We start from the raw sequence: 144,179 nt of genomic DNA on the forward strand, positions 1-144,179 counted from the left end.
CCTCTCTGTTGCTATGTGGAGCACGTGAGGTAGGATGGGAGCCTTGATAATTGAGGCAGCCAAACCATAAAGTTTTTTAAACTTTTATTTTAGGTTTGGGGGTACATGTGAAGGTTTGTTACTTAGGTGAATGCATGTCATGGGGATTTCTTGTACAAATTATTTCATCACTCAGGTTGTTGTGGGAATTAAGGGACAGGAGAGACCAATGGGTGGAACAGGAGGACTTTATTTAGGTGGCCACTGGCCCAGCAGATTAACATCCAAAGGCTGAGCCCTGAACAAAGACAGGGCTTGACTTTTATACATGCAACTGAAGGGGGTTGGCCAGCTAGTGGCATGAAACCCGCAGGGTGGGCAAGCAAGCTTCACAGAAGCAGAAGAAAGGCAGAGTATCAAACAGCGACATGTTTTACAGCTCAGGCTTATCTTGTGACCTTCACCATACTGCACAGTTGGAAAACAGCAACTTACAAAATCCTTGCAAACTTGCAGAAATAGTTACAAAAGTTGTGAGAACAGCTCAAAGGATAATGGTATAGGGAAAGAATTTCAAAGGGGGAAACTGATAAGAAGAAACTGTTTTTCTTATCCTTGCTTGGGGGGAGGGGGTGTTGGGAGAGTCTCTGGAGCACATTCCTTTGGGCTCTGGCTTTTCAGATAGTGTTATCAAGGCCCTGCTAGGGCCCTGCCTATTGCTAGCCTTGGAGTGAGTCAGCCAAGTATAGGAAAACTTGTTTTTCTCTTTTTAACTTCTGCTTCAAGGTATTAAAAGCCCAATACTCAATTGTTATCTTTTCTGCTTGTCTCCCTCCTCCCTCCCTGTACCCTCAAGTAGACCCCAGTGTCTGTTCTTTGCTTCTTTGTGTTCATGAATTCTCAACATTTAGCTCACACTTACAACTGAAAACATGGTATTTGGATGTCTGTTCCTGGTTAGTTTGCTAAGGATAATGGTCTCCAGCTTCATCCATGTTCCTGCAAAGGATATGATCTCATTAGTTCGTTAAGGCTGCGCAGTATTCGTGGTATATATGGACCACATTTTATTTATCCAATCTGTCCTTGATAGGCATTTAGGTTGACTCCATGTCTTTGCTATTGTGACAGGGCTGCAATGAACATTCACTTGCACGTGTCTTTGCGGTAGAATTATTTATCAAACCACTCTTCTCCACAGACATTCTTGTCTCACAAGGAATTCTACAAGTCCTTGGAATCGACAGTATTTAGAAAAGCCTGTCTTACCACACCCCAGAACAGTGGGGAAAGTAGGGATGCACTCTTACCTGCTTAGAGTTGCAGTTGAAGGTTCAGAAGGGCTGGAGTTCCTTTCACAACGAGGAAAGTCCATGGTAACTCCATGCAAAGGCAAAGTTGGCTAGGCGTGGTAAATATTGTGTTTATTTTGTTTTCTTTGGGGGTGGTAATTTTTTTTTTTTTTTTTTTTTTTTGAGACGGAGTCTTGCTCTGTCGCCCAGGCTGGAGTGCAGTGGCCAGATCTCAGCTCACTGCAAGCTCCGCCTCCCGGGTTCACACCATTCTCCTGTCTCAGCCTCCTGAGCAGCTGGGACTACAGGCGCCCACCTCGTCGCCCGGCTAGTTTTTTGTATTTTTTAGTAGAGACGGGGTTTCACCGTATTAGCCAGGATGGTCTCGATCTCCTGACCTTGTGATCTGCCCGTCTCGGCCTCCCAAAGTGCTGGGATTACAGGCTTGAGCCACCGCGCCTGGCCGGGGGTGGTAATTTTTATTCAGAGTGGCAAGCAATTGAAAGGTGCTTCGCCTTCAAAGAAAGACCCATCTGCTTAAAATATTGTATTAATATAACCTGCAGACTTCTGTCCCTGCCTTTGGATATTTACCTTGTTTTTCCTCCTGTCCCACTGTTGATACAATCAGTTCTTTTTTTCTTCTGAGGAAATTAAAAAAGTAAACAGAGTTGGGTTGGCAGAAGATATTTTCATGTGTCACTTGGAACAGATGAACACATATCAGCTTCCCTGAATATCTCAAATTTCACACAGCTCAAGCCTGTCCTCAAAACTCTCCTTTAAATGACAAACGGCTCCCTCCTTTCTTATTCCTGATCTCAGGAGCGCTGGGCCGTTCCCGAGGGACTGGTTATACTTACGCCATCTGCTGGTTGTTAGTGGGACTGCACTTGCTGCTGTAAGCCCCAGTACTACGGTTCTGTGCCCAAGTCCTCCTAGAAAACGGAGGCCTTGGTATCGGTGGACTAGTTGAAGAAATACAGATATGCCATTCATCATTTAGGACACCAAGAGGGCCACCTGAGATGTTAGCTTTACTTTTAGGGGTATTTCTCAGAAGATGATACGTTTCATATTTTGGCTCTCCAATTCTTTATGCTGAATCTGAGGAAATATTGTTGAGTTCAGCTTCAAAAACAGCCCAGGTGAGGTTATAAATGCTGATGTGGAAATGTCAGAGTATGTGGTCAGCGTGACAACAATCTGGATAACCTGAAAATGTTCATGCTGCAAATGTTTAGAAAGGCTGTATAGCCCTTAAAAAAAAAAAATGCTTTCAATCAAGGTGTGGTAAACATGTGACCTAATGCTTGCAGTTGGGAATGGAGTGGATTTGGGTTTCGGAAACATGTAAGACTAATTTTTCTTTCTTTTTTTTATAGAGACAGGGTCTTACCCTGTTTCCCAGGCTGAATCATAGCTCATTGCAGCCTCAAACTCCTGAGCCCAATAACTACTCCTGCCTCAGCCTCCAGAGTAGCTGAGACTACAGGCATATGCCACTGTGCTCAGCTAATTTCTTTAAATTTTTTGTAGAGATGGGGTCTTGCTTTGTTGCCCAGCTGGTCTCAAACTCTTGGCCGCAAGCAATCCTCTTTCCTTATCCTCTGAAAGTAGTGGGGTTACCTCCCAAAGCATGGAGCCACTATGCCAGCCAGAAACCTAAATTTTCAATGTCCATACATGGACAGAAGTTGAGGTCTTGGAACCAAACAAAGCAAGAGTGAGAAGTGAGATTTCCTCCATTAGGACAGAACTCTGAAGGTAAGACCAGAAAATTACCTGCATATTAGCACAGGATTGTAACAGGTAAGCCTATCCCTTTCTGCCTGGTTTAGGTGTGAAGGCAGGAATCTCCTTAAGAATGCATTAGTGCAGCCCTTTTCCAGACACAAAGTTAGGGCTCAGATTTTCACTTCCTTCTTTGTTCAGGAATTCCCTAGCTAAGAAATTAACTTGCAAATTTTCCCAAATAAGCCTCTTTGGAATCTTAGCAGAAGCAAATATAAAACCTGGTATGTAAAAATATACCTGGACACAATATATTCCACTTAAGAGTCAGCAGGAACAAAATAAATAGAATTAGAACCTCAGTAACCTGGGTTAATAAGAGAAATATGAATCTCTTATTATCAATCTGAAAGAGAATATAAAATAAATGTTTAACATGATGAAAGACATAGGCAAAAAACAGATATGATATGGTTTGTCTCTCTGTCCCCACCCACATCTCACCTTGAATTGTACTTATCCCCACATGTCAAGGGTGGGACCAGGTGGAGATAATTGGAATCATGGGGGTGGTTTCCCCCATTCTGTTCTCCTGATAGTGAGTTCTCACAGGATCTGACAGTTTTATAAGGGGCTTTCCTCTTTGCTTGACACTCATTCTCTCTCCTGCTACCCTGTGAAGACATACCTTTTGCCATGATTGTAAGTTTCCTGAGACCTCTCTGGCCATGCAGAACTGTGAGTCTGTTAAGCCTCTTTTCTTTATAAATTACCCAGTCTTGGGTATGTCTTCATAGCAGCAAGAGAAAGTAGTAATATAAGATACTGGTAAAAACCAGTATTTTTGAAAAATGAAATACAGTCATTGAAATTAAAAACTCAGTTGGCAGTTTAAATAACAGAAGAGATATGACTAAAGAAAAAATTAGTGAATTGAATGACGAATATGAGGAAATTACTAATAATGCAGTGTATAGAGACAGAACTGGAAAATATGAGAGGATAAATAACTTTCATATGTGTTTCATAAATATCCCACAAAAACATTAAAATAAATAAGGAAGAGACAAATTTTAAGGAAATAATTGCTGTGAGTTTTTCAGAAGTCTTTAAAGACAGATCCCTCAGATTCAAGGAGTATACTGGGTCATGAGCAAGAAGATATGAATTTAAATCCATACCTGAACACATTACAGTGAATCACAGAATATTAAAGATAAAATATTAAAAACTACCAGAGAGCAAAGCAGATCAACTACAAAAGAAAAACTAGCACACAGAAAAGTTCTTAAAAACAATTATAGAGATCAGAAGATAATGAATTAATGAAGTTAAATTGCTGAGGGAAAAATACCAATATAAAAGTATATATATAACGAAGCTGTTATTCAAGAATAAGGACGAAATAATAACATCTTAATTCATAGAAAACCTGAATAAGAACCATAAACTTAAAAAGCATGCATTTTAGCAAAAAATAAACCTACAGAGGAAAATATATATCACAAGAAACAGTAGTAAATAATTATTAAACACGTGCAAGTCTAACAAGATTTGATTATGTAAAATAACTACAATTGACTTAGAGACCATTAAAAAGTTCCAAGCAAGTAAAAAATATTAAAATGAGGTTTAACTAAACTATTAGATAGCTACATCACAGAAGGTGGGAGAGAATGTTTGGACTTACAGCAAACCTACTTGTTTGCATAGTTCATGAGAATAGTTAAAATATTCATTGAGATTAGAATGAAGATATGCATGCACCTAAATATTAATATGTTATTAGTGAAAGACAAGAAGTACAATATATAATCTACAAACGTTTAGAGAGGAAAGAGGGGGCATTAGAAAACTTAATTCCTAAAAGAGAGAAAACAAGGAGAGGCAAAGAAAAGAAGCAAAACCAAACAAAACAGAATGAAAAACAATGAATTGAAAGGTATAAAACTCAAAATTACACAATAGGAATTGAGTTTTTAAATGACTAATTACCACAAGCTAATTTAATTTGTTAATTAAAAGACCAGGATTTTAAAATTGCATTTCTAAAAATTCAATTATATGCTGTTTAAACTAAAAAAAGGTAAAGATATAAAATAAACTAACCAGAAGAAAACTGATACAGCCATTATTACTGTCAGATAAAATAGATTTTAAGGTTAAAAATAATTATTAGAGATAAAGAGGGTCACTACATCATGGAAGAAGAATGATTTAAGAAAGATACATGAAATTCTAAAATTATGTGTATTAAACTATGTAACCTAAAAATAAATACAGCAGAAAATGAGAGAATTATCAGGTGAAATAGAAAAATCTACAAAGAATAAAACATTTTAATGCATTTATCTCAGAAATTAACAAATCAAATAGAAAAATTACTATATGTATATAATTTTTAAATGAGAAAATCCACACGATAGATTATATACTAGTTAGAATCTATGAAATCCTTATTTCATAATCAGAGAACATACATTGTTTTTACACATCCATGGGAAATTTATAAAAACTGACCTCTTAATATGCAATGAAGCAAATTTTTCAAGTATCAAATAACCTACATAATGAGACTATGTATGTTTTAAAACATTTGGAAGATTAAAGACACACTTTTAAGTATAAACAGAAATCATAGAACAGGGCAAAATTGAAGACTGTTAGAAATGAATGAAAATAAAAATACTATACCACAAAATATTGCATTTACTAAGTCAGTACTTAAAAACACACATTAAAAACATCTTCAAGAAATTACGAAATAATTCAGAAAACTCTCTTTGGGAAATTATAAAATAAACAAAATATTTTACAAAAATCACACAATTTATGTTAACAAAAAATTGGACATAGTTAAATTATGGTATATTCAGGTGACGAAATATGATGTAGCTATTAAAAATGATGTTTTAGGGTCATATAGAAAATGCTTGATACAGTTTCAAAGAGAAAAAAGCAATATACAAAATGATATACACATGTCATGGTGCCAGTTTTATAAAATATTTAATAAATGTAAATATTAAATATTCATTGTAAGGAAATAAATCAACATAAATGGTGATTTTCACCAGGTGGATGATTGGGTGATTTTTAAAATACAATTTTAGTTTTACAAACAGCAAAATGAGCAAGTATTAATTTCTAGTAAAAAGAGAAAACTGTCCATATGCAAGCATGAAATGTGAAATTATCAGGACATTAGGGAGTTAAGCAAAAGTTCGAGACATATGCAGGTGCACAGTGCCACCTCTTTGGCTTTTCAATGGTAAGTCCTTTTAGGTCACCTCAAAGTTCAACAAATAAAAGCTAAACTTGCTTGAGGAAAAATGAATTACATGTTTAATATATGCAAAGGACTTGGACATGCTTGTATTTGTGAACCATTCACTTTCTGTGGTGGTGTGGGGATTTTATTATCCCACATTAGGAAAAAGATAACTTAGTAAGTTATGTGATTCATTCAAGATTATACAGACTGCAAGCCATTGAGCTGGGACCAGCCTCAGAGTTGAGCCTTTTCTAAGACACCATAGAATCTGTAAATAACAGGGATCAGACCCACCTGGGCCCTTAATCCTATGGGAGTGGCTTCCATTCATAACTGACAGTGGCCAAGGGCACAGCGCAAACCAACCAGACATGAGGCCTATTTGTGCATCTGCAGGGCCCTTCTCACTATGCAACCACGCTGGCTGCGTGCCCCATTGTAATGGGGCTTCTGATGTTGTTTAATGCAAATCTTCCACTTTGGACCCCAAACTTTGGTGCCTGGATTTGTAGAACAGCTTTTGCTTTTTGTTGGAGTCTAAGGATGTCTTAGGGTACTGCCAGCACACACAGTGACTCTCCACACCCTGCTCCTTTTTGGCCACCCACCCCACTAAGGTCCCCTTTGTCCCAGCTATGATATGAGAGGATTCAAGGCTCAGTGATTTTCTAATCATCACCAAGGTTTTAATTGCTTCCAAGAGTTGGAAGGTCTGGAGGAACAATGGCTAAATATTCTTTCCAGTTAAATTTAGGGTGCACCAAGGTCCACCTCCCCTCATCAACATCTGTACATGCACAAAAGCTGGCACACGTATACACAAACACACACACACACACACACAGAGAGAGAGAGAGAGAGAAAGACTGAATAAGAAGCTTCACACTACTTGGCAGCCAGAATAATGAGCGTGACTTCCCCAGAATGAGTCCTTCCAGTACACCTAAGAGTGTTTCAAGTAAAGAGAGCTCGCCTCAAGTGAGGGCATCACATTCCAATTTGTCCCCTTGAACACAAATCTGACTCACTGATCTGGGGTTGTGCTTCCCAATATTTGGACAACAGTAAGCACACAGTTGCATATTAGATTCCTTTTTTTTTTTTTTTTGAGACGGAGTCTCGCTCTATTGCCCAGGCTGGAGTTCAGTGGCCGGATCTCAGCTCACTGCAAGCTCTGCCTCCCGGGTTTATGCCATTCTCCTGCCTCAGCCTCCCGAGTAGCTGGGACTACAGGCGCCCGCCACCTCGCCCGGCTAGTTTTTTGTATTTTTTAGTAGAGATGGGGTTTCACCGTGTTAGCCAGGATGGTCTCGATCTCCTGACCTCGTGATCTGCCCGTCTCGGCCTCCCAAAGTGCTGGGATTACAGGTTTGAGCCACCGCGCCTGGCCTAAGCCTAATCTCTGTTGTTTAATGTCTTGCTGACCAAACCCGTTTTAGCAATGCCCTGGGGCAATGAGAACACCCCCAACCTTCTCCCCACAATCAGGAGATTGAGCTGTTGTCCTGTGGCATCAAAGGCAGTCCACTGTGGCATCATTACAGGTGTGATGCTGGACAGAGTCGGTGGCTTTATCAACTGGTTCCTTCTGGGAAAGACTCTGAATGAGAGTATGCAACATTCTCGGACACAAAATGTAAACATCATGGGAAACAGATTAGATACCTTACGACAGGTGATACATTTCAGCTTCCACTGAGGGCTAATAGTTATGTGCCTTTTGAGTCTCCTCTCAGGTGACAAGTAAATAATTCTTTACTTGTAAAAACAAATAATTTTTATAAATTATGGAACCCCATGGATATTTGCTGTTATCACTATTATCATTCACATAGATAAAGATATTTCTATAGGAAGTGAGCCCTTGGATTATTCAATATTTGAATTTAAACCTTTTACTGGTCATGACCTAGAGACAAAGTCTAAAAAAATTTCCAGAGAATGAGTATAATTTATTTCTAAGCTCAGACATAACAAGGCAAATTATTAAGAAGTATTTAATAAAAGCCACATCACAGAGAAATCTGGTGACATTCGACTCTGCAAGACCATTTGGGGCCTGCCTGTCAATTTCCTAGCTTGTTGCTTTGCATCCCAGCTCAGCGTCTGGGGTAAGCTTTAACTTCTTTATGGCCCTGCTGCGATTTGGTCCCTCTACCAGATCCCTCTGGTCACTGAGTAGGTGCTGGGCCCCTTGAGGGGCTGTGGGAAGACTGATGAGAGGCATTGCTCAGCCTCTCAGAGCAAAGTGGAGCTACAGGCATGGACATAGGCAAGCATGCTGTCCCCAGCCACCAAGGGACAGAGCAGCAAGCCTCAGACAGACCTGAGGAGAAGAGAGGGCATGACAGGCTGAATGGTGCCCCCCAAAAGATGGTGAAGTCCTAATCTCCAGTACCTGTGAATAAGATCTTGTTTGGAAACAGTCTTTGCAAATGATCAATTTAAGGTAAGGCCATTAGGGTGGGAAGTAATCCAATATTACTACTATCCTTATAAAAGGAGGAAATGTGGACACAGAGCCGGACACATGGAGGGAATAGAAAGAAGATGACCACCTTCAAGCCAAGGAATACCCAAGGCTGCCAGAAGCCAGAAAAGAGGCCAGGAACAGATTCTTCTTCATCACCGTCAGAAGGAACCAACCCTGCTAGCACCTTGATCTCAGACTTCAAGCCTCAGAACTGAGTGACAATGAATGTCCATTATCTGAGACAGTCAGTGCCCTTTGTCACAGCAACCCCAGGGAACTCATGTAGGAGGCAGTTGGCTTCCCCCACCATAGCTCTGTGGTCTGCTGGGTGGGACCTGCTGTGTTGCTCTCAGGGGCTGCTTAAAAACAGCTGGTCCTGGGCCACTCTGCTGGGGCTCCTGCCTGAATGAAGGACAGAACTCCAGGGTGAGTGGATGGATTTAATTTGTGCCACGTAAATCTCTGTGTAGGTGATCAGAAGGGGACACAATTATCTAGATATTTGCTTTTCTCTTTCTACAGTGTATTTATACAAAGTACACAATTACTATACCCTCTCCAAGAAAGCACTTAATAGATGACCACTCCAGAAAAAGCGAAGTTTGTCCTTGGCCCTGTCCAGACTCCTCTTTCTGTCTGTTAGTGATGGTCACTGAATTCCCCCTAGAGATTAGTGAGCAACTCCCCTGCTCTCAAGGAAGGATTCATAAGCGCATTCACTTCAGAGTGTAAATTGTTGGTTCTCAAATTCTAATGCTGACAGGAATTTCCTGGAATGTTTGCTAAAATGAAGACTCCCAGAGCCTCCACAGATCTACAGAATCAGAATCTTTCGTGATGGGACTCAGCAATCTCCAATCATCCATCCACCCTCCTCCTCCCTACCCCAAGATACTGATGCAGACAGCCTGGCCACCCCTTTTGGAGAAACACTATTGCAGATGACTGATTAAAGTGTATGGGTTTACCTCTCTTACGTATGCATTTTGGGAAGCAATACAATTTCTGCAGGTGAAAGCCAAAGGAAAGATGATCTAGCTGTGAAATATTAGACTTTGTTGAGTTGGATAGTGGAGACTGCTCCTCAATTAGCTCTTCAGCCTAGGCTGGGCTCTTTCCTCCAGTAAATGGCAAGTTACTGGGCTAGGGATGCTTCTCCGTCTTTCAACCCATGGGCCTTTCTCATGCCTAAGTATATGGTACGGTCCCCTACAGTGGTGACTGTCAGTCTGGATCAGGTGGCAAAATGGGGAGCCATGACACTCTGTGAAGTATGATATAAAATATTGATATATTTAACTCCACTTAGAAAGCCATGCTGGGGGAAAATATGACTTTATTATTATATGTATGCAATGTAAAATAACAACCAAGAGAATATATGGAAAACAAGCTGTCATGTCAAACATGAGCGACTATTTCTGAACAGATCTATGGCTCATCTTTTGCACATGGTGACTCATTTTCTCACAGGCCAGCAAGGAAAAACAGGTGCCCAAACTGTGCATGAAATTTAAGGAAGGAAATTTTAAAGTGAAAAATTGAGACCCATTGATTTTATTTTTCTGTACATTGATAAATTTATATCTAGTGAAAGGACATCTCATACCCATTACAGACTTGGAAAGGGGATTAGTTTTGCTTTAGTAAACCTACTTCTTCAAGACTTGAAATTTTGTCCAAGGAGTCCCTAAATGGATGTTGTTCTTCTGTGTGTGGGTGTGTGTGCATGTGGGGTTGTATATAAAAAATTGCCGTCAAGTTTTTTCCAGTGACATAGAGTATTTTAAGGTTGCTATTTCAAGTTGGGCAAAGAAATTCTTAGGCATGTGGTAAGCAGGCATGTTTAAATGATATAAAATTAAAATTTTAAAGAGGACATAGCATCTTTCATTTATATGTACAGCTTCATACATTTTATTAATATTATTTTGATATGCTTTCTATATTATAATTTTGTAGTTTTTATTTTATGTATATATGTATATCACATTTATCTACAATGCAGTTTACATTTTATATTTACATGCTACATATTTGATAGTAAAACAAATGTGGATATGTTTTGGAGTGGATTGCAAGATTCAAATAAATGTTTCAGATAAAACTCTAGATTTTAAAGAAATATAATGTTTGCAATGCATGTCCTAGGGAGATAGCCGTTCACATACTACAATAAAAATATATGATTAAATTAAGTCAAAAAGCAACAGGACAAATATGAATAGGGCATAAATACAATTTTTTAGAAAACATACATACATCAGAAAATGATTACTTTGTGGTATAATTGTATAATTTTAATTTTCTTCTTCATGCCATATTTTTACTGTCCACATTTTCCACAAAGAACATGTATATTACTTATATAATCAGAGAAAATTATGATTCTCTGCCAAATTTTCCATGCAGTTTCGTATTACTGTGTTTAATTAACATTTGTACATCCATTTTCTACATGATGTTAGAAGCTCCTGGTAAAACCATAAACAGAGCTTTTCGGGTTTCAACAACTCTTGCTAAGGGAAAGCCATATTTTTTTATCTTCAAGACTGTTATTATGTTCCTACTTAAAATCTGGCTGTTAAATTTTGTTACCATTATTACCACCAAAAACTCCTCTAGCTAAAAGAACATCGTACATACACGACTCTTTCATTATATAGTAAGTGCTTGATGTTAATTCCAAGGAACTTTTCAAGACTGTCTTGGAAATATTTGCTTTAGTATTTTGAAATAACAAAATGATCCTTCTTAAGCCTTTTGCATGGTGAGACAGGACAGCAGAGTTCAAGGAGATGTGTCTCTTGGCAACGTTTGAAATGCAAGCTCACCAAAAGTATAAAGAGTAGTTAGTAAATTAAAATCCCCCGAAATCCTGATGCCTGTTTGTCTTGCAGGTGCCAGGTCCCAATTCTCTGCACCCAGGGAACTTGCTAGAAGCTGTGGCAGTGGCCACATTTGACTGAACTGTTATAAGGAAGGTGCAAACAAGAATAGCCCCCTATTTTAGGAAAGATTGTTAAAAGAAACTGGAAAAACAAATTCTTTTTTACTTCCTCTTGGGACTTTCATTAAAAGTGTTTATTCTTGGATGAAGGGGATTACGGGAAAAGGTATTTCAGATGTTGGTTCACGGCTGGATCCTGAGATGCTGGCTCTCAACGCGTGATGAAATACTTGTATAATGTGCACTTTTGTAAGAGTTGTTTAATCTCCCCTAGTTAGAGATTTTGCTAACTAAAAACAGGCTTCCTTATTGGTATTCTTGAGTATTGTTTTGACAGTCTTTGGTTAACATTTTCTCCCTCTAAATTATTTTAGCATGATTGTTCTCAGCAGTGCTTTACAGGATGAGAGAGATGACATGAGTTTCCCTTGTTCAGATAGCATGAATTCAAGCACAAATGGGGGGTGAGTTTCCAGGAGGTGAAGAGCTGGAGACCAAGCATTGACCTGCTTTGCAGGAGAGGACAGACCACCCCTTTATCTCTGGGCACTGATTCATACAGTACCCCTGCATGCACTCTCCATTGCAATGTGGCTAGATAGTATGCTGGCACACTGGCCTGAAGTTTACAGCAACATCAGCACTGCCACTGTGATCTAGGACTGATCCTTTGACAAAATTAGAATCTCCCAGGAAGGTGATGAGAGGGAGCCAACTACCACTGAATAACATGACAGGCTTCATGCAGGGTACATAATCTACATCATTTCTTCAATCCTCTCAACTTGACTTTGAGGTTCACACTACAGGTTGTATTAGTGCATTCTGATACTGATATAAAAATACTACCCAAGACTGGGTAAATTATAAAGGAAAGAAGTTTAATTGACTCACAGTTCTACATGGCTGGGGAGGCCTCAGGAAACTTATAATCATGGCAGAAAACAAAGGGGAAGCAAGGCACATCTCACAGGGCAGCAGGAGAGAGACATAATGAGAGAGCAAGGAAGTGCCACACTTTTAAAACCATCAGGTCTCATGAGAACACACTCACTATCACGAGAACAGCAAAGGGGAAATCTGCCTCCATGATCCAATTACGTCCCACCAGGTCCCTCCCTGGACATGTGGGGATTATAATTTGAGATGAGATTTGGGTGGGGACACAGAGCCAAACAATCTCACAGGTGAATAAATCGAGGATCAGAGAGGTTAAGGAAATTACCCAAGTTCATCAGGTTAGTAGGTGGCAGAAATGGAATTCAACCCAGAATGTCTTGCTGTAAAGCCTGAGCTATTTTCCATATAGTATGCCATCTTATTGTTCTTTTTTTTTTTAACTTGTCTTTTAAATAGAAACAGAAGGAAACTGTAAAAAAAAGTAAACAGATGAGAAACTATCTCATCAGGCAAAATGGTTAGTTGGTTTTATTTCATGTAAAGATCTACTTCTGATGTGTTCTCTTTGTGCTTTTAGAGATAAGAGTCTTACAGTGGTATGAACAAATTGATCATGCTTGTGCCCAGACTATGAGCCAGTCCAAGAACAAAAGCAGTATGATTGTCTCCTTTTCTGTCTGTAATAATGGCAGGATGATCTGCCCAATCCATACCTCATGGAGTATTGAAAAGCTGTGCTGAGACTTCGCATGAAACCAGAGGTTTGTCGATTACCATGTTCCAGATTATTGCTATCATCACTATTTTTTCATAAAGTCTGGCCTTTGTAAAGGTGCAATGAGAAAGGTAGCCAGAATTTCTTCACAACTTGAAAGTGAAGGAAATCATTAAATTGGTTCCTTTAGGCAAGTGGTGATTTTGATCAGGACTCAAAATATACAGTCGGGATTTTTTCAGTTGATCAAATATGCAAGTAATTAATTTTTATTTATCTTAAAGCCAAAATAACTGAATGAGGTTGAACAGAAAAATTCAGTGATTCTGACTTACTTGATAAACCACAGTCCTCCATGAGAATTGGAGAGTCTGTGAGCAGGCCCTTGACTTACCCTTTAGGATGGTACCTTAATCCCAGCAAATCTTTCCTCTGTAGGATCTTGGATAGAATCCACATGAGGGACACACATCATATATTTAACAGGTGTGGGTCCTGGGAGCCAAGGAAGGGTATGGAAGGATCCTGCCTGTCTCTGTGAGACACAGAATAAAGAAAAGGAAGTTGAACAAGAGACAGAATTCTAAGATGTGGGTGGAGAGAAGGAGCCCTGTTCAAAGAGAAAATTTGGAATCCAGGAGAAATAAAACTAAAATAGGGGTTTTCAAATAATCCAGAGACATTCCATGGAAATTGATTGAGGCAGTGAAGACTGGTGTAGTTGGTTGGATAATGGCCCCTAAAAGTTCATGTTCATCTGGAATCCCAGAATATAACCTTATTTGGAAATAGGTCTTTGCAGATGCAATTAGTTAAGGATGGAGATGAGAGGGTACTGGATTGCGATTGGCCCTAAATTCATGACTGGTGTCTGTAGAGTAGAGAACACAGAGAAGCACACAGAGAAGAAGGCCATGGGAAGATGTGGGCAGAGAATGGAGGGGTGCAGCCACAAGCCAAGGAATGACAGGACTGCTTACAGCAACCAGAAGCTGGAAGGAGCAAAGAAACACCTTTTCCTAGAGACTTCAGAGGGAGTATGGCCCGGCTAGCACCTTGATTTGGGACTTTAGGTCTAGAGTACTAAAAAGAATAAATTTCTGTTGTCTTAAGCTACCAGGTTTATGAACATTTAAAGAGAGAGCTTTTCATGGAAGCCAGCAGAGAACATAGGAGCCAGAAGCTCTGTAGACTCGGAGTCTGTTCAGACATCATACTGGCCAGAAAGAAGACTGCAGGAGGATCAGAAGGGTTGAAGGACTTGATTGGAGAAGGACATCCACCACTAATATGTTCTCCATACTCCCTGAAATGTCCTAGAGGAGCCTCTCAGACATAGGTAGGCTCAAGGAAGATTTAGAACTTGAAGGTGTTTTATGATGGTTTTACCTGTTTTCACATTAAGTACCCCACCAGAAAATGAGAAGATACCTACCATGAGCCATACATAGCTTGACCACGATGTCAGGAAGGGATCATGGTTGAAGACTTTTAGCAACTCTTTATTTTGAAATAAGTTGAAGTTATTAAACCCATTGACACTAAATTTTGGCATTTCCTAACCAGAACACAATGATAAAAATTGCAATTTAACAGTGACACAATCCTTACCTAATATATTGTACATATTTAAATTGTGTGAGTCTCCCAAATAATTTCATCTATAACTAGTTTTCTGCTGGAACACGGTAGAATCCTGCATTTGGCTGCATTTGGCTCTCCCATCCTCTGGGTCTCCTTAATTCCAAAATGATTCTTCAGCCTTTTCCACGTTTTATTGACCTTTATCGTTTTGAAGAATATGGGCCATTATCTTGTAGTATGCCCTTCAACTTGGGGTTCTCAGCTATTTCTTCATAGATTCAGGTTATGCACTATTGGCAGAAAATCATAGAAATAATGTTGTGTTCTTTTCAGTGCATCGTATCAGGAGGTACATGATGTCGGCTTGTCCTAATATTTTTATGTTAACTTTTACCATTTTATCATTTGATTAAAAGGGTGTTCACTCTGTATCTCCCTGTTAAATTACTATGTTTCTCTATGCTTAGAAATCTAGAAGGAATTTCCCACCATGTGCAGAAATATGAACTACACACAGCAGATTTGCAGCCTCTACAAGAAGATGGTAGAAGACATGAACAATGAATTGGAGAGAACCGCTTCCTTTTACCAAATGATATTTTCTTCTATGAGGAAGAGCTCAAGAAAGCTGGGCAGCAGTTCTGCTGACTGAGATAAAGCTCCATGAGCTAAGACAAGAAAATGATGGCAACAGGTAAATCATGGCTGACGTGGAGTTCAAGTTCCAGCCTTTCCCAAGCATCCCTTTTGCTCCTGCTGCTCCAGGAGCAGCCCACAGAGGCCTGGAAGTACTAGAGGTCCTCTGGGTCATCAGGTTCCCAGCAAGGAGGAGGCAGGTGCTGTGAGGCTCAGGGATCCAGGGGTGCCTGCAGGTTCCACTCAGAGTTTTGATTTGTTTGTTTTTGTCCTTAAAAGTAATTTTCATTTATCTTCTAGTTAAACTACTGTTATTTAATTGATGTACAATTTCTCTTTCTAAAGTTTTATAGCAATATAATTTCTAAAATTGTATTTTTAAATATACATTTATTTAAAATAGCTCTTATGAATACATTATTTCCAAATCATTGGACCCTCTAAAATTATATGCATACATATTATATTTTGATTTAAATAAAAGGTTCACTATTATTTAAACTATCATAAAAACTGGACATGAATAGAAACATGGAAAACAATAAAGTTCATTTCTCTAAGCTATTATTATAAATCTGTACAAGTAATGTAATATTTAGCTGGATAAATTTTGAATGGTTTTTAAAAAACAATGCCAAAAAATACTAGACAACAACAACACACCATTGAAACATCATACTATTTTTATTAGATTAGTTCTAAGTTCATAGACAAATTTAGGGGAATTGAAATTTTACAACAATTTGTTTCTTGTCTTGTTTTCTGAACCTTTGATGTTTTTTAAAAGATACTGTTTGTTCTTTAAATGTTTCTGAATTTTAGCAGCCAAAATAAAAGTTTTCCTTTGATGGCAAACCCACACACACATATTCTCACACAGACACACACATGGGGCTAGCTTGAAGGTGACACTCAGTGGCACGGGAGCATGGCTCTGCATGGAAAGGGATCCCATAACCAGACTCAGCAGAGAAGACCCTGACAGGAAGCAGAGGGTGTGCTGACTATGAAGAGCTGAGGCAGAGGCTGGTGCAGGGGTATGGTGTTTCTGTCTGGAGCCCAGGAAGCAGGAAGGAACAGCTCCACATCAGTGCACACCAGTGTGCATCTGCGGAGGACCCCTGCACAATCTGCATGATCAACCCCAACCTGGGTCCACGTGAGCTGTCTGCTAAAAAGGTATGAATTGCATACACAGTACTTGTATTAGTAAAATCAAAAATATTTAAAGTATATATAAGAAAAGACAACATGGAAGAAGAGAGAGCAGAGTACAGGAGAGAGGGAAAGGAGGGGGAGAGGAGGGGAGGAGAGAAGAGAGAAGGGGAGAGAGGAGTGGAGGAGGAGAGATGAGGGGAGGGCAGAGGGGAGGGGAGAGGAGAGGGGAGGACAGGAGGGTAGGAGGGGGGAGGGGAGAGGGGAGAGGAGGGGAGGAGGGAAAAGGGGAGAAGGGAAAGGGGAGGGGAGAGGGGAGGGGAGGAAGGGAGAGAAGGGGAAGGAGGGGAAAGGAGGGAGAGGAGGGGGGAAGGGGAGGGGGGAGAGGAAGACAGGAGTGGGGAGGGGAGGGGGAGGGGAGGAGGGGAGAAAAGGAGGGGAGAGGAGAGGAGGAGGGAACGGGAGGAGGGAAGGGGGAGAGGACGGGAGAAGAGACAGGAAGGGAGGGGTGGAGGGGGAAAGGAGGGGAAAGAAGAGGAGAAGGGGAGAGGAGGGGAAGAGAGGAGGAGAGAAAGGGAAGAGGGGAGGAGGGGAGAAGAGAGGGGAAAGGAGGAGGGAGGGGAGGAGGTGAGAGAGGAAGAGGAGTGGAGGAAGGGAGAGGCAGGGAGGAGGGGAGTGGAGAGAGGACAGAGGATGGGGGAGGAGGGCAGGGGGGAAGGGGAGAGGAGCAGGGAGGGGAGGAGGGGAGAGGAGAGAGGAAGGGAGGTGAGAAGGGAAGGGAGGAGATAAGAAGGGAGAGAAGGGAAGTAGAGAGGAGAGAGGAGGAAAGAGGAGAGAAGTGGAGAGGAGAAGCCAGGAGAGGGGAGTAGAGGGGAGAGGAAGGGAGAGGAGAAGAGAGAAGAGAGGAGAAGGGAGAGGGGAGAAGCTGAGGGGAGCAGGGAGCAGCTCCTCTCTGCTTCTTCAAATTCTGCCTTCTAAGGAGGGAGGGAGTATCTGTCCTTTGAGATTTTTGTGAAACCCTCTCCGTGTGCTTTTGCGTCTTCCTATTTCCCTCAGTGAAACACCCTGGATCTTCTTGGGGTCCCTGGTTGTAACTGTTTCACTCATTTTCATGCCAGGTTGGTATTCTAGGCATTACTGTTGTTTCTTCAGCCCATCTGGATCCTTTTAAAAGACCAACCAGTTGCCCTTGCAGAGTTGGGGTCCTGCTGCCCTGCAGGGGATATGACTTCTCCTGGGAGAGCCACTTCCATCGCCCCTCTATATCCTGCAAGGGTCTGGAGCCCTGACACCCTTAGGACCCCAGACTGGCCCCAGCTGGCCTCTTGCTTCTCTCTCAGATTGAGTTTCTGAGATTAATTGCTCCTGGCAGAGTCCAGGGCTACATGAGGAGGCTCTGAGCCTGACTCTGCTGGGGAAGAGGTTGAGTGGAATCCAAGTTGAGAAGGACCTGCTCCTCTGCAGATGCAGACTTCTGAAGATGACCCAGTGGATTGGAGACTGCCCCCAGGGCCACCTTGGGAGGCATGTACTGAAGACAGCAGGGCCACACAAGGGAAAGAGCCAGGGTCAACCTGACACCCCCAAAGCAGAGTCATGCTCACCCAGGATGCTTGGATGGAACAGGAATAGACCTGCTTTACAGAATATCCGTGAAATTGTAGACCCCATCAGTTCCACTTATTTCTTCTGGGTTCTTACACTGAAAATCCAGGTTTCTCAGCTTGTACCTTTAGGGAGCCCTTGCAGTCCTCTCCCCATCTGCTGACATTGACTAAACACAAAGGAGAGAGGGGGCCTCAGAGGAGGGTCCCTGGGACCTTGGTGGGCAGGACCCAGCTTCCCTGTGCAGAAGGAAACTTGAAATCAGGAGACTGAGCCTCATCCAGGGACAGGCCCCACTACTGTGCCCTGACAGGCCCTTGTGGACAGAAAGGTAAAGGGCATGGGCCCACTTGGACCCTGCGGTTTGCTGTGGGGTCAGCTGGGCCTGGTATGGCCGAGCTCCACGGTGCGATCAGCCATTTCTGGGTCCCTCATGACCTGGGTGGAGACTATCACCTCTAACTGCACAGTTAGCAGAGCAAAGTCAGGGACACTGTTTCTAGAACCTGGCTGGCTCCCCTCCCCCAGCACAACTGACTGTCTCTCCTGGTTGCCAGGCACTTGTAAGCATTAGAGACAGAACACTCCTCAGGGTTCCAAGTGCTCATTTGTGGCCCACAGGCCACTGGCAAGCAGAGGCAGAGCCACAGAGGGGCTGCTACTCCCCAGAATGTCTCTCCAGTCACTCTGGAGCTGCTGGGGCTATAGTGCTGGTGAGGGCTGAGATCATGAGATAAAATTGAAACAAACAAAAAATATAAAAGATAAATGAAACAAAAAACTTTTTTTTTTTTAAAGATAAATAAAATTGATAGACCATTAGCAAGATCAACCAAGAAGAGAGAAAATCCAATGAAATGGGAGATATTACAACTGACACCACAGAAATACAAAAGATCATTCAAGGCTACTATGAACACCTTTATGCACATAAACTAGAAAACTTAGAGGAGATGGATAAATTCCTGGAAAGATACAACTTTCCTAGCTTAAATCAGGAATGATTAGATAACTTAAAGAGAACCGTAACAAGCAGTGAAATTGAAATGGTAATTTAAAAATTACCAAAAAAAAAAAAAAAAAAAAAAATCCAGGACCAGATGGATTCACAGCAGAATTCTACCAGACATTCAAAGAATTGGTACCAATCTTATTGACACTATTCCACAAGATAGAGAAAGAGGGAACCCTCCCTAAATTATTCTATGAAGCCAGTATCACCCTATTACCAAAACCAGGAAAGGACATAACCAGAAAAGAAAACTACAGACCAATATTCTTGATGAACATAGACGCTAAAATCCTTAGCAAAATACTAGTGAACCAAATCTAACAACATATCAAAAAAAAAAAAAATAATAATCCACCATGATCAAGTGCGTTTTATACCAGGCATGTAGGGATGGTTTAACATACGGAAGTCAATAAATGTGAACATCACATAAACAGAATCAAAAACAAAAATCACGTGATTATCTTAATAGATGCAGAAAAAACATTAGACAAAATCCAACATCTTTTTATGATTAACACTCTCAGAAAAATTGGCATACAAGGCACATACCTCAATGTAATAAAAGCCATCTATGACAAACCCACAACTAACATAATACTGAGTGGGGAAAAGTTGAAAGAATTCCCTCTGAGAACTGGAACAAGACAAGGATGCTCACTCTCACTCCTCTTCAACATAGTACTGGAAATCCTAGACAGAGCAATTAGACAAGAGAAAGAAATAAAGGGCATCCAAATGGGTAAAGAGGAAGTCAAACTGTTGCTGTTTGCTTATGGTATGATTGTTTACCTAGAAAACTCTCAAGACTCCTCCAGAAAGCTCCTAGAACTGATAAAAGAATTCAGCAAAGTTTCCAGATACAAAATTAGTGTACAGAAATCAGTAGCTCTTCTATACACCAACAGTAACCAAGGTGAGAATCAAATCAAGAACTCAACCCCTTTTACAATAGCTACAAAAAAAAAAAAAATACTTAGGAATATACCTAACCAAAGAGGTGAAAGACCGCTACAAGGAAAAGTATAAAATACTGCTGGAAAAAATCATATATGACACAAACAAATGGAAACACATCTCATGCTCATGAATGAGTGGAATATTGGAAAAAAGACCATACTGTCAAAAGCAATCTACAAATTTAACACAATTCCCATCAAAATACCACCATCATTCTTCACAGAATTAGAAAAAACAACCCTAAAATTCATATGGAACCAAAAAAGAGCCCGCATAGCCAAAGCAAGAATAAGTAAAAAGAACAAATCTGGAGGCATCACATTAGCTGATTTCAAAATATAGTAAAAGGTCATAGCCACCAAAAAAGCATGATACTGGTATAAAAATAGGCACATAGACCAATGGAACAGAATAGAGAAACCAGAAATAAACCCAAATACTTACAGCCAACTAATCTTCAACAAAGGAAACAAAAACATAAAGTGGGGAAAGGACACCCTATTCAACAAATGGTCCTGGGATAATTGGCTAGCTGCATGTAGAATAATGAAACTGGATCCTCATCTCTCACCTTATACAAAAATCAGCTCAAGATGGATCAAGGACTTAAATCTAAGACCTGAAACCATAAAAATTATAGAAGATAATATTGGAAAACCCTGTCTAGACATTGGCTTAGGAAAGGATTTCATGATTGAGAACCCAAAAGCAAATGCAATAAAAACAGAGATAAACAGCTGGGATTTAATTAAACTAAAGAGCTTTTGTACACAAAAGGACAGACAGTAAACAGACAACCCACAGAGTGGGAGAAAATCTTCACCATCTATACATATGACAAAGGACTAATATCTAAAATGCACCATGAACTCAAACGAATTATCAAGAAAAAAACACAATCTCATCCAAAAGTGGGCTAAGGACATGAATAGACAATTCTCAAAAGAAGATGTACAAATGGTCAACAAACATATGGAAAAATTCTCCATATTAAAATGATCAGGGAAATGCAAATCAAAACCACAATGTTATACCACTTTACTCCTGCAAGAATGACCATAATCAAAACATCAAAAAATAATAGATGTTGGTGTGGATGTGGTGAATAGGGAACACTTCTACACTGCTGGTGGGAATGTAAACTAGTACAGCCACTGTGGAAAACAGTGTGGAGATTTCTTAAATAACTAAAAGTAGAACTATCATTCGATCCAGCAATCCCACTACTGGGTACCTACCTGCAGGAAAATAAGTTATTATATGAAAAAGATACTTGCACAAACGTTTATAGCAGCACAACTTGCAATTGCAAAAATGTGGAACCAACCCAAATGCTCATAAATCAACGAGTGGATAAAGAAACTGTGATATATGTATATGTGTGTCTGTGTGTGTGTGTGTGTGTGTGTGTGTGTGTGTGTGTGTGTATGAAGTAATACTACTCATCCATAGAAAGGAATTAATTAATGGTATTCACAATGACCTGGATGAGACTGGAGACTATTATTCTAAGTGAAGTAACTCAGGAATGGAAAACCAAACATCGTATGTTTTCACTCATCAGTGGGAGCTAAGCTGTGAGGATGCGAAGGCATTAAGAATGACACAATGAACTTTGGGGAGTTGTGGGGAAAAGGGTGGGAAGGGGTGAGGGATAAAAGACCACAAATTGGGTGCAGTGTATAATGCTTGGGTGACAGGCACACCAAAATCTCACAAATCACCACTAAAGAACATACTCATGTAACCAAATACCACCTGTTCCCCAATAACCTATGGAAATAAAAAGAAAACCCGATGGAAATAACCTATGGAAATAAAAATATATAAATAAATAGATATAAATATGTACATAAAATAGATTTATAAATATATAAATAAAAATATATAAAATTATAAATACATATATAAAAATTAAATTCAATTTAAATTAAAAATTAAAAAAATAAAAATAAACCTTGGTTATTCTGTTTAAGATAGTGTTTGTTGTTTAAATTTAGGTAAATTTTATTCAAATAAGTTTTCCCCTGATGGCAAACACATACAGAAATCACAATGCAGATATAAGCAACTTTCAGTTGTTATTTCAGCACCCAAGGAAAATGTAAAATTAAGAGGCACAGATTGTTTTAACATTGTTTAAATAAATAAAAGGGAAAAAAGAAAAATATGTACACACACATTTTGTACTTACACAAAAGATTCCTAAATTATATACACACAAAAGGAGAGTTGCTTATGTGTGGGATAAGATTCCACTAAGAAACAGTTCATCCCAAATTGTGCAGAGGAAGAGGCTTTAATGACAGAAGTTTCCTGAGCTGTGGGCAGGGATAAGGGTCCAGACAAGGGAAGGGGAGGCTCCCAGATGACAGCAATAGGGGGAGGTTGTTCCCACCCCAGGTTTTAAGGAAGGAGAGATGAAATGGTATCATTTGGGCCCAGTGAGGCTCCGTTAAGGGAAAAGGGAAAACTGTCCCCACTTTCTGCTCTCGTCCTCCCATTGGCTGCTGGGTATGGGCAGTCTTCTGCAAGGGGGCCCGGGCAGTGCAGGCCAGTCCTGGACACAGAGCAGGCAAAGAACGAATCTGGAGAATGACCAGCACTCAGGTTTATTTGACTGAAAGTGTGTGTTTCATTGCATTCATTCACATTCATTTGTATACCTCATAGTGTTGTGAAGATTCACTGAGTAAAACATGTAAAAGTAGAGAATAGTGTCTGGCATTTAAGAAGTGCTTAAAAATGCCATCTCTTACAGCTGTTTGTGTGTGTGCATAATAAAATGTCCCTGGTAATTTGAACATCCTGAAATGAACAATTCAAAGCCGTAACGGGCATCTGCTTATCCAATAGAGTCGGAAGCCTCACACCAAAGAGGGAAATAAGGAACCGCTCAGGGAACAGAAGGAATGTGCACTGACAGCTGGTGCCCACTCCTAAAACTGTGCTGCACTGAAGGCTCCAGGTTATTTCCCAAATCAGGGCTTCAGGGTCTTGCTGCTTCTCCTATTGGTACCCATCAAACATAGGATGACTGAGGCTGTGGGAAGCCTGTTGTCAAGGGACATGTGACCTGGGAGTGAGGAAAGAGCACAGAGAGGAGCCTACGCGTGAAAGACAGGACACAGATGGAAGGTGGCCTTTCCCTGTTGACTCTTTGCTGGGTTACGTCCCAACACAACAAAGGACAAAGCGAAAGACTATGAAGAGCTTAATTGTGTCCCCTCCAATATTCATATTGAAAAGGGGCTGAATCCAAGTTGACAGCCAAATCAGGAATGCAATCCCTTTCATAATTGCCACAAAAATAATAAAATATATAGGAATACAGCTAACTAGGGAGGTGAAGGATCTCTATGAGAATTACAAAACACTACTCAAAAAATCAAAGATAACACAAACAAATGGAAAAACATTCCATGCTCATGGATAGGAAGACTCAATATCACTAAAATGGCCATACTGCCCAAAGCAATTTACAGATTCAAGGCTATTCCTATCAAACTACAAACGACATTCTTCACAGAATTAGGAAAAAAAACTATTTTAAAATTCATATAAACCCCAAAAAAGAGCCCAAATAGCCAAGGCAACCCTGAGAATAGAGAATAAAGCTGGAGATATCTCATTACCCAACTTCAAACTATACTGCTGGGCTATAGTAACCAAAACAGCATGATAGAGGTACAGAAACAGACACATCGATCAATGAAACAGAATAGAGAGCCTAAAAATAATGCCACATACCTAAAACCACCTGATCTTTGACAAATCTGCCAAGAACAAACTATGGGGGAAGGACTCTCCTTCAATAAATGGTGCTGGAATAAATGGCTAGCCATAGGCAGAAGATTGAACCTGGACCCCTTCTTCATACCATATACAAAAATTAACTCAAGATGGATTAAACACTTAAACGTAAAACCTAGAACTATTAAAAACTCTGGAAGATAACCTAAGAAATACCACTCTAGACATAGGACCAGGCAAAGATTTCAACAAAAAAACCAAAAGCAATTACATCAAAACCAAAAATTGATAAATGGGTTCTAATTAAACTAAAGAGCTTCTTAGCAAAATAAACTATCAACAGAATAAAAAAGATGACCCACAGAATGGGAGAAAATATTTGCAAACTGTGCATCTGTATTAGTCTGTTCTCGCATTGCTATAAAGAAATACCTGAGACTTGATGATTTACAGAGAAAAGAGGTTTAATTAGCTCGCGGTTATGCAGGCTGTCCAAGAAGCATGAAGCTGACATCTGCTTGGCTTTTGGGGAGTCCTCAGGAAACTTACAATCATGGTAGAAGCTGAAGGGGGAGCAGGTATATCATATGGCAAAAGCAGGAGCAAGAGTAGGAGGTGTCACATACCTTTAAATGACCAGTCTCAAGAGAACTCACTCACTATTGTGATGACAGTACCAACGGAATGATACTAAACCATTCATGAGAAATCCATTCCAATGATCTGATTACCTCCCACCACGTCCCACTTCCAACACTGGGGATTAGATTTCAATATGAAATTTGGGCAGGGACACACATCCAAACTATATCAGCATCTAACAAAAGTCTAATATCCAGAAGGTTTAAGAAACTTAAACAAATTTACGAGAAAAAAAAGTCATTAAAAAGTGGGCAAAGGACATGAACAGATATTTTTCAAAAGAAGACACATATGTGGCCAAAAAGCATATGACAAAAAGTTCAATATCACTAATCATTAGAGAATGCAAATCAAAATTAGATGCCATCTCACACCAGTCAGAACGGCTATTATGAAAATGTCAAAAAATAGTAGATTCTAGCAAGGTTGCCAAAAAAAAAGGAACCACTTATACACTGCTGGTGGGAGTGTAAATTAGTTCAGCCACTGTGGAAAGCAGTGTAGCGATTTCTGAAAGAACTTAAAACAGAATTACCATTCGACCCACCAATCTCATTGCTGGGTATATACCCAAAGGAATATAAATTGCTCTACCATAAAGACACAGGCACGTGTATGTTCACTGCAGCACTATTTACAAGAGCAGAGACATGGAATCAACCTAAATGTATATCAGTGATAGATTGGATACAGAAAATGTGGTACACATACACCATGGAATACTATGCAGTCATAACTAAGAAGGAGATCATGTCCTTTGCAGCAATATGGATGAAGCTGGAGGCCATAATTCTAAACGAACTAATGCAGAAATAAAAAACCAAATGCTGCCTAGTCTTACTTATAAGGGGGAACTAAACAAGGAGAACATATGAATACGAGGAGAGGAGCAACACACACTAGGACTGATTTGAGGGTGGAGGGTGGGAGGAGAGAGAGGATCAGGAAAGATAACCTATTGGGTACTACGCTTATTACCTGGGTGACAATATTATATGTACACCAAACCCCTGTGACACACAGTTTACCTATATAACATACCTGCACATGTACCCCTGAACCTAAAATGAGGGTTAAAAAAAAAAAGGCTGGGTGTGGTGGCTTACACATGTAATCCCAGCACTTTGGGAGTCCAAGCCAGGCGGATCTCCTGAGGTCAGGAGTTTGAGACCAGCCTGGCCAACATGGTGAAACCCTGTCTCTACTAAAAATCCAAAAAAAAAATAGCCAGATATGGTGACACATATCTGTAGTCCCATCTACTCAGGAGGCTGAGGCTGGAGAATCATTTGAACCTTGGAGATGGAGGTTGCAGTGAGCAGAGATTGTACCACTGCACTCCAGCCTGGGTGACATAGCGAGACTCCATCTCAAATAAATAAATAAATAATAAAAATTAAAAAAAGAAAGAAAAGGGGTTAAGTCCTAAGCCCCAGTACCTTAGAATGTTACTATGTTTGCAGACAAAGCCTTGAAAGAAGAAATTAAGGTTAATTGAGTTTACATGGGTAGGCCCTAATCTAGCATAACTGCTGTCCTTATAGGAAGAGTAGATTACGACACAGACACACACAGAGGGATGACCATGTGAGAACACATCAAGAAGACAATCATTCACAAGCCAAGGAGAGAGGCCTCAGGAGAAACCAACCCTGCCAATACCTTTATCTCGGACTTCTAGCCTCCACTGTGAGAAAATAAATTTCTGTTGGTTATGCCACCCCGCCTGTAGTATTTGTTACAGGAGCCTAAGGAAACTGATACAGACTCCTCCATATAATATTTTAAATGTACAAAATACAATTCAGAGAATGATAAAGGAATCCATTTTATTAAAATCCATATTAAATTGTAATTATGAAAGCATAATCTATATGCTTCTTTATTAGCTCCTTAGTAAAGCAGCCACAGGAAACTAACAGGGCCATGCAAACACACTTCAAAATACAAGCATTGCAGAACTTCAGAGTTGGAATCCAGTTAGCCTGATAAAAAGAAAAATGATGTCTAATTTCCACTCTCTATACTTTTAAGGAGATATGGCTAGTAAGAAAAACAACACAAAATAATTAAACCTCTCCTATTAGATATTTATCTTACAAGTAACCTTCTAGGGAAAACCCTGGTATGAACAAATCCAAGCATTACGAACCTGATCAATGACATCGAATCATTGTTGAGTTCATTTTTGGAATCTAGGTAGAACACTGCAACATGCTAGATGTAAACAGGTCCAGTTGTTTGGTTTGCTCTAAATCAGCAGCAGGGAGGCACTACTCTGACACAAGACAGGTAGGAGAAAAGGTGGGTAAAGCATGCAGGTTTCTTTGTTAGGAATGTGTTCAAAGGAGGGTTGGAGGTTCTCCCACTGATACCACCTCTGTGAGGCTCTTCTCATCTTTTTGTAGTGACAGCAGAGATGGCTATAAGTCAAACCATCCCAAAAAGGCATTTGTACACCAGCCCATCCACCATGTTCATTAAGCACTTAGGGTGAGCAGAGTTACAGGTGTGCAGTGATGGAGGCTGGAGGTACAGGGACATTTTTGATGTGACTCCAGCCCTCCATGATGGTGTTATACAATTGGACCCAGTATCCTTTGTGTGGACCAATCAGAAAGCAACTGACTATCTGAGAGCAGCAGAGGACGCAAACCTCCTTGGAGGAATAAATCCCTTCGTCAAGGGTACCCACAGGGGAGCTGCAATCCCACATCCCTGGCACCCTGTGGCTCACGGACATGGGGCCACTTGTCTGTTGCAGGGGTGACAGGTGATCTGTCACTGCTCTGTAAGGCCAGGCGTGGGCTCACCAAGAGATGACCTCGCCCCTTATGTTGCCCACCTCCTGGACAATCCATGACACAGGCCAGCCTTCGGAGGGCGCTTCCTCCTGTCCGTCCCTTGTTGGAGGAGCAGGAAGGCTCCTGATTGCCACCCAGACACAGAAGTCAAGCACAGGGAGTGACATCAGCCTGGGGCATTGATCCCCTTGGTAGATGTCTCGACAAACCTGCACCCGCCAGGGCACTAGGGGAAACAGCAGTCTCCTCAGCTTCGAATGAGTTATTGATGAGGACTTCACCACAAATGCAGAATTACATTCTGAAATGTTCATTCTTTTCAACACAAAGCTTTAAAGTATTACAATTTGAGTTCCAGTTAATACATGACTCTGTAGTACCACTGTGGCATAAGGTTCAAGTCCAAAAGGACCCACGGTTTTTTTTTTTTCTTTAATATTTTATCTTCTATATTGAGATGTAACACTGTACCCTTCTATGGTTAGGTGCTCCAGTCTTCAGTGTACCATCCAATAACCTCTTACATATGTCTACAGCCTTGCAACCACCTCCCAGAACAACATCTATGACATTCCCAGGCCCCAGCAGGCTTCCCAACCTTCATTCTCTTTCAATACGAATCCCCAGTCCTAGAGGTAACTGCTATTCCTATTCCTACTTCTAGTACCATGTGTTACTGAGCTTCAAATAGATGGAATCATACAACATGGACTCCTTGACATCTGCTTTCTTCTGATTAACATTATGTCTGTGAAACATCCTTGCATGGGGCAATAGCTTATTTTTTCATTGCTATATACTATTCCAATTTATTTAGTTCATCCTACTGTTGACAGACATTTATCATTTTATGTTTGGGGTTATAAATAAAGGTGCTAGGACCTTTCTCATACATGTCTCTTGGTGGCCACAGCCCTCATATCTCTTGAGAATATGACCAGGAATTGCTGGGCCACGGAGACATAAATGTTTAGCTGTAGTAGATACTGCCAAACTGCTTTCCAACACTGAACCAATTTCCACTTCAACCATAAATGTATGAGAGCTCCCACTGTTCTCCACCATTACCAACACTTGTTGTTGTCAGTGTTTTTAATTTTTGCCATTCTAATGGGTGCATAATGGTATCTTACTGTGGGTTTAATTTGCATTTTTCCATTGGCAATTAATGCTGGAGTGTTTTTTCATATGCTTATCAGTCACTTGGATAGCTTCTATTGCAGGGACAAGCAAATCGTTTTCTAAGGGGCCTGATAGTACATATATTTGCCTTTGCGGGTCTTATGGCCTCTGTCCTAACTACTCAGTTTTGCTGTTGTTGAGCAAAAGCAGCCGCGGACAATGTGTGAATGAATGGGCTAGGCTGTGTTCCACCAAAATTTATTTATAAGAAACAGGCTGGGGCAGGGGGTGGATTTGGCTGCTGGAGACTTGATCGGTGGCCCATGCTATATTGTAATATGCCTGACCAAGATCAAGACTTCTGAACATTTTGAAATTAGGTTGTCTTTTTAAATTGATTTTTACAAGTTATCTGTAAGTTCTGAATCCATTTTGTATTCTTAATCATTTATAATTTTCTGAAAATTGAAGGAAACCATGGTTGTTATATTGCACCATTCCTATAGCTTTTGCTTTCGTTGTTTCTACCATAGGCCCCTAAGAGATGAGATCACTGTTGTCACAGGAGCTTCCTTCTGATAGGTGGGCCCAAGAGAGCTATCTTCTGCCATTTTCTCCCCAGGGTGACCATGTGGCAGCCCAGCTCAGAAAACTGGGCCTTTGCCTGTATCTCTTGAGGAGTCTTGCTACCTAGGACAGGTTGGGTAAAAATGGTCCTGACTTGTTGGAATGGACACAGCTTCCAGAAAGAATATAATCTTAGTGTTCACAATGTATATGTCATTGGGAATTTTTTGAATTGAGTGAAATCTTCCAGTCCAAAGATGGTCAAAATTGAAGGAGCTGGTAAGAACTCCTTTTTCATTATTAAACAAATGCTTTTTGGGTTGCACATCAGCTAATAGTGTGATTGAGGAGAAATTGTCTCCTCAATTAGCTGGCTCACTAGCAAAATGAGTACTGTCTTTACATTGCAAAACCTTTCTTCCTACGTAAGCACCCCAGGGGAGCAAAAGCCATGTGCTACGGCATGCCAGGAGCTGTGGTGATTGCTTTGCTTGCTCACTTAAGCAAACATCATCTCATTTTGCAGCAAGGAAATTGAGGCTCAGAGTAGTTAAATAAGATGATCAAGATCAGAGATGAAATAATTGGAAACCAAAACTGCTTTAGTCCAAAATCCATGATGTTCTCCATGAGGCCATACTGAGGTTTCTCCTTCATAAGAAGATGGGGCTGGAAAGGCTATTGTTGGAAAAATGGTTAAGGCCCCTCACTTGATGGATGAACCTCCAGGCCTAGAGGGAGTTTAAGGACTAATTACTCAGGGTTCCCTCAGCAAGCTAGCAGCAAAGCTTGGATGAGAACCTTGATTTCTACATCCAAAGTCTTCATTACCCCTTTTCTTTATTTAAATAATTTTGACTTTACTATATCAGCCATCATGTAAGCCAAATAAAAACAACATTTTTTAGTCTTTTTTTTTTTTTACCAGTATACCTAGTGTCTATCTATAATAGCAATGAACAATTGAGATGTTTCATTTGTTGAATAAATGAACCATAAGAAAATAAGTAACAAGTAGTTCAATTATGTCCTGCAAAGAAGTTTTGATGCTCTTCCTGCCTATCCCTCCCTCTCAAGTCTCTACTTAAGACAGAGAGGGTAGATCCTTTTGTAGTTCATAAGCGTGATGCTTGAGCATTCATGTGCATGTATGAGATGTGCCTCCCTCAAACCTTGATACAATGTGGGCACATTATCCATCCAACGTGGAAAAAAAAGACAGAGAGGGTCCCTGGATACCCAACACCAGCCAGGACCCAAGTCCAAAAGGAAGTTCATATTATTAGACCTTTTTACCTTGTTCATTAAAAAGAATTGGCAACTATACAATAATTTGTTTCCTTTACAGATACTCTAATTAAAAAGAGACATACTAAAATATGGAAAATTCTGCTTGTTTCATCCTACTTGGCTTTAGAATGCCAATTATCCCTACTTTCAATTTCATCCATTTCCAAATATACAGCTTCTTAAAAATGTAGGGAAGCTGTTCTCTGCCTGTAAACATGAGATTTGTCAATCCTTCTATTGTTTATTATTGCATAATTGCAACATCACTTCTGAAGAAAGGACTTTCAGAACCGATAAATTTGGTCATGTCATTTTTTTTCTAGCAGCATTCTGCTTCCTTATGCATTTTCTTATTTCATACCAACCTTGGTTTATGGGGAGTTTGTGTTAACAGAGCTCTTAAGGGTAATTAGTGTCCAATTAGTGTCCACTTAGGCCAAGGTTTCATGGCTGTGTGAGTTTTTTAACCTCTGGGAAGAATTAAGTAAGTCGGGACTCTGTTTACAAAGCAATGCTGTCTGCCCTGAGCAGTTTATGAGTAATATTCCTAGTTGCTAGATGACCAGACAAAGCAACTCAAAATTTTTTGTTGACCCTTGTGGCTACTGAAAAGATCAAGACTGACTGTCCAGTAATCTAGATCCTTTCTTTCTGTGCTTGTACTGTGGGAGTTTCCATAGCCTACCAGTGTCACGAAGAAGCTTCATCCAGACACAAAAGGAAGGTTACAACACTGCTTTTCGGGTGAAACGGTCATGGCATTGTCCTTTCCATCATCAGCCCTACTTCAAATGACTAACCTGGAATGAAAGCCTCTCTACTAACATGCATCCATACCTGATTTGTTTCTCCCAATTTTGCATTATAAAAATTTTCAAAAATACAGAAAAGGTAAAATATAAAGGAATAACATAATAAACATTTTTATATTCACTACTTAGTTTCAACAACTTTTGACATTTTGCTGAGCCATTTGAAAATGAGTTGCACTTTATCTAGTATTTCTGCATGGGTCTCTTGACAATAAACACATTCCAAAACAAGCAAGGTAACATTATGACAGAGGATTTATCCATTTCATTTAGATTGTTGAAGTTATTAGAACAAAGCAGCTCATAATATTTCCTACCATCCTTTTAAAGTCTATAGGATCTGTAGTGATGCTCCTCTTTTATTCCTAATGTGGTCATTTGTGTCTTCTTTCTTTTTTTCTGGATAAGTCTAGTGAGAGTTTTATCAATTTTATTGATTTTTTTTTTAAAAAACAACAAGCTGCAGGATTCATTCATGTTACTATTATTATCATTATCATCATCATCATTATATTTTAGTTTTTATTTCATTTGTTTTTACTTTTATGTTTATTGTGTCTTCTTTCTATTGAGGGTTTAATTTTCTTTCTTTTACTTGTATTTTCTACATCTTAAGATGAAAATTTAGATTTTTAAAATCTGTATCCCACACATTTTGATATGTTGTGCTGTAATTTTTAATTCAAACAACGAATTTCATACTTCAATGAGAATATCATGAATAAACTTGCATTAAATGAGCAATTCTTTTTGTGAAATTCAAGTAAATCTCTAATAGCCTTTTTGACATATAACTAACACACCATGAAATTCACCTTTTAAAGTGTATGAGCCAGTGATTTTGAACAATTGTACAAAGTTGTACAATTACCAACATTATCTAATTTTATAGCATTTTCATCACCCCGAAAAGAAACACCATACCTATTAGTAGCCACTTCCTATTGCATCCTCCTCCACAATCCCCTGTCAAGCACAAATCTGATTTCTATCTCTACAGATTTACCTATTCTGGACACTTAATATAGACTGAATCATGTAATATGTGGTCTTTTGTGACTGGCTCTTTTCACTTAGCATCATGTTTCCAAGATTCACTCATGCTGAACATGAATCAGTACTTCATTTATTTTTATTGCTAAATAATATTTCATTTAATAAATATACCACATTTTATTTATCCATTTATTAGTTGATGGATATTTGGGCTGTTTCCACTTATTTGCTATTATGAATAATGCCACTATGAACAATAATGTGTGAATTTTTGTGTGGATGCATGTTTTTAGTATTCTTGGAGGAGAATTGTGAATTATATGGTAACTCTATGTTTAACTTTTGGAAGAACTCCTAAACTGTTTTCCAAATTGACTGCACTCTTTTATTCCCAACAGCAGTGAATGAGAGTTCCAATTTTACTATATCCTTGACAACATTTATTATTGTCTACCCTTTCTCTTTGAGCTATTCTAGTGGGTGTAAAGTCATAATCTCATGTGATTTCCATTTCCTGAAAGGCTAATGATGTTGAACATCTTTCAAGTGCTTATTGATCATTAGTATTTCTTCTTTGCAGTAATGCCTGTTCAAATGATTTGTCTGCTTTTAATTGTGTTGTCTTTTTATTGCTGAGTTGCAAGTGGTATCATTTATATATTCTGGATACAAATCCCTTATCCAATATGTGATTTTTAAATACGTTGTCCCATTTAGTTTTGGTGAAGTTCCATTCACTGAGTTTGTTTTGTTTTGTCCCTTGTGTTTTTGGTGTTGTATCTTTATTATTATTATTATTTATTTTTTATTTTTTTTAATTTTTATTTTATTTTTTATTATTATACTTTAAGTTCTAGGGTACATGTGCATAACGTGCAGGTTTGTTACATATGTATACTTGTGCCATGTTGGTGTGCTGCACCCATCAACTCGTCAGCACCCATCAATTTGTCATTTATATCAGGTATAACTCCCAATGCAATCCCTCCCCCCTCCCCCCCATGATAGGCCCCGATGTGTGATGTTCCCCTTCCCGAGTCCAAGTGATGTCATTGTTCAGTTCCCACCTATGAGTGAGAACATGCGGTGTTTGGTTTTCTGTTCTTGTGATAGTTTGCTAAGAATGATGGTTTCCAGCTGCATCCATGTCCCTACAAAGGACGCAAACTCATCCTTTTTTATGGCTGCATAATATTCCATGGTGTATATGTGCCACATTTTCTTAATCCAGTCTGTCACTGATGGACATTTGGGTTGATTCCAAGACCTTCCTATTGTGAATAGTGCCGCAATAAACATACGTGTGCATGTGTCTTTATAGCAGCATGATTTATAATCCTTTGGGTATATACCCAGTAGTGGGATGGCTGGGTCATATGGTACATCTAGATCCAGATCCTTGAGGAATCGCCATACTGTTTTCCATAATGGTTGAACTAGTTTACAATCCCACCAACAGTGTAAAAGTGTTCCTATTTCTCCACATCCTCTCCAGCACCTGTTGTTTCCTGACTTTTTAATGATTGCTATTCTAACTGGTGTGAGATGGTATTTCATTGTGGTTTTGATTTGCATTTCTCTGATGGCTAGTGATGATGAGCATTTTTTCATGTGTCTGTTGGCTGAATGAATGTTTTCTTTTGAGAAATGTCTGTTCATATCCTTTGCCCACTTTTTGATGGGGTTGTTTGTTTTTTTCTTGTAAATTTGTTTTTTTTTTTTTTTTTTTTTTTTTGAGACAGAGTCTTGCTCTGTCGACCGGGCTGGAGTGCAGTGGCCGGATCTCAGCTCACTGCAAGCTCTGCCTCCCGAGTAGCTGGGACTACAGGCGCCCGCTACCTCGCCCGGCTAGTTTTTTGTATTTTTTAGTAGAGATGGGGTTTCACCATGTTAGCCAGGATGGTCTTGATCTCCTGACCTTGTGATCCGCCCGTCTCGGCCTCCCAAAGTGCTGGGATTACAGGCTTGAGCCACCGCGCCCGGCCGACTCTTGTAAATTTGTTTGAGTTCTTTGTAGGTTCTGGATATTAGCCCTTTGTCAGATGAGTAGATTGCAAAAATTTTCTCCCATTCTGTAGGTTGCCTGTTCACTCTGATGGTAGTTTCTTTTGCTGTGCAGAAGCTCTTTATTTAATCATATCCCATTTGTCAATTTTGGCTTTTGCTGCTGTTGCTTTTGGTGTTTTAGACATGAAGTCCTTGCCCATGCCTATGTCCTGAAATGCCATCCCCATCAAGCTACCAATGAGTTTCTTCACAGAATTGGAAAAAACGGCTTTAAAGTTCATATGGAACCAAAAAAGAGCCCGCATTGCCAAGACAATCCTAAGTCAAAAGAACAAAGCTGGAGGCAGCACGCTACCTGACTTCAAACTATACTACAAGGCTACAGTAACCAAAACAGCATGGTACTGATACCAAAACAGAGATATAGACCAATGGAACAGAACAGAGTCCTCAGAAATAATACCACACATCTACAGCCATCTGATCTTTGACAAACCTGAGACAAACAAGAAATGGGGAAAGGACTCCCTATTTAATAAATGGTGCTGGGAAAATTGGCTAGCCATAAGTAGAAAGCTGAAACTGGATCCTTTCCTTACTCCTTATACGAAAATTAATTCAAGATGGATTAGAGACTTAAATGTTAGACCTAATACCATAAAAACCTAGGTGTTGTATCTTTAAAAGCTATTGCCTAACTCAAAATCACAAATATTTACTCTTGTATTTTCTTCTAAAAGTTTTATAGTTTTAAGTTTTACCTCTAGGTCTTGGGTTTATTTTCAGGGATGTTTTCAATGTATGGAGTGAAGAAGTGGTCCTCCATCATTCTTTTGAACATAGGTATCCAGTTGTTCTAGCACCATTTGTTGAAGTCATGCATCATTTTTGTCTAGAAAAAAAGTTTCCAGCATGTAAATGAGTGACTTCCAGATTTTATAAAATCATAGGACATTACCTCTAGAATTCTGCTTATAGGTAACTTATTCCAAATATCCTTAAACAGGTCAGTTAATTTACCCAAAACTACCCCTGCATTAATTCTGTTCCCAACTCATGTACCCAGAATCTGTGCCAGCTTAGAAACCATGTGGCTCATCTTCTACTGTGTTGGTGGTCAGAATCCACTTCTCCTTTTTCTCCCCACGCACTTGTATTTTCACTCAAGACTAAAATTCTCAAAAATCTAGTGGGTATGGTGAGTTGTGGTGTGGAAGGTTTGGAGAGAGAATGCTGGTGACACATTTCATTTAAGAAAATAAAGTTTTGCGGAGGAAGACGCAGAAAGGAGGAGCCCTAGAGTTGGTATAAGAAGGGACTGCAATTTTTAAAAAAATCTTTCTTTAGGATAGAGTCCCAGAAAATCAGTGACATGATGAGAGACCCACTCATTTACAGTGAAGCCAGCATAGATAAAGGCCTTCTGGACCTTGGACTTGAGATGTGGGTATTCCATCCAGCACTGAGATTGTTTAGTGCAGCAGATTTTTCACTGGCTCATTCTGCTGCCATTCTCACTTCCTTCTCCTGAATCTTCTAGTATAACAGATGCCAGGAGACGAAAAGCCCTACTTAGCAGAGCCAAGATTTTGCATGTGGCTTAGATTCTGCCAAGGAGATGTCCACATGAGACCAGGTGGGTGTGAGCAATGGGAGCCAGTGGCCATGGTTCGTGATAGATACATTGGTTCTCTCGGTGCAGGTCTGGCAGTTTCTGAAGTCTGATTCCTAGAAACTTAGGTACTGAGCAGTAGGCAGCAGCAACAGAAACAGTTCCATAGGTGGTTGGGCATTTCCTTTGATTGCTGTATTTTTGATTATGTGATAATTAAACCTTAGGCCCTGAGCCTCACTGAGATTCTGTAAGGTTCATCATTCCATCTGATACATCACTTTCTTCTCAGATCAAATAGAGTGCATTCTGCTTTCTTCCACTATGAGCCTTGACCAATATAACCAGTCATCTAATCAACTATGAAAGGGCAATTAACACATTTTTCTCTAGTGTCAAGTCTAGATAAATATTCCTTTTGTGAAGAATGAATCTGAAAGAAAAAAATCAATACAGTCCTGATTTGAATAAAATATTCAAAAAGTTGAAAGAATCAGTATCCCTGAAGACTAAGAGAAGCACAGAGACTTTTCAAAATTATTTATAGAAAAACCAGAAATAAATTATTTTGGAAAAAATTTTCCATTCTCAACAGAATACAAGAAGGCAATGCCTCCACGCAATAAGATCAGTGAATCAAGCTGTGATCAAAGAGAAGCAGTTATGAGATTCAAAAACATGACGATGAGCCAAGACCATAAGGAGATAAAAAGGTTCTGTAATTTTATGCTATAACACAAACTTTGCAAGGTTAGGGCACCCAGATATTTGGTCAAACACTAGTCTGGATGTTGCTGTGAAGATAGCTTTTGGGTAAGATTAACAATGAAATCAGGGGATGTTAAGTAAAGCAGTTTATCTTCTATAACATGGGTGGGCATCCTCTTATCAGTTGAAGGCCTTAAGAGAAAAAGATGGAGGTTCCCCACCCAAGGAAGAAGGAATTCTACCTGCCATCTGCTTTTGAACCAGAGCTGCAACATTAACTCTTCCTGGGTCTTCAGCCTGCTGGCCTACTATGCAGATTTTAGACTTGCCAGTTTCCAAGGTAACATGAGCCAATGTATTTAAGTAAGTCTCTTTCTCTCTCTCTCTCTCCATCTCTCTCTCCTCTACACCCACACCCATACACCCTATTGGCTCTGTTTTTCTAGAGAACCATCACTAATAAAAACAGCATATAGTTTAGTCCCATATTTTTGTACAGTCTGATCATTTCTACCTTTTAGCTTAAATGTTTACTCCATCTACATTTATGTAATTATCTGATGAGGTTTATGCCTATCAAGTTCTTATTTGCTTTCTATTTGTCTCATCTGTTTATTATTCTGCTTTCTCCAATCTGCTCTTAAGGAAAATAATTGAATTTTTCATCTCAGACATTTTCATTTTTAATTCTATAATTATTTCTTTATGTATATAAATTTAGTTTCTCCTGCCAGGATTCCCAGTTGACCACCATCATGACCCCTTGTTCCTTTATATGTTTGCACATATTTGTCACAGGTGCTGTGCACTCCTTCTCTCATAACTCCAAATTTTTGGTCTCCTTAGAAGTGGTTGCTAATGATGGCTTTTCTTTTTATGAGTCCTATTTTTCTATTTCTTCACATGTCTAGCAATATTTTCTTTTATCATGGGCATTGTAAATGTTTTGTTTTAGAGACTCGGTCAGGGTGCTGAGTTCTGCCTTAGAGTGTGAAGTTGGCTGCCTGTCTGGCGGGGACTACAGTCGATATCTCCTCTCAATTCCCTCTGTCCTCCATCTGCTGCCTCCTTCTAGGACCCTTGATATTTTCCACACGCATGTGCAGTTTATGCATGTGTAGTCAGCCAGGAACTGGGCAAAGTTTGCACACAGATTTGGGGGATTCCCCCTCCTTGATATCCTCCTTTTTGGCATTCCTACCCACCTCACGCCCCAGTTTTTCCAGTTATGAGCTCCATACTCTGACTTCTCAAACAAGGAAGACTGCATATTTCTGCAGGAGCTCAGCCACTTCATCTTGTGCAGACAGGGCTGTGTTCTCAGGTGAAACGCCCTGCTAAATCTTTTACGTACAGTGCAGTTTTCTTTGTTGAAGGCTGACTCTGTTCCACATTCAGCCTGCATTTCTTCCTTCTTCAGTGCCTTCAAAGAATGTTTTAAAGTTTTAAACTTGGCTATAGTTTACAATTGTCATCCGTGAGAGGATTAGCATGATACAAGCTTCTTTTTCATTTCCAGAAGTAGAATGCTGCAGGTTTTAATTACACCCAGTTTGAACTGTTGCTTAAAATTAGACCTAAGTTCCCACATTTGAATGTAATACATATCATCATGCAGTTTCCAGCATCTGTGGCTAGGGTGGAGTACCTATGATTCTCAGGAATTCTAAAAGCTCATTTCACTCCTATGCCCTTCACTATGAAAGGGGAGGGAAAAATGATTTATTGCTAGACCCTATGTGTGTACTATCACCCTTTCCCATCAACTTTTTTTTTTTTTTGAAGGAAGTGAGAATAAAAAGCTCGACCTTGTTTCGTCTGTTAGTGATCATGGGAATTTTCAGCTGCATTCACAAACCATGAAGGAACGTGAGGCAAACTATTGTGTGCAACCTGACCATAGAGAATGTAGTATAGTGGTTAGGAGAGTGAGCTCTGAAGCTGGATGCCTGAATTTCCATGCTGTTTCCACCTCTACCTTGTCAATTGGAAGAGTTATTTAATTCTCCTGGGCCCATTTCCTCATCTGTAAAATTATTTCACTCAACAATCTGGACATCATGACAATACCTATTTTTGTAGGTTTTTGCATGGATTACATGAGTTAGAGCAATGTCTAGTGCATATGAAGCACTCAGTAAATATTAGTTGCTGCTGTTTTCGTTGTCATTGTTATCACTGTCACCAAACGCTACCTAACTGAAGCAATGTGGTTTCCCTCTTCTGCAAGTCCCAGTTTACTTCATTCTGAATTGTGGAGGCTAGTGTCCACTGTTGAGGTCTCCTCACACTTTTCTCTGTCCAGAAGAGAAACACATGGACCCCTCTGATATTGCATATAGTGGATAGAATAAAACCTAGGAATCAGACAGGGCAGCATTAGAATACTGTTTTGAATGCTTACCAACTATATGAAAAAATGGCCTTGCTTCTCCTGAAGCTTGTTCCCTGTGAAATGAGTAGTAAGTACGTCTACTTGGGGGTTGGGGGAATATTAAATAAAATGAAATATGTTGAGTCCTGGACAAACTGATGTGTTTAGTCAAGAGAGTATAATTCTGGCATGACCCAGGGTTAGAGACATTGCCCCTGGGCTGGATGGCAGGCCATCGCTCATTACTTAAGCTCAGGGGGACTCTTCCTCAAAGCATGCCCCTTGAAAGCCTCTAAAATTGGCAGGATCCCAGTTTTGGCTAATTAGGACCAAAAGCTCCATCAGCCATACTCCCTGCTTCCTAAGGACATTGGCAAATAGCCTTAAGACATGTAGTTTTAACCCCTTCTCTCTTCTTCCTGCAAGGGCAGTCCCATTCAGTCCCACCAGGATTGACTGTTTATTTCGTGCAAGTTCTCTTGTACCCCTCGATTTAGGCCGTCATCTGGCCCTGCTACCTGCCACTCTTCTCTTGATATCCCCTCACCATTCCTACTTGCCATAGTTTAGTCCAGGCCCAAACCATCATCCCTTTGGACTACTGCAGTAGCCTCATCAGGTAACCCTCCTAAGTTCTGACCTTCTGTTACACTGCCTCCAGGGTAGCCTTCCAAAAGCACTACAGTATAATCCTGATAGCTTCTGTTATTCAAAGACAACACTCCATTTCTATCATTGGGATTAGAAATGAAGCTATCAATCTGAGAGAGAAACTTGAGTCTATCAGGGACTCTTTTTTTCCTGTCAGTCCAAAATCTGAGCTTCCTGCTATGTCCCTCAGTGCCCTTTATGACTCAGTCTCTGCTGATACTGCAGCTTGGTCTCTTGCCACTCTCCGCGTGGGATTCTAGGTTCTTCTCAAATTAAGCGAGATGGGGGCTCTGGCTTCACCCAGGTATTTTCTGCCACTGAGTCTTCCCTTGTCAACTTCCCTGTACCCAGATGGTCCTTGCTTTTTTCCTTAAGCTACAGAACACTTAGACACCCAGCTGTTTCAGTTTAGGGCCTCTTGCTTTCAGAAGGCTTTCCTGAGGCCTCCCAGACCTAAGTGTCCCTCCCGTGTTCACGCACAGACACCAGGACCCTTCCATGCAGGTCCTCACTAGAGTCCATTTCGGTTGTCCCTTGAATTGTCTAACTCTCTTATCTGACAACAGACTTCCTGTATGTCACTGTTCCCTGTAACCTTAGACTTAGTGCACCACTGTTGATGAGTGAGATTTTTCTTGTGTCTGTGTGGGTAGGTGTGTGGCCCTCGGTCTGGGCATTCGCTGGTGGAATGTAGACATATTCAGGCATGTCTGAAGAACCACTAGGATGGCCCCAAGACAATGGCAGGAGAGATCAAAGAGTCTCTCAGGAGAAAGTGCAAACTGTGGGTGAGGCTCCAGCTGTGAGAGTCTTGTTTTATGCTTGTTTGTTGAACTGATGGTGTTCTTTCCAAAAAACTTAGATCTAAGAGCCTGGTGCAGAGTGTGGGGTGGTAGTAGATGTTGTGGGGAACTGTACTGGGAGGAAAGATGGAGGATGGGAAGTGCTATGTGGCTTTATGTGGTTCTCGGGATCTCCCATGACCTCTCAGGGTAAGGTTTTCCCACTGGGACAAGCTGCCACTGCTACATCACACACACGCGCATACTCTTACTTCCTTCACCCTCCCAGGTAAGCCTCACAACCTCTTGATGCTCCATTTTCTTCATCTGGAATAACCAGCTATGGAGCCTAGAATATAGCTCCCACCAGTGTTCTTCTTCTTTCTTCCTCCCCCTCTCCCTTCCTTCTCCTTCTTCTTCTTCTTCTCACTTTGAAGAACCAGAAGCATCTTCACTCCCATGATAAGATTCATTGTGTAACATGCAACAGTGATAGCAGGTGGCTACTGTATATGTGCAGATAGACCTGGTCACTTGGTGCAGCTGCAGAGAAAGGAGCTCCAAGACCCCTCCAAGGAAAGATCCTTTGCAGGCATCTGCAGCAGCAAGAGCAAGGTCTATTCCCTCCTCCCCCAGCAGGCTGTTCCTATGATGAAGTGTCCTTTTATCCAGGTCAGTGCAAAATCCAATCCCCACTGATTTCTTCATGACAGGTTTGTGGGGAAGGCAGTGGCTGCTGCTTCCGCTATCAGAGGACACAACACTCCATCTCTATCATTTGGAATCATACATGGAGCTATCAATCTGCGAGTGAACACTTGGCAAATCTCTCCACAGTTACACACTAAGTACTGAGAATAAGAAATAGTGTGATGGAAATGACACAAATGGTATTCCATTTCCCTTAGCTTCTCCTGGCCAATTAAAAGACAGTTTTATTGGCCAATTAAAAGACAGTTTCTAGCTGAAAGCACAAAGCTTGTATCACTTTGTAAGTTTTAATCTACTTTGCAGGAAATCTTCATTAAGGTACCTAAGGAATTTCATTATAAGAAAGAAAAAAATTAATCGATGCTGTATGGGAAAAAATAACCCTCTATACCCATTAGGCAATGAAAAGAAAGTCATTGCTCACGTTTTCATTTTCTGGTGGCACTTTATTTTATTGTTTTATTCTTGTTTGGGGTCAGAAAAACTGTTCTTAATTAAAATTGAAGGTGGCTTCTGTATCTACTCAGAAGTATAAGGATGTATTGAAAACAAGTATAATTTTCTAGTGGTTTTCTTACGGTTTATTTGATTCAGCCATCAAACAAGCAAAGGAATTATAATTTTTAGTTAAGGGCTCATACATTCCTTGCATTAAAGTTTAACTTTGGTCACATTAACTTAATAATTATAAGTACTGTTAAGTATTTCCTTGATTGTTTATTAATTAGATCACAAATGGCCAGGCCTAGTGGCTCATGCCTGTAATTTCAACACTTTGGGAGGCTGAGGCAGGAGGATCACTTGAGACCAAGAGTTCAAGTTCCAGATATCTCAAATGGTTACTTTTATAAAAGGAAATACAACACCACTTGAACAAATTCATACCCATAAGTTATAAATTCTAATTGAACTCAGAAGTTTGTGTCCAATGATATCATTTAGGGGAAGTAACAAAAATATTAATATGTAATATTTAATGAGCATATAATTCTGCACAGTGCAATATACTCTGCATTTATTTCTGTTTTCCATTTATTCCTTAGAACAATCCTATTGGATGGTACTGCATGTACCATTATTACAGACAAGATAAGCGAGGCCTAAAGAGTTTAAGAAACTTACCAAAAATCACAGGTTGTAAAATAGAAAACTGAAGTGTATTAAGTGCCTATATAATGTGTTAGTCATCGTGTTGGACATTTAAACTTCTTCCTGCCTCCCTACTAATTCCTTCATCCCTTTCACACTCCTTCATCCTTCCCTCCCTTTCTCCCTCCCACCAAACCTCTCTTCTTCCTTTTATCCCTCCATCCCTCCCTCCTTCCCTCCCTCCCTCCCTCCCTTCCTTCCTTCTCTTCCTTTCCTTCCTTGCCTTCCTTCCTTCCTTCCCTCCCTCCCTCCTACCTTCCTTCCTTCCTTCAAATATTGATCAAGTAACCACTATGTGTCAGGCATGTTTCCAGGCACTGGATGCTAGAATAGTGAACAAGATAAACAAGAAACAAGAGTCTCTCAGGAGAAAGCGCAAACTGTGGGAGAAGCTCCAGTTGTGAGAGTCCCGTCCTCCCTCCATTCCTCCCTCCCTCCTTCCCTCCCTTCCTCCCTCCCTCCCTTCATATATTGATCAAGTGACTACTACGTGTCAGGCATGTTTTCAGGCACTGGATGCTAGAATAGTGAATAAGACAAACAAGGTCCTGTTCTCATGGCATTTGTTCTCTTACAGAGGGAGTCAGATATATATTTAATTAAATGAATATGATCAAAACAGACATAAACAAGTGCTATGAATCAAGGGATGTAACAGTCATTACGTGGCTATGTTAGCTCATTAGTCAGGGTTATCCATTCTAAAACAGTGAGCAACATCCAAAGGACAAGAAATCAGTGTGGATGGTCAGGAGAAAAAGGATTTCAGGCAGGTGGCGCCATATTTAACCCTCTTAGTAACTTGGTGAGATAGGAATTATTCTTACTTTTGTAAAAACAAATGAATGCTCAAATATGTTAAAATATCCAAAGTTACAATGATGAAGTAAGTATGCTGTAGTGTGGGTGTCAGTCACAAGTATGTGAAATTCTAAAGTGATATAGCTGCCATAATACAAAGCTACTGCCCATTTAATTGATAAGAGTATCACACGCAAATACATGCATGCACACACACAGGTACACACATACATACCCCTATATGTATGAGGTGTGCATAGAAAAGGGAGAGGCATATGGATATGTATGATCATGGTTGTGTGTGCATACATGAGTGTATGTTTATTTGTAACTACAGCAGTTACCAATGTATTTGCAGATGCTCAGGTCTGTGATATGATTATTTGTAAATTAAAAAAAAATCCTTGCAAAAATTATATCCAAATGCTTGACTGGCCTCTAAAATCTTCCTCTTAGAGAAAATATCATGTATAGATAAAACTAAAAATGTCAATATGGCTAGAGCTATTAATACAAGATAATAAGATGTGTAAAGGAAGAGCACATTATCAATAAAATAATTCGTTTATAAATATCTAGTTTGATTTTCTTTGTAAGTAATAGGCCTTTTACATCAGAAGCAAAAAATAGTGTCGTGCTAAACCACTTGCTTAAATATTATTTGTTTCCTGAGAGGAAAATGCTCAGATCATTAGTAAGAGAAGGAATTCACTTCTCTTTGAGTAAAACAAAGCAAAAGCCCTTTTGTAAGCTCCTCAGATGTTCAGGAAAGTATGGGAGGCTGGTCTTAAAGCGTAGGGCATAAAATTAGGCAATCTCTGGCTGATCATTCCAGTATAAATCATCACAAAAGTATTGACAAACATAATGTATGATGCACCATTTATTTTTGTTACATTTGTGAATTTTTCCATTAGAGGATACTGGCTGCCTGCACCAATCAGGCATTTTACATGGAACTCTGCCTATTGTTCTGTTTTGTCTGGCAAAATCTTTCCCATACTTTTATTTTCCTTTCAGCTTACACTAAAAATCTGTAAGAAGGGACAAAAGCCAAGATGTGCTTGTTATCCCTTGTGAAGTATTTTTTTAATACTAAAACAACCTTTTTATTTAAAAGATTCGCAATGGAACCTGATTAAGGTCAAGATTTAGTATTTTTTGACACTTCTGAAGTTTGGGAGGATCGGAGTAGAACACATAGAGAAGAAATGTGTAAGGAAAACTACCCTAATAGTTTGTTTTAAATAGGTTTTATCATTCCAGTATGGTGAGGCCAACAAATCAGAAGATGACTGTCATTGACAAGATAGTTTGTTATACACAGGTCCCAAGAGGAGGGGTTAAAAATGGAAGGACCAGAGTTTATAAGGAAGCAGAGTAGGGAAATGGGGAAAGCAGAGGCAGACATCTTCATTGTGGTTTTCATGGGAAGGAACAGGTGAGGCAGGGTAAACAGACTAGGTAGGTGTACGATCTGCTGGATTAAATAATTTCGGCAGGCTCCAGGGTATAGGGGCTGTCTCTAGCTGTCCGGTACCTCATCCTGAGATGATCAGAGCAGAGGAACGTTGCCTCCTGGAGTGCAGGAGCCAGAGAGAGAAGGTGGTTCAAGGCAAGGCCTCTGGATTGTTAGTTTTTATATGAAAAGCATGCTCCAGGGCAAGTCCTTTATAATCTTTGGGATAGTAAAGCCTTGGGAAGGGCAGTTTCCTCCTGTCAATAAGGTCCTAGATGCCAGAGCATCAAGAACAAAGCAAATAAGAAAATACAGTGAATACCCAATTTAGCAACAAAATAAAATGAAGGTATATTGATTTTCTATTGCCAGATAACAAGTTACGTATAGACCTACTGACTTAATACAACATAAGTTATTGAGAAAGGGCTGGAAGGTCATCTGAGGCTTGGGGTCCTCTTCCAGCTTGCTGGTTGCTGGCAGAATTCAGTTCCTTGTGATTGGAGCACTGAGGTCCCCATTTTCTTGCTGGCTCCTGGGCTGGGGTTGCTCTCAGCTCTCAGGCCACTCTTTGGTTCTATGTGGCTGCTTTCTTCCTCCACACCAGCAGGAACATGCCTCTCTCTGACTTCTGTCTCAGACTTTGAGACCATAAAAATTCATCTGATTAGATAAGGCCCAACCAGAGCAGCCTCCCTTTACCTTACCTCATCTGTTCAGAGACCTTAATTGCATCTGCAGAAGTCCCTTTTGCCATATATTATAACGCAATCAAAGTGAGATCCCATCATATCCATGGCTCTTGCCCCTACTCAAGAGGAAGGAATTATTCAAGGTGTGAGTCATCTTAGAATTCTGCCTACCATCGAAGAAAATTATGTCTTCAGAAACGAAGTTGAAGAAAAGCTGTCTGAAAAGGTTTTTCCTTTCCATCTGGGATGTTTTCTGTATTTAAAATGGGTTTGTATTGAAAATTCACATCAAATAACACACAATCTCCCAGCAGAGGGAATAGACACACCCTTTGAAAGATTGACTAACTCCTATGACTCATCCTTGAGGTCACCTCAGGACCATCAATAGTGCAAATATCCAAGAGGGCTGGTGAGGGTCCCCTGGATAGTGTGCTCAATGGCTTTGGTGCATATGAGCAGCAATACCCTGAGCAACAGCTGAAAGCTTCTCCCATTAAAGGAGGTGGGTACCAAGAGTACACTCAATGGAGTAGACATTAGAGAGTACGTGAAAGACAAAGAGGAGACTCAGGGTCTGAGTGGGACTGCCCCTTCCCCCTCTCTCCATGGCTCCCAGACATGCATTTTTCAAGTTCCATAAATTGTCCACACTCTGGGGCTTTAATGCATCAGTCCATCTGAGGCTGAGAATAGTTTAAAGATGGTAGAAAAGGAAATACGGAAGAAATGAGGAGTGTCCAGTTCATGTTTGCATTTACTGTGTAGAAGATTTAGAATTTTAATTTTTCCCAGCTTTGCTTCCAGTACTCTGGGGCCTCACTGTGAACTAGTATATGCATTCAATGTGTGGAATGTTATTTTAGGCTGTTTCTGAAATCTGCAAAGAATATTAAGTAAGGTAGAGAAAAGCAATGTTTACTTATTAGACATGTCTGAATGGCTCTTCCTAAACGGCACGGTCCCCTTCACTCCACCCTTGAGCCAATCTGAGAGGCCATGTTATAATTAATCTTACATAAGGTGGGAAAATTAGGTCAATCTTGGGCCCAATAATTCTTAACAAGAATTCTGTACAGAAATAGAGTTATAATTAAGCATTAATCAGGCTGCACTTTGGCCCACTTCCTTGTAACAGAAAGTAATGTAGGCCTAGACACTGATCATCTGTATCCCCGTTGTTCTTATAGATAACATCTTGGAGGTTAGAATCACAAGGCTTTTGCTTAAAAATTGCTTAAGATGCAGCCGGGCACAGTGGCTCACGCCTGTAATCCCAGCACTTTGGGAGATCGAGTCGGGCGGATCACGAGGTCAGGAGATCGAGACCATCCTGGCTAACACGGTGAAACCCTGCCTCTACTAAAAATACAAAAAATTAGCAGGGCGTGGTGGCAGGTGCCTGTAGTCCCAGCTACTCGGGAGGCTGAGGCAGGAGAATGGCATGAACTCGGGAGGCGGAGGTGGCAGTGAGCTGAGATCGTGCCACTGCACTCTAGCCTGGGTAACAGAGCAAGACTCCATCTCAAAAAAAAAAAAAAAAAAAAAAAAAGAAAGAAAGAAAGAAAGAAAGAAAAAAACTGCTTAAGATGCTTTTCAGATCCTGAATTCCAGTGGAACAGCTGACATCAACCAGTTAGAAGACCCAGAGGAACCACATCAGTATGAGAACACAGCATCTTCATCTTCTTGTCCAATGTCTTCACCCTGCATTCTTCGACTAACCACTGATCTCCACACTTTGGTCCACTCTAAAACCCTTAAAAACCCTAACCCTAAAACTCCTCGGGGAGAAAAATTTGAGGTTTCCTCCCATCTTATTCGGCGGCCCTGCAATTAAACCTCTTTCTCTGCTGCAACTGGCTGTCTCAGTGTATTGACTTGCTGGCTGCCCATTAGGCAGCGAACCTATTACGATTACAGCCATTACTGGCATCTAGTGGTGGAGGGCCAGGGATGCTGCTAACATTCCACAGTGCATCCAGTAGGCCCCACGACAAAATGTCAATAGTCCTGAGGTTGAAAAACTGGACTAAACCAAACCTCAGAGCCTGCTCAAGGTGTGTGACTTTCACTCAGGCCAAACTCATCCCTGTGATGGCAGGTCAAGAATAGATTGAGTCCCTAGGAGCTTAGGACACCACTGCCCCTCCTCAGGCCTCTTCCCCAAGAAGTGCAAATGCTCCCTGCTCCCCATAGACGCAGGTCCTGAAGCAAACTCAAGACACTGGGTCTAGAAACACAACCTCCCATAGGGGCAGGACAAAGCTGCCTTCACCCCTGGCCCGCTGACCTCCGGGGCTGGTGGGAAGGAAGCAGCATTCCAGGAGCATTAGCTAATTACCACCCTCTCCAGGACTGCATTCCTTGTCACAGATGCAAAACCTAATAAATCACAGTATATGTTCCTGCTTTTTACTTTCAGGAGAAAAAAAAGCAAAAATCCATCTAAAGAACTAATAGAAGTGATTCTGTAAAAGGAAAGAAACTATACGTCTAGGTTGGTTATACAGAAGCAATTTAAGGTGGATAAGCTTGAATCGAACATGCCTTTCCCATAAACAACATTACTTTGTAGATTTATGTTAGATAAGTTCCAGAAAAAAAAAAAAGTAGTTTACCTTTTGGGGAAGGTGGGGGAGGAGGCGGTGGGTCATAAAACTAACCATCCTAAGTGTTTGCGGTTATTTACATCTCTCAGTAAGGGAAACGCTGCTTGGACTCCTTGCTCTGTGACCCTGGGCATGGTGCAGTGGCTTCAGAGCCTGACCAAATGGGTGTGAAGCCTTGTCAGCTGTGTGTCCTTATGTTTCTTAACTTTTTCATGCCTCAGTTTCCTTATCTGTCAAGTGGAGATAATGCTAGTGCTTATATATAGGGCTGCTGTGAGAATTAAGTGAATAAATATTTATAAGGTGGTTAGAATAGTTCTTGACCTTTAGTTAATGTTGCCTAAATGTTTGTTGATTAATTCTTAAGTCCTTTATCAGCTGTAACACCCTGTGAGTCAATGGTCCTTTTCTGTTGCCTTCAACAATATTATGTAATCAACATTCTGACCCCAAATGCTGACCTGGGAGGAAATGCCTGATTCGGAATGAGCCAATAGCAGCCCCATTATATTTTCTCTACTTGGCTTTCTGAGCAGCAGTCACATTTAACGGGTTACCATCAATAAGGGTGAAACACAGAGGTGTGTGATTTAGCTGACTTTTGTCAGAAACTTGATTCACTGAACACTGGTTGAGTGGCATCATTTTGGCCGAGGTTTTCATTTGAGGCTTTCTCTGTTTCCACTAGATGGCATGTCAGTTTCTTCCATTGTGTTTCTGTGGATTCCTGCTCCTCTTAGGTATAGATCAATGCTCTTGTTCTGGTTTGGGGGAAGGCTGGTGCTGGAGAAGCTTCTAGAAGGAGCATGGAAACAACTCCATTTAGCCCCACGGATACAGAGACGTGGGGAGATGAGATACAAGGCTCAGCCAGCCTAGAATGGTGCAACAGTCCCCTTTATTCCCTTGCCAGTCAAACCATGGATTGCACCAAAATGACAGGCTGAGGGTCATCAGCTCCCTTCCAGCTGTGGTCCTGCTCCCTTCCTGATGAAAAGAAGAGTGGTCCCAAGGCAACCCTGAGGACATTAAGGCAGTGGGAAGAAAGATAACCTGCTCCCACTACATCACGCTTGGCCTGAGGGGACTGCCAGGTGCCAGCCTCCCAACCACACAAAACAGGATCCAACCCAGCTCCCTTAGAAACAATCAGTGCCTGCTGCTTCTTTCCAAGTCTTCTGGTCTCATAGCCTCCTCTGCTGGTGAGAGGTGACAGGAGTTTGTCAAAGAGGAAGGATGACATATGTCCAGCATCCACCTGTTGTCTCAGTTATTAATAATGCCTCTTTTACTCTCAAAAGTGACCCAGTCTGGAGAAGGAAGTGTGTGGTTCGTCCTGCACTTAGCATCTTCTGAAATGCAGCAGTTGGGAGGCGGATTCAGTCACCTGGACTGTGGATGTGGATGTCCACATGCACGGGAGTGGAAGTGGGCAGAGCAGGGCTGCAGCCTGGGGGCTTCTACCAGGTCTGCTGGCAGAATTAGAGTCTCTGCTCAGAAAGCCCTCCATGAGCCTGGCTGTGGAAGGGCACAATGCCTGATGCCCTTCCCTGCCCAGCGTGAGCCTGTGGGTGCGGCGAGAGGTGGGATGTGCAAGGTATGCATAGTGGGTGACCTGAGCACTGGTGCTCCAGTGAGTGAGGGGTGGCAAAGCTGAGCATTGTGGGGTGAACAGGAGGAAATAACTTAAATACTATGTGGAGTAGAGAAAAGGAAGACATGGGGAAAAAAACGAGAGTTTGCAGCAAATTCACTGACTGGCCTTGGGCAAGTTATTTTATGTATGTATGTATGTATGTATGTATGTATGTATGTATGTATGTATGTATGTATTTATTTATTTATTTATTTAGAGGTGGAGTCTCACTCTGTCTCCCAGGCTAGAGTGCAGTGGCGTGACCTCGGCTCACTGCCAGCTCCGCCTCCCGGGTTCACGCCATTCTCCTGCCTGAGCCTCCCAAGTAGCTGGCACCACAGGAGCCCAGGAGCCCACCACCACGCCCAGCTAATTTTTTGTACTTTTAGTAGAGATGGGGTTTCACTGTGTTAGCCAGGATGGTCTCAATCTCCTGAACTTGTGATCTGCCCACCTCAGCCTCCCAAAGTGGGGCAAGTTATTTTTTAGAGTCTTTCTTTCACCATCTGTTAAATGATGGTGATGATAGAACTAGGCAGTGTTTTGGACGAAAATAAAGGATAAGGTGTGTATCATATCTTGTGGATTCTACCTCCCAGAACCTTAGTAGGTGTACTGCACAACAGCCTGCATTAATATTATCATATCATTACTATCATAATACCATTAATTTCATTGCATTGCACATACTGTGGCTAAACCTGAGCTCCAGACCTTGGAGATCCTGATGGAATTACAGAGGGTGCTTACGTAGGAAGAAGCACAAACCAGTTCATATAAGGTGTAATGAGTTAATCATGTAATATGGAGGATGTTACTAATATAAAATGTAATGTGAATTATTGTGATATGTAGTGTGTATCAGTATAATTTGTAATGTGTTATTAACGTAATATGGTTTGTGCTACAGAAATTTGCTGTCTGCTAAGATGGGGGATTTACATGGATGTCTGGGGGCAGTCTCCATCCAAATGAGCCATCCAGCTTTGAGCATGCAAAGCAAACATCTCCTCCCAAATGTCTACTTATATTTATTGCTTTCATGAGATAGATGAGGCTTCATGGAGTGAAAAGCTTTAAGCACCTTTTATGGATTCACACAGAGCTCTCCGAAGGATGGGCAATGCATCTAGAAACCACACAGCAGGGGGAACAAATGAAAGAGAGGCCTCAGGACAGAACTCACCCGGAGGGAAAGAGGAGTTGGGCAAGCTTCGCCGAGCCCAGCACCCAGGTCTAAGAACTGAAACCAAATGATCTTTTTCCTCACAGCTAGATATAACAGCAGATCATCCTTAATTTCAAGTTTTCAATGGGTCTTTTACTTAAAGTCTTACCTCTACTCCACTCTCCTGCTAGAGCCAAGCTCCTGGAGAGCAGGGACCCTGTCTTGATCTTCACCTGCACCATCTCCTTCACCCAGCCAGAGCCTGTTACTTGTGGGTGCTGATGAGCACTGAGGAATGACTCGCTGGGCCCTGTGAGTTGTCAAGCACCAGCATCGCTTCACCCATTTCCCTGGTCATCCGTGGGGGCTGCAGTAGAGCAGCTGTGGGGGTGACCCCAAAGAACCAGGACCCCAGCACAGCACAAAGGGGATGTCTGTGGGCCATGAAGCAAGCTGGGGTGAAGAACATGGAGAGCTTTCCAGGCAGCCAAGGGGCCTGTGCTGGCCTGGGAGGGAGCTGCCCTTGGGGGAACTGTCAGTTTTTTTTTTTTTTTTTTTTTGAGACGGAGTCTCACTCTGTCGCCCAGGCTGGAGTGCAGTGGCACGATCCCCACTCACTGCAAGCTCTGCCTCCTGGGTTCACGCCATTCTCCTGCCTCGGCCTCAGCTGGGACTATAGGCGCCCACCACCACACCCAGCTAATTTTTTTGTATTTTTAGTAGAGACAGGGTTTCACCGTGTAAGCCAGGATGGTCTCGATCTCCTGACCTTGTGATCCGCCCTCCTCGGCCTCCCAAAGGGCTGGGATTACAGGCGTGAGCTGCTGCGCCCGGCCGGGAACTGTCACCTCTTTGAGAAACCAGCGTTGTCTAGATCAGCTGCAGGTGACAACCAGGACTGGAGGTGACCAGGAATGTTAGAGTTGGGGACTCCAGAAAGAATGAGTTTCCTTCAACCAGGCATCAGGATGTACATATTAATATAATGTGTAATGTGTTAAACATGTAATATGGAATGTGTTATTAATGTAATATGTAATACATAATACATAATATTTAATATGTATGCAATATGTATTATGCACATATAATATGTAATATGTTATGGATGTAATGTGTTATATAATATTGAGTGCATTATGAATATAACATACAATGTATATAAATATAAGATGTAATGTGTTCATCATGTAATATGGAAGGTGTTACTAATGCGACAGGTAGTGTGCATTACTGTGATACGTAGTATGTACTAGTGTAATTTGCAATGTATTATTAATGTAATTTGTAATGTGCTGTCAATGTAGCATGTAATGTGTATTGATGTAATATTTAATGTGTGTTAATATAAGGTGTATTAATGTAACGTGCTAATAACAGAATATGTAATGTCTATTAATATATTACATAATGTATATTGCTGTAACATGATGGAGTGTGATATTAACATAATGTGTAATGTAAGCTGGATATAATTACAATTAGAATGAGTATGAGAACTTGGCCTTGGCCAGATGACCTGTCCCGACCCAGAATTTTTCTCAAAGGCCAAGTGGAGACAAAATCACAGGTACAAGGTCTTAGGGAATGACCTGGACTTTCCACAGCCAAAGGGAAAGTCCACAGGAACTAAAGTTGGAGCCACTCCCACCACACACATACACAATTATATTTCCAAGGAACAATAACTTGTAAATCACTTTGCTCTATAACTCTTATATGAAAATTACTACTAAAAGCTTTCAAAATAGTGAATACTATAAAGTCCCTTTCAAAAGAGTAAACCTTCTAGCTGTGTTCTGGGAGCAGGAAGAAGATACAGGTAGGTAGCTAGATAGGTGGATCAACAGAGATTGATTGATTGATTTACTATTTATACATCTGTATACATTTGTGTGTATGTGTCCGGTGTTTTCTTTTCACCAGGGTTTTTTCAATGTCAGCATTATTGATATTTGAGGGAGGAAAGTTCTATGCTGAGGGGAGTTGCCCTGTACATTAGAGGATGTTGAGCAGCATCTCCAGCCTGGCCTCCACTCACGAGATTCCAGGAGTGCTTCTCCACCTGTGACAACCAACAATGTCTCCAGACAGTGCTAAAGTAGAGGCCCCTGCCAAATGCAAAGTCACCCCCAGCTGAGGGGGTGACTTTGCTCTACATTCTGAGGGGGACCACAGCAACAGGTTTAGGAACACAAATCCCGGAGCTCCATGGCCTTGGTTCAAATCCACACATACTAGCCTGTGACGGTGGGCAAGTTAACCTATCTATGCCTCGATGTCCTCATATGTAAAATGGGGATGATAATAGTATATCCATCTTCATGCCTTTGGTCTGAGGACTCAACATGTTAAGATGTGTGAAGCCTTTGTTACGGACCCTGACACAAAGTAAGGATTTAACTCTTGTTCTTCTAAATCCCCAAAGCCACAGAATGGAGAAGGAGGGAAAGAGCATTTTGCATCCATAAGCAACCAAGAAGAAAAGCGAGAAGGAGGAAATCTAGACATGTGCTTTGATCCTTAGCCAGTGACCCCCTGTGCCTGGAGAGCTGTAATCTGATGAAGTTCACATGAAATGGCGTCTTCTTGAATTAGAACTGGATTTATGAAAACACAAATTATTTCAATAATAAGAGCGTGGTTATCAGTTGATCGATATGCAGTGTTTGGCAAATAGCTAATTTGGGTGTTATTGATCCTTCCAATCATTCTTTATAATTAGTAGCATGAGGTTAATTCCAGCTTTATCTTTCCCCAGACCCTCTCCCTCCTGCAGGTGCAGGGTCTGCTGTTTCCCCCTGTTGTTAAGATCCATGGAAAGGAACCAGGCTCCGGAGCAGAAAGTCTTCACTATTCCACTCTCACCGGAAAATGGAAAAATCCCGATAATGTAGGAGTGTGGTTCAGTTTTAGGATCACGGCTTTTTTTTCCCTCATTGTTGCACACTTGTGACCTTACAAGGATTTATCACAGCATTTGGTGAACTCGGAGCAGCAAGGAAAGTATGCAAAAGCCAATGAAGGTGCCTGGAGGGGCACAGATCACGGACCTCTGTGAGGTCCAGTCAGTGCCAGCGCAATTTAATGGGCTCCAACCTGGTGTGTGTCTGAAGAGGAGAAAGCGGCACTAGAGCTGAATGGCTTCAGGGAGGGTGAGGGGGCAGGGGTGGAACAGATTGCTTTCTAACTTGGAGCTTTTGTTTTCCAGTCAGCCCAAAATAATAACACTCTGATGATAAGAGCAAGCAGCATGTTCCAGGCTTGGGGTGTGTGTGTGTGTGTGCGTGTGTGTGTGTGTGCATTTAAAAGAATCCAAGTTCCCCAACTACCCTCTTAGTGGTACCACTAAAGTGGTAAGAGAGTTGACTTTTCCTCGAATATACATTTCCTGGGAAGAATGAGGAACTCTGCAAAGGTCAGTGTCACCATCTGGACTCCAACTGACTTGGCAAGTAAAATATACAAAGAATGTGGGTCTTTACTACAATCGATTGCTTTTGGCATGCAGATGAAAATGAATAAGAAGGAGCCAAATTTTATAATTGCTGGTAAATCTGTTGATGATCAACGCTGAAACCTTTGTGACTCTTTGCTTTCCATTTATCACCATTTGTCATATTCTGCTTCCCATGTTTTTGAAATGATGACCAGATGGAAAGCAGACTCCAGCCATCAGGCAGGTGAAAAACAGATGGCACAGGAGGGAAAGAAACCAGAAAGCAGTCAGGCAAGGTGGCCTGGCCTAAGGACCAGCCAGGCCGTTCGTTACAGGTGCCAGGGCCCAGGCGGACTCCGGAGACTGTCCCAACACTGTCAGAGCTTGACTTTGTCCCCAGCGTCATTATCAAGGCCAGGGCACAGGTTGCCTTTATTTATCCAGGGAGAAGTGTGAGACAGCATGATGAGAAAGGCAGGCTTAGAGGTCGAGTGTGCCTCTGAATTCCAGTCTTCTGGGTTGTGGCTGAGTAAAGGTGGATGTGCCTGTTCTAAAACCTCTGAACCATAAGGACAGTAAGCGCTTCATATTCCCATTCATCTGCATTTACTGATTCTCTATGGTTTTTTGTACATTACAAAGAAAGGGAGTCTTGTGTGTCTCCTCTCCTCAGCCACTCGTGAATCCCTTAACAGTAAGTGTGGAAGCGCACACACAAGCATAACAAGGCTAAAGTTGAATTCAAACTTCATGCTTCTCAGTATCAGAAGCTGATCCCAGAGCTCCTTGGAAGGAGGGCCTACAGCCCAGATGTTCCCACAGTAAACTTCAGGTACTCGATGAAGTCTTCTGGATAAGATGCCATTATTTATTATCTCCCATCAGGAAGAACTGACTCTGATAAAACCAAGTTAGGACATTGTCTCTGGGAGGAAATATTTCTTATTTTATTTTTTTTAAATCTTAGTTCTGGGGGTACATGTGCAGATTTGTTACATGGATATATTGCATGATGCTAAGGTTTTGGCTTCAATTGAACACGTCACCCACAAAGTAAACATAGTAGTCAATTGGTAGCTTATCAGTCCTTACTCTCCTCCCTCCCTCCCCATGTTTGGAGTCCCTAGTGTCTGTTTTTCCTGTCATTATATCCATGTGTACCCAATGTTTAGCTCTCATTTATAAGTAAGAACATGTGGTATTTGGTTTTCTGTTTCTGCACTAATTCACTTAGGAGAATAGCCTCCAGCTGCACCCATGTTGGTGCAAAGGACATAATTTTGTTCTTTTTTCATGGCTTCATAGTATTCCATGGTGTATTGTACCGCATTTTCTTTATCCAATCCACCATTGATGGGCATCTAGGTTTATTCTATGTCTTTGCTATTGTGAATAGTGCTGAAATAAACATGCATATGCATACAAAGCTGAAGCCCAGTTTCTTCTTTTATGCCAGGTTTCCTCTTCTCTTTATTGAGCAGCTTCACTGATGTTGAACAAAGCAGCTCAAAAACAGTCCCATTTCACCCAATGAATAAAATGTTTTTCTTTGTGTCATTTCCTTCTGCCTTGGGTGGGGCAGTAAATGTTCTCAGGTTGTCAACAATCAAGGGATCACAGGTTCTTCATCTTGGAAAGCATGATTGGCATGGACCAGACAAAAGACAAGAGGAAAAAGGAGAGGAGAAATAGAAGCAGATCAAAGACAAAAAGGAACAGGAGGAAGAATCAGAAAATGGGGGCCCAGAGGCTGCTGTGGGGTCACAGAGACAAAGAGGGTTGTTCCTCATACCTTCTCTTTGCAGGGAAAACCTGGGAGTTTGAAAACTGTGTTCAAATACTAACTCTGTCATATATCTTTTTTACATGATTTTTTATAGTTATTCAGTCTCTCTGAACCTCACAGCATTATTATTATTTTTAACCACACAGCATTATTGGGAAAAGGGGTATGCCATGAAAGTCCCAAGAAGGAGACAGGTATCCTATACTTGTTGAATTTGCAGCTAACAGCTATTGAAGTGGCCACTGGTACCATCAGATATTGTCATAATTACCACATTTTAAAATGGCCCCTAAACCCAGGAAAGGTACAAACATAAACTTCAAAATTGAATTTGAATAATATGGCCCTTTGCACTTAAAAATGACTCTATTTTTAAAAATTATTAGAGCAATATTTTAAATTTTAGGGTTTATATTTCATTGAAAATTTGTAAACTATGACAATAAAATTGTTGTAAAAGAAGAAATCATCACACAGTTGAGTTAAAAAAAATCAGGAGGAAGAAGAGAAGAAAAAGAGAAGAAGAAGAAGGAGAAGGAGGAGGAGGAGTAGAAGGAGAAGTTGGAGGAGGCAGAAGAGGAGAAATTGAGGAGGACGAGGAGGAGGAGAACAATAATAATAACTGCAGCAATCAGTTTGGGGTTATTTTGCCCTCAATGCATTCAATCTAGAGAGAATTGTGCAAAAATGCCCCAAAGAGGAAGGTTATTTGAGAGGTAAAGAGCCAGTTAAGAAACAGATAATCTACTTTCTCCCATCTCCTCACTGCTACTCCTCAGGAAAGCACTATCTGCATGACTGGAGAGAGAGGCTGAAGAGGTGGGTGAGCAAGGCACCATGTCTATCAGATGAACCCATGTAGGCCTGTTTGTTTTATTGCTTAGACATCAGATAATGTAGAGCAAAGGGAAGATGAACTGAGTCCAAGGTTCATCTAGAAGTGGTTTCCAGAAACAGAAATGGACACAGGATGTCTGAAAACAGATTTCCAATGTAGCTCTCCCCTTCCACTTCCTGATAAACTCACTGGAATTATCTTGTTTTAATCTGGTAGAACTCACCTTGTGTTTCAGTGGGGATTTCCTGGGGAGGTCATTCAATGTAGAAACAGTGCCAGCAGCACAAAAGTGCCATGTATTTTGTGCTCTTGTGTCTTTGTTCCTTCAATGCCACAGAAAGGCTCCATGATACCATCTTGCAACCAGATCCCCCCACCCCACTACTGCCAACCTGCACCCTCTTGGCTTCTTGGAACAGCTGATCCTTAACATTGAGATACCATGTGGCAACTGCATTGCCTGCAGCTCTAAGCCCTGTTGGCACACAAACTGGGGGGTCACCGACCACAGGAATCCACTCCAGCAGGTGTGCCGGACACCATGTGCGATTCTGGGACATGAAGAGTTTCCGGATGAACAGTTCTGATCTTCTTGGGCTTTATCGTTGGATTGGATTTTTTACAGCAATAATTCCTTTCAGTGATTCAAGAAAATGTCAACTTGCTGTGACAAAGTACATGCAGAGCCATCCTTACATGTATTTCCAATGTCAGTGGAGGTAGAATTATTATCTTCCAGAACACTGTTCTTAAATTTTAGGAAGTGTAAAACCACCTCAAAGTAGTTGCATATTTCTGAGATGTACATCAAGATAGTCTAATTTCAGAGCTCTGAGCTAGGGCTCAAAACCTGGGGGTTTGACAAACATCTCTAGTAATTCTCAAGCAGGTGATGCCTGGCATATTGGTTTCATCAATGCCCAAGAAAGCCCACAGGCTCTTGGATGCACCCTCACTGGCCAGTGTACATTTTTCCCCTCTGGGGAACAGCTTTCATACCTTGGTTGTATTCTGTGTTCCGGAAAAAGCAGTTCAATTCATCACACATTACCCTGTATTCTAGTTCTTTCTCATCTGCTATGGGTTCTGGGAAGCCCATGGCATCTCATGCTTCCTAGGATCTAGGTTACTTTCAAATACAATAAAGGTTAATTCTGATAAGAAATTCTCCATGGTTTCCTAGATATCTCAGGGACATTGCACTCTCTCTGTCCTCTCATGAGCCAGGTTTAAAAGGCTATGAAAAGATATGACCATAGATGGAAAAATCTGATCCAGACGTAGTTGGCTCAAAAAGTCAGAAACATTTCATAGTAAGGATGCTTCTTTCTTCTACATAACTCTTCTTTCTCTTCCACATAACTGAGGATATTGTCTATTTTCCCAGGCATTGGAGAATACAGGAGAAAGAGGACTGAAAGTAAAAGGGGCTGAGCCGAAAACTTTAAAAGTATGAGTGCATAATAGCTGGAGCTGGTGAGTCACAGGGAGGAGCTAAGAAAAGTTTCATTTGACATGTAAGTGTAACCACCTTCCCAAGCAGAAATAACACCATCTGCATCAACCATTCCCAAACTTTGCTCCAAGAAAATTAAATGAGTTACAGGATTTACATTGCAGGGCAGTGGACTCCTCGAAATTCAATCCTTCTTTTCCATGTAGTTGGTGCCCCCTAGTGGCCAAGAGGACCTTCCCGCGTCTGGGAGGTCCCTGCAATCAGATCTGTGCCTTGAATTAGTGTTGAGTCCCTAGTTACTTGTGAGGTGACCAGGGACTGAAGACCGAGGCTGGGAATGGAAGCAAGTACATTGACTTGGGGGCATACTGAGTGCTTAGCATTTCCCATGGATTGTCTCATTAAATCCTTCAAAATCCATGACAGGGTTACAATTAGGACCCCATTCTACTGTTCAGTGGTTGAAGTGCAGTTAAGTTCCTTGTCTAAGCAACCTGAGGGGAAGGACTGCAGAAAGATCCTGGGGTCAGGGGCTCTCAGCACATGGCAAGGAGGAAAGGGAGAGAAGCTGCACCTCTCATTCCTCTGGGGGTGCTTCTTTGCCAACTCAGCCCCACTGCAGGGTGTTTCCCCTTTGCCGAAGGCTTCTGATGCGTCTCCAACCCCTTCTTGGGATGAGCTGCAGGTGGCACCAGGAAACCTATGGCATGGAGAGCCCTCAGGACTGAGTTTTTTTCAGGGATAATTACTCTGGCAGCATTTGTTTTTTGTGCCTGATGATTTGATTCAAAGAGTTGTTTTTCTCTCTTTCTATAAAACCCAAAACACTGCACCCATAGGGAGATTTCTTTGTTTTTTCTCCCCACTTTGCTAGTCACATACAATGAGCTATTGCTCAGACCCTTATAGAAGCCGCCTTTATGGTCTATGTCCATATGGAAATTGCTTTTCACACTAAAACTAGACTTGCACCAAGTCTATCCTGTAGGTAGTGGAGGTCACTTGTTTGATTTGAATTGTTGATTGACAATTAGAGCACACTGGGAATTTTAGGTAAGACCCTTCACCCAGTCCATCCTGATGGAAGGGTGAAGGCCACAATGTTTCATTCAATAATGCAGAAACCAGAGGGGCTTAAATGATGAGAATTACGTCCAAATGATAAATGATTTGTGTAAAACCCTAGGGTTTTGCCTAGAGTCATATTAAACCTACTGCCATAAGAAAATTTAATTTCACAAAGAAAATGCTGGAAATGAGCCAGCTTCACTCTATTCGCATGAGGCAGGCATGCTTGAGGATGAGGACATCTTGGTCCTTGCTGCATTAAGCTCGGCTGGATGGTGCCAAGGAAAAAATGGCTGGGACCAGGATGGTGGAGGTCACTACAAAGCCGATCTGCAGGCATCTCCTACCCAAGAGTCCCCCTGAGAAACCACAGGATACAGGGCGCTGCCTCGGGCAGCTACAGAGAAATTGCACACACCCACAGAGCTCCTGCTGCTTTCAACAGCACGAGGTGTAACAGTAGTGAGAACCGTCTTCAGAAAGGTGCTGACCCTCTCACAGCACAGGGCAACTGGCTTGAAAAGCTATACCTTGGCTTCAAAGGAGGCCAAGCATGTAATTTTAAGGAGGTAATGAGAGGTATTTTCAACTCTGTGTTCTAGAGCAGGCAAATCTGCACATGAAAGATTTGTCTTTCATTCAGTTACATTTGTTGAAAGCCCAGTGACTGTTGGAATGTTTAGGGACCAAGCTCATCCTGTAACTAAACAGCATGTACAGAATGAGGCAAGAAGGAGAAGGGGTCAGACATTGGATCTTAGATTACTAAGAATCCCAAACTGCAGACGACCTGGCTGATGGGCCAAACATCAGACCCATATCCTTAACAAGTACATATCACTAAACCGCAGATAGCACCAGTCTTAAAGAGAAGACAAATCATTAGGAAGAAATCAATGAAACCCAACACAATCACTAACGGATTCATGAGAAAGAACTCATACTCAAAACTCTGTGTTTTCTAAATCATTGGACATGGAATAAAATCGCATCAACAGAGCAGTCACAGAACTGAGTTGGGCAGCAGTGTGACCTCACTTGGAGAAAGTTCCCAGGGTACAGAAGATCAGCATATTCTAACAGATCCTCAACCGCAGTAAAACATCATTAGAGCACAGTAGCTAAGTATGCACAAGAACTGCATTCATTACAGAGGACTACCCTTTCTCTGTAAGTTAACAGAATTACCCCCCCAAAGCTCCATGCACTGGTGATTTAAGAACTCCAGTTTGCTGTAATGTTTTTTAACAAGATTTGTATGAGTCTCAGTGTGTGTATGCATGTATGTGTGTGTGCCTTTTCTTTATAGGACTATTCTGCCTCTTCCTTAGCACCTTTCATCTTTTCCCCTGAGCTTGCATCTATATTTCTCTGGATTGCTCAGACCCCAACCACTCCTAAAAATTTCAGTTTCTAGAAAATCCCATCCTCCAAGAAGCTTAAATAATTTTGATTGCTTGAAAAAAAAAAAAAAAAAAAAACCAGGGTGGAGGAGTCATATTCCCCTACTTTACAGAAAACAAGAAAAGGTAAAGCATCAATTACCTTCTCATTGAGTCCTTCACCACGCTGCACAGCCATCCTTCCTCTGAAGACGCTGCTTGGTCATTACCTCACTGGGCTGGGAATCCAGCATTCCCACAAGGAGGCATGCTTCAACATACTTGAAATGGGCTGTGCACCAGGAGCACAAGCCTTGGGGTTTCCCAGAGTGGCAGGAATTGAAATCAAAGGATTCTATACCATTGGTGAGGATTCACAAGAGAACATGGTCATTCTAATGACACTATGACGTCTTGATGGGATACTTCAGCCATTCCTTTAAGCTCACCTCCAGTCTCAACTTCAATCCTCTTAATCCTAGAAGCATTTCCCAACTACTATCCTCCCACCAATGTGCCGGTTTTCTTAAAATCACATAGAGCAGAACACTTTCTGGAAACCCAGAAGAGATAGCTCTATCTCTATATATAGAGTATATAGAGTATATAGCTGCAAAAATTACTCTATAGCTACAAAAATTACTCTATAGCTGCAAAAATTACTGTAATTTCTTACAGCCTGTTTTGGTAGACGGTATGGCCAATACCGTCTTGGTTTAAATAAGATGATACAAATCAGATGCAGAATGATCCCACTTTTGAAAATGCCTAGCACACATGAAAGATGTTTGTGCAGTGAGGTACTGTAAGAATTTTTATTAATGACAGCTTTGCAATTAAATGTATGTTCACTAAATATGGAAACAAATGAGAACTAACAATAAAAAGGAGTTCCAAGAAAATTGCCACGGCATGAACTGTATGGACTCATACTGGGCCAGTGCTTTAGGTCTCGGCATGAACAGCTTCATCATTCCAGAACTTTCTTGATTTCCAAGGTTTGTCTGAAAACCATACAAGATGACTTTGTAGAAAAGGATTCATGGATCCACTAATATGGGCGATATGTCACTGTATCAGCCCATTCCAGAACCCCATGGTTATTCCACATTAGGTGGGTCCCAACTGCCCACTGAGTGAAAGCCAAGACCCTCACTCAGGTCTCCCAACTCTAACCCTCCACTCCAGCTTCCCCTAAGTTTTCTGACGTTTTCAACAGGCTTTGCTGATTCCTTGTTCTGCACTGTTATTAAATCTTGCTTCTGCCTCCCTTAAGAATACTCACCCTCACTTCTCCACAAATTTATGTTCTCAACTTTCTTTAAGATCTAATGGAAAACAGGTTTCAAAAAGCACTCCTCTACCTTCCCTGTCACAATTTTACAATTCATTCTTTACTTACTGCCACTAACACTTACAGAAATAACATAAAATAACTATTATTCTTGCTTTCATTTTATGGGAAATTGCTCCTCAATTTTTGCATGTGTGTATATTTTGACTGTCCAGTAATTCCTTTGAAAGCAAAGTCAGTGCATTATTTTTTTAAAAATAACAGTGCCAAGGATAGCCTGGAAGCAGCATAGAGATTCCTCTCATGTTGATCATGACCTGCCAACCAATTTGTGCCTTGACTGCTCCACTCTCAAGCTGACTTCCAAGATCACACATCATTCTCAGCACACAGACAAGCCTTGATATCACATTTCTCTAAAAGGTCTCTCCCCAGATTCTACATCATTTCCAACTGCTGCTCTTTTTTTCTGCTCTCCTTATATTACATCACAATGAGACCAAATAATTCTGTAAATTCTCTATTTGCTCACTGCACATTCTCTATCCCTACCTCCATCCATTTCATTCAAGATTTTGAAGACTACTCTGCTTAAGGTTTCCTACAGCTTCCATCTGGCCAAATACAGTGTTGAACTCTCATACTCCATCTTGTTAAATACTCTCATCACTGATCATTAGAGACATGCAAAGCAAAACCACAATGAGACACCATCGCATGCCAGTCAGAATGACCATTATTAAAAAGTCAAGAAACAACAGATGCTGGCAAGGCTGTGGAGAAATAGGAATGCTTTTACACTGTTGGTGGGAAAGTAAATTAATTCAACCATTGTGGAAGACAGTGTGGCAATTCCTCCAAGACCTAGAACCAGAAATACCATTTGACCCAGCAATCCCATTACTGAGCATGTACCCAAAGGAATAGAAATTAATCTATTATAAAGATACATGCATGTGTATGTATGCTGCAGCACTATTCACAACAGCAAAGACATGGAATCAACCCAAATACCCATCAGTGATAGACTAGATAAAGAAAGTGTGGTACATACATACCATGGAATACTATGAAGCCATAAAAAGGAATGAGATCACGTCCCTTGCAGGGACATGGATGCAGCTGGATGCCATCATCCTCAGAAAACTAATACAAGAACAGAAAACCAAACACCATATGTTCTCACTTATAAGTGGGAACTAAACAATGAGAATATATGGACGCAGGGAGGGGAACAACACACACTGGGGTCTGTCAGCGAGGGGCTGAAAGGCAGGAGAGCATCAGGATAAATAGCTAATGCATGCTGGGCTTAATACCTAGGTGATGGGTTGATAGGTATAGCAAACCACCATGGCACACGTTTACCCATGTAACAAACCTGCACATCCTTCACATGTATCCCAGAATGCAAAATTTAATTTAATTTCATTTAAAAAACAAAAACAAAAACTCTCATCAGGCCAGGCATGCTGGCACACACCTGTAATCCCAGCTGCTCAGGAGGCTGAGGCATGAGAATTTCTTGAACTGGGAGGTAGAGGCTGCAGTGATCCGTGATTACATCCCTGCACTCCAGCCTAGGTGACAGAAAGAGACTGTCTCAAAACAACAAAAACAAAAACAAAAGCAAAAACAAAAGCGAAAACAAAAACAAAACACAACTCTCATCAGTATTTGACATTTGACTTTCAGAGGATCATACTGTGTAGATTATTCTCCTACCCTGTCAGTTGCATTGGCTAGCATCTCCTCTTCTTCCTGACCTCTAAGCCTTCTTGTAGTCTTGGCTGCAATATGTAAGCCATTTGTCTGAGCTTCTGTCAGGTACCAGTCCCAACCTCAATCCTTTTTTTTTCAGATGGAGTTTTGTTCTTTTTCCAGGCTGGAGTGCAATGGCACAATCTCGGCTCACTGCAACCTCCGCCTCCAGGGTTCAAGTCAATCTCCTGCCTCAGTCTCCCAAGTAACAGGGATTATAGGTGTATGCCACCATGCCTGGCTAATTTTGTATTTAGTAGAGATGGGGTTTCACCATGTTGGCCAGGCTGGTCTTGAACTCCTGATCTCCAGTAATCTACCCGCCTCAGCCTCCCAAAGTGCTGGTATTACAGGCGTGAGCCACCGTGTGCCGCCTTCAATCCTTTTAACCCTAGAAGCGCTTCCTGATTTCCCCAATGTCCAAGTTTTTCCAGAAGCATATAGGGCTCAGTTCTAGGACCTTTCTCTAGCTACACTTATTCCTTAGGTAATACTCTCCAGTTGCATGCCTTTAATTACCATTTATGTTCTAATGGCTCCCCAAGTTATATTTCCATCCTTGACCTTTCCTATGATTCCTAGACTTGTGTATTCTACTTCCTTCTTGACACTTCTGCTTGGGTGTCCGATAGACACACAGATTTATAACATGACAATCCAAATATGTTATTATCTTCTCCTTAGTCTACAAGATTCTATTGCTCTCCTCTGTCCTGCGTTATATGCTTTCTTTTGCAACAGTCAGCTGAAAGGCTGGAAACTTTATCTGTCAGACTCTTCTGCCTTTCAGTTTCTGGTTGCAGCTATATTCTGCTAATGAGGTGCACTAGTGAGAGATTTCAAAGATGAAAGAGGGCAGAACATACTCTTCTTCCCCATGCATCAATGTAGGACATGAAAGCTTTGGCAGACATGAGTTTTTGTGGTGGCCTCTGGGTGATCCATTCCAGTTACTCTTCTCAGTGCTGTAGGGCACCACTAGTTTCCTTCACTTTCCTAATCTGAGTGGCAGCAACAACTTCTGAATTCACTGGCCCAAGCAGTGACAGCAGAACTAAGTACTACTGGGCATCTTCTCTAACCTGTGTTTCCTCAGCTAATCCAATGCTTTTGAAAGCACTTGATTCCCTGTATGAAACCTCTTCATACTTAACATACTTGCAGTGGTTCCTTTTTTCCTGCATGAGTTCTCACTGATACAGTACCTCATCTCCTCAGTTAACCATTTACCCAGTCACTAAAAACAGAAACCCAGCAGTCATCCTTGACTCCTTCTTTCCCTATACCTCCCACATTAAACACAGCAAAAAGTCAGGCTGGATTTTTCTCCAAAATATGTATTGAATCCCATTCTTCTAAGCTACCCGTGCTGTAATTACTCTAGTGAAATGCATGGTCTTCTCTCTCTTAAACAGTTCCAGTTATTTACTCTACTCTGGTCCCATGACAGTCTGCTATCGATATATTAGTCAGAGTAATCTTTTTAATATGCAAATAAGTTGCATCATTCTCCAACTCAAAACCATTCAATAGATTACCATCTTAATTCTGATAAGATCCAAACCCCTTACTTTAGCCTACAAGGTCTTGAAACTCCAACCTTTGCCTACCTGAATGGGCTCTGTGCTTCACCCGTTACCCTGTTCCAGCTGCATTTGCCAAGTTAATTGTTAGTTCCCACCCACTGTGTATTTAATATTTTCTGTGCCTGCATTGCTCTTTCTCTATCCCTCCCCATGGCTTGTTCTCCCACTTCATTCATTTTGAGATCATTCAGATCTCAAAAATCACCTCCTCAGATCAACCTTTCCAGACCACCCCATCATTTTCACTGCCCCTTCTACCCTGCTTTTATTTTTCTTCATAATACATCTCATTATCGAAAATTTTATTTCTTCTTTATTAATTTTTTTGGGGGTTATCAACATTCTCCACCAAAATGTTAGCTCCAAGAGGACTTAGTTAGCTAGTTGGCTGCTGAATCCCATTACCTAGGAACTATGTGCACCTAGCACATAGCACATAGCACTATAAAAAGTGCTTAAATACATATTAATTTGATTTCTTGCCCCTCTAATCAGAGAGCTTGAATTTTCCAGGAGGAACTGTTAGCTGATTTTCTCAGGATGTCCCCTCCCTTGACCAGCCATAATGATAATATCCTGGGGAAATCAAAAAGAAAGCTGGAGAACCCCGCAGGAGCACCTGTCAAGGGCTGAAACAGGATGACACGAAGGCTCCTGAAATGTGGCACAGTTAGCTCACAACTCCTCATGCCAATAATGGTGCACAAGGCACAGAGAAACCAAAGTGATGGAGTGGGATTGAATTTTTGGTAAAGTGGTTTATTTTTGATTTTTGAAAACCCAAGATAATTTGTGACGCAGATATGCCTCCAAAATGTGGTTGGGCTTAGGCTGATGAAAACTTGAGTTACATGCCTCCTGGTCAGAAAACAGGTGAACAAGAAGGCAGCAGAGTTATTAGAAAACCGGGCTGAGTTCACTCATCTTCTATGAATAACTCACAAAACGGATTATTCCAAGGTAGACAAATGAGCCTTGTATGCACAAATGTGCTTTGGCTGAATGTGAAAGCTTTGGGAGGATTAATTACTTAGTTAATCACACATTTTCTAAGTCATTTTCTCTCCCTCCTCTTCCTCCTCTCCTTTCTTCCTTATTCACTTCCATGATTCTTTATTCCTGGAAGCATGTTTTATGCATTATCTCATTTAACCCTTATAACAAACCTCTAAGCTATGGTCTCTATTTTACAGAAGAGAAACCAACCCTTCAAGAGTTATCTATAGGGAACGTGGCACCCCTCAACTTCACTCCCTGCTTTCTCCAATTCTAACTCTGCTGCTTCCCCATTTTATGTATCTCTTGGGTTAACTTCTCTTTTCACCACTTAGGGATGGTCACTTGTCCCTACTCTTTAAATCCTTTTGTCAACAACAACAACAAAAGATTCTTTTTTTTTTTTTTTTTTTTTTTCTTTTTTGAGACGGAGTCTCACTCTGTCGCCCGGGCTGGAGTGCAGTGGCCGGATCTCAGCTCACTGCAAGCTCCACCTCCCAGGTTTACGCCATTCTCCTGCCTCAGCCTCCCAAGTAGCTGGGACTACAGGCGCCCGCCACCTCACCCAGCTAGCTTTTTGTATTTTTTTAGTAGAGACAGGGCTTCACCGTGTTAGCCAGGATGGTCTCGAACTCCTGACCTCGTGATCCGCCCGTCTCGGCCTCCCGAAGTGCTGGGATTACAGGCTTGAGCCACCGCGCCCGGCCAAAGATTCTTAAAGATTTTGAAAGTACCAAGGAACCTAGAAACAGGATCCAGGGTCATTCTTTCATTCTGCAATTCAGGAGACTGAGGCTTCGAGGGGAGCAATTGTTTGTTGAAAGTCACAGATTGAGTGCGTACTGAGCTACGTCTCCTGACTCCTAATACAGCATTCCTTTTTCTTAGCAATAGTCAAGTACTTTTCCTTTGCATAATTGATTTCGTACTATTCAAATTTCATATGAAAATGCACTAATGAGAAATGGTTTGAAATTTTGAAATTTAAACTTGGGTTGCATTAAATATCATATTTACAAATAATAAAGGCCATCCTCCTCCCACTATCACACGATTATCCCACACGCCTTTCAACCAATGCTGAATATTCGGTATTCATAAGATGCACATTCTTACACTGGGTAGCTTGTATGCATCAAGAGTTAGGTGCCTAGATATTCTTTAAGGTTCCTCACTGAGTTTTCTGACTTTTTTCAAATTTATAAATGGCAATGATGAAAGAGCGATTATCTCTATGCTCTAGGAATCTCATAGCTATAGCATATGGGATTATCTATTTATAAAAAGTTCTCCAAGATCCATCTTATGAATCCAGTAGATAACACTTGCCATGAATCCAACAGACCATCCTTAAATGCTTAGCATGAATCTTATTCAGTACAGAAATTCCAAATTTTAAGGTTATCAAGGGCACAGATCACTCACCTATAATACACCTAGACTCTTAGTGGGGATTCAGCTAAAAATAAGGAATATCTATTTAAAGTGTCCCTGAAGTGCATTATTTCTGTGTACAGGTTTCTAAAATATTCATAGTATCCATTATGTGTCCATATATAACATTCTTAAATTGATAGACACAGTCCACACATCCCCAGAAGGGGTCCACATAATGAATCAACCCTTGCTAAGTGAATGTGGATCATGTGTAAAAAATCAAGGTTGCCACTACACATGTAATATAACGGACAAATGAAAAGTCAAGGGACAACAGAAAGTTAAATTTACAATTTAACGGAAAATTTACAATTTTACGGAAAATTACAAGTTATGAAAGAAAATGATCTAAAGGCCAATGAAACTTCCTTGGTTGCTAATTTTCTGCCTTGGTGGAATTATTTCCGAGAGGCCTAAATTAGCAAGGGTGATTTCAGAGGCACTGAGTAACAAGTTCAGAATGAAATGCACGAGGCTTGAGCTCCAAAAACTAGTAAATACTGGTACATTTGCATTTTAACTATTTCCCCCACCCCCAACCACCAAAGGTGTCAGTGCTTCTATAAAGAAGCTCCTTGATAACAGCCCAAGATACTAAATGCTCTCTGCTTGGGCACTGGCGGACACAGCTCAGGGCTTTAACTACTGGAGGAGGGGAACCACGTTTTCTCTGTTAAACAGGACAGAGAAGATGCTTTTTGATAGAAGCATCAATCCAATATTCAGAGAAATTATTTTCCCTGAGCAAGAAAACAAGGTGAATCTAGCCACATAATACATATTAATAATAGTAACTAGGGTATTATTCATTCTATTTGTCAAGGATTTCATTTCTCCCTCCTTCAGGCACATAGCAGAATTTTTTTTTTCTACTTGCTTCTTTTAAGGCTCCACTCAACTGCTTAAGCATTTCTAGCCAAGTTCTGAGCAGACAGATGTTTCATCACTGCAGTCGAACCAGATCTACTCTAACTGGGACAAGCATCTACTGAGTGCCAGATAATTCATTAAGCACTTTACTTGCATTAAGTCATTACTTTTCACAGTAATCCTATGAGGTGAGTATTATTTTGCCATTTTACAGATGAGGGAATTGACGCCTAGAGTAGGTAAGTGGCTTACACAAGGTCACAAAGCTACCAAGTGACAGAGCTCGGATTTGAACCTAGGGAGTCTGGATCCCGCACCTAGGCTCTCGACCACTCCAAAGATGAGAAGCCATTTTGCCTGTGCAAGAAAGAAAGACGAAGCTGTCTGTTTGGGGTTAAAGCACGTGTGCATATGATGGTCAAGGACTCAACCCAGGAGCCATTAGTACCTTTTTAACTTTAAACTGAACAGGAACTTTAAGTTAACAGAGACTTTTATTCTATTCATAGAATTAAATTTGTCAGGATTCTCCAGAGAAATCAAATGTGTGTGTGTGTGTGTGTGTGTGTGTGTGTGTGTGTGTGTGTATGTGTGTGTGTGTGTGTATTCAAAGAAATTTATTATAAGGAATTGGCTTATGTGATTATGGAGGTTGGCAAGTCCAAGTCTCAGTGTGGACCGGCAGGCTGGAGACCCAGGAGAGCCAATGGTGCAGATGAAATCCAAAGGCAATTGCTGGAGAATTTCCTCTTGCTCCAGGAAGCCGGTCTTTTTGTTGTATTCAGGCATTCAACTGATTAGATGAGGCCCACCCACATTATGAAGAGCAATGCACTTTACTTAGTCTATCAATTTAAATGTTAATCTCATCCCAAAACATCTCCAAGTTGACACATAAAATCAACCATCCTGGAATAGTGGTTGATTCGACAGTTCAGGGTTACATGGCAAAGCCAACACCAGAGCTCAGATAGATCATCTGGCTCCCCAGTCAGCATGACCAAACACCACACCAGCCCCCCATGGAGCCCTGAAAAACATCCACCACCCCTAAGGTAAGCAGGGAAAGGATTAAGACTTTATGTTCTTCTAGCTCTGCTCTGCAGCCTGGCAAGGACTTAAAAGAACTTCCACTCCTTTTTGTCAATTCTTTTGTAAGTTGACACTACAACTAAAAGATTTTTTATAGACAGCAATGTTCTCTCATTTACTGTTTAGAAGGTTGGTAAAACAGGAAGCACAAAACGGCACCTAAAATTAGCTAAGGAATATGATTTTCCTAAGCAACACCACTTTTGTTGATAAGAACTTTAGCTTGACCCTTTCAATTAAGAAAGACTGGATCTGGCCCGTGGTAAGGAAGAGGAGGCAGACTGCATTGGAGCCCATCCAAGGGTTGCATTTTAATTGCTTCTTTTACCCTGTGAGCTCCCTGGTTTCTTCCTGAATGATTCCTCTTGTCTCCCCACCATCTGCCACACTTCCTGACATTACCAAAGCAGGAGTCAAGCATTGTACTTGGTAATACTGACAATAAACTCGACACTAAAATACATCATTTTGCTCGAGGCATTGTTTAAAGGTATTTGCTTAAAGGCATTGCTTCATCATCTGCACATGTAAGATACTTCTACAAACATGAACTGGATAGAAAAAAACTCAAGATGCAGATCCCATATGTGCAGAAATTATACAACCAGGATACTGTGAGAATTCAAAAGTTCAATAAGTTTATCCAAAGTCGACCATTCTTTTCCTTAGGATTCCCCATCTCCACATGACTTGTGTGCCAATAGCTGCTATGTGGAGCACTTCCTAGGAGAATGGTACTGGCTCAATGCCTCCCCAGTAGTGAGTGGTGGAGCCAGAAACTGAACCTCACACTACCTATACCAGGAGTCAGCAATTTTTGGGGGTTTGTTTTTGGGGTTTTTTTTTTTTTTGGTAAAGAGTCAAAGAGTAAATAGTTTAGATTTTGCAGGAAATACAGTCTCTGTTGCAACTACTCCACTCTGCTGTCATAGAACAAAATTGGTCTTTGAAAACAGGGACAAAGAAGTAGCACGGCTATGTTCCAGTAAAACTTTTGTGGACACTCAAAGCTCATACAAAACAAGCAGCTCACTGAGTTTGACCCATGAGCTGTAGATTGCTCATCCCTGATCAAGATGATCACAGGTCACAGCTTCAGAAAGAACTGTAGAATGACACTAAGAATTAGGAGTGAAACCCAACTGCACTAACAGATTACTCCTGCTAGCCTTTCAGAAAGCTTTAACCATCAATTAAAGGCTGGAAAGAAAGGCCAGATCTCCTGTTCAGTGAAATTAAGTATCAAGAAAACAAGTAGCAGATGTTGGGGTATGTATGTGAAACAAAGCGACTTTGACTTCAGCCCTAAAAGTCTCTTTAAGGATATTTGTGCTAAGAGTAGAACGGAAAGGAGTGATGGAAAGCATAGTATCATTCAGAATCGAAGTGTAGGAAGACGCCCTGGGGACGAGTCAATCTTCTTTTTTTTTTTTTTCTTTCTCTGTTCTAGCCAGGTGGACACCAGAATGTCATTTTGCCTTTTCTTAAGAGAGTAGACCCCAGTGTCTATTGTTCCCTTCTTTATGTCCATATATACTTACTGTTTAGCTCCCACTTATAAGTGAGAGCATGAAGTATTTATTTCGTTTCTATTCCTGCATTAATTCACTTAGGATTATGACCTCCAGCTCTATCTATGTTGCTGCAAAGGACATTATGTCATTTTTTTAACAACTGTATAGTATTCCATGGTGTATATATACCACATTTTCTTTATCCAGTCCACAAATGAGAGTGGGAGGATGGTGAGGTTTGAAAAACTACCTCTCAGGTATTAGGCCGATTACCTGGGTGACAAAATTATCTGTACACAAAGCCCCCGTGACATACAATTTACCCATGTAACAAACCTGTTACACGTGCCCTTTCAATCTAAAATAAGTTGAAAAGAAAATAAATAAATGAATAAATAAAAAGAAAGTAATGCAATCCATCCTATATATAAAGAAGAAGAAAAATAGCATGACCCTATCAACAGACAGGAAAGCACTTGAGAAAATCGAACACCCTTTCATGCTAAAACCCAGCTCAACAAAGAATAGAGGAGAACTTCCTTAACCGAATAATGAATATTATTTAAAAATGTAGAGCTACCATCATAACCAACATGGTGAGAAACTAGAAATTACCCTGCTAACGTCAAGACCAAGGCAAGGATGTTCTCTATCAGCACTCCTTCTTAACATTTTACTGGGAGTCTTAATGCAGTGATATGAGAAAAATGAAATAGGCTGCTCTTTTTAACAAATGACAGTGTTGTCCACGTAGAAAATCCAAAATAACCAAAAATAATTTCTGCAACTAGTAAGTGATTATAATAAGGTGCAGGATATAAGGTTAACACAATTAAACTGTTTTCCTACAAATTAAATTATAATTAAAAATAAATTGTTTTCCATTAAAATTGGCACTTTCTGAAATGAAATACTTATGAATCTCACAAAATAAGTACAAGATGAAAACTACAAAATTCTGATGAAAGAAATCAAACAGCTAAATAAATGGAGAAATATTTTATTTTTATTTATATAAAGACTCAATGTCTAGATGTCATTTCTAGCCAAGTTGACCTATAGACTCAACACAATCCCAATCCAAACCCTGGGAAATTATTTTGTGGATTTTGAGAAGCTGCTTCTAAAGTTTATATGAGGAGAAAAAGACTCAAAATAATCAATACAATATTAAAGAATAACAGAGTAAGAGTAAAAGGACTGATATTATTCACCTTCCATATTTATTACAATGCCATAATCATCAGGAGAGTGTTGTATTGGCAAAATAATAGGCAAATAAATCAAAGGAACAAAATACAGACCTCAGATATAGATCCACACAAATATAGTTAACTGATGATTTTTTTACAAAGAATCAAAGGCAATACAATGGAGAAAAGATAATCTGTTCAAGAAACAGTGTTGTAACAACTAAACATTCACATGCAGGAAAAAAAATGACTATAGGCCTAGCCCTTACACCCCTTTCAAAAATTAACTCATAATGGGTCACAGACCTAAATGTAAACACAAAACTGTAAAACCCCCTAGAAGAAGACAGGAGAAAATCTAATTTACCGTGAGTACAGTGATAATATGCTGACCTTCATTGAAATTTAAAAACAAACAAAAAGGACCCAAAATTCTGTGAAAGACATTGTTAAGAGAATGAGAAGACAAGCCATGGACTGGGAGAAAAATATTTTCATAGTACATATCTGGAAAGAAATATTATTCAAGATATTCAAAGAATACTTGCAACTCAAAAAGAAATGAACAACCTAATTAAAGAATGGGCAAAAGGCTTGAACAGACACTCTGTCAAAAAAGATATACAGATGGCAAATAAGCAAATGAAAAAACTCTCAACATCATATGTCATTAGGAAATTGCAAGTCAAAGCAACAATGAGATGGCACTACACTTTTATTAGAACAGGCAAGATATAAAATCCTGACAACACAAATGCTGGTGAGGATGTGGGGGAGCAGGAACTCTCATTCATTGCTGGTGATTATGAAAAATGTTACTCCCAGGGATAGCCAATTCCTAAAGATAAATTATTTGCCTACAAGGGTGTCTTCCAGATGCAAACCAACTAACCCAGAGCCCATGCCCCAAAGACCTTCTTCATCAGACTCCCACAAGCCTCCCCAACCATTCACCTGCCCAAATCATCCCATGGCCAGGTACCAGGCAATGAGATACAGCCCCTGCAGCCCAGAGCCCTTTGGAATTATTTAAACCAGACAATCCTAAGTCTGTCTATCCTGCCTCACCTGTTCCTTCTCATAGGAACTGTAATAAAGGCTCTTGTCCATGTTCTCCTCCCAGTCCCTCTGCTTCCTGACCAACCCTGGCACTTTCCCAAAGGGCCCTGTATGGAGTGGCTGCCTCCTCCTCTTGGGAACTGTGAGTAATAAACCATCCTTTCAATGGCAGTCATCTCCTGATCTGCTGAACTCACTATGCCTGAATAATAATAAAACCTACAATTTAAAACACTCACATCCCCATAAATTCTGCTGATCTTCATGCTCATGTGAAAGTTTGAAATCATGAAAACTTTCATGCATTTTCCAGCACAAGTGTGTAGAGAAATGAAATTGAGAGGGTAAAGCACTTGCTTTAGAGTCAGATTCTGGGGAATTAAATTTGACTTCTGCCTCTCGCTGCCTGGAGACCTGCGTGAGTTACTGAATCCTTCTTGCTTCATTTTTCTCATCTGCAAAATGGAGGATCAACAAAGATCTATCTCACAGGACTGGAAAAATACACCAAAGTATCTGTCATACTATGAGTACTCAAAACTGTTGTTGTTGCTACATTATTCTTCCTCGATATGTGGTTATCTGGAATTTTTTGTAACCAGTAGGCTAAATCTTATCTGAATGAAGATCGCCATTTTCCATCAATTCTTTCAAAGATTTAGTTTGCGTATGGCATTTAGCTTTACATATGGTCATTAGAACACGCATAGAACTTATTAATCATTAAGATCTCAAAACCTTTAGATTAGAACTTGACTTAGACCGAAAGCAGCATTTTCCTAACTTGAGCACTGGGGTACCCCAAGAACACCTCTGCAGAACCTGGTTAGATAAACCCTACATTAAAAATTAAATACTGTCCGTTGAAATGACTGCTTCATGCTGACAGAATTACAAACCCTAATACAAGTGGGGGCCCTATAATATCATATACATGGAGGTGTTACCCAAATAATCAATCACCTCAATATAAATGCACACATGTAAAGGCAGATAGATTTTAAGTGAAGCCACAAGAGAAAAATCTTCTCAAAGAGAGATTCCCATGGATCCCTAGAGAATGTATTCATCAAGCAATTTGGATCAACTTACAGATTCCAAGAAATCTAAGGTGAAGCCATGTATTAGTCCATTCTCACATTGCTATAAAGAACTGAGACTGGCTAATTTATAAAGAAAAGAGGTTTAGTTGATTAACAGTTCCACAGGCTGTAAAAGAAGCATGGCTGGGGAGGCCTCAGGAAACTTACAATCATGGTGGAAGGTGAAGGAGAAGCAGATATGTCTTGCACGGCCAGAGAAGGAGAAAGAGACAGTAGGGGGAGGCGTCACACACTTTTAAACAACCAGATCTCAAGAGAACTCATTATTGAGAGAAAAGTAAGGGGAAGTCCCTCCCTGTGATCCAATCACCTCTCACCAGGCCCCTCCTCCAACATTAGGGACGACAATTTGACACGATATTTGGGTAAGGACACAAATTCAAAACATATCAAGCCACCTCTATAAATAAACAGCTTTCTTCTAGATGCACTACTTTTATTAAAGTCAGCTTTCTGAGCTACGAAGTGTATCTGACTCCCAAGTTGTAAGTCTTCAGTCTCTGGCAAGAGAGTTTATGTAATTGCTAGTGAGAAAGGATTTGCCTATCCCATCACTGAGACCCCCAGGGTCAACTTCAAGGGTGTGTGGTCTGAGCCCCGGACTCAGAAGGCCCCTGTTGCTCTGATGAAAGTCTTAATTTATTTTGTATAAGGTACCTTGTATTTTCATTTTGCACTGGGCCCCTCAAATTATGTTCAGTCCTAGAGATCCTCATTTACTGCCCAATGGCTAAAGGGCATGAGCCGGGCTGACAGCAGCCCTGGAAAGCTGCCTTGAGGATTTGCACAACACTATCATGGCACCATGACAGGTAGCAGCAGGTTCCTTCTTCAGAGAACCACTCTGCAATAGAAATATAATGAGCAAATTTAAATCATAAAAAATTCAGCTCATATCAGGTTAGAAAAGATGAGCCATCATAATTCAATTGGAAATAAAAGAACAAAAGGAAAATGAATGGCTTGCATTTTTTTTTTTCAAACCCTACCAGCTGGCTGCTCTCTCTTGTTTATCTTGGCCTCTCATTCTTTATTTGGTAGCAAATTAATCTGGGTAGTGATCCCTATCGTAAGTCTTCCAAGTAGCTTAAAGGGCTGATTTCATTATGACAGTCTAATCCTTTGATGCCTGCAGAATCCAGAGTTGGCAGACAACAAATGCTGCCTGTTCTCTACGAGGTCAATGGCATAGGGTACCTAATGTCCTGTATATAAACGAACAACATAGGTCAGTCTCAGCCCCAAATCTTTCTCTTTGTCTTTAGCATTGGAAATTGTGAACTGGATCATTCTGGTAATCAAAGATCAGGCTGGGAGTAGACACAGAGATGAGTTTTGTCCTTAGCACCTTCCTGTCTCTTTTTGGGATCCCTGCTTTCTTGTGGGCTGCCTCTAACCTCCAGGAGCCTATGTCCTGGGATAATGCTGCTGTGTCTGATACTTTCTTTCTCATGGGATAGCTACCTGCCCTCAAATCTCTTGCTGGTCAAACCCTACATCCTGTAGCCTCAGGGCTCTGACCTAAGCCACTTATCCTTGGGAAACATCTAGGTAAATATTACAGCTGATGTTGCAATTGTGCTCAAAGAATGTTTGCATTTCATAAAAGAGGAGACTCCTAGATACTAACACCCTAATCCACAAGGAATACTCCCACATGTAGACATTTGGATACCAGTAAATAACAAGGACATGATTTGGGAGTAACATACGCTAGGAGGAAGGCTGTGGATATTTACTTGGGGAAAAAAATGTTGTCTTTTGTTTAAATATTGCTTTGAAAACTTATGTTGTCAGGAAAAAGCAAGATGGTTTCTGTAGCTTAGGCTGTCTCCACATTTTCCTTGCAAGCATTTTGCTAGCAATTGAGGTAATCCAGCTGGGGCCCAACAGGAGTGTGGTCTAACTTCCCATAGACATATCTAACTGACATTGGCATATGGCTCCACTGATTTCATGTTTTAAAGAGAAATAAGAAAATAAAAACTCTTTATTACGCCGAGCATCAGAAACATCAGAGAATAAAGAAAATTATTCCCTAATCGAGTATTTAAAAGAGGTCAACATCAAAATATAATTTAAACTGTTAGGAGAAATTGTGAAAGATGTTAAAATGGGCAAGTGGATAGTGGGGTGGCACCTTCTGCATGGGCTCTGCCTTTTGTTGTCTTTGAGTTACTTCACACCTCCACAAAAACTGTCATCCAACTGGTTCCTGCCAATAAAAGCTCAAACAAACTGTACCCAGTGGAGATATAGTTCACAATTGCCCTGGAAATACTGACTAATTTTGCATTTATTTATAAATTTATTTCAGCATTTATTTCCTATGTATGTGTATATGCGTTTTGAATTCTTCTTTGAATTGACTGTAAGATCTTGGTTCCCTCATTAATGAACGGGTTACATCTTTAATATGTGTTTATTTAAACATTATATGAGTTGTTGTTTTATCTTTTTTAAAAAATTATCTTGTATAGGATTCCTGCTCAGTAATCCAAGATGGTTGTGATGAAGGCTCAGTTTTTTTTTTTTCCAAAGTTGGTGCCAATTTATTCAGTCAAACTTATCTGGAAATTCTGTACTTAAAATTCTAAGTCCTACAAAAGGACAACGGCTCCTCCAGATCTGTTAGCTGCCAAAGACCCTGCAATTACTCGTCTGTAGCCACAGAGTGAGAAATTCACAGTAGGTTTGTATGTGTTTACTTGTTTTATATTTGTTTTTATTTTTGTTTTTGGTGGATACCTTTTATCAGATGAAAAAGTCTCCATCTGTTTTTAGTTTACTTCCAGTTTTTACAAGCCATAACTATTCAATTTTATTGCCTTTTTGGCACTTTTTGAGGTGATCTATGGTGTGTCTACATTACTCTATTAATGTAGTGAATTGCATTAGTAGGTTTTTCTGTGTCAAGGCAGGCCTCATTCCTGAGTCATGATGTATTTGGGGTTTTAAAATGTTCAATTTATGAATGCTTTATTTAGAATTTTTCGTAAAATTCATGTAATTCATAAAAAGAGATTTAAACTTTGGTATCTAGGTTATATTAACCATGTAGAATAAGTTAACGACTTGTCCCAGTTTTTTTTCTAGGCTAAGAATGAGTTTGTATATAATACTTTGACAATTAGTGGTTTATTCACATTTTTTCTTGAGTTAGTTTTGTAAAATTATAATTGCTAGAAAATTGTCTAAACTAAGATTTAAATTTATTGAAATTATGTTTTCTCATGATATTAAAAACCTTTACTAATTCTGTATTAGATAACTTTTTTCATTGTCAATATTATTTTGCTATGTCCTCTCTATTTTCTTCTGGGATAATCACACCAGGGGCTTGTGCATTTTGCTAATCTTAAAAAAAAAAAAAAACAGCTTTTTCTTGATCTTTTGTCTTTTTATTTTTGATTCTTGGATTAATCTGAGTTTGTCTTCTGTATCTTGTCTGTAATAGAATACGAAAAAATAGCTCTGTGCGCCTTAAAGTATGTTCTACTTAAATCTCATTATGCAAACATGATACAAGCTCAAGGTCAACAAATATCTAGAAGAGGATTCTTTTCATTTTGATTAATATTAAAGTACAGTTTGATGAAAATTACACATTCAGCAAATGATGGCTTCAGTAGGGCAAGGCTTGCATTGGAAATGTCATACCTCACAAGACAAATAATAAAAGCAGGCGAGTATTAACTGAAATTGTGTATACATATTCAAGTTAGTAATATAAATGCCCATTTTCTGAATTTATTTACTTGACATTCATTCTACATGTATTTTTGGAGTGTTATCAGAGCACCAGAGGCTCACTGGTGAGCAAGACCAAATGAGTCCCCACCCTCCTCAGGTATGCATTTTATGAAGAGATGATAAACTAGAAAACTTTAAATGTGTAATATAATCTCAGATACAGATAGGTGGCTTTGAAGAAAATACACCTGGGTAAAAGAACGGGGGATAAGTTGTTTTAGATTCTCTCCCAATGTTGATGGATATCTCGTTATGAATATACTTTTACATGTTTATGGAATTTTTAAAGCATGCCCAGGTAGAGTCAATAAATATAATAGTGGTAGAAAAGGCAGTTGAAATAACAAAATTCTATGAATTTTTATAGAGTTGGTTAACTTGTATTAATCTGAGTTTATTTTTTGTATCTTGTCTATAACACAGAACACGGACCAATAGTTTTCTCCATTTGATTTTTTTTTTTTTTTTTAGAGATGGCGTCTTGCTATATTGCCCAGGCTAACCTCAGATTCCTAGGTTCAAACTATCCTCTGACCTCAGCCTCCTGAATAGCTGGACCACTGCACTCGGCTCCATTTGATTTGAGGACAAGAAAACAAAGTAGACATCATTATTAAAGAGCATTCTACAGTATCCATTTAGTAAATTATGTTGTGTTCCAGCTAAATACCCAAAGGTATTATGAGTTAAAAGGAAAAATCATGGAAATGTAATTATCATTGATGTGATGGTCATGTAACAGTCCCATTCACTGTACACATGTGAACAATAGTCAGCATTTCTCTTGCTTACTATGCACTGAGCACTTCTTCAGAAGTGGCTCATCTAGTCCTTCTAACCACTTTGCCAAGTAAAGACTGCTATTACTCCGTTTTACAAGTGGGAATGTGGAAGCTCAGAGAAGTAGCTTAGTCAAGGTAAACCAACCCCCCACCACCACCTCTTCACACCCGCCCCCTACCTGCTTAGTAGACAGGAGGGAAACCTGGGCCAGGTTTTTGCACTCTGGCAGTCTGACACCAGAATTTCAACTCCTACCATAATCCTAGACTACTTCCCCATTTGCTTAATTTGGATTAAAAAACAGACTTTTTAGTGGAATTTCTTCTTGGAAAATTGCCACAAGTGTGAATAAGCAAAAGGAGAGCCTCTAAAGGTTTGCCTAGGGCAGATGAAGAATTCTGGAAGATCTTTTTTCGCCAAGAGCACTATAAATTGAATGATGCTTAATTGCTCCATTTACATCTTTGGGACTGCTCTATCAACCATGCAGAGGCCTCAGCAAAAGGATGTTGGCTGGAGGCTCAAGTGGTTTCTGCCAATGCTAGTCCTAGGTACCCCATTCCTAGGGGCCCCACTTTTTTTGGCACAGCCTAAATTTACCCACCTAACCCCTCTCCTCCCTACCACCTATGTCTCCTTTACTCTATTCTAATTTTGTCAGAAAGGTATTTTCTGAAGGCAGTTGTATGGTTGGTGCATATGCTAATTAAATATATAATACATAAATATATACTTCTCCTTTAAACTTTATTCTTTTTATTTTTTATTTTTGAGATGGAGTCTCACACTGGAGTACAATGGTACAATCTTGGCTCACTGCAATCTCTGCCTCCTGGATTCACGTGATTCTCCTGCCTCAGCCTCCTGAGTAGCTGGGATTACAGGTGCACACCACCACACGTGGCTGCTTTTTGTATTTTTAGTAGAGACAGGGTTTCACTATGTGGGCCAGACTGGTCTTGAACTCCTGACCTCATGAACTGCCCGCCTCAGCCTTCCAAAGTGATGGGATTACAGGTGTGAGCCACTGCGCCCTGCCTAAACTTTATCTTTATACTTTTTGCCTATATTGTCCATCTTTTCCATGAGGGATATTAAGCCAGCTCTTAACTGACAAAAACCAAAGTTGGAAACAAGGTATTGCTGGTAGTTTAGTGAAACAAATGAAACCAGACTTTCCAAAATCATGTCGCTTTAGTAATTTAAGATGTCTCCTGTCGTGACCCAGTTATTCAATTAGTCTTCCCAACTATATCACAAACTTTGGTTGCAAATGGCCAATTCCCAATGAGCTGTTATCACCTCTTTGTGATCTCAACTGAGACTCAGAGGCAGGAGAACCAATCTGATATCCATATTAGAAGTAAATAAAATGAGATACATTGTCTGGAATCATGCATTTTTATTACAGTTACTAAATTTTAGCAACAATATAAGTGACTTGTGGGAAATGAGAGAATAAAACATTCTCATTTCCCACAAGTCATTTAACCTCCATACCTCTTAGTTTAGGTCAAACACCTCTCAAAAGAAGGAAAACAGTAAATATTTATTGAATTAATAAGTGGATGGATAGATGGATGGAAGGAAGGAAAGAAGGAAGGAAGGAAGGAAGGAAGGAAGGAAGGAAGGAAGGAAGGAAGGAAGGAAAACGGATGATGGATGTACTAAAAGAAGATGAATGGATGATTTAATCACTTAAAATGAATGATTAGGCAGAGTGTCGTGGCTCACGCCTGTAATCCCAGCACTTTGGGAGGCCAAAGTGGGTGGATCATTTGAGGTCTGGAGTTCAAGACCAGCCTGGCCAACATGGCAAACCCCGTCTCTACTACAAATACAAAAATTAGCCAGGCGTGGTGGTGGGTGCCTGCAATCCCAGCTACTCAGGAGGCTGAGACAGGAGAATCACTTGAACCTGGGAGGCAGAGGTTGCAGTGAGTGGAGATCATGCTACTGCACTCCAGCCTGGGTGACAAAGTGAGACTGTGTCTCAAAAGAATGATTAATATTTTGCTAGTTTCACAACTCCATACATCTCTAAAATTCTGAATGTATTTTCTGAGTATCACCTGAACCCTAACTGTGAACTCTACACACAGAATATGAGATGAAATATTCTCTACCTTCCAGGAATCTATATTCCCAATGGAGAGGCAAGTTAAACCTCATTACCCAAAGCATAAAAATGGAAATCAAGTGGAAAATCATGAGACATAAGACTTTGAGTTCCATTGGCATTCAAGGAATAGTGAAATCTGTCCTATCACTCAACATACTTGCTAATTCACTCCTGCTCCAGGAGGATAAGGAGAAAATAGAGCAGGTCAGAACCGGAATACATGGGTTAGACCCTGAAAACAGAAAGAGAGTCAACATCGGTATGGAGGTGGCAGCACGCTGAGTGGGGAAGCTCTGGGCTTTTGTCCCTTCTGGATGTCATCCAGGTACTTAAGTATGCATTAGTCCACTGCAAACCCTAACATTTGAGCTTGATGCCTGTGATGATGAGTTTTATGTATCAACTTGGCTAGGCTATATAATACACAGTTATGTCATCAAAATCATCTAGGTGCTGTGAAGCTATTTTGTAGACAATTTGGTCAGTTGACTTTAAGTAAAAGAGATTCTCCTTGATAACTGGATCATGTGCATGGCCCTCGTTCAGTCAGCTGAAGGCCTTCAGAGCAAAAACTAAGGTTTCCTGGAAAAAAAAAAAAATCTGCCTCAAGACAGTAGCATTGACTTCTACCTAAGTTTTCAGCCTGTTGACCTGACTTAAAGATTTTGAACTTGCCAGCCTCTACAATCACACAAGCCAATTTCTTAAAATAAATATCTTTAAAATTTTTAATAAAATTTAAAATATATATGTATACATATATGTATATATACATACATACATAGGTGTAAGAATACATATATATATATATATATATATTCTGTTTCTCTGGAGAATCTTGTCTTATTTCAATATAAAAGCATTCCTCACAGGTGTGAGATACAGGTGCAAACCCAGATGTGTGTTGTGACTTAATTTTAATGCAGATTTTTTTAGGACAATCTGAGAAGTCTGGTGATGATCTGACCGGGCTCTGAAATGAGGCAGAGCAGGTAAAATGATTGGAAATGAGCTCACGTGTATCCGCCCCCTAGGGATACTTTCTGGCCTTTAATGAACATAATGTTTGGCAAGTTGACAAACGCACTGGACCTCCCTGAGTTCTCAGTGTGATCATGTTCTTGGGAAATGAAGGGACTCATCTCCCCACTCCCAGCTCTTTTCACTCTTCTTTTTCTGTGCTGTAATTAAAGCTTTCCAGTATCAGGGACTTAAATGCTTGATTTTCTTAAGTGAAGGCAAGAAATGTGAAGCACCTCAATTTTAATTAAAAGGAAGGACCTTATGACAAAAGTGAATAAAGTATGGTGCTGATAATTATCAATTTGAAAGCACAAAAATGGTAATTTCTAGTTAGGAAATAAGTACCAGTTCACCCTCTTATTTAATCCATCACATTTTAATTTCCTTCTTCTTTCTATAATTGAGGAATAGCTGCCAGATTTGGGAATAGAGAACTGTATCCTTCTACTGTGAAAGAAGGTGGCTCTTTTCTTAACAGTCACATAAGCAATTAAAGCCTTGGAACTGGGCTCCCTTTGGTAGGTTTTTCTGCTTGCCACTTCCTCATCCTGCCAAAAATAAGGAGGTTCATTAACCTCACACTGTTAGGAAACAGCGTTCATCACTGAGAAGTTGGGAATGTGTTTCTTCCGTGTGCTGAGAATGAAGGATTGCTTTTCCTAAGGTGTTCTCTATGCAGGAGCCTACAGAATCCGAAGTCATCTGACTTCTTCCTTCTTTTAATCATCCCCTGTGACTCAGTTTCCCCACCCAGTACGAAAGATCCTTAATGATGCAGCATAGAGTATCTCCAAATAATAATGCTCAATGCATAGCAGTAAAATAAGCACAACATTTGGGTTTATTTTACAGTGGTGTGGTATTAGAGGTGTTAGGGCTTCTTTCCAGAGCAGGGGATGGGAGTGGAAAGGGAAGCAGTTGGCACATTTGTTCATGCCTTTTCAGTTTATTATGCTGAAGTACAGTAGAATTGTCCTAAAAAATCATGTTAAGTAGCCAACCACTAGGGTTCCCAGATGCCATAACATTTGATAGCTATGATTTTCAACAAATGCAGTCCCTTCTTAGCTGTTGAATTAATTATTGCCAATCAAACTTTGAAAATGTTTAGAATGAAAATTTAACTTTTTTCCCTCCTTTTTTTCCCCCACTTTCAGGTGGTAGTATCACTCAGAGTAAAATCTGGCCATCACTTAAGCATTCTTAGGCAAACATCAGTCTCTCGAAAATGTCAGATGGGTATACTAAGAGAGGGCATTGCAGACTATGAAGCATGAAATGTCAAATAACCTGGCACAGAGTACTAAAGTGACAAACCACACGTAGGCTGCACACAATTTCTCTATTCTGCACTGATATGAGAGATTCTTTTGAGATATACCTTTAAGTCATGACACCATGCTGTTGTGAACAAAATGGGGTTAGAGATTAACTGTGGATTACTGTAAGAAGGAAATAAAATTTCTTTCTTTCTTTTTCTTTTTTTTTTTTTTTTTTTTTTTTGAGCAGGGTTTCTCCATTTCAGTACTCCTGACATTTTGGAATGATTCTTTGTGGATGGGAACCGTCCTGTGTGTTTTAGGCTGTCTAGCGGCAGCCCCGGCCTTTACGTACTAGAATCCTGTACTAGGGGACCCTCCCTATTGTGATAATCAAAATGCCCCCGGACACTACCAGATGTGACCGGGAGGGGTGGGGGCAAGAGACAAAAATCTGTGGCTTAGGACCACTGCCCTAGAATAATATGCCTCAAGTGGAACGTATGAGAAAACAAAGATCAGGGATCCCCTTTAAATTCTAAATACAGAATGCAATTAAAGTTGAAAACATGCTATTCAAATCCCCAAGTATTCCTTTTTTGTTGTTTTAAATGTATTTGCAAACAAACGAGAACATTTATAACTATTATAAAACTCATTCTGAAATAGCAACATTAACAGCATTTGCTTCTGAAACAAAGACATACTGTTTGAATTTCCTTTGCAAATACACACAATAGGCATGTTCACATCTACTTCTTAGGTGGATAAAAAGAAATTAGCCTCAGTAAAATGAGCATAAAATTATCCCCTCATAATAATAAATAAATGATCTCATGTTGCCTGTTTTCTATATAATTATACCTACAGTTATACCTGATTGCCAGTTAATTGATCCCTTTTTAAGCACAAAATCTCCATTGCTCCACTCCCTTGAAATTTCCTTGGCTGTAATATTTTATAGATACTATCAGACATTGCTACCTACAGACAAATTGATTCCTTTCTCTCTACGTCTAGATGGTTCTCTCTAAAGTGCATAGTTGGTTGTTGCTATTTTAATGCTGTTCAGTAAAGAGAAACGCTACACCAACCAAAGGAATATTCTCGCTTCTTAAGCCAGCACAAACCACCAGCATTTGGATGTACATGATTATGCTTTAAATTTCTTAAAATTTATCTGCTGTATAAAAATTCAGTTGCCCATACGTCTAATCTGCAAAGCTTGGGGTTTATAAACGTACAAGCTTGCACTGGGGAAGCCATCCACAAGTTTATACTTAGGGGAGGGGTGTTGCTTCAATAAGGAACGGTACTACAGAGCTTCAAATATCGCACCCCAAGTTTCCATTCCAGCCCTACTTCAACACACACACACACACACACACACACACACACACACAAAACCTTATTTCACCCATTTTCCCAAAAAGGCACTGTAAACAAGAATAAGAACACTTATTTCCATCACCATTCAGAAGATCATTCCCCAGTCCCCTGTGGACCACAGCTCCTAAGTGAATGTGATGTTGCCAAAAGCCTTTCTGGGCACATGTGGCTTGATCTGTCCTGTTGAGATCTGGCATCTCCCAACATGTTATCTCAGATAGAACATCAGAGAGACTCCTGAGACACACAGACACACTGCCAGCATCACACCTGGCCTTTGTTTCCTGCAAGGAACACCAAGGTCATGCCTGCAGCCCAACCATCTGGTAAATCTGACAAGGTAAGCTTGCTGGGGCCTGGAAATTGGGCCAGAGGAGTCCCACATTCCCTCTTCCTGGCATAGGTCCCTAAGCCAAAGGAGCAGTGCCCCAGCCCAACAGAGCTGAAGGAAACTGACATTCACTGGTTCAAACCCCTATTGTCAAAGAAGAGGAGACAGAGACTGGGAAGTTTAAGAAAAGCATTCAATATCCTAGAATTAACAACTCCAGTACAGATGACTGTAGTTAGAACCAAGACATCTGACTTCATTTTGCCTCTTTTTTGTGTGGGCAATGAACTGTTCTGAGACCCACCAGGTATACAAAGATGTATAAATTATGGGCTCTGCCCAAGGAGCTTACAACAGTCTGAAAAAAATAACTCAGAACAAAAGATACAAAGAGACCAAGCCAGTAACTGAAGAAATAACTCAGGAGGTGTTCAATTGTGCAAATTAAATTATATGCATGTCAGTTAGTCTTGTCCAGTGGGACTGATTCATATCTCTTCAGGCTAAGGTGCTCAGGAACGTTTATACAGAGACAATTAAATTGAAACTGGACTTTGAAGGATGAGCAGCTTTTGACCAGGTGCAGAGGGAAAGAGAAGGAAATCCAGATAGGTAAATAGCAAGTTAGGGCCAAGAAAAACAACCCAGTTTGTTGATTTAGAGATATAAGGGTGGTAAGGAACAGTACTCACTATAGAGCAGAATGTCTTGGGTTCTAATTCTATGGCTGAACTTTGTCAGTCCAGTCAGTCATTCTTAAGCAAGAGATAACCCCACAGAGCCTCAGCTTCCTTGCTGTATTTGCAGGTAGTGGTTCCAGCCCATGCAGTGGCAGAGAGGATTCAATGAGATTTCTTACACACCATGCAAAAGGCAACATAAGCCTCTGTCCTTCAAATTCCCCCATTCCATGCTCTGGGGGAAATTCAGAGATCACTCCAAGATTTCTGCAAGTATCCAATGGCTTATATGATTGCTTTCCAGTCTCAAAACCTCTCTCTCCAAGGTCTTCTTCTCTTTTATGTCTCTCCTTTCCTGAGTTCTCTTGGCTCACACTGACCCAGCTTTGAGTGCTATGTGCAGGATGCCACAGTGATCAAGGATGGGAGCAGATGGAGTGTGAGTGTTGGAGGCAAGCAGATATTTGAAAGTTATTGCACTGACTGGATGTACCAGTTTCCTAGGGCTGCCTTAACAAATCACCACAAACTGGGTGGCTTGAAACAGGAGAAAGTTAGTCCCTCACAGTTCTGTAAGGGCCTTCTACATGAAAGCGTTTGCAGGGCTGGTTCCCTCCGCAGGGTGTGAGGGAGAGTCTGTTGTGTGCCTCCCACCTAGCTTCTGGTGATTGCTGGTGATTGCTGGCATTGCTTGACTTGTAGACACGCCAACTCTGCTTCAATCATCACATGGCCTTCTCCCTCTGTGTGTCTGTATCTAAAACTTCCTCTTCTTATAAAGATACCAGTCATTGCATTAGGGCTTATCCTACTCCAGGAAGATCTCATCAATACTTGATGACATCTACAAAGACTCTATTTCCAAATAAGGTCCCATTCTCAGGGTTAGGACTTGAACACATCTTTCGGAAGATGCATTTCAACCCACAACCCTGAAGATAACCTAATCTAAGTCTGCAGTAACAACCATCAGCTATACAGGAAAGTTGGGAGACATGACAAGGTGTCCTGAGGACAAAATCAATTTATTTATTTATTTATTTATTTTTTGAGACGGAGTCTCACTCTGTTGCCGGGGCTGGAGTGCAGTGGCCGGATCTCAGCTCACTGCAAGCTCCGCCTCCCGGGTTACGCCATTCTCCTGCCTCAGCCTCCGGAGTAGCTGGGACTACAGGCGCCCGCCACCTCGCCCGGCTAGATTTTTGTATTTTTTAGTAGAGACGGGGTTTCACCATGTTAGCCAGGATGGTCTCGATCTCCTGACCTCGTGATCCGCCCGTCTCGGCCTCCCAAAGTGCTGGGATTACAGGCTTGAGCCACTGCGCCCGGCCGACAAAATCAATTTATTCTCTTGATGTGACTTTGAGTGACCAGAAGGAGAAAATGATGATGGTAGATTTTGGGCTTTGTTGTGTTTATACGTGACAAAAATCCTGTGTATTACTTGGCAAGTGCATAATACTTTCTCCAGTAGCTGGTACAGTAGTATCTAAGTTCCATGAACAGAGAAACAATTTTGCCTTGTATCTACCCTTAATACGTAGGCTTTCCACAAAATGTACGCAGGGGAGAGAGGAAGGGATGGAGGTAAGGGAGGACAAGGTGAGGTTAGAGAAGAAGGGATAGGCAAGGGTAGAAGAAACGTGGGAACTTAGAAGGTATGATGGCTAAAGAGATTCACATTTGAATCAGAAGATCCACCATCATCAGTGTGGACAGGCATCATCTAATCGATTGAGGGTTCGAATAGAACAGATGGAGGGAGGAGGAATTCTCTGTCCCTCTCTTTTTGAACTGGTCCATCCGTCTTCCTCAGTCCCCAGACATCAGAGCTCCTGGTTCTGGGCCTTTGGACTCTGGGACTTAGACTAGCAGCTCCCCTGGTTGCCAAGCCTTCAGACTCAGACTAAATTGAACCCTCAGCTTTCCTGGTTCTCCAGCTTGCAGATAGCAGATGGTGGGACTCCTTAGTCTCCGTAATCACACAAGCCAATCTCCTCCTACAGGTATTTCTGTCCTGTCTGTTTGTGCTGATCTAACAAAATACCTAAGACGAGGTACTTTATAAAGAACAGAATGATTTCCCACAGATCTGGAGTCCGGAAAGTCCAAGATCAAGGCGCTAGCTGGTTCCATATCTAGAGAGGGCCTGCTCCATCAGTGGTGTTTTTGGTGGTATCCTTATGTGACAGAAGGCTGAAGGGCAAAAGGGCCTAATCCATTTCTTTCCAGCCCTTTTATAAGGCACTCATCCATTCATGATGGAGGAGCCATCATGGCTTAATCACTTCCCACAAGGCTTCACGTCTTAATACCACCTCAATACGGATTACGTTTCAACATGAAATTTGGAGGGGACACATTCAAACCACAGCACTATGTATATCCCATTGGTTCTGTTTCTATGCAGAACCCTGACTCATACAGAAGGGGAAACCATCTTCAGAGTAAATAAACATTCGTTGTCAATAATGCTTTGTATATATTCTTGATTCCAAAGAGCCAGCTGGAAATATGCTACTAGATCTCAGGCAGATCTTTCATATCCTTTTGGAATCTGGAATACAAATGACATAAACAATGACAGAGCTCAGAAGTGGAGATAGAACGGTAACAAGAGGTTTGGGAGTTATTTTTTCTCATCCCCTCTCCTCCCTGGAAGAAGGATGAAATGAGATCCTCGCACACAAAGAATTGCTGGACATTTCTGCCTTAAGTCTTGCCCATAGACAGTGTTGACAGTCCAGGTGAAATGAACTTGAGCTATGGGACTTTCAAGCCCCTGCAGATCCTACCTGTCCTGTGGATGCGTGAAGGGACCCACTGCACTATTTTGCTTCCCCACATCTGAGAAACAGAAGTAATAAAGTCACTGTGGGTTATTTATTTTTCATTGCCTCAGATGAAATTGGACTGTGAATATACTTAGACTTCAGATTTTAATTGTGACTAATTACATACAGACTCATAAAATAGCAAAACAACCCCCGAGGCCAAATTAGAGGAAGGTGGAGCTGCTTTCACAAGGTGAATTTACTAATAGTATTCACGCTTTGTGCCTGCAAGCCGCGTCTACTTATTACCTAGCAAAGACAGGTGTGTGGGGGTAAAGTGGTGCTGTAGGAGAGTGAGTGGGCTTCTATTCTAGCTTCTGAGGTATTCCAAAACAGAGGTCAGCTTGCTAATTTTTTCCTATGAAAACTACAATGCAGCAGAGACCAGAATGGCTATGCAGTGTTCTCACCTAGAGGGCGCCAAAGTGCAGACCAACAACCCCCTCACCCACCAAGGGAGCCACCCAAGTCAGGAGCAGATGGGGAGGTGACTTGGATTACCTATTTCACCATCTTTCTGGAGTTCAGGATGTCTAGACTCACCATTCTCCCCAGCACAGAGTTGCCACTTGTGTGTGTGTGTATGAACACAATATATATGTGTATTATTTTGTATATATATGTGTATGATATTGTACACATATATATTTTTTAAATTTTAATTTTTTTGAAATTTCTGCCTTAACCATCCCAGAGCTGGGTACTAGACAACGAGGGACTATCCCTAGAGCTTAGAGCCCACCAGGATGATTCAAACTAGCCCATCCTAAGCTGCTCACCTGCTTTCCCCAAGGAAACTTCAGGAAAGGTTTTGGTTGAATGCTTTCCCGAGCCCCTGCCTCCTGCCTCCTGACCACTCCGGTGTTTTTTCCCATGTGGTCCTATGTGGCGTGGCGTGCCTCTTCTTTGTAGGACCTGTGAGTATAATACCCTGTTTTCCTGAGCCTCCCCTGTGTCTCCTCCGTGGCTGCATGTGACTGATCATCTCATAAAGAGAATACAAAACAGCCATGTTCATTATTATTCAGCAAATGAAATAAAGATCTTTTGAATGCTTATATGCAAAATGCTGCAGATAACTGTAGAAAATCAAATACGGATGAAAACCTCTCTCAAGAAACTCCAAGTCTTGTAAGAAAATAAAACAAGCACACGAATGACAAGGTGGAAAGTGGTGAGTGCCAGAGAGAAGCACAAAGGGTGGGCTATAGAAGGAGCGCCTCTCACTCATGTCTCTTCTGAGCCATGAACTAATCTCTTGAGACATAACAGTGAGTTCGGAAGGAAGCACATTTCCTAGGTAGCATATAGGAAAACAATGTCATCCCTAAAGAAGTCACTGTAATAGTGGATTTCCAAATGATTTGTAATTTTCTTAAGGTTTTGTTCACTGATGGGCCCATTCACCTGTAACCTGGTACATAGTGGCCTTCAGAAAATATTAGCTGGGATGAATTAAATTGTTCTGTGAAATGTTCAATAGAAAAGAAATGTGGCATCTTCAAGTGTAATAACCACTTATAAAATCCAGTAGTTACTCCCTCCCACACACAAAGTTTAAGACATTTAACAGTGTTATTGAATTTGATATTTTACAAATGCCTTTATCCCTAGAAGAATGAATGATATGGATGCTTTGCAGCCTCTAACTTGATGAAGACCACCACGATGGATCTGTAACCATATATAAGAATGTTCCATGTCAAAAGATAAATCAGAACAAAACAAAAAACAGAAAATAACAAGTGCCATCAAGGATGTGGAAAAACTTTTGTGCACTGCTATTGGGAATATAAAATGGCGCAGCCACCACAGAAAAGAATATGGTGGCTCCACAAAAATTAAACAGAATTACTGTATAATCCAGGATCCCATTTTTTTTGCATATATAGCTCAAAGAACTGCAAGCAAAGATTGAACAAATACTTGTACACCTATCTTCACAGCAGTATTATTCACAACAGCCAAAAGGTAGAGGCAACCCAAATTTGCACTAACAGATGAAAAGAAAAACAGTATGTAGTCTGTTCATACAATGGAATATTATTTAGCCTTAGAAAGGAATTCCAAGACATGCTATTAATATAACATGGATGAACCTTGAAGACATTATGGTAAGTGGACTAAGCCAGTCACAAAAGGACAAATACCGCATGATTCTACCTATATGAGGTACCTAGAGTAGCCAAATTCCTAGAAGCAAAGTAGAACGGTGGGTGCCAGGGGCTTACAGAAAAACAGAATGGGCCATTATTGTATATTGGGTACAGAGTTCCAATTTTGGAAGATAAAAAAAGGTTCTGGAGGTGGATGGTAGAGATAGTTGCACAACAATGCAAATGTACTTAATGCCATTTGGCTGTACACTTAAAAATGGTTAAAATGATACACTTTATGTTACGTATATTTTACTATAATTTTTTAAAAACCAATTTTTTTTAAGTTCCAGGTACACAAGAAGACTGATATTCTCATGTGTATTAATGATGGAAGCAAAATAATCAGTGGTTTGGTATCTGTTCCCCTCCTCTGGTGCAGTAAAATGGAAAATAAAAGCAAAATTAATGTTCATACTTAGAATTACAAGTAAATCTAAATTTTTAAGATTAAAAACAAGGTTAGACAAAAGTAGCAAATCTTGGGGAGCTCTGAGATAGAAATCTCTAAATCTTATATTAAATGAAAAACTTCAATTTTAACAAAAGCAAAAGGAAACCCGAGTTGATGCGGAGATGTTAACAGCTCATGTTCAGCTTACAAAAACTGCTGAGTTGGAACTCATTGCTCTAATCAGCACCTACTAGGAGCCAGAAACCTGGGGTTACACTGGTTTCAAAAGTACATATGTATGTTTATTAGCTTGGCGGGGGGAACACATCTGTGAATACTTTTATTTAATACTTCCTAACCTTCTGTATAATGTCCACTTTAAGAAATTGAGACTAGCTCTGATTTTGCCCTCTTTGACTTTCAGGGTCAACAAGCTTTATTAAGGGCAATTTAGTGTCACAGGAAGAGAAAATTTACAACCCTGATCAATGAGGAATACAGAGGACACAAAGGTAAATATATGTGATGGAGACCTACGCCAAAAATGCTGTATCAGTCAGAGTGCTGGAAAGAAACAGATGGTACACTCAAACCAGGCAAGCAAGCAGAGGTTAATGGAGAGCTATTTACACAGGTGTGGGTGGGGCTATGGGAACCAACAAGAGACACTGAAGCACCCATGCATGGGCAGCGCCCCCTGGAGAGCCATTACCTCCCCTAGGACTGATGGGACTGTAAGGAGAGAGGTCACCAGACCCCACGGAGAGCTAGAGACAACTGTGAGGCAGTGAGCTTCACACAGGAATGTAGCCCCTGCCAACCCGTGGCCTGAGAGGAGCATTGGTACCCCAACCATTCTGTCCTCCTGCCCCAACTTCCTCTGTGCCTCCATGAGCCAATGGGAAGCCAGAGGGTAACAGAGCCCAGGTGAGGCTGTTCATAGAGGTCAGCATTCTGGGGTTCAGAACATGGTGGGGAGGGAGGCAAGGAATCTGAAGGGTCAGACACAGAATGTCAAAAACATCCTTATCTGTGGTTTTCATCTAGTGCTCTTAAACGAGACTCACTAACCTACTGTGTTTTAAAATACAGCTTGCCAAAGTCTATGTTAATATGACTTAACTTTGATGTGTATCTGTGATGGTTAACTTTGTGTGTCAACTTGACTGCACCACGGGATGCTCCTAACCGGTTGAATGTTATTTCTGGGTGTATCTGTGAAGGTGTTTCTGGAAGAGATCAGGATTTGAGTTGGTGGACTGATTAAAGCAGATGGCTCTCCTCAATGTGGCTGGGCCTCATCCAATCCATCCAGGGTCTGAATAGAAGAAAACGGGAGAGGAAGGGAGAATTTTTTCTCTTTGTCTGACTGAGCTGGGATGTTGATCATCTACCCTCTGTGCTTCTGGTTCTCAGGTCTTTAGACCTGGGCTGGAATCTATACCATCCAGCTCCAGCTCTCAGGCCTTTCTTTGACCTTCAACAGCTTTCCTGGGTCTCCAGCTCGCAGAGAGCAGCTCATGGGGCTTCTCAGCCTCCACAATCGCATGAACCAGTACCTGATAATAAATTGGTTCTGGTTTTCCAGAGAACCCTGATTAATACACTATCTGTGCATTCACTTAGGAGAAACAAAGTCATTAAATGTGAAAAAAATAAAATTGAGTCACTCAGAAAAATCACAGTATAGCTGCCCACCACATATCATAAAGAACAAAGTATTCTCAATTATTTAAGAATAAGAATTCTACAAAGAAAATGACTGGTTATCTGCGCTTACACAAAATATTTCATGGAAATTTTATTACCATGTTTTTTTTTTTTTTTAATTTAACCATCATGATGATGTGCATTCATCTGGAGTTTTCAGTTGTTCAGAATTCCCTGTTGGCAGCCAAATTCCTGTCTGGGAAAATGTATGAGCCAGCATTCATCTTCCACGATGACTTTCCAAGGAACCATTACAATTAAGAGAATGTGAGTTACTCATCTCCAATAACTGTACATGAAACAATATTCTGAGGATTTGTTAACTGTCTTTGACAGGAAATCATCTACTCACAGTAGGTGCTTCACAAAAGCCATCTTGAATGAATGAAGACCCTTTCTTACAGTAACAAAGTTGGGTCCAGGTTCCTTCATTTTTGCTCAGCAAGATGATACTAAGGAAACAGGAAATAAGTCATCAATCAAATCATTATAACAAAACGTTCTATTCCATTCCCATAATTCACCCTTCAGTCTAGGGGAACACTGACAATTGCCTCTCCAGCTACAAAGAGACTGCCTCCTGTGAAGACACCTGCCTCACCCAAAGCCACATTTCCTTCCAGGTTGCCCCACCTCCGATGAGTCACTGATTTGCAATCCATAAAGGTCGGCCCTCTTGCCTCAACTCAGCATAGCTCTGACTGATCGTCCTATCTTCCCATCTTCCCATCTCCCTTGAGGTCTGACTGGGGTTGCTGCTGACCCAGTGATATAGGAGTTAAGAAGAAAGTACTTAGGCAGATAATGAGGGTATGGGAGTCCTCAGTAAGGTTTTCCTTTTAATGAAAAGCCGCCCCCAAATCATTTTCTTTTCTAACAAAGAGCATGGAAAATCGAGCTGCAGACATAGACAGAAAGCTGAAAGCTTGCACAGGCGAATGCCGGCAGTTGTGCCAATAAAAATATACTACCTGGGGCCGGCGCGGTAGCTCACGCCTGTAATCCCAGCTACTCAGGAGGCTGAGGCAGGAGAATCGCTCGAACGCAGGAGGCGGAGGTTGTGGTGAGCCCAGATCACGCCATGGTACTCCAGCGTGGGCAACAAAAGCGAAACTCGGTCTCAAAACACAACAACAAAAAACACTACCTGGGATTAGGCATGTTCTAAATGCCTAGAACATGCCTAGAACGGCTCCACTTTTTGCCAGCCCTGCGTACAGTAAGGAGTGGACAAAATGGCGCCTGCCAAGTGGAAAGCCTATTTGCTGACTAAGATTAGGGTGGGGTGACCAGCCTTCCCTGCGCGCTACGTAACGTCGCCCCCGCGCGCTACGTAAACGTCGCCCCTGGTCTAACCAATCTCCGGGCCGTACATAAATCAGACACCGCCTCCTCAAGCCTGCCCATAAAACCTGCTGCAGTCAGTCACGGACCAGCCTTTCTCTCAAGGCTGTCTGATAGCTGGTCTCCTCTCTCTTTTCTTCTGCTTGTTAAACTTTCCGCTCCTTAACTCAACCATATGTGTCCATGTCGTTAATCATCTTGACGAGAGATGATGAACCCCGGATATTTACCACAGACAGCGATGCCGCTTCACCAGCAGTGCACTCTACTTACCCGCTTCCTGATCCTGCCTCAGCTTCTCCTCTCCACAGGCGTTGATCCCAAGAACAACCCGTAAGAAATGTCCTGCACGCTAATCTCCATCTCACAGTCAGCTTCCCAGGGAATGCAGCAATTACGAAGCATTCAGCTTAGTTTTGTTGATTGCTTTATGATTTTGTGTTTTTTTTTTTAATATTGAAATGTAACATATATTCAGAAGTGTGGATAAAGTCCCCATGACGATTAGTTTCCTGTGCCATCATGGGGGCCAGGCTTTAGTGCCGTTTTGTATGTGTGTCTGTGTGGTAAGACGCAGTTTTGCTCTTGTCAACCAGACTGGAATGCAGTGGCGCGATCTCGGTTCACTGCAACCTCCTGTGTTTAAGTGATTCTCCTGCCTCAGCCTCCCAAGTAGCTAGGTTTACAGGTGCCCGCCACCAGGCCAGGCTAATTTTTGTATTTTTAGTACAGGTGGGGTTTCACCATGTTGACCAGACTGGTCTTGAACTCCTGACATCAGGTGATCTCCCTGCCTCAGCCTCCCAAAGTGCTGGGATTACAGGCGTGAGCCACTGCACCCGGCCGTTAGTGCCCATTTATTTAATCAAACACTAATCTAAGTAGTGCTGCAAAGGTATTTTGTAGATGTAGTTAACATCTACAGTCAGTTGACTTCACATAAAGATGACTTTTCATACTGTGAGCGGGCCTCATACAATCAGTTGAAAGCCTTAAGAGCAAAATCTGAATTTTCCTAGAGAAGAAAAAATTCTGCTAAAGACTGCAACATCATTTCCTGCCTGAGTTTCAGCCTGCCAGCTTCTCCTACGGATTCTGGACTTGCCAGCCCCACAACCATGTAAGCCAATATTCTAAAATAAATTTCTTAATATAATTCTTAATGTATATATCCTTTTGATTCTGTTTTTCTGGAGAAATCTGACTTATACAGTCTCTTAACATGATTGTATATCTGTCAATTTTTATATGTTTTGTGGCAATGTTATTAGGTATAAACAAATTTACGATTATTTCATATTAAGCCTGAAACTATTATTATTCTGAAACGAACCACTCTTTGCTTTGATTTTGTAGCTTTTGCTTTGCATAGCAGTTTTACCATCCTTACTTTCAACCTGTCGATATCTCTCTATTTAAAGTAAGCAGCTTGTTTAGCTTTGTTTGGTATTCTGACCCTCTCTGACGAGCTTTATATTTCAATTTGAATATTTAGTCTGTTTATATTTACTGTAATTCAAGGTTAAATCTACCATCTTACTATTGATTCCTATTTTCTTTGTCTGTTCTATGATTTTTTTTTTGTCCTTCCTTAAAGTTTTTGGGTTTATTTAATGTTTTCTAATTACATTTCTTCTTCTATTAGCTTGTTATTTACATGATGTTTAAAAATTGGTGTTTTCTCTAATAAGTGCCACATGCATTCTTGACTTATTAAAGTGCTGTTGGTATGCGTTTTAAAGGCACTACTGTAATTATGTATACAAGTAATGTTTATCTAGATTTACCACATAGACATTCTGACGATTGCTCTGTTACTTCTTGAATTTCCATGCTTTGCTCTACTGTATGCTATTTACTATAATAAATGCATAACGTTTATTGCCTGTAGCTCTAAAGTCAAACAGGCAGTGCAGTTCCAGTTTTATAGATGAGGAAACCAAAGCTCAGGGAAATATAGTGAGAAAGAGTATAGCTTGATAGCTCAAAGCATAAACTCTGGAATCCGATAGAATATTCCACCCACTGATCTTATCATTTTCAGAAAGCTATTTCCTGCTGTAAGCTTCTCTTTGTCTGTAAAATATCAAATAATAATAACAACAACAGTTACGTCATTCTGGTTGTGAGAGTGAATTAAGAAACGTTGAATGTTTCATAAGACGTCTGGCACATTTTAAGAACAATCCACATGTTCACATTGGTTATGATGATACCCAGCACTGCTGTAATACGCGTGTTGTCCACTGCTGCTGCCCTGCCCACTGTGCTCCTTTAAGACAAATGCTGCCTTCTAAAGCATGATGAAGGAGGGAGAATTAAGCAATCATTGAGAAAGTGGTGGCACCACTTTGACCAGGGATGAGATCTGACCCAAGGGCAGCCAGAATATCAGGCAGCCTGTGTCCTTCAAAGTGGCCTGGCTTCTCCAACAAATTTCTGCTCAAAAGAGATTATGGTGACTATCTAAGACCATTAACTCTCTCCCATTAGGATCTGAACAGGGAAAGACTGGAAGAATGGGCCGGTTGGTAGCTATGGGAGACATAGCAGAACATATAAAGAGAAAGGGAACAGTGCCCTGAGAGCAGTGGCCGAAGCACAGCTGGCACTGTATTCTTGCAGCAAATCCTGACTACTGGGTAAGCCTACAAGACTGAAAGGGCTTGCGCAGCACATCTGCCCAGAGTGGTACAGTTGTTAAGTGATGGAGATGATACTTACTCTCAATAGTTCAGACCATGAAGACATGGTTTATCTGCTCTGCCATTCAACCTTCCCCTCATTATCTAGGTTGTCTAGATAATTATCTAGACTGAGATATGGGACAGAGATATGCGTAATGTGCATTTATGTTGCCTCAACTTTGTAAATGGCATGAAATAAAAGCTAAATGGACTATTAGGAAATCAGGTTTTTGTTGTTGTTGCTGTTTAGGACAAACATTTGAATGGAAAGCATGACAGGATTAACGTGTCTAATTTTAATTCTTAGACATAAGTCACTAATATCCTTATTGAAATATGGATTCATCTAGATTGAATTTAATTTTACTATTTTGCATGTAATTACAGAGTCTTGGAAACTGTGGGGGAAAGTGTGCCCAGTCAATCTCTGCTTTCTATAAATAAGAAACCAGTAGCATTTAATTCAGAGAAAGTAAATGTTGGCTCATAAAGGAGCAGAATATTCCTCCTCTGTAAAGTAAGGAATAATAGTGACTGTTACCATTCACTGGACCATCTCACTCCCATTCCCATCGGGAACTCAGGCCTCCCTGAATTCCAAAAGCAATGCCCTGGTGATAGAGAAACTTCTCTGGATTGGAGTTTTGGGAAATGTTATAAATGACTTAATGTATCAATGCACAATAGAAGTAGAACTATGGTATCTTAAGTCTCATTCCAAGAAGAAATCATTCTAGAGGTTGTTGACACAATCACCCGGTGTGTAGTGTAATTCCATTTCTAATCCTGTTCCAATACAAGCCTGGAAACTTAGACCCCCATGGTTAGAAACAATGGATGTTACTGGCAAAAACTGAAAAGCTGACTTTTGAAATATAAAAGATTTTCTTTCATGTTGTCATATCAATTTTCTGTTCTATTTAGCATTGCCTTTATACTTGTAAAACCCTTTTTTCACTCTGAGATACACAAATATTCTGCTGCATATTCTTCTAAGATTTTTATAGTAGCTTATTTTTGACATTTAAATCTTTAATCAACCTGGTATTTTTTGGGGGGTAATGTGTCAGAATACATGTCTAGGTTTACTTCATTTTATTAATGTATGTATTCTTTTTCCAGAGTTTCTATTTCATTTCATTGTTCCAATAATCTATTCTTGTGCCAAAACCACATGTTTTGTCTATATTAGTGTTATGTTTCTATATATAACAGGGCAAATCTCACTGGTTAATCTTTTCTGTTTTGCATTTAAAAAGTTTTTTCTGAACTCTACTTGTGAATTCATTCTTCTAGATGAATCTTAGTTTTACTTGAACACATTTAATAATAAATCTCAGTGGAAGTTTAAGTGCAATTGTGTTAACCCTATAAATGAATTTGTAAAATATCGACATTTTTCCAATGTCATTATTGCTCCTACTACCATTACTGCAGTCTAGCTACCTGTAACCTCCCAAGTAGATAACTGCAGACACATGCCACCATGCCTGCCTAATTTTTTTTTTTATTTTTGGTAAAAATGTGATTTTGCAATGATGCCCAGGCTAGTCTCCAACTCCTGGCCTCAAACGATCCTCCTGCCTCAGCCTCCCACAGTTCTGAGATTACCAGCATGAGGCACTGTGCCCAGCTTTCTTAATGTAGTTATAAGTTTTTTTGCTTTTATTTTTTACTAGCCTTTATATTGTTTGCAAAATTCTATATAAAGCTATTTAGGCACTTAATAGTTTGTGTTGCCATTATAAGTGGAAAATTATCTTCATTAAATATTATGAATAGTTTTATCCTGGTTTTTAGAACAACCAATAAATTTTATACATTCTTTTTGGGTTTAGCCACTTAATTTTTAAATGGGGGAGTGATTTTCTTGGCAGAGAAACATCATGTTTTGTAAATGTTAACCCAAAAAAGGTAAATTTGTTCTCTTTCCTAATGTTGCATATCTTAATATGTTGACTAAAATTTCTAGAATGTTCAGTGATAATGATGGTAGCAATCGCCTGGTTATTTGGTTCTGGGTTTTAGTGAGAACATGTAAATACTTCATTGCTGGGTATGGCTTTGGCTATTAATTTAATATAGAGATTCTGTCTCATATTGAGAAATAATACTTATGTTCCTGGTTATGCTGCCTGCTTCTCGTCACCTCTGATAATAATGAATAAACTAATAGTAGTAGTAGTAATGATGGTAGTAGTAATGGTAGTAATAGTAGCAACTGTAGTAGTAATGGTGGTGGTGGTATAGTAATGGTAGGAGTAAGAGTACATAGTGGTAGTAGTAACGATAGCAGTAGTAGTAATGGTGGTGGTAATAGTAGTAATGATAGTAGTAGTAGTACTGATGATACTACTAGTAGTAGTTAGTAATGGTAGGAGTAGGAGTAGTACTTATAGTAGCAGTAGTAGTAATGATAGCAGTAGTAGTAATAGTAATGGTGGTAGTAGTGGTAATGATAATTGTGGTAATGGTAATAATAGTGGTAATGATAGTAGTAGTGATGGTAGTGGTGGTAGTACTAATGATCGTAATAGTAATGATAGCAGTAGTTATGGTATTAGTAGTAGTAATGGTAGTAGTAGTCTTGATAGTAGTGGCAGCAGTAGTGATAGCAGCTAGCATTTACTGAGCACTCATTAATACTTCACAAACATTTAAAATAAATAATCATCTTAATATCTATAATGTAGCACTGTTATTAATCCTAATTACACATAAAATGCAGAGGCTTAAAGACATCAACTTTCCAATGAGTGCTAGAACTCAGCTTTGACCCTTGGTCTGCAAGAGTCTAGAGTGTGGAACACTGATTTTTGGTTACACAAAGAGCTGTGGTCATCATGCTTCACATGCCCTCTCTCACAGGGATGGCCCACTCATGTTGGCTCTGCCTGTGCCCCCAGTATTATCGCCCATGCAGACGGCAGGCCCCAGGCTCCCTTGCTGGCTGCCCTCTTGTTGTGTTTGGCCAGCGAGGATCACTGGCTTGCTACTGAGGGTGAGGAGAGAGAAGTAAAGGTACTTTAGCCTCTCCATCTGTCACAGGTGTGATAGGCTGGGGCTGGTATTACAGGCAGTAAAGGAATTTACCAAGACAGTTGTGGGTTAACAAAGTCAGATTTCTTAGCTAAAGTACAAAGATATGTTGCAAGACAGCAACAGGCAGCACAGCAGAGAAGTTTGGTAAGGTTATGCTGGAGAGGCTGTGTACAGATAGGGTCATGCTGCTGGGGCTACATGTGGAACAAGGTATTTGGGAACACGATGTTGTGCAAGTAGGTTGTTTGTGGTTAACTGTTTCTCAGAAAAATGGCTTGTCAGCCATCTCTTAGAACAGTGACTCTCCCCAACCCTCATTCCTGTTCCTGCCAGTTAGAGCCCCTTTCTTGTATCTATTACCTTACGAGGACTCCATGTTCCACCCTGACAGAATAACGATGACAAATCTTTGGCATTAGTATGGAGGTCTGATCTTTCAACTGCATCCTGCTGACTGTGGGCACAGTGTGGGCCCTATCTATGATTGTTGGTCTGTTAGGGGACCCTGTGTATTATTATTATTATTTTTTTTTTTTTTTTTTTTTTTGAGAGGGAGTCTCGCTCTGTCGCCCAGGCTGGAGGGCAGTGGCCGGATCTCACTGCAAGCTCCGCCTCCTGGGTTGACGCCATTCTCCTGCCTCAGCCTCCCGAGTAGCTGGGACTACAGGCACCCGCCACCTCGCCCGGCTAGTTTTTTGTATTTTTTTAGTAGAGACGGAGTTTCACCGGATTAGCCAAGATGGTCTCGATCTCCTGACCTCGTGATCCGCCCGTCTTGGCCTCCCAAAGTGCTGGGATTACAGGCTTGAGCCACTGCGCCCGGCCCAGACCCTGTGTATTATTGTCCCTAGTTATGGGACTTAGTCTATTAGATGCTGCTGGAGGATAGAACTGAGGAAGAAAGAGCGTATTAATACGGAATTGGTGTCCAGTGAGTCTAGAGGAGATTCATGGGGTTCTCTGAGGGTGCGGCTGATATCCTTGCATCATTAGGAGTTTGCTGTGGAGTTGCTACATTCTGGAAGAAACAAATTTAACCGGCAAATTAAAGAGACAAAGGACTGAAGAGGAGAAGTAGAAGTATAAATGCAGCTGTCCTAGTAAAGGAAGGAACCATGTAAGGGAGTGGAGAGCAAACTTAGAAAGAGTTACACAACCTCAGATATAAGGAATCTCAAGCCATTTAGAGGAATTATGACAGAAGAGGTCAAGCTGCAAAATACATTGGGGGCAAAGGTCTCATTTGGAAGCCAGTAGGAGTAGTGGCCATGCTGTATTACACAAGAAAATTCGATGTTTCCTTTTGAGGGTCTGGGGGTCAAGTTTATCCCGATGTTTTCGAATGCAGCCCAGAGTTGAGTCTGAGAGAATGGAAGGGCTTTGTCCCATGGGGGGATGGGAAAAGAACGTCTACCGGGGACACAAAGCACAGTTTCTCTTGGGATCTCCATCCAAGGAAAAGGAGTTCCACTTATGTCCACTGAGGAGGCTTGAGAGTCACTTTCCAAAGCAGCATCCCACCTATCGGGAAGGACTTCTCAGCACGAGAGCCTTACACTGGATAGATGAACACAGGGTGAGCAACCCCAGGTCAGTCCAGGTATGAATTACACTGTGTGCTGAATCCAGGTGTAAGGGGAAAAGGTTGAGGGAAGACTCACTGTTCTGTTGCTGTTTGGGATCATCTTGCTTAAAATGTCCAGAAAAGGATGGCTGGCTTTCTTCACAGGAGAAATTTTGAGTGAGAAGGAGGGGGTCTGAGTTCCCCAAAATGTGTGTGGGTTTTCCCTGGTCAAGCTGCCGCTGCCTCTTGCACTACATGTAGGGACCGGGGACTTTTGACCAGAAGGGTTAGGAGAGGACCATCTTCCCTTCCAAGCAAGGCAGCCAAACCTGTTCACTCCTTGGCCTTTAGGCTACATCAGAGAGTGGCCCTGGCCAGTTACTGTCAGTTGCCAGAGGGATACTAGAGTTTGTCCACCAGAAGACGGGAAAGGAAAGTAAACTCTACACTCTCACTCGATCGGACGGTGATGGTCAAACGTCTTTCCACTGGGGCCTTCTCATCCACCAGGGAGTAGCCCCAATTGGGGGCCATCAGATGTCTCCAGGCTTCGATGCTGTCCACTAAGAGGCTGGAGTTGGAGAAGAGGAAAAGGGGTGAATAGGGGAGGGGTCTCCGTATGGACCACCAAAATGTTGCTGGTGCGACTGGCTGGGTCCAGCTTGCAGACAGTGAAAGAATTTACCAAGACAGTAATGGGTAAAGAAAGGCAGATTTGTTGTACAAAGTGCAGAGATACATTGCAAGAGAACAATGAGGAGCACAGCAGAGAGGAGGATGTCTGCGAAGAGTCAGGGACTGGAAGGAAGTTTTATAGGGTTGTGCTGGAGAGGCTACCTGACGATACGGTCACGCAGCTGGGTCTATGTGCAAAACAAGGTATTTGGGAACAGGATATTGTGCAAGTGGGTTGTTTTTGGTTAACCATTTCTCAGAACAATGGCTTGTCAACTATTTCTTAGAATGATGGGTCTCCACCATCCTTGTTCCTGTTCCTGCCAGCCAAGCCTCCTCTTTTTAAATTTTTATTTTATTTTATTTTATTTTTATTTTGTTGAGACGGAGTCTCACTCTGTCACCCAGGCTGGAGTGCATGGAGTGCAGTGGCGCGATCTTGGCTCACTGCAAGCTCCACCACCCAGGTTCACGCCATTCTCCTGCCTCAGCCTCCCAAGTAGCTGGGACTACAGGCGCCCGCCACCATGCCCAACTAATTTTCTTTTTTGTTTTTTGTATTTTTAGTAGAGACGGGGTTTCACCGTGTTAGCCAGGATGATCTTGATCTCCTGACCTCGTAATCCGTCTGCCTCGGCCTCCCAAAGTGCTTGAACTGCAGGCGTGAGCCACCGCGCCCAGGCCCCTTTCTTATATCTATCAACTTATAAGGACTACCCACTCTTCTTGCCTAGGTGTGAAACCTGTAGTAGTAGTGGAGTTCACAATAATAGCTCCTCCACCATAGCCTCCACAGTGGATCTCACCACTAGCTCCTCCCCTTTTTCCTTTTGACCTGGGTGATGACAGCTTATCACGGTTGCAAGCATTATCCCTTGTATATTTCCTTAACCTTGCCATGCCCATTATAAGTTGTCCTTTCCTTACAGTTTCTATTAAAAATCCTTGTGGGGACCATGACTGATTCAGAGTGTCTATTTGTTTTTAATTAAAAATATATCTTGTAAAATGCTGAGAAAATAAAATAGGAGAATATTTCAGTGACCTTGAATTTAGCAATGACTTCTTAGATCCAAAAGCACAGTCCATAAAAAAATCGATACGTTGGACTTTGTTAAAATTTCAAACTTCTGTTCTGTAAATGACACTGTTCAGAGAATGAAAAAATAAGCCATAGGCCGGGAGGATTTTGTCAAACATATGTCAGATAGAAGCTGGTATTTAAGATATCCAAAAAACTCTTAAAAGTCCACAATAAGAAACAAACAGTCCAATTAAAAACTAGGCAAAAGATCTCAACAGATACCTTACCAAAGGAGATATATAGATGGAAAATAAGCATATGGAAAGATGCTCAACATCATTAGAGACTTTCAAATCAAAACGAGATATTACTACGCACCCATTAGAATGACCAAAATTCCAAACATCAACACCACCAAATTCTGATTAGAATGTTGTGCAACAGATCCTCTTACTCATTGCTAGTGGGAATGCAAAATGGTATGGCCACTTGGAAAGTGATTTTGGCAGTTTCTGACAAAATTAGGCATACTCCTACTCAGTAGTAACACTCCCTCATATTTACCCTTATGAATTAGAAACTTACATACAGACAAAAACCTGCACATGAATGTTTACAGCAGCTTTCCTCTTAACTACCAAAATTTAGAAGCAACCCAGATGTCTTTCAATAAGTGAAGGGACAAATAAACTATGGTACATCCACATCCATACAATGGAATACTATTTATTAATGAAAAGAAATGAGTTATCAAGCCACAAAAGACATGGAGGAGGCTTAAACACATGTCGCTAAGTGAAAGAAACCAATCTGAAAAGGCTGAATATTGTATGATTCCTACTCTATGACATTTTGGAAAAGGCAAAACTTTGAGGACAGTAGAAAGATGAGTGGTTACTGGGGATTGGAGGACAGGGAGAGATGAATAGGTAGTACAAGGGGGATTTTTAGGGCAGTGAAACTATTATTATATGAGATACTTTAGTGGTGGGTACACATCACTATACACTTGTCAAAACCCCTAGAATGTATAATATCAAGAGTGAAACCTAAAGTAAACTACTGATTTTAGTAATAATAGTGTATCAATATTGGCTCATCAATTATAATAAATGTGTCACATCAATGCAAGATATTGATAATAGAGGAAACTGTGGTAGGGAGAGGGAGTATATGGGAACTTTTTATTTTCTACTCAATATATCTGTAAAGCTAAAACTACTCTAAAAATAAAGCTTATTAATTTTTAAATGTATCTTAATTATTAATGTGTTTTCAGCGTGGGTAGAAGTAATTGTGTAGTTTTACCTTTGAACTGTGGCTTTATCAATTAAACTGATAGGTTGCCTAGTGCGAAGTGGGTCTGTATACCTAGAATAATTCTACTTAAAATGGTATGGTTTCATTTTTATTTAGCATTGAAATTGATTTTTTAGAATTTCCTTTAGAATTTTTGCACCTATATTCATAACTGAGAGTGTTGCATGTGCTATTTTTTTTAGTTGCATGGTTGTAGTGTTTTCTCAAGCTTGGTAACAAGTTAATCTAATGTCAAAAATAAATTGAGATTCAAATATAACCAAGTATTATGGATATGCACTCTATTATATATAGCATAAAGTAGTTTTATATGATACAACCTAATCTTATAAAATCTTGGAGTAAATTTTAAAATTTCTGAATAATCCTTTTAGTAATATGCATAGTAATAGGCTTCTTCAGATATTCTGCTTCTTAGGTAAAATATTATAATTTATATTTGGCCAGAAATTATATTTTTCATTAAAGCTATCAAATTTATTTATAGAAGGCGTATTTTTACCGTTTCCCTTATTTTTGTAGTTTCCTTTGAATCCGTAGTCATATCATTTTTTCACTCTCGCATTTGTGCTTTTTAATTTGAATCAAATTTATTTAATTAAAATAATAAACACTGAAAGTAAACACATGTCTTTTGTTGGGTTTTTATTATTAAAATAACCATCTTTAAGTTTTATTAATCTGTCAATTTAACTGTTTTCCCTTCTTCCGATAACTTAATTTAAGCATTTATTTTTGGTAACCCAATCTCCTGTGAATCTTAAGTTTTGTTATTTTTTTAATTTCTTATGATGAATAAGTAGTTTTAAAATTTTTTAAGATTTATTATTTAATAATGCTATTTAAAGGTATGAATTTGCTTTAGAAAAGAAACTTGACCTCATCTGCTAAGTTTTAGCGGTTTAACTGTAATGTACCTTAGTATGATTTTCTTTTTTCTTAATCTCTATTTGGGGTTTACTGAGCTACTTAGGGTTTCTTGAATTTTTGAATTGCTGTGTTAATATTTTATCCATTTTGGCAAATGCTTTGCCATTAAATCTTCAATTGTTGTTTTTGGCCCATTGTCTCTCTCCCACTTCCTCTCAGTTCTAGTACACATATGCAATTTTACTAAGACTCATCGTCTTTGGTGCTTCCTTGTTTCTCAGGGAAGACCCTTCAAGGATTTGGGCTGAGAGACTAGTGGGTAACTCTCCCTCAAACATGGAAGACTGTGGCAAATGCACTTTTTAGATTTGAGCTTGGATCTTTAGCTCCCATATCCTGCAGCTTTAAATGTGGCAAAAATCTTGAAGGACCAATTGGCAGGCCCTGTCCCTCTGGGGAAACACAGTCTCTCAAGCACTTGGAGAATAAAGCATTTTACTCTGTCTTCTAGAAACCCTTAGCCTAGCTCTTGAGTCCTCCATGTTCATGTCCAGCACACAGAGAATTTCTTGGGGAAAACAACAGTTAAGTCTGTTCTTCTCAAGTTACATAATCTTTTGTGCCCGTACCAGCCCTGAGTGACCAATAAAAACATCTCTGGTTTCTCTCCCTGGTGTGGGCCAAATCTGATCATGAGTCCTTATTAAACATTAGCAAAATTCCTGCTGCCCTAGAAGTCTCCTCCTGTGAAATTCCAGTTCATTTAGTTATTGTTTCTGCAACTTTATGGTGCCTTGAAACAAGATTTTGGTCATTTATCTGGCTTTTTGTCCAGTAATTGTGTTGGGAACATTAGGCAATCACAACGTCTACATTCCACTTGGAAGTTGAAGTCATAGCACAAGTTGTTTTTTTTTTTTTTTTTTTTAATGGGTGACACAATCCACCCATTTAAAGTATATGATTCAATGCCTTTTAGTATATTCACAGAGTTCTGCAATCACTACAACAATCAATTTTAGAACATTTTCACGATACTACAAATAAACCTTGCACCCCTTAAAAATCACCCTCAATTACTCCAGCCCCTGTAGCCCAAGGCAAGCATTAATCTACTTCATCTTATATATGTTCCTTTATTTTGGAAATTTAATATAAACAGAATCATACCCTATGGGGTCCTTTGTGACTGGCTTCTTTCACTTGGCATCATGTCTTCAAGATTTGTCTCAATTGTAGCACATGCCAGTACTTCATTTCTTTTTTATCATGGAAGCATGTTTCATTACCACATTTTTTAATCCATTCATCAGTTCGTGAACATTTGGGTAGTTTCCACTTTTTGGCTATTATGAACAATGCTACTATGACCATTTGTATACAAGGTTTCATGTGGATGTATGTTTTCATTTCTCTTGGGTATATACCTGGGAGTGGAATTGCCAGCCTGTTTTCCAAAGTGGCTGCACCATTTTAGATTCATAGGAGCAGTGTATGAGGATTCCAGTTTCTCCATCCATATCGTTGCCAACACCTGTTTTTATCCATCTTTTTTGTTATAGGCATTGTCACGAGTGTGAAGTGGTATCTCATTGTGGATTTGATTTCAATTTTGCAAATGGCTGATGATGTCAAGCAACCATTGATGTGCTTATTGGCCATTTGTATATCTTCTTAAAAGAACTGTCTATTCAAATCCTTTGCTAATTTTTAAAAGTGAGTTATTTGCCCTTCTGTTATTGAGTTGTAATAATTCTTTATATATTTTAGGTACAAGTCCCTTATAAGAGTGGTCCCCAACATTTTTGACACCAGAGACGAGTTTCATGAAAGACATTTTTCACAAAATTGGAATTGGGGGTGGGAAGTGCAGGGGAAGGGGCATGGTTTCAGGATGAAACTGTTGCACCTCAGATCATCAGACACTGGAGTCTCATAAACTGTGTGCAACCTAGATCCCTCGTGATGCGGTTTAGGTTGGCTGTGTCCCCACCCAAAATCTCATCTTGAATTATAATTCACATAATCCCTATAATCCCCATGTGTCAAGGGTAAGACCTGGTGGAGGTAACTGGATCATGGGGTGGTTTCCCCCAAGCTGTTGTTGTGATAGTGAGTGAGTTCTCACAAGATCTGATAGTTTTATAAGTGTCTGGCATTTCCCCTACTTGCACTCACTCCATCCTGCCGCTCTGTGAAGACGGGGAGTGCTTCTCCTTTGCCTTCCACTATGATTGTAAGTTTACTGAGGCCTCCCAAGCCATGCTGAACTGTGAGTCAATTAAACCTCTTTCCTTTGTAAATTACCCAGTCTCAGATATTTTTTCATAGCAGCATGAGAATGGACTAATACACCTTGCAAGCACAGTTCGCAATAGGGTTTGCACTCCCATGAGAATCTAATGCCACTGCTGATCTGACAGGAGGCAGAGCCCAGGCAGTAATGCTTACTTCCCTCAACTCATCTCCTGCTGTGCAGCCTGGTTCCTAACAGGCCAGGGACCAGTACAGTCTGTGGTCTGGGCTTGGGGACTCCTGCTTTATAAGACACATGATTTATAAAAATGTTCTCCCATTCTGTGGATTTTCCTTTCACTTTCTTGATGGCATTCTTTGAAACACAAAAGTTTTTAATTTTGATGACGTCCAATTTATGTATTTTTTTCTTTTGCAGCTTATACTTTCAATGTCTTATTTAAGAAACCATTGTCTATTCTAAGATCATGAGGATTTATGCTTATTTTCTTCTAAGAGTTTTAGAGTTTTAGCGCCTCCATTTTGGCTAATTTTTGTATGTGAGATAGGACTTCAACTCATTCTTTCGTGTGTGGGTATCTAGTTTTTCCAGCTCCACTTACTGAAAGGCCTTTTGTTTTCCCATTTAATTGTCTTGGTACAGAAATTTTAACATATAGTTTTACATGGTCATTACTTTCTAAATGGTTCATAGTAGTAACTTTCATTTTCTTTCTCTTTTTAGCTAATATTTACAAGGTTTTCTTTTTATTCTAAAGTTACTGGATTTTCTGAAATGTTTTATTCCCATTAGTTTTTATTTTTATTACATAGTCATGATAGAGTGTGTCATGTACAAATAAAATTTTTTTAAATCCTGTAGACTACATAAGATACAGTTTTTGTTAAGGTTTTCCAAAATCTTGGAAAGGTATATTGTTTAATATACACTAATTAAATCTAATTAATGACATTGTTAATGTCCTCTACCATCTTAGGTATATTTTTGGTCATCTTGATTTATTTTATTTATTATTATTATTTTTTTTTTTTTTTTGAGGTTGGAGCGAGAGTTTAATGAGCAATCAAAGAAAGCTCTCCACCACAGACAGGGGGCCCGAAAGAGGGTTGCCCTGTTTTTGGTCTTCTTGATTTATAAATACTAAGAGCAAAGCACTGAAAGTTATTTCTTATCCCTTGTATTTCCAAATACTTTTACTTATTTTAAAGATAAATGTTTAATGAATTAAATTTTATGACAATTTTATCATCACTGTGATTTTTAAAAATCTGTCCATAAAAAATGACCATCTTTGCATCATCTAATGCTTTTTTACTTGGAATTCTACACTGTTACTTTCTTTTGATCTGTGTTGTTTGAGATATCTTTTCACATGCCTAAATTTTTAATTCTCTTGGTTATTTTATTTATTGTATTAATTTTTCCCTTTAATAAGAAAGGTCAAACATTTTATTTATTTATTTATTATTTATTTATTTATTTATTTATTTTTTCCCTGAGACGGAGTCTTGCTCAGTCGCCCAGGCTGGAGCGCAGTGGTGCGATCTCAGCTCACTGCAAGCTCCGCCTCCCGGGTTCACGCTATTCTCCTGCCTCAGCCTCCTGAGTAGCTGGGACTACAGGCGCCCGCCACCAGGCCTGGCTAATTTTTTTGTATTTTTAATAGAGACGGGATTTCACCATGTTAGCCAGGATGGTCTTGATCTCCTGACCTCGTGATCCACCCACCTCGGCCTCCCAAAGTGCTGGGATTACAGGCGTGAGCCACCGTGCCTGGCCATTTTATTTAAATTTTAACTATTTAAATATACTTTTATAATTGATAACTGTCGTATTTTATTATAAATAGTAATAATAATAATAAACATTGTTTGAGCTACGATTGTGAGCCAGACACTGACAAATACTTTTTGAACATTATCTTATTAATCTTCAAAATTAACTTATGGTTAGGTTTGTTATAACCCACATCTTATAGATGAGAAAATAATAGACCTTAGGGAGTTGCCATTTCGTATCTTTTTTTTCCTGCTTGTGCGCTTTCATCTTCTTGTTTTCTCTTTTTGTAAGTTGATTATTTTTAATGTCTTTGTACTTCTAATAACTAGAAAGGTGTATATTTTGTTTTTAATTATCTGGTAAGTTTCTTCAAATCTTAGAACATGCACTTGAACCAATATTTATCTAATTAGTATTGCCAACGTAAGACAGTTTCTATTGATACTTCTTTATAGAAAATTAGGAAACCGGCTGCTTTTTATTCCTTGCCCTTCTTCTCCATCTAATTTTTAACTTTGGTTGCAATAATGTAATATTTTAAAAGTGCATACGTGTGTTTGTGGCTGTGTGTTTGTGAGAGAGGGAAAGACTGGAGACTCTTCTTTTTCAGAAGCATTTTCAAGTATTTACCCTATGGTTTCAAAAGTATTTTCAATAATTGCAACTTTTAAAAATAAACCTGAATGTTCTTTATTGACCACAATTTTCATATTATCAAGTTTTTTACTTTACTCTGATGTAATACATATTCTTTTTTTTTTTTTTTATTTTTCTCCAAAATGGCATGGAAGTGAACTACTTCCTAAAGACTTGACTATTTACTTTTATCTTTACAGATGAGTGAAAATTTGTTTAGTCTAGATTCTTGGGTTACAACCTTTCTTTTTGAAATCTCTGTAAATGTTACTTTTATTTATGTCTGATGTTCATTCCTATGGAAAAGTCTGAGACAAATATTATTTTTATTAAATTGTAGGTAGATTGACTTTTCTGCTGAAATACATGGGGAGTGAGCTTTTGTCTTGAGATTTATGAATTTTACAAAAGTGTGTCCAGGTACTGATCTATGGTTTTAGTCAACTGATAACAGATGAAGTATTTTGATTCACAGATTGAAATTATTCGGGTGAAAACATGTTCTTTTATTTTAGCGTTGATTATTTTTCCTTTTCTATTTGTTATATTAAAACATACAGACGCACAGAGAATAGAATTTATTAGTTCTTTCCTTTATTTTTATTGTCTCTGGATTTTGAGTATTTTCCTCCCTTCAAAGTTTTGTTTTATCTGAGTACAGTGTTGTTTCAGTTTTATGTTTATATCTTAGATCTTTTAGAATTTCCTCTTAGGTATAGTGTGAAGTATGGGTCCACGTTTTTCTCTTACAAATGAAACCAATTATTTCAACACCATTTACAAGAAAGTTCATAATTTCCCCAATAAATAGTGAAAGTTCATAATTTCTACAGTAATTAATGAAAGCTCATCATTTCCCCAAATTTATAAATTCTCAAGTGAAAGTTTGTGTATAACAAAGGATGCATTCATCCTTTATCATCCCAAATTTTTTAAATACTTGGATCTACTTTCTATTCTGTTTCATTGGTCTGTCTATTCATGGAACATTTCCGGAATGGTTTAAATGCAGCAGCTCAATGCTATATTTTAATACCTGATAGGGTTAGGGCTGCCCCCACCCAGTTTATCTTCCTTTTCAGAGGTTTCTTAGCTATTGTCCCATCTTTATATTTCATATGAATTTTAGAATCAAATGTCTAGCTCGAGGGGGGAAAAAAAACCAAACTTGTTGCTATCTTTATTGTGATTGTATTGTTTATTCATTCATTTTGGGAAAATTGGCAAGTTTATAATGTTGACTTGCTCTGTCTATGAACAAGGGGCATTTTCCTTATGGTTCAAGTTCATCATGGGTCTTCCAGGAGCGTTTTCAAGGCTTACTCATGAGTTTTTTTCCATATTTCTTGCAACTTTTTTTTTTTTTTTTAAAGACAGAGTCTTGCTCTGTTGCCGAGACTGGAGTGCACTGGTGCAATCTCGACTCACTGAAACTTCGCCAGTGATTCAAGTGATTTGTCTGCCTCAGCCTCCTGATTAGCTGGGATTACAAGCTTGTGCCACCATACCCGGCTAATTTTTTTTACTGTTAGTAGAGATGGGGTTTCACCATATTGGCCAGACTGGTCTCAATATCCTGACTTCGTGATCCACCCACCTTGGCCTCCCAAAGTGCTGGGATTACAGGCATGAGCCACCACACCTGGCCACAACATTTATTTTAAGTATTTTGTATTTTTTTGTTGCCCTTGTAAGTGGGGTATATTTTTTCATTGCTTTCTTCTACTGGGTGGAGGTGGCCACAGTGCTTCCTGATATGTAATACTTCTTTCTATGACTTCTGGCTCTTGCTATCTTTTCCCCTTTACCAGCAAGCCTCCATGTTGCCTGCTTCTTTCCTAGAAGACTTGCACCTCTGGTCCTTTGAAACATCAAGCCTCTTTCTTTCAATTCCACAGTAGCCAGTGGATCCCTGAGGCCTCAGACCTGTTCTCTATGTCCCATCTCAGGACACTCCTATTTTCTTGGGGGGGATGGTTTCTCTTTTCCTCCATGCTACATCCTAAATGCAGTCACCCCTCTTCTATCCTTGTCCATCTTTGTCTTTAGTCTGGAGTCTGAAACTGACTCTGCTGGTTTGAGAGGTTCTTCCCATTACACATATAGTCTATACTATTCTTTGTCTTCTAGTTTTGTTGTACATGAGGGTTAGGGGTGATATTTCTTAATATCCTCATTGATCAGTTTGCTTTCAAAGGATATATGGAGAGATATACATTCAGGTAGCTACTATTGAAGGTGGGGAGTGCCACCTGCTGCTTTTCAATTTCAAGAGCATATCATAATTGTTTGTTTTTGTTTATGATGATAACAAAGTTGAGTAAGTACTATATCAACACTAAGCAAGAAAAAACCAGTAAGCCTCAAATAATTTGGTCAACTAGCTTAGAAATTAGATATTGATTTAATGCCATTTTTCGTTTGTAAATTAAGTTCTCATTGCAAACTCCATCCTGTAGTGGTTTCTCCATCAAGAGTGGTTCCTTCCCCTTGTCCCCTTTTCCACCCCCAAAACTCTTTAATTAATTGATATTTAGCTTTACGTTACCATTGAAAATTCACTAAGGAATTGCATACAAAGTTTATTAGAGACTATGAACATATTTATGAGATTAAACACTCATTTGTACAACTCTCATTGAAATTAGTGTGGCACATCAAATGATCATCTGTCAGTAATTCTGGCTATGAGGTTGACAAAGAAACCAAGTGATAGATGTATGTATATACAGTAAGATAAAATATGCAGAGAATTCTTTTCCTTACATATTTGAAATCAAGAAATTTTCCTTCAAAGTACGGCGTCAAAAACTTTGTTTTTTTTTTTTTTGTCCGCCAATGAAGGAGATAAATTGATTTTGAAAATTCGAAGATGGAGAAATCTCATTTTCAAAACAACTCGGTGGAATTCAGTTAGCTTTTGATATGTTATTGCCTCTGATGTTTCTAGATGCCTATTTATTAAAGCAAATGCATAGACAAAGAAAGACTATTTTTACTTTATTCAATCAAAGGTGAGCTTAAAGGAGTAAAATAGGTTTACTTCAAATGAGTTTCTACAAAGATGAAGGATTATATGTGTGGGTGGTTCATTTTTTTCCTGAGAAATTAATTACTATCTTTAGTCATATAATCATTATTTTCTTTGAATGTGACCTTTTTCAGCATTCTTTTTGACAAATAAAAATTTGATTCTGAATAATCATTAAGATATCATTATTTGAATTGCATTTAATATTTTAAACAACTGAACTCAACATTCTAGTTTTAAAAATTAATAAACTCAAAAAGTCTGAGATCTACAACAGTAGGATACCTCTTGCCCCTCCCTAGTTCTTTTAATTAGTGATGTCACATTGTAAATTTGCCTTTTTCTCTTATCCTTTGTGCATATAGATGTGTAATTTCTTTTTCTCTTATCCTTTGTGCATATAGATGTGTAATTTCTTGGTGCTTAATTTGTATTTGCATTTTCTTGTATATACACAGAGCTCAGGTACTAAGACTTTGCCCTCATGTCTCCCTGCTGATCTATGGAGCTTGGAGTTCACTTTTTCTCACTGGGACTGTCTCTTCTCAGAGTTGGCCCCAATCAAAAGAGATGGAGAACGTCTGCCTTGTTTCCTCTTTGGTCCATTTTCTGCAAGCCTTTCTCTCTTCCACATTCCTCCTGCTATCAGCTTGCTGCCTCCCCAGTGGGGCTGGAATTTGGCTGAGGTTAGAACAAACAGCCTACCTGAAATCACGTTCGATATCAATAATGTCTCCATACCTTGTGACTTTTTCCAAGTTTTCTAATGCAAGGTCCAGGATCTTTCTGAAAAAGAGAATGTTCAGATAACTAATTTCAATTTCACCTATCACCATTAAATGTGACACTTGCGTTCTCTAACGTCTAGTGCAACATGGTGTCTCTAAATATCGTCAGAACTGCCCATTTCCATGTGTATCTGAAGAGTTGGAATTGGAAATGCCTCCTTTAATATAATTCACCACTTTCTCCAATTAATATTATTTACCACTCTAGATGAGAAAGTGATCCTTCATCTCCACAAACTGGAGGCATATTCCTGCCCTGAGTACCCCACAGGGACATGTGGTCATTCACTACTTGGGGAGAAGTAAAGATATTTCTATGTCCTATATTTCAAACTACTTTAGCCTCTGCTTTATTTATAGGTCAATTTGCTGAACTCCTTAAATCACTCAGGCTAGCCATTTTGGTTCATATTGTTTGGAGATCCATGAAAATAAAAGAATAGATTGTCAAATTTTGTCCAAGATTTCTCCTCAAAAAGACTTCATCCAATACAAAATGTATACTTTGCTAAATAGCTGAATTGTCAAGCATATTTATTTTATGATGTAATTAAGACCAATTCATGGATTTATAAGGAAATCATATTCAGTTCCACAAGACAAAGGACTTTCTAACATCCAGAGCCCTAGAACGTAAAGAAAGTGGATTGAGGATTAATGAGTGCCCCACTAGGGGTGAGTGTGGGTGGGGTTGGGTTCAGCAGAGGTCAGCTGGTCCCTGGTGATTCAGTGGATTCCAGTGCAGCATGAGGAACGTTAAACAAGGCAGGCTCTCAGGTCCCTTCCTTCTCTGACAGCTAAGACTCCGAGATAACCAAGCACAGGACAAAAGCTACATAATGTTTCAGACGAACCAAATAAAAATACCGTTTTCAAAGGTATCCTCAGATGACTCACGTTGAAGGATTCAGATTTAGTCTTGTATATTTTCCCACTGCACACTTGGTTTTATCATTGCACTTGGGTTTATTATTCTTGCTTTGCCTCATTCTTCTTTCTGTCACATCAAAGACTTTCTCATCATTTGAAACAATGAGCAAGAAGAACACAAACGTCTTCCTCATTTCTTTTCCTAACATGATCTCAGGTGGAATGAAAGGGTGTTGGAGGTGACAGCAGATGTATCAGATTTATACTGTTGTGATATGCTTGCAAAATGTCTAGATGACAAGGTGGAAGGGAAATAAGTCTTGCCTACCTCTTTTTCCCCATCTTCAGCACTGCTATATTTTTCTCTCTTTTTTTTGACATTTTTCATCTTTATAAATGCCTAGAGGAGTTTAGTAATAACATAAAGGGCCAGTTTCTACCCTCCTTAGGGAGCCAGCATACTAAGGAGAAAAGTATATATACAAGTACATAGAAATCTTATGCTCCAAAGGGTAGGATAAAACGAAAATAAAAGTAATTTTGAGTAGGAGCAAAAGGCATTGAAAAATGTGTAGACTGCCCCCCCTCCCCCGCCACCAACCCACAGTCTGTCAAGAGCTACCTGTGTGGCTTAGTTTCCTCATTTTTAAAAAATAAATAAATAAATAAATAAATAAATAAATAAATAAATAAATAAATAAAGCCCTGAGAATCTTCCAGTTTCAACATGCAAATTTTTGTGATTTTATGAGTTGCCCGTATTTGTGGTCAGCAGATCAATAACTAGCCAGAAGTGGGAAATATATGGAGGTTGTTCTAATCTCTGGAGGCCTGGATCCCTCCTAAGACACCCCTGATGGCCACAATCAGACTGAGCCTTCTGCTGGACAGACTGCTATCCTCCTGCAGCATGGTATGCCTTAGCTTTTTATGCCTCAAAGCTATTTTTCAGCACTTTTCTGCTGGCTTTCCTCCTCCATAGAGAATGGGCAGATAGAGAAGTCAATACATCGGCATTTCCTTCCTCTTTGCTAGTAACACAAAAATGGTTTTACTAATAGCAACAGGTAGATGGTGCCTTATTTATAGATTTTTCTTTTTCTTGCTTAGAAGCTGGTGAAGGCTCTTGGGTAAAGGAAATGACTTAGGACATTTGGCTCCCATTCTGACATGTAAATACTTTGGAAATCATCGTTTTATTCTTACAACAAAAAAGCTGGACTTTTTCTTGGAAAATCAATTATATTTCTTGGAACAATGAAAGAATTGTGGCTTTAGGGCAAACTGCCATCCCCAAATCTGGGGAAATATAGCCAAATCTGCTTACCTGGAGCAGAAACCACATGAGGCATAAACTCATAGGAAGACTCAAATGGAAATTTTGATAAACCAGGAGTGTAGACTAGCATGAAAGTCAGAAACTTCCAGGGGTCCCCAGTCCTCAGGGACCCCATACAATCATTGGCTTTACCTCTAGGAAATTCACAGGTTCTCAAGATGAAGATCTGAGAGATCCCTTCAAGGTTCTGGCAAGAGAAGGGGGAGAGTAATCTTTGTGAAATGTGTCTGCAACAAAAGCCTATGCTCCAAGAGAAAAGACTTTGCCAGAGTCATATTCCAGTGGAAAGCACCCCCCGCAAACTTTCTGTCTACTTTTATAGGGGGCAAAAGATCCCCATAGTCAACAAGGACCATGGCTTCCAGGAAATAGGTTGGGGAGGCTGCAGACAGGAAAGGGAGTAGGAGGCAGGGGGAAGGGAGAGTATCAAAGGAGAAACCTTGTAAAGGTTATAGCCCCAAGACACAGCCCCATTAAAAGACTGAGATTTATTAATAAAATTAGAGAATACTCCTCCTCCCCTGCACCTTACCATCACATCAACAGGAATACAGTATAAAGAGCAAGCACAGCTGAAAGAGGTGACACAGACTCTCTCTAAGAAGGAGTACTTAGGGAAGCCCAAAGGCAAGAGATGAGACAAAGACAAAGACACTAGAGAAATTTGAAACCTCTGGGTATATTTATATTTGTAACATACAACTATAGCAAACACTAAACACAAACAAACTTCTGGCCAGATGACCATTAATTCTTAAACTAAATGCCAATTTCACTTCCTATTACTCAATACATTGTATCTGACTTTCAACAAAAAATTATAAGACATGTCAAATGACAAGAAAAAAACATTCTGAAGAGACGAAACAAGTTTAAGAACTAGACTCAGATATGAAACACATGTTGTAATTATGGAATTTAAATTAACTATGACTAATATGTTAAGGTAATTAATGAAAAAAGTAGACATGAAAGAACAGGTGGATAATGAAGTAGAGAGATGGAAACACTAGAAAAGTATCAAAAGGAAATGCTAGAAATGAAAAACACTAACAGAAATCAAGAATGCCTCTGATAGGCTCATTAGTGGATTAGACACAGCCAAAGAAAGAATCATTGAGCTTGAAGATAGATCAATGAAAACTTTCCAAATTGAAATACAGAGAGAAAAAAGAATGATAAAAACAGAACAGAACAATTATGAACTGTGGGACAATTTCAAAAGATGCAATATACGTGTAATTAGAATACTAGTAGGAGAAGAAACAGAATGGAGCAGAAGAAATATGTAAAGAAACAATGACTGAGAACTTCCCAAAAGTAATGAAAAACACCAAGCCACAGAGTACACCAAACAGGATAAGTGACACACTAGCAAAATACACATGTAGACATATTATATTCAAACTTCAGAAAACCAAAAACAAAGAAAAATTCCTGAAAGAAAAAAACTTAAATGTAGACAGAAAAAATGCAAACTTCACTGTTTTGCTTATCATTTGAGAGATTTTGGACTTTATTTGATTTAAACATTGCTGGTTTTCTCACTTTGTACAATGAATAGAATAATGTTAAACACTTAACTATAGGTACTATGTTTTTCTTTATGTAAGTGAAGATCAAACAAGGTCACATGTATATGAGGAAGCACCTTTTAATTGCTGCATTCTCTAAATATGAAGAGCTACAATGATTAATGAATTGCATCTTTGTCACCCCTCCAAGCACCTTGAGATAAGCTTTCTCAACAAGGAAAATCTTGAGATGTAGTTTGAATCACAAGGCATTACCTAATGGATATAAAATTGGATAGTGTTTTTGGCTTAGACGGGAGCAGATCTGATGTTTCCAAGGTAAAGGTTAATGGAGAAGGTGAGAAGGGAGTGAGATGCAAGCTCATGAAATAAATGGTTGGCATAGGAGCAACCCAGTTGACATGCATTGGAATCAGGCAGGTAATGCAGATCTATATAGAAAAAAACTCTCAGAATTCCCAGAGAGGTATCTGAAGCCAGGAATTATGAATTTTTAATTTTTTTGAACTTACTAGGGCAAAAATATACCAGCAGCAAAAAGATCAGACAAATAGACTTTAGTAAGAGAGAAACTGAAATAAATAAGTGACATTTGCATTGAGCATTAAAGTTTACAAAACAGTTTCATATGCATTGTTATTCTTTGGGTTTCATAACCAAGAGTGCTTAGACTCTGATAACTTAAGAGATTTTACAACATTGTTTGACATCAATTATGGTTGAATACTTATTCTCCCTACTTTTAAACTCTGAACCAGACAGCTCATGAAAATACGTTTCTATAAGGACAGGAGGCAGTGGTGACAAGCAGAGAAAATTTTCACATAGACATTTAAAATTTCAAGATGGTGCCAAAATAAATTATTTAGCACATGTACCCTAGAACTTAAAGTATAATAAAAAATTTTAAAAAATTAAAAAAAAAAAGACACTGTACATTTTCCCATATTGTTGGTAATGGAATGAGCATTAGCCTTTTGAGAAATCATGGGAAAATTCCAAGAATTTTTTAAAAATCTCCCTAGGATTAAAGGTAATATGCCATAAGATACTTGAACTCAAATGCTGTGGATACTTTTGCTGATGTAGACCTAATTTTCTTTCCTATTGCAGCTGCCTGAGTTCTTTATTACAGTAATTAAAAGGTGGAATCTGAAAAAAAAAAAAAAACAGTTTATAAAACACTTTTGTGCAATGATCTCAGGTAGGCAGTAGTGATTGTACTCATTCTCATTTAGATTAAAAGTCAGGAAACAAATCTGTGAAGTGCCATGCCCATCATGCCACCCATAGATATTGAATGTCAGGGCTGAGATTCAGAGAATTTGAGAGTTCTGACTCCCAACTTGTCTTAGTCAGGTCAGGCTGACATAACAAAGTGTCATAGAGATGGTGGCTTATAAACAACAGGCTTGTGTTTCTCACAGTCCTAGAAGTCCAAGATCAGGAAGCCAGCAGGGTTGGGTTCTAGTGAGGACTCCCCTCCAAGTTTGCAGACAGCTGCCTTCTATTTGTGTCCTCATAGGCGGCAAACAGGGTGAGAGAGCTCTCGGGAGTCCCTTTTAAAAAGGCACTAATCTAATTTATGAGGGCTCCCTCTCATGACCTAATCTCTTCCTAAAGGCCCCACCTCTTATTCGCATCACATTGGTGTTAAGATTCCAATATATGAATTTTAAGGGAACACATTTAGTCCTTTGCACAACCCAGTGTTGGTTTTAATTTGCTTTCCTTGCTGTTATCTTTTTCCTTTCTCACAACATACCCCTCATTTGACCTTCACAAGAAAAAAGTGATGTTCTACTTTCAATCATCCTAACATTTTAATTTCATGGATTCATTTCTAATCAAATCTATTTTTTAATAACTCATTTAAAAAAGAAATTCTTTTTAATTTTCCTTCCTACCATGTGCCTAAACCCGCCTTTAGAAAAAAATTTGTTAAGGTGGCTGGGCGTGGTGGCTCACGCCTATAATCGCAGCACTTTGGGAGGCTGAGGCAGGCGGATCACCCATCAGGAGATCAAGACCATCCTGGCTAATACGGTGAAACCCCGTCTCTACTAAAAATACAAAAAAAAAAAAAATTAGCCGGGCGTGGTGGTGGATACCTGTAGTCCCAGCTACTCAGGAGGCTGAGGCAGGAGAATGGTGTGGACCCAGGAGGCGGAGCTTGCAGTGAGCTGAGATGGCACCACTGCACTCCAGCCTGGGCAACAGAGTGAGACTCTGTCTTAAAAAAACAAAAAAGAAAAAAATTTGTTAAGGAATCTTTGGTGGATAATTGTCTTAAATGACCCATGGCTATTTTAGACACCTGGGATTGGTTCTTCCTTATCCCTCCTCTCAGAAATCTAAATGCAGAGAACCCACTCCCATCAACGATTCTTTATATGTGGCTCCATCAGCTCTATGATCAGTTCTATGGCTCAAAACGCTGTTCTTGCAATCTGGCTGCATTTTACTTCAAATGGGAATCTGGGCTATAAATGACATGCCAAAATTTCTCACATCAGCTACAATCGTGACAGAATTTTTTTTTAAATTTATAGTATATATTGACTCTGTTCTGAAACAAATGTTAATAGAGCTTTTTGCTACCATCGCTCTCTGCACACAGGGCTTTCTTCTGGTTTAGATTTAGCACAGTGATGTTGAGACATAATTGTGCCATCACACCATGGCTAATTCGACATCATTTAAGCTGCACTGAAAAGTTAGATGTTGTTTCTAACTGATTGCATCACTGCACAGTACCGATGGGTTGCATTCCACATTCCACCTCTGAGTCATTGGCCGTCCATCTGTGTTGTCTCAGGCCCATCCTACCCAGCCCTGAATTAGGAGGAAGGCATCGATGTGTGTTGATAGCATATCTTAGTGTCTGAGGTGTGTGAACTTTACGTGCTCACTTATTAATAAAAGGATTAGTGAATGTAGCATCAGCAGGCATTTTGAATGTCACAGATGTTTTCCATGGAGATGGGCAGAACTAATAAAAGCTTACATGGCATTAAATGGTGTTGCCATATTTCATTTCATCTTTTAAATGATAGCTAAACACTTGCAGAGCATTTCAGAGTTTACAAGCTCTCTCTGTTATTTCCTTTGATTCATATGAAGTAGACATGGGGAGAGATTAGAGTTGGGGACAGTTAGATGGAGTTGAGAAGAGCAACACTGAGTTCTCAACCTAAGGGAGAAGGGGATTCAAGTCTGCCAGGACCTTCCTCTCCTCTCCATTGCTCACTGGGTTACTCTCACTTCTGTTTAACACCCTGTAGACAGATCCTCATTTAAGATCATGTTTGTTGGTGCTGTACTATATTCCATTTTCCAACCTCTTGGGTTGTGTTCATTATTAATCTTTTAGGGGTTAAGGACCCATTTGAGAAACTGATGAAAGCTGTTGACTCGTTCCCTAGGAAATGTATACACACACACCTTCCATTTTACATACAATTTCGGGAAATTCAAGACCTCCAGAAGCTCAGTCATCACTCTCAGAGGTAAGACCCTTGGGTGGAGTCAGGACCCCAGACGCTGAGCTATATCCCTATCCATGATCTGTCTTATGAGCTCCAGACCCACACTTCCAACCAACCAACCAAGATGAATAATGTCTTTCCTCTGCCAAGATAACCTCCCTCTTTGGCCCCTTCTTTTCTGATGGTTTCCTTTCATCTCCATCCCCATGCCCCCTGCCTTTGTTCAAGTCCCTATATCTCCCTTGAGCCATCCCTTAATCTCTGAGTCTGTCTCCACCTTTAACTATCACTCCAGTCAACCCTTTGTCTTTCCACCTACCAGAGTCTCTTCAAAACATGAATAGAATGAGGGTCATCCTCTGCTTAAAACCTTTCAGAGGCCCTGTAACCCAGGAGCTAAATGCCAAGCTCTTTAGCATAGCATATAGAAGCTTCTTGAGGGCACAGCCAGCTCTTCCTGCCTTAAAAGCCTTTCTTAGGTCCCTTCCTTTCCATCCGTGCAAGTGGCCTGAGCCCCCTGCCTTGTGAAAAAAACTCTCTGCTGCTTGAGTGCATCGAGCTCTTCCTTTCAGCCACATGTGCACTGTTGGGAATGCTCTGTCAGCCTCACATCCCATTTCTCTACATGTTGAACTCCTACCCACTCTTCAAGATCCACCTCTTCGGTGGAACCTTCCCAACTCCTCCAGGCAGAGAAAGCCGCTCTCTCCTCTGTGTTCCTGCGGAACCTGTATACACGTTGATCGGGGCCCTTGGAACATTCTGATCATGCAAATTCAGACCGAATCTGCATTTGATTCGAATCTGAGGATTTTGAGAGCTGGACCAGGCATCACTTTGATTTTTATTTTCCTACTTTCTACCCCACTCAAAGAAAATTTTACAACACCTGGAATGTAGTAGGAACTCAGTGTATGCAAGGATGACTGGCGCTGTTGAAACGCTCCAGAAAGCTGGCTATGGGGAAACAGATTTCAGTCATTTCACTTCAGTTTCTTATTTTGGTCCATTTTTCCATTTCACAGCTCCCACTGCCTCTAAACCAGGGATAGAAATGAAATTTAAAAAAGGAACTTAAGTCAAGAGTTAATTATACTCAGTCCTTTTAGAAAGCTGTAGTTTTAATATCCTGAACACCTACATTTAGGACCTGTTTCAACACATGTGGAAATGCTATAAAGAGAAACAGAGTCTCACAAAGCAATAGAGGCAATGAACCTGATTCACTGCTGTCGGTTATCCAAACAAGCCTGGTTGACATGTCTGATTGCTGGATAATTACCTTCCCCATTCCTTTGCCTATATCGATGTGCCTAGTGTATAAAATACAATCCTGGGAGCATTTCAGGCTAAAGGGAGGGATGCTGTTTGAATACCTATGAGTAAATACAATGCACATTAAACATTAAAACATACTTAGTTTCCATAGCCTTGTTTTCTTTCAGGAGATCAACTTCATGAGCCTTCTGTACCCGAGAGAGGACTACAAATACTATTTTATTCCATGGTCAATCAGCTGAGTGTAGAAAGAAATATATTACCTCTTCCTCAGGTAAATCATATTTCCTCTTCTAAAGGATGGTTCAGTTTTCCTCTTTAGGGGGAGATCCTGAGGAAAGATACCCAATCATGTCAACCTCAATCAAAGTTTACCTTGTTTTCAATGAGTGGAGGCTCACCCAAAAAGAAAAAAAGTGAAGGCTTAACATGGATTATTCAATGACTGTATTAACTGAGTCTCCATTCACTGTAAGACTGGCCACCAGGCTTTGAATCAACCATTCATATAAAGTTAGATTTTAAAACATTGTTTACAAAAGAACAACCTTATTAAGAAGGTGGATTATCATACCAGTGTTTTCAGCCTGACACTTTCAATCCCTAACTACCATGTCTTTTATTAACTTAATATGTGGCATTTATTTGGGGTTTGTTGACAAGCAAGTACATGGGAAGAGAACAGAAGACAAAAATAAATAAATCAATAGTTGTGGAGGAGAAATGATAGCAGCTAATGTATGAAATTAGCCCACAGACTCTGATCCTATAGTCTCACCTGCTGAGTGTAATGTACGACTCTTAATGTGGACCAACAAACATGCTATTTAAAGGCTGTCCTAGCCACCCCCCCCAAAAAAAATCTAAATATGGACAGTGTACTTTCTACCTTGTTTTGAACACGTAAGACAGCAATAGATAATGAGACTCAAATCAACTGTTCTATCCCAGCTATAAAGAATGACAAATATAAGCAATCGATCCTTTGGGCACACTGAGTTTAGGTCCCTCCGCTCTGAAAACTGCTTTAATTTTTCACAACACATGTAGCAGGCAATCATCTATCCCCCAGTCTAATAACATTGGGTACATTTTATAATTAGCCATAAAATACTTCTTTTTGCCAAGCCTAAAAATTAAGTTTGAGCCTCCACAGTGCAAAGACTCTTAGCAGCCAGAAACGGCCTTTTCTTGGTAGTTCACAGTGTGCATTTTCTGTTGCCTTGACGACTGTCTGGCTGGGTCTTCCTTGCTTGGAGAACAAGGATGCCTTTGCCTGATACAACCTTCAGAAATGATAATGAACACTAAGAAAAATGATGCCGACAACAGTAAGTTTGATACATGAATGTCAGAATTCTGCCTGAATTACATCTGTAAGGATAGAAGGGAGGGAGGGACAGAAGACAGAAGGGCTAGGAAAGGGTTGCAATATTGACCAATTTTAATTTTTAAAAAGTTGGGGCTAAGTTCAGCACTCAGCTGTGCTACAAAGAAAGGGCTGACGGTGAAGCATATAATACAAACAAATTTTGTAAGACTCACTCTGTCCTCTGATAGTTTTGTCAAAATACAATCAGCATAGATGCTCTGATGTTTCATCCAGTAAAGACCAGGAAAGCACAGGAGAATATGAGAAGTCCCTCTTCTGTTGGGTCACAAACATCTCTGGCTCAACTCGTGATTTTTGTTTAGTTTTTTTTCCCACTTTTGTCCTTCAGGGCAATGATTGTTTGTCATTTGGGGTTGGGACAACCTTATCCTGTTGCAATTTGTCAGCCCGTGGCTGTTTCTGATAGACAGGGATGATCGCAGTTTCACTTTTCAATTTAAAGTGCAGACGGTGGAATTTTGCTTTGAGGAGCTTCTGACAGCATTTGGAATCAGGAGAAGGCTTTGGGGTTTCCTGACGTCTCACTTAAAAATTACTCGTTTTTAGTAGCAAGTGCAAATTCTAGATTTCAAAGTTTGCCAACTTTCCTTGAATTTTAATTTAAAATACATAATGCCAACTTCACATACGCACATCACTTAACAGTTAGCAGAATCATTTTACTCTCATAATCTTTTCCAAGCTATGCAAAAAAAAAAAAATCCTATGAGTATTACCATCCTCATTTTAGAGGTAATTGAAGTGTGGCTGACAGCTAGACAGTCTTGGGAGCACCTGTTTGACTAACTTTAAGACCCATAAAGAGGCTTCTTTCTGGGGATGAGGCTCTGATCCATGGAGCTAGACCCCATGGGTTATGTGTACCACAAGACATGATGCTCAATTTTATGGGTCAACTTGCCTAGTCCACATTACCCAGAAATTTGATCAAACACCAGGCTATATGTTGCTGTGAAGAAGTTTTTTTTAATTCTAAGTAAAGCAGGTTACCCTTGCTATAGTTTGGATATTTATCCCCTCTAAACTTCATGTCGAAATTTGGTTACTAGTCTTTAAGGTGGGGCCTAATGTTTGGGCTGAGGAGGGGAGGATCCTTCATGAATAGATTGATGCCATCCTTGAAGAAGACCAAGCTAAGCCTTGTCTTTTTCCCTCTTAAAATTTGAAATTTGGAAAGGATAAATGAAGACCAGTAACTGTGGGATCAGAGTTAAAGTACCAGCAGAAAGTCTACAAACTTCTATGACTGAGGTTCCTGGGAAGGTACTGGTCCTCTCTTCTCTAAATCTGACATATTTAAAGTTTCCTTCATTTACTGGAATCTTCCAGTATCTTTGCTCTCAAAATTGAAAGCACATCATCTCTCTTTCTTTTTCTTTTGTTATTTAAAGTTAGCCAGAATTGCCTTTTGTTCTTTGCAACCAAGATAAGCTTTGCTTTTACGGCACATATACAGAATACCTCCATGTTTTGTTTGGTGTTAGAGTCTCCCTCTGGTTGGTGCGCCCCTTAGAGAAAGAGGTGGTCGTCTCTCTTCTAATCTCCGTATCTTCAGCACCTGGCAGTTCCTGACACATAGAAGGTCTTCAGTATATGTTTGCTAAGCCAAAGCATTCGTTTTTTATTGTTGCCTTAACAAATTGCCACAAATTTCGCATCTTAAAACAGTGTCTATCTATTATCCCACAGTTTTGGAGGTCAGAAGTACACACACAGCGGGGCTGAGCTTGTTCTCTGCTCTGGGTCTCATAGGCCCAAATCAAGGTCTCAGGGAGCTGTGTTCCTTTCTGGAGGTTTGGGGAATAAATCTGCTTCCAAACTCGTTCCGGGTGCTAGCAGAGTTAAGTTCCATGTGGTTGTTGAGCTAAGGTCTCATTCCCTTACTTGCTTCCTTGCGGGCATCATTCTCGGCTTCTAAAGCCCACCCACATTCCTCGGTGATCTCTTCCTCCATCTTCGTCCTCAAAACCAGCAAGGGCAGACAAAGTTCTTCTCATTTTTCCAGTCTCACCAGCCCTTCTGCTGCGTCTCTCTGGCTTCCTCTTCTGTTTTTAAGAGCTCATGTGATTACATTGGACCTACTCAGTAACCCAAGATAATTGCCATACTTTCAGGTCAGGTGATTAGCCTCCTTAATTGGAGTTGCCAAGTCCCTTCACAGCATTACCTGGATTAGCGCTTGATTATATAACCAGGGGATGACATTTTAGGAAGACAGCTTTAGAATTCTGTCCACCGTGGTGAAAGAATGAGGTCAGTTCCAGATGTGTCCAAGCCAGGCAGGAACGGGGTGCAGCAGCTGCACCCTGGCTTCCTCTCTTCCAGAGCCCTTTGCTTCCAGTTGCCCTGATCTGTGTGGCTCCCAGGGAGGAGGAGATTAGCTTCCAGCAGTACTCTGGCCCCGGTGTTTGGTTTTTAAAGAACATAGAGGTCTTTACTGCCAATACTAAATATAATGCATTATACCCAATATTTTTTTCAGCAAACAATGTATTAAAAATATAATACATCATGTCCAAGTTGGAATTTATTCCAAAAACTACCAGACTGATTTAACATTCAAAAAGCAGCCAGTTTAATTAACATATTAACAGACTAAAAAGGAAAAATATATATATGTGTGTGTGCGTGTGTGTGTGTGTGTGTGTGTGTATTCCATTCCAACAGATACAGAAAAAGCATTTGACAAAAGTCAAGATCTATTCGTGAAAAAAACTTGTTATCACCTAGGAACCTGCCTTTAACCAATAAACGATATTGAAATAATTAATTATAATTATACTTAATAGTGAAAGACTTTTTGTCTTTCCCCCTAAGATCTTCAACAAGTCAAGGAGGTTTTCTCATTCCCTGTGTCCAGCATTGTTCTGGGTTCCTAGTCTGTGCAATATGGCAGAAAACAAAAAAGCATACAGACTAGAAAAGAAGAAACAAAACTGTCTCTAGTTATAGATATTACTCTCTACAGATATTATTCTCTACATACAAAAATCCAGAAAAGAATCTAGGGAATAAAAGAAACCTTGATTTAGTAAGCAAGTTCATCCAAGTCACAGGATACAAGGTCAACATACAAATATTAACTTATATACACTAGAAACGAACCTTTTTAAAAGGCCAGACTACAAGCTGGGGTCATGAGGAAATTAGGGGAGTGGGAATGGAATTGTGCTCTAAGAAACTGTGGCAGTAAATAGATGACTATCAATTTGTCAAAATGCATAAAACAGTATGTCACAAAGAGTGACATACAAATTTGATGTACAGAATTACAGTTTTGCTATATGTAAGTTAAATTTTAAAAATCAACCAGCATGTTGGCTGAATGGAAGAGGGGGGCACTTGAGAAGAAACACAGACAGTAAGAAAGGAACCCAACTGTGTCAGAAATTAATCAATCACCAAGGCTCACTGAGGCAGGTGGGGGACAAAAGAGCTGACCTAGGTGTCTTTGGAAACCCTGTTTTGACTTGATACTGGAAGGCTAAAGACAACAAGAACTATACTCCATGCTGTACTTTATTTGGTAAATTTGTTTGTCTCTGGGTTATGAATTAGCAAAATAAGAAATGTACGGTAGATGCTGTGAGTCACGCTCTCACTGTCAGGGAAAGGCATTACAAATAAGGAAGAAGGCTGGAGAGAACCAAGTGGTGCTGAATTGGAGTCAGAAGTATCAATATAAACTTATGTTTATTTAAAACATATATACAGATAAATATATGCAGAAATAAACATAGATGCATGTATACATATGGGTTGGTACATAAGACATGCATTGCCTGGTTCTGTCTGCTGAGAGGACCTAGAGGCAATGACATTCCAGTAGCAATGAACATATATATTGCCCAGACTTCGATTCTAAATTCAACTTCGCAATAAAAGGAAACAGGGCTTTTGGAGTAATGGTTAACTCCAAAGCTGGAGCAAAGAATATGTAAGACGAACATAGAGGATTTGTGGTACCAGAAAGTAAAGAAGTGTTTCAACAAAAGAAATGGAGGCTTGCAACAGGGTGCATGAGCCAGCCTATAAGAGCTCCCAGCAGCCAAAGCTGAAACAATTTGATCAGGAAAATGAATTGTTATAGTATTGCATTATTGCATTCTTATCCAAAGAATAAAATAAATAATGCTGAGTTCATACAGATATAAATAAATAACTGAATAAATAAATAGATGGGGGAGAAGGAATAACCCTTCCTTCTAGAGAAATTGTAATTAATAAATGTAGAAAGAATGTGGAAAATACAACCAGTCATAAAAATTTCTCCAGTCAAGGTCTACACATGGATACCAAAATTAGTGAGCAAAATTTTTTTTAAAAAAGTGATTTTTATAGCCTCAAAGGACCCCCTTCAACATAAATGTCTATTAATCACAAAAAGAAAAATAGGAACTTTCCAGTGGAGAATTTTAACAGACAGACACCACCCTAGCCTAGTAATCGAGGTTAACACCACCCACCTTAGCCTAGAAATCAAGGTTAACACCACCAATAGTAAAACAGAGAGTCATCACATACTCTCTGACCTGATGTCCTGAGAAGGGCCCATCACCTCTATTATTCAACCCCAAAATGTATAAGCTCAATCGCATCATGACAAAACATCAGACACACCAAAACTGAAGGACATTGTGTGAAATAACCGACCAATGCTCTTTGAAAGTAGAAAGGTCATGAAAGTCAAGGAAACACCAAGGAGCTGTCACAGATTCAGTCCAGGATATCACCCTGTATTTAATTGTCATACCTCCTTGGAAGAAACTAATAAATAAATGGGGGAGAAAGAATAAGACTTCCTTCTAGAGAAACAGCAATTAATAAATGTAGAAAGAATGCAGAAAATGGCCAGGCATGATGGCTCATGCCTGTAATCCCAGCAGTTTGGGAGGCCAAGAGGGGCGGATCACCTGAGCTCAGGAGTTCAAGACCAGCCTAGTCCATATGGTGAAACCCCATCTCTACTAAAAATACAGAATTACCTGGGTGTGGTAGAGCATGCCTGTAATCCCAGCTACGTGGGAGGTTGAGGCAGCAGAATCACTTGAACCTGGGAGGCAGAGGTTGCAATGAGCTGAGATGGTGCCATTGCACTCCAGCCTGGGCAAAAGGGGCGAAACTCTGTCTCAAAGAAAAAAGAAGTGCAGAAAATACAACCAGTAATAAAAATGTGGACCAAAACAAGTAGATGTGACAATTAAATACAGGGTGATATCCTGGATTGGCTCTGGATCAGAAAAAGGACCGTGGTGGAAACACTGGAGAAAACTGAATAAAGTCTGCAGTTCAGTTAATAGCATTGTATCAATGTTAATTTCTTAGTTGTGATCTTGGTTCTATGGTTTTGTTAAATGCTAACGTTAGGATATGCTGGATTAGGGAGATACGGAACTCTGTACTATTTTTGCAACTTTACTGTAAGTCTAAAAGTATCTCAAAATTAGAAGTTTTTTGTTTTTTTTTTTTAAAGGAAACGGGCTAATTTTCACTGTGAATGTTCAAATACTTGCAAGCTATTGATCTCTGGGTGAGGTGTCTTCTCTCCATAGAAGCCACTTTGATTCTCTCCTGCCAGCCTGATAGTGATTAATGTTACGGGCAAATGCGTTCTTCCCTTTTTGAGATTCTGTTGTTCACCAGCTCAGTGCCCATACAGTTCATGTCCATCACCACATAGGCAAACACAGTAAATGTGCTGTCAGTCTCTGCCTCCTATTTATAGTCCTCATGTTTTGAACAATGGAACTGTTGATCCAATAGATGCTGCTATGTCTCATGAAATCAGACAGCTTGTGCAGGAGTCATTTAATTAAAACTTTCAGGCAGAAGTACAATTGTCTGTTGGGAAGGCGTACACAAAGGAAGTTCAAGGCCTAATCTTAGAGGGATCAACAGAAAACCCAGTTGATTTTGTGGTTGCTGAGTGATAAGTGCTTATGGCCTTGGCCCTGACAAACTCAGTCTCCTTCCCCAGTCGGGTGGGGCTGGCATCAGTGAGAACAGGCTGCTTGGCTGCTGGGGGGTGTCTGTAGGGGGTGGGCAGGAAGGAGCAGCGAAACTATTCCCTGAGCCTAGACCACGGCTCGGCATCTTCTCCTAGGCTTGTGCAGCCCAAGGCATTTTGTGTTATGAGGAACTCCCAGGGATTTCCCCAAAGCCTTAGAAACTGCCCAAGTTGTGGGATCTAGAGGGGAGTGTGTATGCACTGGGGGTGGAGTGAGGCTCATTGCTGGCACTGTAGGAAGGTTGACTAGAAGGGAAAAAACAGGAACAAGCTGTGTGGATCTCCTGAATCCTTTTGCTGTACTCCAAAATAGAAATAGAAATAGCAAATGACCCTGAGGTTGGGCAACATGCTCCACCCAGATTACCCAGGATCTGTGATCTGAGTCAATGAGCAGTGCTAGCTTGGAGGTGAGGTATTGAGGAAGGGCTTAGTTTCTTCCCAAGACATGCTGCTGGGTCAGAACCCAGTCACCACCACCTCCTTTGCTGATTCAGTTTGTCCTCATCTCTGGGTTTGCCAAAGTCTCCCAACCACGACAGGGGTGGATTCTTGCACAGAGCAGAGTGACTTGAACATTGGAAGATGGGCTATAAATTAGAAGACAGAAAGACTGAAAACTATCAGTAATAAACTTTACAGATCTGGGATGAAGGAGCCAGTGTTTGATTTCCTCATTAGCATCCAGCTCAGAATTTGCAACAAACAATCAATGAGTTGAATATTTGGTGAGGGAACCCCTTTCTCATTTCTCTGCATGTCTCATTGCATGCAGAGACATGCAATCCAACTCTTTCCCTTTCTGTCCGGAAAGCAGGTGCCATGGAGGCATGTTTACATCTGCATATTCTTCTAACTGTATGTACTCGCATATATACTCATACGTGAAGTTCTGCTTGTTTTCATTTGGGACACATGGAAAGTGCTCCCTCCCATTGCAAACCATGGAGGCATCTGCTAAAATCTGCTGTGTCCCCTCTGCAGGTGTTAGCAGGTCCTGCAGTCTAGCAGCACAGCCAGAAAAAAGCAGCATGAACTGGAGTGAAAGGTGAACAGTTGACTCTTTGAGAGATGCTGCTTGAGCTAGTGAAAAATCTTACAAGAGTAGCCAAAATAGTCCGCAGATCTCTCCAGATGAAGTAAGCTCAAGAAAGTAAATTTAACTATTATAACACAGTGTATTATTCTTGCTGTTAAAGGATGATTAGAAATATGCAAATAAAGTCATGCATTTCACTTTGGTTTTCATTTCACCCTGGACCATGTCCTCCCAGCGCACAGGACAAAAGATAAAGGGAGATAGCATCCTGACTGATGATGACACAACGCAGGGAAGCCTTTGTCACATTCAGGCCTAAGACTTCCTAAGATATGACTGAGTCTTCATTCTCTGCAAAACAAAAGGCGGGGGGCGTGTTAAATCCAACTTATTTTCTGAACTCAAGGCACGTAGTCCTCAAAGCAGTATTCCAGCGTGAACATCTACCTCCTGAAAATAGGAAACAGCCCACCGTGGGCGCTTGGAGTGAAAGCAGTGTGTTTCTACTGTCACTTCCACTTTCTGATTGTGAGTCAGGGACCCGTGGTCTGAACAAATTAACAACGGTAGTATATATTGTGAGGAGGAAAGTGACATCAGAGGACAAGCACAAAAGAAAAATCAAAATTAATTTCTTTTTATAGAGACAGTGTCTCACCCTCTCCCACAGGCTGGAGTGCAGCAGTGCGATCTCAGCTCACTGCCAACCTCTGCCACCTGGGTTCAAGCCATTCTCTTGCGTCAACCTGCAGAGTAGCTGGGACTGCAGGCCTGCGCCACTACGTCTGACTAATTTTTTTTTTTTTTTTTTTGTATTTTTAGTAGAGACAGGCTGTTCTGGATCTCCTGACCTCAGGCAATCCACCTGCCTCGGCCTCCCAAAGTGCTGGGATTATAGGCGTGAGACACAACGCCCGGCCTCAAAATCAATTTTTTAACGTTAAAAACTTGAAACAGTAACATTTAACTCTAATGTCTGGTTATGTGACATAGATAGTTACATCTGATACACATGTGCACAGTGTCTCTCTCTGTCTTATACACACACACAATTACACAAATACACTGTCACATGCACACACTCCACTTGTAGCTGTGCACATTCTACGGTTGCTGGGTAAGAAATATTACATTTATTCTTGCCACTCTGATAAGACTGCACATCGTGCTACAGGCTGATGCATGGAAAAGAGGCTCCCCTAGCCAGAGACATCCACGGAGAGGAGACAGCCCCGTGTCTTTGGAACAGCTTTGAGAACAGGACAAGGCCAAGTGTGCATGAACAGATTCAGCTCCCCAAAACCCGACCGCTTAAGGACATGCAAGGTGCTGTTCTGGTTCCTGCTAATGCAGAACCTCGCCCCCACTAATGAGCGTGGGTGACAGTCTGGCATGCGATAGAGGACAGGCCATGTAAACCCGTGTGTGCTTTGCTTGGAAGCACAGTGTGTTAGGGACAAAGGGTCATATAATAAAAACCTCAAGTAGGAAAGGACTCATTCCAACTGGAGTCAGGGAAGGAAACCTCGGAGAGGGTGGCTCGGTGGAGCAGGCAGGATTTGAGTTCAGATGTGACAGGCAAATCAAATTTCTACAGGTGAGGAGGAGGGGAAGAGCATTTCCAAGAGAGGAATCAGAGCGCAATCAGATGTCACTGGTACATTTGACATGAGGGTTTATTGGGAAAACGGTTTCTTCAGCTCTCCAAAGGCCTGGCCCTTATCACTCTATATTGAATATGTTACCAGGACTCTCAGGATTATTTTAAAATCCCCATCGTTTTGTTAATAATGATAGTGGTTCAGCAAGTTGGTTCTCTGCTGCGTTCAGAAGCTCTAAGACCTGAGCTGCAGGCTGAAATCCCCTCTGAGAGGGGCTGCGACTCAGTTGTGTAGAGTCACGCCGCTGAGGACAAAAATATGAAAGTCAGTCATTGTCGCCCACATGTTTAAAATGTGGCAAATTGTACTGATTACAGGAGCAATTTCCTCCAACTGTTGGAATTAAATATTCTCAGAGTAATTCCATTTAAATCCAGATGCAAATCCTTTAGTGTCTATAGATATTAAATAAGAACCTGCAGGCTCTGACTTAAGTTTCCTACTGTTATCACTCTCATATTCTCAGTAGATAAGAGCCAAATGTCACTGGGTGCCAAGTAAATATGGGAAGCTCAGATACATTGCTTTTATCAATGTTTGGCTGGCTTATTCGGTTTAAAGGCCGAACCAAAATAATAACACATTTAGAGGACCTGACTGTCCTTAAAATGAAATTATTATACTGAAGAGGGAAAATATCAGGCTATGTTTTTACCCATTGGGACAAGAGGAAGAAGTCTAGAATGCAGCTCTTGGGTAGCCAACAATGTGAAAATTTTTAAAACAGGACAAAGAAAGCCCAGCAACATGATTGAATTAGTCCTTTTATTTGAGATAAGAAAAGCCCCTAGCCCTGAGCCGAGGATATTTTTACCTGTTTTCTTTTTCCATTAAAGTTGGGGTTCTCTTGCAAGTCCAAATGAATTATAGACAAACGGACCCAATCAACCTTGAATCCCTGGAAATATTTTCCATAAGAGCGGAGGTATTACCTGTCTTGATATTGAACTCTTAGGGACTTCTGCCTTGCCATATCTCTCCCTTGTCTCTGAAGATCCAGACCTTTCTTTTTCCTTGCTTCCTGTTTTACTTTCTGTGACAGTGTCTTGATGATCATATTAGCTTCTTGTTCTCAACTTTTTATCCTCACCACCTCAAGATAAATATATGTCACTGAAATTCTTAAATAAATGGAGCCGTAAGAAAAACATGGACTACTAATCTGAAACTATGATAGAGTTTGAATGCGTTGTTTGAAAAACAGAAAATTTTGAAAATGGTAAAGACCAAAATTATGGTACCATGGTTCATGGTGAAGTGTCAGTGAAAGATGGTTTAGAGAATGCCTACTGTCTGATGGGGTATCTGCCTGGTGCCCTAGGTCCTCTCCATCACGACATCCACTGCTGCTCCCTAATCCAGGCCTTCCTTTCTTCCAACGGGTCTGTCATAAGGGGCAGCGTAATGAAGTTGTTTGGGAATACTGGGATTGTTCTACATCTTGATTGTAATGGTGGCTTGTAAGTCCATGCATTTGTCAAAACTCATAGATCTGTACACAAAAAAGAATGGATTCTGCAGTATGTACATTTAAAGATATATAGTCTATGATTACTTACAGTCAAATGGAGCCAGTTTTTTAATGTTAAAGTCCTTTTACAGTCCTCACCTTTCCATATCCTAGAGCTCTGCCTCTCATGGGTATTATTTGTGGAACAGTTTTTAATCTAGCAGGGACCTGCCCTGGGGCCTGTTCACATTCCTCCAATATGCCTTTTATTTTTCATGTCCCCATGCCTCTCCCCTTACCCTCCCCCTCCCCTGACACTATGGCAGGTTCCCCTGGTCCTACCCTCTCCACCTTGCCTTCCATCTTTTCCATCTTATGCATCTCAACTTCTCCATGAAACTTCCTTAGGTCTCTGCTGTTCCTACACGTCTGGGTCATCTGGATTCACAGAACTTATTATCAAGATCCTTTTTGGACATTTGTTCTCTTGCACTGTCTGCTGACATATCTCAATCCTTATTGTACTCTTGCCATCTCACACCTTGGGAATTTATCTTCCTTTCCCCAATTAAATAAATTATAATTGCCTTAGGAATGGATCCAGCTGTGTGTATATTGTAGGGATTGAATAAATACTCATGAATGGAGAGCCAAAATGCCCACTAGTGGATAGCTCAGAGTTGGACATGCCTGGATTCAAACCTCACCTATGCCTCTGTCTACTATATTATTATCTCTAAGCCTCGTTCTCTTTATTTGTCAAATGGGGATAATAACAGCATAGGATTGTCATGACATTAAATGTAGTAATGTGTGAAATACCAACACAGTGAATAGCACACAGCAAGCAATACATTTTTGGCTGTATATGTATTCCATAAATGGTTCATTGAACCCTCGCTTGGGACTTGGGAAATGGCAGAGAATAGGATAGGGCAGACATAACCCTGGTTTTGTAAAGTTTACCTTCCGCTGGGGAAGAAGCAGGACAGGTAAGTTGTTGTTGTTATTATTGCATTCTTTGTTATAGGAACAAGTTGTTCCCCAGTCCTCTGGTCTCCTAGCATCAAGCCATTATTATCCAAATACAGACAGTCCCCAACTTATAATATTTTTGACATAATGACTTTTTGACTTTACTGTGGGTTTATTCAGGTACTAAAGGCTTTTTTTTTTTTTCAAATTAGATAGGTTTTAAAAAAAAATCATACTTTAAATTCTGTGATACATGTACAGAACGTGCAGGTTTGTTACATAGGTATGCACGTACCATAGTGGTTTGCTGCACCCATCAACGCATCGTCTACATTAGGTATTTCTCCTAGTGCTATTCCCCGACCCCCCGACAGGCCCGAGTGTGTGATGTTCCCCTCCCTGTGTCCATGTGTTCTCATTGTTCAACTCCCACTTATGAGTGAGAACATGTGGTGTTTGGTTTTCTGTTCATGGGTTAGTTTGCTGAGAATGATGGTTTCCAGCTTCATCCATGTCCCTGCAAAGGACATAAACTCATCCTTTTTTATGGCTGCATAGTATTCCATAGTGTATGTGTGCCACATTTTCTTTATTCATTCTATCATTGATGGGTGTTTGAGTTGGTTCCAAGTCTTTGCTATTGTGAATAGTGCTTCAGTAAACATACATGTGCATGTGTCTTTATAGTAGAATGATTTATAATCCTTTGAGTATATACCCAGAAATGGGATTTTGCTGGGTCAAATGATGTTTCTGGTTCTAGATCCTTGAGGAATTGCCAGACTGTCTTCCACAATGGTTGAACTAATTTACACTTCTGCCAACAGTGTAAAAACATTTCTATTTCTCCACATTCCTCTCCACCATCTGTTGTTTCTTGACTTTTTAATGATCACTATTCTAACTGGTGTGAAATGGTATCTCATTGTGGTTTTGATTTGCATTTCTCTAATTACCAGTGACGATTAGCTTTTTTTCATGTGTTTGTTGGCTGCATAAATGTCTTCTTTTGAGAAATATCTGTTCATATCCTTTGCCCACTTTTTGATGGTTTTTTTTTTTTCTTGTAAATTTGTTTAAGTTCCTGGGAGATTCTGGATATTAGCCCTTTGTCAGATGGATAGATTGCCCAAAGTAATTTATAGATTTAATGCTATTCCAATGAAACCACCATTGACTTTCTTCACAGAATTAGAAAAAACTACTTTAAGTTTCATATGGAACCAAGAAAGAGCCTGTATAGCCAAGACAATCCTAGGCAAAAAGAACAAAGCTGGAGACATGATGCTACTTGACTTCAAACTATACTACAAGGCTACGGTAATCAAAACAGTATGGTACTGGTACCGAAACAGATATATAGACCAGTGGAACAGAACAGAGGCCTCAGAAATAACATCACACATCTACAACCATCTGCTCTTTGACAAACCTGACAAAAACAAGCAATGGGGAAAGGATCCCCTATTTAATAAATAGTGTTGAGAAAACTGGCTGGCCGTATGCAGAAACCTGAAACTGGATCCCTTTCTTACACCCTATACAAAAATTAACTCAAGATGGATTAAAGACTTAAACATAAGACCTAAAATCATAAATACCCTAGAAGAAAACCTAGGGAATACCATTCAGGACATAGGCATGGGCAAAAACTTCATGACTAAAACACCAAAAGCAATGACAACAAAAGCCAAAATTGACAAATGGGATCTAATTAAACTAAAGCGCTTCTGTACAGCAAAAGAAACTATCATTAGAGTGAACAGGCAATCTGCAGATGGGAGAAAATTTTTAAATGCATTTTTGACTTATGGAATTTTCTACTTGCAGTGGGTTTATTGGGGCCTCATCACAAGTCAAGGAGCATCTGTATCTGATACCCGCTCTCTTCTTACATACTGTGGAAAACCCAGAGCTCTTTCATATCCCTCTGAGGATCCTTCAGGTATCTTAGAGTCATTCGATCACTTCTCCCTGAGTCTCTGCTCCCATAAATTCTCTACCCCGCTGAGAATAGGACTCCTCTCCACATCACTGCTTCCCAGGAAGAAACACAGCCTCCTTGTCTGCTTTTGCTCACTTTCACTATGTGCTGGGGGAAGAAAAACGTAGACTAAAGCAAAGTACAGAACAAAAGCCATCTTCACTTGGAAGGGCAGGTGGACAGATTAAAGATGGCCACCAAGTCTTTGACTTTCTTCCCTTGGAGGGATGGGGTCCCTGCCCCGTCGCGTTAAGTGTGGGTGGCCCATGACTGCTTTGACCAATAGAATACGGTTGGAGTGGTGTTGTGCCAGGTTTAACCAGGGCTGGCAGTTTCCACTTCCTGTCTCTTGGAGCACTTGCCTGTGGAGCTTGAGCTGTCCTCTGAGGCATTCAACTGACGTATAGAAAAGATCCAACACCCACAGAGAGGGAGAGAGGCTAATCCACGCCCAGCCTCCCTGCAAGTGAGTAAAGCCTCCTTGCACCCTAAGCTCAGCCCAGGTGCCAGTTGAATACTAGCAAGTAACCTCATCAGTGCCACGTGGAGCAGAATAACTGCCTGGCCACAGAATGTGAGCAGCATAAAACAGGTGTTATTTTAAGTTAGTAGATTTGGGGTGCTTTGTTACCTAACATAACCAAGGCAGGAGGTAGCATTTATAGTTTTCACTTTCCTTGTCTAGATTTAGCCCCCAGTTCTCTTCATTGCTGAGCCTCCAAACTCCCTGGCCCACCACATAAAAGCAGAAAATCAAATCTCTGTTTCAGCCCTGTTCCAGGCTAGTGAAGTACCAGGTGCCTACCTTTGCATAAATGTAAAGCTGCATCGCTGGGTGTCCCAAACTGATGCTGTCAACCTTGATACCACACTTCTAAAAGTTATGATAGCTGATGGTGATGGCTCACATCTGTAATCTCAGCACTTTGGGGGGACCAAGGTGGGTGGATCACTTGAGCCCAGGAGTTCGAGTGAGACCAGCCTTGGCAACATAGTGAAACCCTGTCTCCACCAAAAATACAAATATTACCCGGCCCTGGTGGTACACACCTGTAGTCCCAGCTAATCAGGAAGTTGAGGAGGGAGGATCGTGTGAGCCCAGGAACACAAGGCTGCAGTGAGCCCTGATCGCACCACTGCACTCCAGCCTGGGTGACAGAGTGAGGGCCTGTCTCAAAAATATAAATAAATAAATAAATAATAAAGTTTTGATACTTTTTTTATTTGTCCCATATCACATTCTGTAAGAGGAATTCCCTCTCCCTACCACCATCAAGACATAACCCAAAAGGCGGCTTGAATGGGTATTTCTCCAAGCCACGCAAATAAGCATACAATCTAAGTAAAACTGTTACAGGACAGAAGGTCATGACTGTGAGTTGTCCAGGTTCTTGGCGTGTTGAACAAAGAACTGAACAAAATGCACAAACAAAGCAACAAAAGAATGAAGCAATGAAAGATAAACAAGCAACAGGAGAACAGAGTAACAAAAGCACAGATTGAGGCAAAAGTACACTCCACAGGGTGTGAACTGGCTTCAACAAGCGGCTCAAGAGCACCCCCTGCAACAAGCAGGGTTTTTATTAATCTAAAAGAATTTGGTAACACCCCTAGATGCCCTTCAGAGGCCTCCAATTGATTACACCCTATGAAGGATTGGCCCATGGCCAATCAGAGGCTGAAGTGGAGACTTCCGTCTTGATATCACCGAAGTGAGGATGTGGCCTGTACCCTGCCTAATCTTCCCTAGAACTGGCTGCACCTGCTGTTCTTTGGCTTATGCCTTAACCCTTGGTCACCCGAACTCCCTATTCTCCTGCCCCAAAACCGATGTGCTTGCTATGTACATACCCAGCTTCAAGACAATTCCCCTAGTACCTCCATGCACGCAACCAGGTAACTGCTCATAAGCCCTTTCTAGAGAGTGATTGGCACTACCAAGCATTAGCTGGAAAGAGCAATCGGACATTTATATGAATGCTATGTAGAACAAATACCAGAAGCCCTGCTTGTAATTCTTCAGATTATATTATTCCGGTCATTATGATTTGATTAATTATGCATCCTCTGAAGAACCTGCAATATATGCTAGTCGTCTGTCCAAACAGAATGACAACAGGTGTGCACACAGGTATGCAAACAACTATCTAGATTGTCAGAAGCCACAGCCAAATGAAGGGAGGATGATTTACTCCATTCCTTTTAGTCTCAGTGGGGCAGCTTTCCAGCTACCCATTTTATGAATAAAGCAGTATTTGGTCCTGCACACCCTGGAGACATGACCCACAAAGAAGGGCTGTTTTCTTCTCCCGAAGGCTGTCAGGGGTACCAGGCAGGGCCCTGCCTCAGTTTTTTTAGTTTGTTTTTTAATAAAAGTTGAGACCAGGCACAATGACTCACACCTGTAATCCCAGCACATTGGGAGGCCAAGGCGGGTGAACCATGAAGTCAGGAGTTCAAGACCAGCCTGGCCAACATGGTGAAACCCTGTCTCTACCAAAAATACAAAAACTAGCCAGGCGCAGTGGCACACACCTGTAATCCCAGCTACTCAGGAGGCTGAGGCAGGAGAATTGCTTGAACCCAGGAGGCGGAGGTGGCAGTGAGCCGAGATTGTGCCACTGCATTCCAGCCTGGGCGACAGAGCAAGACTGTCTCAAAAAAAAAAAGTTGAAGGAGCACAGAAAATGAGAATGTGTAGGAATGTGTGACATGTTATGAGAGTAACTACAGATGGACCGTGCCAGATCAGAGGGGCCAAGAGAGCAGAAGTCTCCAAGCAAACATGTGACCTCAGGCCCAGGCTGACCAGATTCACCTTGTGTAATCCACTCTGTGTTTCGTCCTTGTCATGAAGAAAGGACTTCTGTTAAGTACCTACTGGTTGATTTGAAAGCTTTTGACATAAAGTCGGCTCCTATTTAAAATGTCACACTCAGTGGCCCATATAATCTTTGAAAACTTTGTAAATCTTCATTCCTGTCTTTGTACTAAGCAGTACCTAGACCACAATCAAATAGAAGAAAAAAACACAATGGGGCAACTGGCACAAACCATCTACTCAAATAAATGCACTTTATTTTAAGCTAACTCAATTGCAAACAAAGTGAAACAAGATATGAAATTATATCTTAACTTAAAAAAAAAAACTGTTTGTAAATGTCTTATTTGGCTTCATGCTGCTACATGGAAATACTTCCAACAAAACGTTCCTAGTGCAGATAAAAGAAACAAATGCGCTCACTCGCTAACCTCCTTCCTTTGGCCATTAATGCAAAAACAAAGGTAAAAGCACCATGTTTATAACCTTTAACTATGTGACAGGATATTATTTTATAGAAATTACCTGAGAATATTGTGCACACATGCAAAATGAAATGGAAAGTTGAGACACAGTCCCAACAATCCAAGTGAGCAGGATAATTTTTCCCAGACATCTGCAAATCCTTAACTCATTATGTAAATGTGGATGTCTAAACTTGTGGGCCTTTGTAAATCCGGAATCATTGTGCCTGCAGCTGCAAGCAGCTGAGTGCAAGAGGCAAAAAGCACCGTGCTTCAGACTGCGGGCTTTGGAGACAGGCTAGTTGAAACCAAATTTCGGTCTGCCACTCCATAGCTGTGAGCACATCCTGACCACATGGGCCTCTGTTTCCTTATCTTTAACATACGTTTCTTTGCATTAGAGCACTAATGCAGAGTAGCACCTGGCACTGAGTAAACTCAGAATGGGTATTGGCTGTTTCCACTAAGAAATCATGGGGTTCCGATGGATGGGATATTGCTTGTCTCATTTTACAAATGGCCTTGCTGAGGACCGGAAAGAATGCAGGGCCTTAAGAGTAAGTCGTGCCCTCCTGAGGAACACAGCCATGCTCACCTGCCTTGAGCAGTTCCTGCAGAGAGGCCACCTCTCTAGGCCCATTAGTCACTGCAGAAAGGTGCACTGCAGGCATATATAAAATTCTATATACCAATTAATATGTATATAGCTCATCATTTTAGCTCAAACACTATGCAGAGGTGCAAACGTTTCCTCCAGAAGCCAGTACCTCATGAACGCTCACAATGTGCATGGGGTGTCTTCCGCTCTCTATGGCAAGTGCTCTATGATCCAAACCCACCAGGAGAGACTCTTGAAAGGACATCTACCAACAGGAATGCCAATGAAAATCCATTGCTTTACTATCTCACAACCACCATGCATGGTCGTGTGTGTGTGAGAGAGAGAGAGTGTGTGTGTGTGTGTGTGTGTGCAGGCTTGTGAGAGCACATTCTTCCTTCAGGATAAAGGTTTTGATCACACCACTGTATGATTGTATATTTAGACATAAATTGTATGCATATATTATTGTATTAATGTTTTTATACACTGCAGCATACAGTTTTAAAAGAATGACATAAAAGTTACTAGCATAAAAGTTCAAATATTTTCTTTCTCCTTGTGGACCCCTGAAGACCACACATGATATCCGAATTTTTGGATTATCACTCCCAAGTCATTTTTACAGCAGTACTAATGTGGGAAGGCCGAGCTGGTGTGCTACCAGGAATTTTTATGCTTTTCCAATCGCCTCCCACTGACAAATCTACAGATCCACCTCCCCTGCTTCCCTTCCTACTACGGTGAACGCCATGGGCAGATTCCTCCGCTTGTGCCCTGAGTCCCGTCTCCTATACTCTCCCCAAATATTCTCTCCCGAAGTATTCTTTCTCTCTCTCGTCTGTCCTTTCACTCCCCCGTTTCCCCTTATCTGTCTCTCATTCCTCCTCTCTCTATCTCTCTCTGTCTCTCTCATTTCTCTTCTCTCTCTCCCCTTCTATCTTTCTGTCTCTCTGTTCCTTTCTCTCTCTCTCTCTCTCTCTCCAGGTCCACTTATCCTCCCCAACCAGATCATTCACATCAGTATACAAACTTGACTCATCTTTTTAAAAAATTAAGGTAAAATATACATATATAATGTACCATCTTTACCTTTTTTTTTTTTTTTTTTTTTTTGAGACAAGAATCTTGTCATTCTGTTGCCCGGGCTGGAGTGCAGTGGTGCGATCTCAGCTCACTGCAACGTCCGCCTCCCAAGTTCAAGTGATTCTCCTGCCTCAGCCTCCTGAGTAGCTGGGACTATGGGCACATGCCCACCACACCCGGCTAATTTTTTGTATTTTCAGTAGAGATGGGGTTTCACCATATTGGCCAGGCTGGTCTCAAACTCCTGACCTCATGATCCACCCACCTTGGCCTCCCAAAGTGCTGGGATTACAGGCGTGAGCTACTGAACCCAGCCCATCTTTACCATTTTTAAGTGTACAGTTTAGACATTTAATGATTTTTTCCCCCTTTACCCCTTTGTCTTCCTCCCATTCCCAGCCTCTGGTAACCACCAATCTACTCTCTATCTTCATGAGATCCACTTTTTAGCTCCCACAGATGAGAACATGTGATATTTGTCTTTCTGTGCCTGGCTTATCCCACATAACATAATGGCCCCCAGTTCCATCCATGTGACTGCAAATGACAGAGTTTTATTGTGTTAATGGCCTAATAATATTACATTGTGTATATATACCACATTTTGTTTATCCATACATCTGTTGGTGGACACTTAGGTTGATTCCATATTTTGGCTATTGTGAATAGTGCTGAGATAAACATGAGAGTGTAGATACCTATTCAATATGTTGATTTCCTGTCTTATAGCTAGATATCCAGTACTGGAATTGTGGGGTCATAAGAAATTTCTATTTTCTATTTTTTAAGGAACCTCCATACTGTTCTTCATAGTGGCTGTACTAATTTACATTCCCACCAGCAACGTATGAGAATTCCCCTTTCTTCATTCCCACCAGCATTCATTATTGCCTTTTTTTTTTTTTTGAATGGTGCATATTGTTTTTTCTTTTCATTTTTTTCTTTCAGTTTTTATTTTTAGCTATGGGGTACATGTGCAGGGTGTGCAGGTTTGTTACATAGGTAAACTTGTGCCATGGTGGTGTGCTGCAACTATCAGCCCATCACCTAGGTAATAAGCCCAGCATGGATTAACTATTTTTCCTAATGCTGTTGCCTGTCTTTTTGATACAAACCATTTCAACTTGGGTGAAATGATACCGCATTATGGTTTTGATTTGCATTTATCTGATGATTAGCAATGTTGGGCATTTAAAAAATATAACTGTAGGCCGTTTGTATGTCTTCTTTTGAGAAATGTTTGTTCCGATTTTTTGCCTATTTTTAAAAATGAAAAAAAAATTTTTTTTTGCTGTTTAGTTGTTTGAGTTTCTTATATATTCAGGTTATTAGTCCCTTGTAAGAGATTGCAAAGATTTCCTCTCTATCTGAGTTTGTCTATTCATTTTGTTGTTTTCTGTGTGGTGCAGAAGCTTTTTAGCTTGATGTAATTCCAATTGTCTATTTTTGCTTGGTTGCCTGTTCTTTTGAGAACTTACACAAGAAATATTTGCTAAGACCAATGTCGTGGGGTGTGGTTCCCCAGTGTTTTCTTCTAGTAATTTCATAGTTTCAGGTCTAAGATTCAACTCTGTAATCTATTTTGATTTGATTTCTGTATGTGATGAGAGATAGGGGGCTATTTTCATTCTTTGGTATATGGATATCTAGTTTTCCCAGCACCACTTATGGAAGAGACTGTCCTTTCCCCATTGTAAGTTCTTGATGCCTTTGTTGAAGATGAGTTGGTTGCAATGGGTGGATTTATATCTGGGTTCTCTATTCTGCTCCACTGGTCCATGTGTCTGTTTTTGTACCAGCACCGTACTGTTTTGGTTACTACAGTTTTGTAATAAATTTGAAAGGTAATATGACACCCCAGCTTTGTTCTTTGATCCATCTTTAAAAGCCGTCTCTTCACTCCTCGCCCATTCTAGATCCATTTTCCACTTCTATTTCTAGTGAACGAGTTGTCTGAATTTAATTGCCTCACCCCTGCTTCCTCGTCCTAGACCCATCTGGCTTTCATCCTTGCCACCCTACTAATGCAGACTTACCAAGGACCAGGATCCACTCAACATTGCCAAATTCGTGGCACCTCTCTGTCATCCTTCCACCTGTCCTCAGCTGCCCACATCCTCCTTGCAACCCATGCCTGGCTCCTGGCCCTTCTGATGCTGTGCTCTCCTGGTTTTTTCCTTCCCCTACTGGGGCTCCTTATCTGACACCTTTGCCATGTCCTCCTCCTTTTCCACCCAACCTCGCATACT

General features: G+C 40.3%; 3 long non-coding RNA genes and 1 other non-coding gene across 4 annotated transcripts; 2 read left to right on the plus strand and 2 right to left on the minus strand.

Annotated features, from left to right (window-relative positions):
- The first annotated feature begins 13,211 nt into the window (after positions 1–13,211).
- On the plus strand, positions 13,212–15,470 carry LOC111525996. The gene is made up of 3 exons (XR_002726254.1): positions 13,212–13,363; positions 14,431–14,656; positions 15,369–15,470. It is a non-coding gene; the product is annotated as an uncharacterized LOC111525996 (long non-coding RNA).
- A 732-nt stretch (positions 15,471–16,202) lies between these two features.
- On the minus strand, positions 16,203–18,852 carry LOC111525910. The gene is made up of 3 exons (XR_002726233.1): positions 18,648–18,852; positions 18,394–18,536; positions 16,203–16,708 (listed from the first exon to the last, which is right to left on the minus strand). It is a non-coding gene; the product is annotated as an uncharacterized LOC111525910 (long non-coding RNA).
- An 11,407-nt stretch (positions 18,853–30,259) lies between these two features.
- Positions 30,260–30,363, plus strand: LOC111527419. Its single transcript, XR_002726659.1, has one exon. It is a non-coding gene; the product is annotated as a small nucleolar RNA U13 (small nucleolar RNA).
- Positions 30,364–61,382: 31,019 nt separating this feature from the next.
- On the minus strand, positions 61,383–94,234 carry LOC111524338. The gene is made up of 4 exons (XR_002725761.1): positions 94,073–94,234; positions 93,278–93,377; positions 63,364–63,460; positions 61,383–61,590 (listed from the first exon to the last, which is right to left on the minus strand). It is a non-coding gene; the product is annotated as an uncharacterized LOC111524338 (long non-coding RNA).
- Between the last annotated feature and the right edge of the window lie 49,945 nt (positions 94,235–144,179).

This window comes from Piliocolobus tephrosceles, chromosome 19, assembly GCF_002776525.5.
Source record: "Piliocolobus tephrosceles isolate RC106 chromosome 19, ASM277652v3, whole genome shotgun sequence".
NCBI classification, from domain to species: domain Eukaryota; kingdom Metazoa; phylum Chordata; class Mammalia; order Primates; family Cercopithecidae; genus Piliocolobus; species Piliocolobus tephrosceles.